This window comes from Ursus arctos, unplaced genomic scaffold (assembly GCF_023065955.2).
Source record: "Ursus arctos isolate Adak ecotype North America unplaced genomic scaffold, UrsArc2.0 scaffold_8, whole genome shotgun sequence".
In the NCBI taxonomy this organism is placed as follows: Eukaryota; Metazoa; Chordata; class Mammalia; order Carnivora; family Ursidae; genus Ursus; species Ursus arctos.
This window is the reverse complement of record NW_026623100.1, coordinates 60588924-60703992: the sequence shown is the minus strand read 5'-3', so window position 1 is coordinate 60703992 and position 115069 is coordinate 60588924. Positions and strand designations below refer to the sequence as shown.

The 115069-nt window shown below is 37.3% G+C and overlaps 2 protein-coding genes and 1 long non-coding RNA gene across 8 annotated transcripts; 2 read left to right on the top strand and 1 right to left on the bottom strand.

The window, feature by feature from the left end:
• The first annotated feature begins 4035 nt into the window (after positions 1-4035).
• Positions 4036-65328, top strand: SPAST (spastin). 4 transcript variants are annotated; one of them, XM_026478545.4, is made up of 17 exons: positions 4036-4746; positions 21064-21150; positions 23249-23332; positions 29963-30061; positions 34411-34598; positions 35213-35346; positions 35621-35714; positions 45927-46001; positions 47031-47102; positions 48449-48524; positions 48765-48856; positions 49007-49086; positions 51567-51609; positions 52952-53031; positions 54599-54669; positions 56068-56108; positions 63399-65328. In XM_026478545.4, the coding sequence occupies exons 1-17, from the start codon at positions 4332-4334 to the stop codon at positions 63519-63521; spliced, it is 1854 nt and encodes a 617-aa protein (XP_026334330.2). In that variant the 5' UTR covers positions 4036-4331; the 3' UTR covers positions 63522-65328. The 4 variants fall into 4 exon arrangements, with proteins under 4 accessions (XP_026334330.2, XP_044246988.2, XP_044246985.2 ...); XM_026478554.4 differs by having other exon boundaries at positions 4042-4746; positions 21067-21150; XM_044391053.3 differs by lacking the exon at positions 29963-30061 and having other exon boundaries at positions 4041-4746; positions 21067-21150.
• LOC113241002 (uncharacterized) lies at positions 54805-72751 on the bottom strand. 2 transcript variants are annotated; one of them, XR_007190786.2, is made up of 4 exons: positions 72646-72751; positions 58133-58616; positions 57447-57531; positions 54805-55170 (listed from the first exon to the last, which is right to left on the bottom strand). It is a non-coding gene; the product is annotated as an uncharacterized LOC113241002 (long non-coding RNA). The 2 variants fall into 2 exon arrangements; XR_003311381.4 differs by having other exon boundaries at positions 58437-58616.
• A 19-nt stretch (positions 72752-72770) lies between these two features.
• Positions 72771-110050, top strand: SLC30A6 (solute carrier family 30 member 6). 2 transcript variants are annotated; one of them, XM_026478566.4, is made up of 14 exons: positions 72771-72863; positions 77458-77544; positions 82515-82599; positions 84499-84541; positions 85541-85606; positions 92100-92180; positions 92772-92807; positions 93525-93619; positions 95518-95566; positions 95882-96001; positions 99155-99257; positions 99964-100011; positions 101001-101069; positions 106529-110050. In XM_026478566.4, the coding sequence occupies exons 1-14, from the start codon at positions 72861-72863 to the stop codon at positions 107027-107029; spliced, it is 1386 nt and encodes a 461-aa protein (XP_026334351.1). In that variant the 5' UTR covers positions 72771-72860; the 3' UTR covers positions 107030-110050. The 2 variants fall into 2 exon arrangements, with proteins under 2 accessions (XP_026334351.1, XP_057164980.1); XM_057308997.1 differs by lacking the exons at positions 72771-72863; positions 82515-82599 and having other exon boundaries at positions 77487-77544.
• Positions 110051-115069: the final 5019 nt, after the last annotated feature.

The following is a 115069-nucleotide window of genomic DNA, read 5'->3' as shown; positions in this document are numbered from 1 at the left end:
CGAAGATACATTTACTTTATAATTAATAATATATAAACAGACAATGTAAAATGTTTTTCTTTGGAAGCCTACATTTTTACCTTAACTTCCTGAAGTAGTATGTGTCATTAATATGTAATGTTTGGGCAAGTAACAGACTGTTAGAGCTTCAAGTTCCTTATTTTTAAAGAAAAAAACAATAAATTAATAAAAATGAGATAATAATGCTTAACTCAAATAGTGATAGCTGAATAAGACAGTATAAGTTAACCTGCTTACCCCAGAACATGGATGAAATAAACATTAGCTGGTATACTAGTCATCATTATCACTGTTGCTGTCTCCCTAAAATTAAGTGTGTTGGGGTGTCTGGGTGGCTCAGGTCATGATCCCAGGGTCCTGGAATCGTGCCCTGCATCAGGGAGCCCGCTTCTTCCTCTGCCCCTCCCCCTGCTCATGATTTCTCGCACTCTCTCTCTCTCTCTTGAATAAATAAATAGCATTAAAAAAAAGTGTGTTAATTTACCTCATGATTAAAACTAAGAAGGTTTTTATGATTTAGCAAAATGGTTGGGAAATGCTTTCTTAGATAAGCAATCCATCTAAGATTTAAGCTGAAATCTGAACTCGAGGTAAAAGGAAATTCTACATATAATCACTATGGTAGATTACTTGTAGAGATGGCACAATAATTCCTTCCATATACTCCCTTTGTAATGTTACTTTGCCACTCTTGCATCAACCGTAGAATTTATTTTCTCATCTCTTACTTTGGAGTTGGCTTTGTGATTTTCTTTGATGAAAGAATGCAACAGAAATGACAATGTGCAACTGTGGAGTTTAGGCTTCAAGAGACCTTGCAGCTCCCACTCCTGCTCTCTTGGAAGCAAAGTCTGGAATATCCTGCTGGAGACACATGCCCCAGCCAACAGCCACCACCACCATCTGGACATGTGAAGGAGGACAGCTAGGCCACCCAGGCCCAATCAAGCCATCAGATGACTAAATCTATGTGAATGATCCCAGGCAAGGCCAAGAATTGCCTGGTAAACCCAGGCCAAATTGCTCACCCACAGAATCATGAGTAAATAAATGGCTATAATCTTAAGCCAGTAAATTTTTGGTGTGGTTTACTACATGGCAACAGATATCCACAATAATCACCTATTTGAATTGTTTTACAAATTATTAAAATTTATTGGGTACCATAAGCAAGGCATCAGGCTAGGGGCTGAAAGTAAACCAAAATGTGTAAAGTTTGCCTACTGTCTTGAAATTAGTTTATAATCTATATCAGGAAGAAATAAAGTATTTAAATAACTATCACACCGGCAATATATTAAAAGAGCCAGAGAGTAACACAACCAAATTGTCATAAGAATTAAAAGGTAGGATCATTTCTGCAAGAGGTGATGAGAAAAGGATTTATCAAGAAGTTAACATTACAGTTAAGCCATGAAGGATTTGGATAGTGGAAGTAGGAAGAGAAGCAATTCTAAGGAAAGAAAAATGACCTGAGGATAACTGTGGTCTTAGGAAACAGCAAAGAATGTTTGGAAACTTGATAGTAATTCATTTTAGTGGATTATAGTATATGTGTAGATGTGAGAGAACCATTCTTCAATCAACAAATATCAAGCAGCAACTTCATTCCAGGCACTGCCTACTACTCTACTACGTAATAGATGTGAAAGCTGAGTCACTCAGTAGTCCAAGACCACAGAAAGTGGTAGAGCAGGGATTTAAATGCAACCAGTCTGACTCCAGAGCCACTCTACTTTGAGCTGTGTCTTCAGGAAGTTAAAAAGTTATTTAAGGAAAAAGAAAAACAAAACTGGCACCAAACTAAATATCCATCAACAGTTGAATGGTAAAATAAATTCTTGTAAATTCATATAGTGGAACACTACATAGCAGTGAAAACAAATGTACCATAGTTATACAAATCGACAAGAGTTATTGCAAACACTTAACAATTGGGCAGAAGAAAGCTAATTAAGAATAAATGTGGTATGGTTGCATTTGTATAAGGTAAAACCAGGCAAAACCACACAATATATTGTTTAGAAATATATATGTACATTGCAAAACTAAAATGAAAGACAAAGGAACAAGTACAAAACAGGACAGTGGCTTTCTCTAGAGAGGGAGAAATGAGATTAGAGAGGGGCTCACAAAGTGCTTCAAGGAATTGGTTACATTAGTTTTTCTTAAACCGGATGCTGTTTGTTTCATTATTTTTCTTTACATATGTAAGTTATATACATCTTGTTTACATGATATAGTTATAAATATAGATTTCACATAACAACAACAAAAAGTACTATGGGGTTCCAAAGAGAGAAGTCAGGAAATGAAATTAATCAGATGTGAAAAAGAGAAGACATTTCAGAATGAGAAATTGGCAGACGCACAGAGGGAGGAAAAAGGGTGGGGAGCGGTTGGAGGGGAATGGGGGCAGGTCATTTTTGCAGTAATTTATGTTTGTAGGGAAGTAGTGGTGGGGAAAAGTTAGATAAAGTTATGCCCAGGGGGCGCCTGGGTGGCACAGCAGTTAAGCGTCTGCCTTCGGCTCAGGGCGTGATCCCAGCGTTATGGAATCGAGCCCCACATCAGGCTCCTCCGCTATGAGCCTGCTTCTTCCTCTCCCACTCCCCCTGCTTGTGTTCCCTCTCTTGCTGGCTGTCTCTGTCTCTGTCGAATAAATAAATAAAATCTTAAAAAAAAAAAAAGTTATGCCCAGAATATGGAGATTTTTAGAAGCTGAAATAAAACATTTGCAAATCTCACTCTGTAAACAATGGGAACTTTATATCAGTTAGGATTCCTTATTTTTAGGCAACAAGAAACAACTATGGCTAACCCAAGTAAAAAGAAAAAGAGAAGTGAGGAAAAAAGGGAGATAGATGGAGAAAGGGAGAATCAGAGAAATAGAGAAACAGACTGACTAGTTTATTGGATAGGTTACACTATCAAGTGACCAGTCCAGGAACCTGGCAGCTCTGGGGATCTCAATGAGATGAACTGATAGACCAGCTCTTTAGAGCACTCAGTTCCTAGTACCTTCTATCCCAGTGTATCCATCCAAATTCCAGTTTCTAGGAGAGTATATTAACCTCGTGTTTCCATCTCTGTGATCTGCCAGGCTGGGTTCAGGGCCTGCAGCTCATCTGTATACAGGCAACAGAGGTGAGTGGGTAGTTCCCCAAAGGAAGGGACATCCGGTAGGTTTAAAAAAAAAAAAGACCTAGTTTGGATTTTCGGTAAACTGTGGGATGATTACTGTGCAAAACCTAGGAATGCCCCTATTCAAACTAATTAATTCTTCAAAATAGACATCTAAACACGTACTAATGAAACCTCTAGAATCGTTCACTTCGTTCCACTGAGCTAACATTTTTGTTTTCGGTGACCTTAAGTTTGTATGTCTCTACAATTGCTTCCCTCTCAGATAATAATTCCCAGATTGGTCTCCATTACTTTTTTCTTTCCATTTATCCTTTTTAGTATAAAATAGGATCATATCACACTGGTCTGTAATATTCTATTTTCACGTAACAATATATCATGTACACCCTTTTTTTATCAGTACATATAGATCCACCTCATTCTTTTTAAATGCTCCACAGAATTACATATGGGTATTCCAAAATTCATTTAATCCTTTTCCTAATGATGGACATTGAGATTGTTTTCATGGTACACATTACTTTTGAGATGGAAGTCAGATGAATCCCTCCTTTGCGGGGGGCTGGCAGAAAATGCTGAAAGAAATGTAAGAGCGATGACACTGCGAGATAGGAGCTCTGCGAATTAGTCGAGCGACCCCAAGCCGCAGCTGTCGCCGCCGTGAGTTGATGACCGAGGTCCCCACCTCAAGCAGCTTCCGAAGACAGCGTAGTCTGTAGAGCGACGGATCCCCGAGGACGACGTAGCCGAACTGCACATTGGGAACTGTAGTTCCTCAGGGAAGAGCCCGAGGGGCGGGAGTTGCACACGCGCACTAGGAGATCTGGGCAACAAAGACGGCGGCGTGCGCGCGCGCGCAGGAGAAAGACATGGGCAAGCGTGCGCGTGCGCGGCCACCGCTCGGAGCTACCAGGAGGCTGAGAGGACACAGAGCGGGAGGGGCAGGAGCCACCGACCGCAGGAGGAGAAAAGGGGTTGTGCTCTTGGCCGGGCGAGGAGAAAGGGGCGGGGCCGGCGAGCCGCGCGTGGAGGTGCCGAGCTCCTGGGACCGGCGGGCGCGCGGGCGTCTGTGGCCCTCGTCGTCCCAGTGGCCGCCGCCGTCGCTTGGTCGCCGTCGGTCTGCGGGAGGCGGGTTATGGCGGCGGCGGCAGTGGGAGCTGTGAATGAATTCTCCGGGTGGACGAGGGAAGAAGAAAGGCTCCGGCGGCGGCAGCAGCCCGGTGCCTCCCAGACCTCCGCCCCCCTGCCTGGCCCCCGCCCGTCCCGCCCCCAGACCGGCCCCCCCTCCCGAGTCCCCGCATAAGCGGAACCTGTACTACTTCTCCTACCCGCTCTTCGTAGGCTTCGCGCTGCTGCGTTTGGTCGCCTTCCACCTGGGGCTCCTCTTCGTGTGGCTCTGCCAGCGCTTCTCCCGCGCCCTCATGGCTGCCAAGAGGAGCTCCCGGGCCGCGCCGGCGCCGGCCTCGGCCTCGCCCCCGGCGCCAGTGCCGGGCGGGGAGGCCGAGCGCGTCCGAGCCTTCCACAAACAGGCCTTCGAGTACATCTCCATTGCCCTGCGCATCGATGAGGACGAGAAAGGTAAGTGGGGGACTGGAGGGAGGGGGCGGCGGCGCCGGGAAGAAAGCGGTGGGGTCGCCGAGGGAGGGCGACACCTGCGTCCCTTTCCTTCGGGAACGGGATTGGGCAGTGCACCCCCAGAATTGGTCCTCCCTCCGAGGCGGCTTCACCGCAGTCAGACCTTCATCCTCTATGATTCTCAGTTAAACGTCTGCCCTTTGAGGCACCCTAGCTGTCGACTTTTTCAGGCACCAGCCTTCCCCTACACTTCTGCATGACCCAAGTCCTTATGCGACAGCCAGTCGTGCTACTGACAGTGACAGTTGTCCTAGAGTGACCACACGGATCCTTTCTAGCACTGTAAACAGTGTGTGGCTTCCTCTGAGCCAGGTTTCCAAAAGGTTTTGGTATCGGAGAAGCTGTGTCTTGTTATAGGCTTTTAATGAAAGCAGAGTACTGTAGTGTCAGAAAAAAAGAAGAAATGGTGACTTAATTTTGAAAAGAACAGCTGCATATGATTACAACTTAATTGGCATTATTTTTTTTGGTTTCGTTAATGTCATTTTATCAATATAATGACTAAGTATTTTTTTATAAAGTTCTATTTTAACATGAAACTTTTGACCCTGTTAGATCTGATTTAATCTAAATCAGTATTCCAAGGTAGCCTCTAAGTTTCTAAATTGAAGTGTTAAATAAATGAACAGGAAAAACTTAACATCATCGTACAGTAAAATTTGAAACAAAGATTTATATTTCTTTTATTTTTAAAGATTTGTGTTTCTGAATGAAGGCAAGAATACTGTATCCTTCAGATTCTTTTTAAACTAACGATTTTAAGTCATTCAATGCACCAGGCGCTCTACTGTTAGCTTTGTATGTGTTCTCTATTTGATCCTCACAATTACTCTGTGAGGTGAAGGTACTGTTAGTATCAGCATTTTACAGATGAACAAACTGAGGCTCAAAAGATTAAAACAGATCATTCCAAACCTATCCTAATTGCTAATGAACATCTTTTTTATGGAATATGAGAACTGAAGTTAGGAGTCTTACAACATTTTGAAAATCCCTCCTTTCATCCCTGCCTCCAATTTGCAGAGATCTTTTTTTTCCTGTAACTACCAAAGAACATTTTTGTATCACACTTTAATTAGGTACTCACTTGCATTGTCAATTAGCCAAAAAAAAAAAAACCAAAACAAAAAAACCTGAACAAAACAGTCTGCAGGTCATTTCTAGTATCTCTTACCACTGTCAACTGCAGAAACTGTTTTAGAATTTAGTTTTGTTGAAACCTGTTTCCTTTGTGGAGCCTAGGAGTGAGAAGTATGACATAAGGAAAGAGGCAGGTATTCATGGTTTTGATTATATGGACAGTGGAGTTTAAGAGAGTTCTAGGAAGGGGGCACCTGGCTGGCTCAGTCAGTGGAACATGCAGCTCTTGATCTTGGAGTTGTGAGTTCAAGCCCAATGTTGGGTGTGGAGATTACTTTTTAAAAAAATCCATATGAAAAGAGAGTTCTAGGAAAGGGTTCTATTTAAGAAAAAACATACTGTGTGTTTGTGGAAGGAAGTTTTTTGTTAACTGCTTCATTCTATACCACCTCTTGGAATATCCAGGGATCCTTGGTGAGGATGAAGAAGAGTACAGTCATCCCTTCCTAGGCACTATCCAATTACAGTAGGGTCCTTTACTAATCTACGTCAAAAGATGTTTTAGAATAGAGGGAATATTTTAAGGGTAGATTCATTGTAGTATTTAGGAAGAGAATGCCAGAAAACACAAAGAAATTTTACTTAACACTGGGTGATGGGAGTTGGGAGGTAGGATAAAAGGAGAGGACAAGGATAACCTAGGTATTAAAAAAAGACCGGAGGCTCTTAGATTTAACCAGTTCCAAAAGGAGGGATAAGTGACAGACGTAGAAATCACACCTTGAGTTTCATACTTATGATTTATCTTAGAGTATTACATATATGACTACATCTATTATATTTAAATCCTCTAAAATATTTTTTAAGTATAAATATTTTCATCAATCCATGGACCACATACTTGACCCTCTTTCTGCTGATAATGTTTGTATTCAAAGTTTTTTGCTTTATTTATACTTCAGTTTCTAAAGTAGACATCAGAATGGACTATGATAACTTTTTAGTTTGAGTTCTACAACTGATGTGTTATATGCTGAAACTAATTAGTTCAAACTGAAACAAATTAGTTAAATATGCATTTTCCTTTAAAAATGAATTAAAGCTAAGTTTATATTGTCATAGTTCTCTTCTCATATTTTTTCTTTAGAATATTCAAACTCTTTGTACTTCATCTTAATTCAGTATTTGCAAGAGTTCACATTTAGAGTCTATCTCTCAGCCATACTTGACAATGTAGAAGAGTAAGAGAATTTTATTCTCCTTTCCCACTGCGTCAAAATATATATGAACGGGGGCGCCTGGGTGGCGCAGTCGTTAAGCGCCTGCCTTCGGCTCAGGGTGTGATCCCAGCGTTCTGGGATCGAGCCCCACATCAGGCTCCTCCGCTAAGAGCCTGCTTCTTCCTCTCCCACTCCCCCTGCTTGTGTTCCCTCTCTCGCTGGCTGTCTCTCTCTGTAAAATAAATAAATCTTTAAAAAAAAAAATATATATATATATATATATATATGAAAGAATAGAAATGAATTGTCTTTAAAGTAGTCTTCAATGGTTTCCTAACTTTGTGGTAAACCATCAAGGGCCTAGTAATGTCATGTGCTGCCATTCCCTTAGCAACTTGACTTAGCTTCTAACTATACTGAAAGCCACTTTATTTCTTCAGGTGAAGTGGGTTGTTTCAGACTGTTGTGGTGTTACTTAATTAAAATATCTGATGCCTTGAAATAATAAAGGCCAAATTAAATCTTATTTCAATAAAGTAGTGTATAAATGTGGTTTATATGGTGACTGTTTATTTTGTATTTTATTCTTATGGCATACTCAGCTTTGACATTGAATTTTCGTAAAGGCCTAAATTTATCTGAACCCAAACTATTTTAAGTAGAGAAGAATAACACAGCAAGTTCTAATTACCTAATATAAGGATGGTTGAATTCTGTTCATTAAAACAAGCATTTATTGGTTGTTTTAATGTTTATTTGCACAGCTCTATGCATTCTAGATACTGCTTAAGAAAAACTCACTTTCTCTCCAGTGAGATGTAAGACAGCATTTCCTATGTGATCAATAAAATGTGTGTATGTTTTCGTGCATATTTTATCTCATTTTTTTCAAGGAGTTAAATAATTTTTTGGATATTTAGTTGTTGAACATCCTTGGAAAACTGATAACCTTTCATATCAATTATGTGTATGGAGAAACTGAAATTTAAGAGTGAACTCACATTAGCAGAACCAGGAACGGAGTTTAGGTGAACAGAAAATTATGCCACTCATAATTTTATACTTTTTGCTTTAAGCAGATTCTCTGTTTTGTAATGCTAGTACTGGGCCCCTTGGAATACTTGGGGGAAAGAGGAGGTTGTCATAGTGGGTCTTTGGATTAACCAGAACATGACTTAACGTGTTTGGCATGGCTCCTGCAAGTAGACAAGCCTGAGATCTCCTGGGTAATACAGTGGTGTAGGTTTTCTAGGTGTGGTTTGATTACCTGGAGTATGTGGAACTTGACAGTAAGGGCTCAGTATGTTGTATGAAAGAGAGCCGGTTTCGCAGGATATTGTAGGGCTGAAGAACCTGGCATCAAGGACAGAAATTGTCAAAGTAGAATCTTTTATATTTATTCCTAGTCAGCTCATACTTAAAACATTAGGCTTTTAAAATATTGTGATATAATTTTGTATTCCCATGTAACTCAACCTTGCACTATTTAAAACACAAAATACCTTGCCAAACTATATTTTCAGAAGGTGAAGATAGAGAATAGAGATCAGAAATGTCAGATTTGGTATACTTTCTTTTACCCCTAAAAACTGCTAGTCACCATTTTGGAAGGATTGATTTCAGACAATTTTCTTGAGCCTAATGATTCTGCTTTAAAGTTTCCATGATTACAACAAGGAAAGAATTATTCTGATGAATGGATATTCACATCATATCACTCTTTTCCAAAGGAGTCGCATTACCTTTTATTAAATACACGATGAATTTTTCCCATTTCTCTTCAAGAATATTTAGTGGCATTTGCACTGAAGAGACAAAAAGGCAGCCACTGTTAGGAACTTTATCCCTTGCTCTGTTTTTAGCTGTTTTTTTTTTTTTTGTTTTTTTTTTTAAAGATTTTATTTATTTATTCAACAGAGATAGAGACAGCCAGCGAGAGAGGGAACACAAGCAGGGGGAGTGGGAGACGAAGAAGCAGGCTCCTAGCGGAGGAGCCTGATGTGGGGCTCGATCCCATAACGCCGGGATCACGCCCTGAGCCGAAGGCAGACGCTTAACCGCTGTGCCACCCAGGCGCCCCAGCTGTTTTTTTTTTTTAATTGCAGTTTGTATTTTGCCTAATGTAGAATACAGTTAAATCCTATAAAACTCACCTGATAACTAGATTCCTAAGATTATTGTTAGTCATCCTGATAACAGGATAAAGGATAAGCAGTTAGTAAATGGATAGTAAATTATTGAAAAATAATTTCCCATGTTCCACCCAATAGTAGTTGGCTTTTTGACATTTGGCAAAGTATAGATTCTCTATTTCTCTACTAGTTTTTGTCTTTTTTGACCTATAATACTCCTTGACCTACATAATACCAGTGGAGGTATTAGTGTGCTAATATAGCCTTTTTTTTCTCTTTGTGAATTGACTACTCACAGTAGACATCCTATAGAATGAAACTTTGAGCACACTCACATCTCAGCGATCGTTCATTCTGGTAAATGAGGAAAGAAAAATAGCAAAATCTGTGATTATCCTAGAGACTGTATTTTACAGCAGTGAAAGTATAGCATAGACATGTTAAACTTATTCATGTATCTTTTCAGCTCTTTGCAAATATTTTATCCTGTAATAGAAAAGGAGAGAATTAATTGTTCTTAAGTGGGCTTTGTCAGTGTCTTTCAGTCAACCATCATTAGAATACCTGTGATTGAACAAGTGGGATTTATTATTGAAGCAGAGAGAACACACACGATGGGAACCGTGGCATCTCAAGAAAAGGGTGATGGAAATAAAGAATTTGGGCTTGTGTCAGGTGATTCTGAGCGGGATTTAAGGAAGCAGGATTTTGCTCTGCATTGGATGCTGTCGGGAAGATGGGTATTCTATGATTAAGAATCTTAAATGTGGGGGGCGCCTGGGTGGCACAGCGGTTAAGCGTCTGTCTTCGGCTCAGGGCGTGATCCCAGCGTTGTGGGATCGAGCCCCACATCAGGCTCCTCCGCTATGAGCCTGCTTCTTCCTCTCCCACTCCCCCTGCTTGTGTTCCCTCTCTCGCTGGCTGTCTGTATCTCTGTCGAATAAATGAATAAAATCTTAAAAAAAAAAAAAAAGAATCTTAAATGCGATCTAGAAAGAAGGAAGACCAGAATGAGGCTAAAGCTGTAACTGGTTGAGAAGCACTCATTAGCCTGAAGAGGGGGATGCTTAGTATTTCATGGCTTGCACGATATTCAGGTTTTGTCTGTGTTTAGACATGATTATGGAGTGGTCTTGTTTTTGTCTTCATCAAAAATCACAAAGTGACCTTATCTGATGTTGATGTTCTATGAAATTATTTATGTTCAACACAACACCAGGCCTAGCAGTAATGCCAGGTCAGCTCCTAGTTACACCAAGGCCTAGCTGATAGTACTAGACCAGCTCCTGGATGTCAGGGACTGCTTTTCTCTTTCTCAGCTTTGAGGGTCTAATTTTATCTTTTTTCAATTGTAGTGCCTAGTATCCAAAATGACATTTGAATTCTGACTATTCAAGATCTTGGGCAAGTTACTAAACTGAGTCAATGTTTGTAAAATACTTAGCACTTGCACATAATAGGTCCTCAGAAAATGGGACTACTGTTATTCAACAATCCTTCTAAGATTATAGCCCCTGCAAGTTATGTTAGAACTTGTTAAACCTTGATACCTGGTTTCTATAACCCTTTTTAGGATACAGCAGCCGCATAAATGACATTTGAAGAAGAAGGAGAATTATCTAAAGAGTGATAGAAAAATATTTTTGCTAATCGTGACCCTTAGTTCAGAAAAAAACAGATGGACATCTCCCCCTAAGCTCACTTAATATCCTTTTGTTGTGAAAGAGATAAAATCAATCGTTTTGTACTCATGTGAATGTAATGCAAGCCTCTCAGTAGAGGATTTGAGAAGAAAATGCATAGAAAAAAAGTAAAATTACCCACGACCCATAGTAAATACAATAGACTTCAAAGAAGAAAAATTGACATTCTTAAGGTTTAAAGAAAATGTCCCAAACTGAAATGATTTCTTTACATGGGATTCAAAACCTTCCCAATTAAATGGGAAAGTAAGTCTTTACTTCAGAGATAAACTTTGAAGTTGGAAAGTGTATGCAAGTATGACCTTTTTGCTGATACAAAGCACAATAGAAAGTATCCTTTCTGTAATAGTGAACTATGAAAGAAGTAATCTGGGGGCTAATCGCTGATGCTTCATGATCCTGTGGTTTATTAAGGTTAGCACACAATGAAATCTATTGTAGGATTTTTTTTTAAGATTTTATTTATTTATTTGAGAGAGAGAGAACCAGCACGAGCAGGAGGAGGGGCAGAGGGCGAAGGAGAAGCAGATTCCCCACTGAGCAGGGAGTCTGATGCAGGGTGTGATCCCAGGACCTTGGGATCATGACCTGAGCTAAAGACAGACACGTAACCGCCTGCGCCACCCAGGCGGCCCTATTGTAGGATTTTTAAAGATACCTGTTAATTGTGATATTCTGCTAATTGTGACACTTGTAAGTTGCTAGCAGAAAATTGTGTAGAAAAATGAATTTTTTGTAGGCAGATACTTAGGAAGGACTAAATAAGTAAAAGCAGTGGGTTTGTATAACTTAAATGAGAAAAAATCACAAACATACACTGTGCATGCAGTTCAGGAGTAGAAGGATTTAAATTAGCCAACAAATGTACCAAGTATAATAAAGATAGTAAAAGTAATGTTTACGTGCTTCTTTATTATTTAAAGTATTGTCACATACCCTATTTCATTTGATTTTTGCCACAACTCAGGATTAGTTAAAAGAAATGTCATCTTGTTTTTAGGTCAGGAGACTGAAGCTCGGAGAGATTAACTGACTTTCCCAAAGTCATACGGCTATTAAATGATGAGCAAGGGCTTAAGTCCCCATATTTTAACTAATCACAAACACACATCCCCTCTCTCCACCCCAAACTACTCGTTTTGACCCTTCTCGTGGCAGTGTGGGTACTACTATCTGAATGAAAGATGCAGTCGGTAATTCATAACTTAGTCTGCTATACTTACCTCTATCTAAAGGTGGGTATCGTATTTCTGTTGCTTGTACACTAGCATGTACTCAAATATTAAAATATGGGGTCCCTGGTGACTCAGTTGGTTAATCATCTGACTCTTGGTTTTGGCTCGGGTCATGATTTTGGGGTGGTGGGATTGAGCCCTGCATTGGGCTCTGTAGCTCTGTGCTCGGTACAGAGTCTGCTTGAGATTCTCTCTCTTTCCTTCTCCCTATGCCCCTTCTCCTGCTTGTGTGTGTGTGCACTCCCTCCCCCTAATTTAAAGATTTAAAGAATAAATCTTTTAAAAAAAATTAATGAACAAATATAAATATAGAAAGTGAAAATCCTCTGTAATCTTACCCTTAGGGAGATGATTACTAATAAGTTATCTGACTTTGTGTATTCATATAAACATGAATATTTATTATTTGAGGGAAGAAATGTTACATACAAACTGATCTGTAACCTTTTTCTTTACTGTATTGGTACTCTTTCCATTTCAATATACTTTATCTTCCCCTTCTGTTTTTTTTAGTAAACTTTGATTAAATTATACATGAAATGCACAATTACTGTAGTGCTTAATGAATTTTCAAAGTGAACATAGCAGTTTAAAACCCTACCAGGTCAAGAAATAGAATATTATTCCAGAAGCCTGCCTTTGTGATGTTCTCTTTCACTTACTACCTTTCCGCATCCTTTGCAAAGATATCTGCAAATCCTAACTCTAACACTGTAGATCGGTTTTGCCTGACCCTGAGCTTTACAAATGAAATCACACAGTATGTGTTCTTTTGTGTTTGGCTTCTTTTGCTCAATATATGCTTGTTAGATTATTCTGTGATGTTGCATGTGCAGTAGTTTGTTCATTTTCAGTGCTGTATACCAAGTGTCAGCGCATTGCTTATAACGGGCCAGTTAGTAATTTTTTTTATTGTGGTAAAGCATAGATAACCTAAAATTTGCTATTTTAATCGTTTTAAGTATACAATTCAGTGGCATTAAATACATTCCCAGTGTCATGCAACCATCACCACTATCCATTTCTAGAACTTTTTATCATTCCAAACAGAAATTCTGTACCCATTAAACAATAACTCCCCATCTATCTCCCTTTCTCCATTCTCCCCTTCCCTCAGTCTCTGGTAATTTCTGTTCTACTTTCTGTATCTGTGAATTTGCCTATTTCAGGTACCTTATGTAAATGGAATCATATAATGCTCTTTTGTATCTGCCTTGTCTCACTTAGCATAATGTTTTCAAGGTTTGTCATCCTTGTAGCATGTATCAGATTTCATTCCTTTTTAAGGCTGAATAATATTCCATTATATGTATATACCACATTTTGTTTAACCATTTATCTGTTGATGGACATGTGGGTTGTTTCCATCTATTGTGAATAATGCTACTTATGAACACTAATATACAGGTATTTCTGCTTCCCTACTTTCAGGACTTTTTCGAGTATCTACTTAGGAGTAGAATTGCTGGATCATATGGTAATTCCATGTTTAATTTTTTGAGGGACTGCCAAACATTTCCACATCAGTTGTACCATTTATTTGTACATTCCCACCGTCAGTGCACAAGGATTTCCAGTTTTCCACATTTGTTAGTTTCAAGGTTTTTTAAATAATAGTCTTCCTCATGAATGTGAAGCAATACCTCATCATGGATCTGATTTTCATTTCCCTAATGAATTATGATGTTGAGCATATTTTTCACTTACTTATTGGCCATTTCCATATCTTCTTTGAAAAATGCCTAAGTCCCTTGTCAGTTTTTGTGTTGGGTTTGATTTTTTATTGAGCCATTTAGTAAATATTTCAAGCTGTCACAATATTTTAAGCTTTCTGAACACTCAAAACTCTCATATAGTAGGTGTAATCTGGTAAAGTTTTGTTTTAAGATTTTGTGTATTTATTTTAGAGAGAGAGACAGCACATGCATGAGCAGGGGGAGGGGCAAAGGGGGGAAGGAAGGAAGAGGGAAAGTATCCCAGGTCGACTCAGTGCTGAGCGCAGAGCCTGACGCAGGGCTCAGTCTCAGGACCCTGGGATCCTGACCTAAGCTGAAATCAGGAGGCAGATGCTTAACTGACTGAGCCACAAGGTGCGCCCCCAGTAAGGTTTTATGTACAAAAACAGGTAGCTGACAGTATTTGACCTTTGGGCCATTGTTCGCCTTAGATTATGTAGTTCACTAAATTATTAGCTAATAATTTCAAGTATAACAGTGAATATAAGTTTCTGCCACCCAGTCTTCTTTTGATTTTATGTAGTCTGGTTGCTTGAGTTTGAGTGTTAGTTGGGGCTATAGCGGTAAGAGAAATGTGTAAGGGAAACTAAGAACTGTTAAGTATTTTGAGGGCCTTTTGTGTCTTGGAGACCATTGGAAAGTTGATTTTTCTGCCATAATTTAGTCAAAAGGGTGATCAGTGGACAGTAGGGGCTGTAGTTTCCCTTACCATAAGGGATTGAAGTGATTTGAGTATGGTTTCCAGCCCTTGTGCAAGCTGGCCTAGTTCTTAACTCTTTAGTAATTCAGGGTCCCAACCCAAATCCTGGAACCTTTGCCACTACTTCTCCTGGGCATACCCTGGAATTCACATTTTGTCAACTTAGTTCTAGGAGTCTGCTGAAAGCTCTGTTTAGTTTCTTGGCCAGTTTTGCCTTCAGAATTGGCAGTTGCTTCAAGTAGAAAAGTGCCCCAAATGCCAGGCCCACCTGTGTTGGCTTTTTTTTCCTTTCCATATTTTGATAATTTTTTAAAATAGCATCCTAATGAATGTGACATAGTTCCTTTCCAAATTTGGGTAATTTTCACTATTTTGAAAACCCCTTGATCCCTTCAAACAGATGTTTTTAAAAGAATTTTCTGCCTTTTGTCTTCTAATCTAATTTTACTCTTGTAATGAAAATTGTAGTTCTGGTGTTATATTCCAAGCCACAGTGAATATCCTTATACATAAAGGTTGGAGTGTTGCACTTTTTAAGAGTCTGATTTATTGAGGTATAGTTTACATATAGTAAAATTTAACCTTTTTAGGAGTGTGTAGTTCAGCGAGTTTGACAGTTGGGTAACCCTGACAACAGCTGATATACTGAATGTTTTATCACCCCAAAAGCTCCTTTGTGCCCCCTTGTAATCAGTTCCCTTGCCTGTCCATTAGCCTCTGGCAGTCACTGATCTGATCTGTCCCTGTAGTTTTTGTCTTCACTGAGTGTCGTATAAATGGAATCATACAGCCTGTAGCCTTTTGTATCTGGGTTCTTTCATTTAGCATGTTTTTGAGATTCATCCATGTTCCTACATTTACCGGTAGTTTGTTCCTTTTTATTGTGAGTAATATTCTATGTATGGATGTACCACAGTTTGTTAACCCATTCACTAAATGATGGACATCTGGGTTGTTTCCAGTTTTTAGCTTTTATGAATAAAGCACCATAAACATTCATGTAATGGTCTTTGATGTTTTCATTTCTTTGAGTAAATACATAGACGATGGGATTGCTGGGTCATATGGTAAATATATGTTAATATCATAAGAAACTACCAAACTCTTTTCCATTGTGGCTCTACCATTTTGTATTCACGCTTGGAAACATGTGGGGTCCATTTATATTTTGTCTTATAATTTTAAGTGCTTTAAAAAATTTTTGAGGTAAATACCCAGTAGTGCAATTGCTGGGTCATAGGGTAGCTCTGTTTTTAACTTTTTGAGGAACCTCCATACTGTTTTCCAAAGTGGCTGTACCAACTTGCATTCCCATCAACAGTATAAGAGGGTTCCCCTTTCTCCACAACCTCTCCAACATTTGTTGTTTCTTGCCTTATCAGTTTTTGCCATTCTGACTGGTGTAAGGTGGTATCTCAATGTGCACTACTGGGTATTTATCCCAAAGATTCAGATGTAGTGAAAAGAAGGGCCATATGCACCCCAACGTTCATAGCAGCAGTGTCCACAATAGCCAAACTGTAGAAGGAGCTGAGATGCTCTTCAACAGACGAATGGTAGAGAAGATGTGGTCCATATATACAATGGAATATTACTCAGCCATCAGAAAGGATGATTACACAACATTTGCATCAACATGGATGGAACTGGAGGCAATTATGCTAAGTGAAATAAGTCAAGCAGAGAAAGACAATTATATCGTTTCACTTATTTGTGGAACATAAAGAATAGCATGGAGGACATTAGGAGAAGGAAGGGGAAAATGAAGGGGGGAAATCAGAGGGGGAGACGAACAACGAGAGACTCTGGACTCTGGGAAACAAACTGAGGGTTTTAGAGGGGAGGGGGGTAGGGTGATGGGTTAACCCCGTGATGGGTATTAAGGAGGGCACGTATGGGCGCCTGGGTAGCGCAGTCATTAAGCATCTGCCTTCGGCTCAGGGCGTGATCCCGGTGTTCCGGGATCGAGTCCCACATCCGGCTCCTCTGCTGGGAGCCTGCTTCTTCCTCTCCCACTCCCCTGCTGTGTTCCTGCTCTCGCTGGCTGTCTCTGTCACATAAATAAATAAAATCTTTAAAAAAAAAAAAAAAAGGACGGCATGTATTGCATGGAGCAGTGGGTGTTATATACAAACAATGAATCATGGAACACTACATCAAAAACTAATGATGTACTGTATGGTGACTAACATAATAAATAAAAATTTTTTGAGTATGGTTGACATCTTGTAATTTTTTTCAATTTTAAATTAAGTACTTAGTGGTATCTTGTTGTTGTAATTTATAGTTCCCTAACAGCTAATGATGTTGAACATTTTTTCTTGTGCTTCTTTGCCATTTGTCTCTCTCTCTCTTTTTTTTAAGATTTTATTTATTTACCTGAGAGAGAGGGAGCATGCATGAAAGAGAGCCAGAGCACAAGCAGGGGGAGGGATAGAGGGAGAAGCAGACTCACCACTGAGCAAGGAGCTTGATGTAGGATACGATCCTAGGACCCTGGGATCATGACCTGAGCCTAAGACAGACGCTTAACTGACTGAGCCACTCAGGCCCCGCCATTTGTTTTTCTTTGATCCAATCTTTTGCCCACTGTTTTTTAATGAATTATTTGCTTTTTTTAAATCACTGTATTGTAAGAGTTCTTTATATATTCTGCTTACATGTCCTTTATTAGACATGTTGTTTTGCAAAGATTTTCTCCCAGTCTGTGGCTTGTGTTTTCATTGTCTAACTCTGTCTTCTGAAGAACAGGAGATTTTAATTTTAATGAAGTCTAGTTTATCAGTTATATCCTCTTAAGGTTTGTGATTTTTTTATGTTCTAGATTTCTGCCTAAGTCAAGATCATGAAGAATTTTATCTGTTTTCTTCTATAAGTTATATAGTTGTAGGCTTTACGTTTAGGTCTATGATCCATTGTAATTTTTTCTATGTTGTATTTTGGTTTTGGTTTTGTTTTGTATATGGATGGCCATTATAGCATCAGTTTTTGGTGTTTTTTTTAAAGATTTTATTTATTTATTTGAGAGGGGGAGAGAGAGTGCAGGAGCAGGGGGAGGGAGAAGCAGACTCCTTGCTGAGCAGGGAGCCCGACTTGAGGCTTGATCCCAGGACACTGGGTTTATAACCTGAGCTGAAAGTGGATGCTTAACTGACTGAGCCACAGAGGAGCCCCTTGGCAATGATTTTAGCATTGATATTAAAGAGACCGTTCTTTCTTCATGGAATTACCTTATTATCTTTGTCAAAGTCAATCAGTGTTATATGTATGGGTCTATTTCTGGACTTCCTTTTCTGTTCTACTGACCTATATGTCTATTCTCCAGCAGTCTTGTACTTACAAGACTTATAAGAATTATTTATGCATTTTCTACCACCATACTGATTTGTGAGATTCAAATAATGCAGCAGATCAAGTAACTCTTATCAAAGAATGTTAGGTAATTGAGTAGTTATTAAGCATGTGAATTTATTTATTTTTAGAGAGTGTGCGTACACGTGTGTATGCGCACACTCACGCATGAACGGGGGGGAGGGGCAGAGGGAGAGGGAGAGAGAATATTTTAAGTAGGCTCAGTGCTCAGTGCGGAACCCAGTGTGGGGCTCAATCTCATGACCCCAAGATCATGACCTAAGCCAAAACTAAGAGTCAGATGCTTAACCCACTGAGCCACCCAGGCGCCCCGAGCAAGTGAATTTATTTCTAACCAGTCATTTTTTAAAAACATTTATTTATTTGAGGGGCGCCTGGGTGGCACAGCGGTTAAGCGTCTGCCTTTGGCTCAGGGCGTGATCCTGGCGTTCTGGGATCGAGCCCCACATCAGGCTCCTCCACTGGGAGCCTGCTTCTTCCTCTCCCACTCCCCCTGCTTGTGTTCCCTCTCTCGCTGGCTGTCTCTATCTCTGTCGAATAAATAAATAAAATCTTTAAAAAAAATAAAAATAAAAACATTTATTTATTTGAAAGAGAAAGAGATAGAGCAGGAGCGGGGTGGAAAGTCACAGGGAGAGGGAGAAGCAGACTCCCGGCGGAGGAGGGAACTGATGCGGGCCTCCATCCCAGGCCCCTGGGATCATGACCCGAGCCAAACGAAGGCAGACACTCAACAACTGAGCCACCCAGGTGCCCCATATAATCAGTCATTTAATTTGCCTACAGTAATGTACTAAAACTCCTTAAAACATTTGTTTGGATGTTGCTAGTGAGAACTGTTATACACTGCAATTAGGAGTGGAAATTGGTACAAGCACTCTCAAAAAGTAGTTTGTTCATTTCTAGTGAATGGAAATGAACTATGGCTCATTAACTCTACCTTTTAAACATATACCCTAGAGAAATGGGCACACTTATACATAAGAGGACAGGTATAAGCATGTTTATTGCCCCATTATTTGAAACTGAGAAACTGGAAACAACCTAAATATATATTAATAGAAAAATAGTTGAATAAATTATAGGATGATAAAGGATATTCTATAAAAGTCAAAGTGAATGAACTAGATTTCTGTATAGTAACATAGATCTCAAAAGCAATATAAAAATTTAAAATAATACAGATAAAATAGGAACAATAGAAAAACATGTACTAGAAAGATACTGAATATATTATAGTGTTTTCTAGAAGGGAAAGGACCATTGGAATGGGAAGAAGTACAAAAAAGGAACTTTTGTATCTGTTAGATTGTAATTTACTTAAAAAAATTTCTTTTAAAGTTTTTATTCGAGAGAGAGGGTGCACAAGCAAGGGGAGCCGCAGAGGGAGAGGAAGAAGCAGACTCCCCATTGAGCAGGGAACCCGACACAGCCTTGGGGGCCCAATCCCAGGACCCCGGGATCATGACCTGAGCTAAAGGCAGATGCTTAACCAACTGAGCCACCCAGGTGCCCCGAAAACCTAGTTCTAATAGATGATTTCCATCTTTACTGTATCTCTGTGCCACTTAGGCTTTGCAGATTCTAAGGAATAAGAAATTTTCAAAAACAATGAGATTTGCATATAATTGTTACCATTTTACAGACCTATCCTACACAGGGTGGTGCCTGGGTGGTTCAGTCAGTTATGTGTCCAACTCTTGATTTTGGCTCAGTTCATGATCTCAGGTTCACATTGGGCTCCTCTCTGGGTGTGGAACCTGCTTAAGATTCTCTCTCTCCCTCTGTGTTTCCCTCTCCCTCTCTTTTTCCCACTTGCTCTGCCATCCCTCCCCCCCACACGTGTGCGAGCTCTCTTTCAAAAAGAAAGAGGAAAAAAAGAATGTCTAATTCCTTGGAGATAAATGTTTACCAATTGAAAATAAAATATTCTTTAAAAGAAAAAAGAAAAATATATTTTTTTAAAGAATTTATTTATTTGTCAGAGAGAGTGGGCGCACACAAGCAGGGGGAGAAGCAGGCGCCCTGCTAAGCAAGGAGCCCAATGTGGAACTTGATCCCAAGACCCAGGATCATGACCTGAGCCGAAGTCAGATGCTTGACCAGCTGAGCCACCCGATAAAAGTCCCCTCAAAAAAGAAATATCTTACGCAAATTTTGATTTGCTGAATTTTTAGATCCTTTTTAAGTTAAAACCAGTCATTTGTTTCAAAGAAAATGGATGTTACTAAATGCCATACTTGTAATCTCATGTATCAGTTCTCATGATGCAATCCTTTGTTAAATAAAAACTCACTCCAGGGGCGCCTGGGTGGCACAGCGGTTAAGCGACTGTCTTCGGCTCAGGGCGTGATCCCGGCGTTATGGGACCGAGCCCCACATCAGGCTCCTCCGCTATGAGCCTGCTTCCTCCTCTCCCACTACCCCTGCTTGTGTTCCCTCTCTCGCTGGCTGTCTCTATCTCTGTCAAATAAATAAATAAAATCTTTAAAAATAAATAAATAAATAAATAAATAAATGGCTGTCTCTATCTCTGTCAAATAAATAAATAAAATCTTTAAAAATAAATAAATAAATAAATAAATAAATAAATAAATAAAAATAAAAATAAAATAAAAACTCACTCCAGAAAGGAGGCACCCAACAATGAACAAATTACATCAGATTTCAATACAGTTGGGTTAAACAGTGTTTTTTCCCATTATTGAAATCATGTTTATATATTCTAGTAGTATGTATTTTAAAAGTCATTTATTTAAAATAAATTCTCCCTAATTAAAATCTCTTTCCATAGTACAGTATTTCAGTGGTTATAAGCATCAATACCATGAGATGGCAAACAAAGGATTCACAGCCCTAAAATTTTGAGAAACATTGAAGTCTATACCCCCCTCTTAGAAATTCACATGTACATTAGGATGCTAAAGGTACTAAGAAGTCATATAGTAATGTTTCTCATACTTTCTTGATCACAACCCACTTTTTCATGCGTCACTTAATAACAGCATGATTTGGGAAATGTTTCGTATATTCTAGTATATAATGTCTAGTATATATACAAATAATTATTTCTGTTTTAAAGCAGGACAAAAGGAGCAGGCTGTGGAATGGTATAAGAAAGGTATTGAAGAACTAGAAAAAGGAATAGCTGTCATAGTTACAGGACAAGGTAAGATTATATTTACATTTGTTTCATAGCCATCCCAAATTATATTCACATGATTACCCTAATTTCAGATACAGCTATCTTACTAAAAGTATTTGACAGATTTTCAAATGTTATTATTAACATTTCTAGATTTACAGTTAATGCTTTATTACCTATGCTGAAATTGAAGTTATAACCAGCTATGTTTAAACTTGATTACCTGTAGCAGTCAGGCAAAAACCAGTATATTACTTGTGTTGTCCTTGAACCCATTTTTGATGATGTTTTAGCCTTATTTTTAGCTCTTTTTAAAAACCTGGTCCTTCCCTCATTGTTGAGGCAGAGAAGGAGTGGTTAATTAGACTCTCTTTTGTGTTTGTGGGTAATGCTTGACTGCATGTTAGAATATGAGCTATAAATGTCTTACTTTGATTCACACTTGGCTTTTTAAAACCAAAGAGGTTATTTCTCATCTTTACTTTCTTATCACCTAAAATTAAAAATTAGAGTCTAATAATATATTTAAATATATGGGTAACATTTATTGCACACTGTGCTGTGTGCCCAAGCATCACTGTGTATGCTTCATGTGTGTTATCTTTTTTAATTTTCACCACAACCCCACACTCTGAGGCTGCTGCTGTTATCCTTACTTTTCACATAAAGAACCTTAAGTACAAAGAAGTTCAGTAACTTGCCGAAGGTCTCATAGCTAGCAAGTGGTAGGTAGAGTCGGGATTTGAACCCAGGCAGCCTGACTTCAGAGCCTGATTTTTTAAATATGCTGTGAATATTGTGTAGCATGTGGGTACCACTATTAAATTATTTCAGTTTATCATAGCTAAAATAAATTCAGAAGGAAAAATTATATAGGCTAAGAATCTTAGCTTTATGGATCAGTCCACCCCAGGGGATGTTTGTTGTCTGGTTGGCTGACTCTACTACTTATATCAGCTAATCTCTAATAATTAACAATGTGTCTAATATTTGCTAGGTTTTTTTCTCTCCCCTTTTTTATTTTGAGTACTTCTTTAGCTACTGATGTCCTGCACAAAAGAGAGCAGAATAGAATAATATGGGAGGTTAGGCCTTTGAGGCTTTTCATGAGTTTATGAACATTACTTTAATGAATTATGTACACAATGTATTTGTTCTTTGTCAATTGCATGGAGAAAGAGCTACAAGAAAACGAGTTAATAAGAAAAATAGTATCTCATTGAATCGAGCATGCCTTTGATTGTACACTAAGAGAAAAAACAGTGTCAGTTGAACTATGACACATTCTCTTCTTATCTCTTGGAATTTGACCTTTACTTTATTACATGTACTGTCTTCATCCTATTTAGACATAGCTACAACAGCAGTATTAATATCAAACACCAAATTTGTTTCTGCACAGGCAATGACAAACTGTAGTGTGAGTGCAGTCTGGCTATAGCTTTAGTATGTTGGTACTGGTTATAAAACACATCTCTTGGGGCACCTAGGTGGCTCAGTCAGTTAAGTGTCCAACTATTGATTTTGGCTCAGGTCATGATCTCACGGTTGTGAGATAGAGCTCTGCATCAGGCTCTGCCCTGGGTGTGGGGCCTACTTAAGATTCTCTCTCTCCCTTACCTCCCATACCTCTCCCTTGCTTAAGCACACATACACACACACACACACACACACACACACACACACACACACCTCGAATCCAGAGATTTTTTAATGTAGAGAAAAAAAGTTATGCCTCAGAATCCATGAAATACCACAGTAGATCTGAAACCATCATAAGGAACTGTAACTGATTTTTTTAAAAGATATTTTATAAAGACTATGACTCCCAGGGCACCGGGGTGGCTCAGTTACTTAAGCACCCGACTCTTGATTTCAGCTCAGGTCATGATCTCAGGGTTGTGAGATCAGGCCCCATGTCGGGTTCTGCACTCAGCAGGGAGTCTGCTTCTCTCCCTCTCCCGCTGTCCCTCCACACTCTCTCTCAAATAAATAAATATATCTTAAAAAAAAAAAAAAGACTATGACTCCCCATGAGATTAGTTGGGATAATATTTTATCTTGAAATAATATTAGTAGGGAACATAGATGTTTTAATTTTTTTTCCACTTTGTTCTTTCAGGTGAACAGTGTGAAAGAGCTAGACGCCTTCAAGCTAAAATGATGACTAATTTGGTTATGGCCAAGGACCGTTTACAACTTCTAGGTATCAATTAATGAATTGTATAACTGGAATGAGATGTATTTGAAAGTGTGTTCAGTGAAACTTTAAATGTAGATGGAAATAGATCAGTGATCTTGAAAATGTGTTCTAGGCTTTTTTCCTAACTTACAGAAAATTTCTAATATATACAAAACAGAATATAATGGATTAAATTATCCATCACTCAGCTCTAATCATTATCAACTCATAGTCAGTCTTGATTTATCTGTACTCAAGGGCTGGCAAATTACAGTCCATGGACTAAACCCAGTTCACTACCTATTTTTATAAGATGGCACACAGCTACTCATTCCTCTATTATTGTTTGGATGCTTTCATGCTACAGTGACAGCAGAGTTAAGTAGTTGATCCAGAGATCATACAGCCCTCAGAGCCTTTTAATATATAACTTTAAAAAATATTTTAATATTTACTATCTGGCTTTTTACAGAAAGAGTTTGCCAACCCCAATAAATCCCTACCCACTCACCCCCACTCCATATTGTGTTGAAACAAATTCTTGACATCTTTTTATTTCATTTATAAGTATTTCATATTGTATCTCTAAAAGATAAAGATGCTTTAAAAATAAAATGACCAAAATGCCATTATCACATCTAAAAAATAATGAATAGTTTCTTTTAATACTAACAAAAAATTATGGCCAAAGAAATGATCAGTGTCCAAATATAATTTACATATAATATATAATGTAATATATAATAATATAATGTCTAGTCAGTATCTCAAAATTTAATAATTCTTACTATTTTTCTAATAATTTTTTGCATCAGATTCTCAAGATTCATATGTGTTTCTTTTAAAATATAAGTTAATCTGGTTTTTTCTTGTAATTTATTTGTTGATAAACCAGATCTTTGACACATAGTGGTTTCCTGCAGTCTCTCTTTCCTCTGTGCATCTCCATGATATCTTTTAATATGTTCTTTTGTCCTCCCTGTAAATTGATAGTTGGATACAGAGCCTTGATTGGATTGAAAGTTGATTTTTATTTTTTAATAATAAGACTACTTGATAGGTGGTTGTATGTTTGTCAGTAGTTCTGACATCTTGTGATGTTAGTAGCAGTTGATGACTGATGCCTAGTGACATAATTCCATCATTTTTTCTTTATTTATCAGCAGGAGTAGGTCTGTAAAGAGAAACTTTTCATCTTCTATTTGAAGGTATAGATTTTAAAAATATTTTTTTAAGGTAAATCTACCCCTAAAACAAACTGGAACTAAAACCCACCCTTCTTGGGTGGTTCTCTACTATAACTTGATGTGATAGAAATAGATATTTGGTAATCAGGCCGACCGTATATGTTTATTGCTCTGTGATTTGTAGTACGTTTAGCATGTTTGAGCCTTGTTCATCTCATTCATAATATGCTAATAGATAATATCTATCTCACCATATGTGACCATTGAATTATTGAAGAAACCTAATTATAGTAAGTACTCAGAAATGCTGGTTTTTATTCTCCTTCTTCCTGTCTGTAATCACCACCTTGCTTTTGTGGAAAAATGTATTTACACATGCATACATAAATATTCATTCATGTATTTACATGCACATACATTCATTTATTCATTCATTCATTTATTCATTCTTATATGGTCCATTGTGTTTATTAAGTTTTTTGCCCCACACTGGTGAAAAGAAATCCTTTAATGTTTTTAGCTGGCTGACAAGGCAGTGTTCCCCTGGCTTCTGTGGCTGAGAGTTTGCCTTCTTACTCCCACATGAAGATTATTACTGTATCACATAAAATTAAATATTATATCAGAGGTTATTGTAGTAAAATAATTATTCTGCTTGGTACTTTCTGTGTATTTTAGCTATAATGCCTTTCACTATATGTACATATATATGCTGCAGGTTAAGTTTGATTATGGAACATTTTGTAGCATGTTTCAAATTGAATAATTCAGAGCTGGTTGTTATCTTTTAAAGATGTGATATGATAAATTGTTGGAAGCATCTCATTAATTATAGACTTGTCTTTAAATGCAACTTCGTAATTTTTTGTGTTATTAAAGGAGAGGACAAAAAGAGGATATATGACATGAAACTAGGCATTAAAAGAATTGATATTTTGGATGTCATCATTTGTTGTCATCCTCAAAGGTGCATGTGCCTATTGAAAGATGTTACTTCAAAAAAGAAGTGGAATAGAAGGCATTACTAGGGATGTACTGTATAGTGACTAATATAACAAAATAAAAATTATAAAAAAAAGAAGGCATCAGCATATTCCATCTTCTGAGAACTCAGAAAGTCTAAAAGTATATATACCAAAGACAGTAAAAAAAAGAGCTGTGTACAAGTACATAGTAGAACATATTTGTGTATTGTGCGTTGGTTAAGAAATGGAGTTTTTCAGAGATGGCATGCCCAATAGTTATCTAATTTGTATGGAGAATCATATTGTGTGTTCCCTGTACAGACTGGTTTGAGAGGATGCAGACTGATAAAATGGAAAGAGTTCCTATATGTTATATATCTTCAAGTTAGTAATCGTAAGCCTTTGAGCAAAGCTTAACTGTAAGACCTGTTATAGATAAAAAGATAATTTTGGCATACCTGGAGGTTACCGTTTTATAAAAAAAATAGTTTCATCCAACATCCATTTATTAAGTCCTTACTCTGGACCAGGTATGGTGCCAAGGATATTAACTAAATTTATTTAGTAATTCAGCAAATAATGTATTGGGTGATTATCATGTTCTAGGCACTTAGGATATAGACAAGGATCCCTCCTTCATAGTTTTTATTCCAGCAGGGGGAAGACTGACAGTAGGGAATAAACAAAAAATAAATAAGTTATACAGTATGTTAGAAGGTGATAAACATGAAGAAAAGAAAAAGTAGGGGTGCCTGGGTAGCACAGCGGTTAAGCGTCTGCCTTCGGCTCAGGGCGTGATCCCAGCGTTCTGGGTTCGAGCCCCACATCAGGCTCCTCCGCTATGAGCCTGCTTCTTCCTCTCCCACTCCCCCTGCTTGTGTTCCCTCTCTCGCTGGCTGTCTCTGTCTCTGTCGAATAAATAAATAAAATCTTAAAAAAAAAAAAAAAGAAAAGAAAAAGTAAAATGTGGTAGTGGGGATTAGGGGTGGATGGGAGGTGGTTTGGGCTCTTACTTTTTTTGTTTTTATTTTTGTTTTTTTAAGATTTTATTTATTTGACAGAGAGAGAGAGAGCACAAGTGGGGAGGAGAGGGAGAAGCAGGCTCCCCACCGAGCAAGGAGCTGGATACGGGGCTCAATCCTAGGATCATGACCCGAGCCGAAGGCAGATGCTTAACCAACTGAGCCACCCAGCAGGGTGGTCAGATATGCATCTTTGAAAAGATGACATGAGTTAGCCATGCAGGTATCTGGGAGAAGAATGGTCCAGAGAGAAGTAAGAGCCGATGTAAACCCTTAAGAAAACATAACTGGTGTGTTTGAGAAGAAGTGAAGAGGCCGGTGTGCCCCAGCATAGAGAGTATGGTAGAGATGAGGTCAGAGAACTAATGGGACAGGGAGGGTTCATTACAACACACAGGGCCTTATCAGCCACCATGAAGATTTGAGCTTTTACCATCTGTGAAATGGGGAGCAGTTATAAGGATTTTGGGGAAAGGAATGACATAGTCTGACTTAAATTTTTATTTTTTTACAGATTTATTTATTTTAGAGAGCACAAGCAAGGGGAGGGGCAGAAGGAAATGGAGAGAAGCAGACTCCCTACTGATAACAGAGCCCTCCATGGGGCTCAGTCCCATGGCCCCCAAAATCATAACCTGAGCCGAAATCAAGAATTGGCCACAAAACTGACTGAGCCACCGAGGCACCCCTGACTTAAATTTTAAAAAGATCACTGCTGATATATTCCAAGAGTAGAGCCAGAGAGAGCAAGTAGGACCACTGTTGCTAGGAGGAAAATGATGAGAGGCTTGGACCAGGGTGATATGAAGGGAAATTGTAACAAGTGGTTGGACTATGACTAGACGTGAAGGTTGACCAAACAGATTTACCGATAGATTGGATATAATGTTCCTCTCTTAAGGCGCTCATGATATATTGGGGGAGGCAGACACATGAACAGATAAATCTTCATCCGTGCAGGATGGAGATATGCAAATATTTTGTAGGATGGGGGTGCCTGGGTGGTGCAGTCGTTAAGCATCTGCCTTCGGCTCAGGGCGTGATGCCAGTGTTAGGGGATCGAGCCCCACATCAGGCTCCTCTGCTATGAGCCTGCTTCTTCCTCTCCTACTCCCCCTGCCTGTGTTCCCTCTCTAGCTGCCTGTCTCTCTCTCTGTCAAATAAATAAATAAAATCTTTAAAAAAAAATATTTTGTAGGATGTTAAAATAGGTGTCTGAGAAATATTCCTGGAAGAAGTACAACCTAGAAGGGAGATTTAAAAAGATAAAACTTTAAAGAATGTTTGGGAGAAAAGATCCTTCAGGAAGAAGTTACAGCATGAACAAAGACTCAGGGTAAGAAATAGGATGGCAGGTAGGGAAGGGTGCTAGTGCAGAACCGAATTTGGGATTGCTCGGTATGTATAAGACATGTAGGCCGATCATGGAGGGCCTTGATGGTATATAAAGAGGCTTGAACATTGATCTCTGGGCAATGGGAAGCTGCTAAAGGGTTTTAAACGGAAGAGTTATGTGGTCAAGATTTTCCTTTTAAGTAGATGACTCAGATGGTTGTGTGGGGATTACATGTGGGGGGATCAAGAAGCAAGGTGGTAGTTTTATTTTAAATCATTAATGAATCTGCACAACCTTTAGTGATTGCAAAAGGAAGCATTAAACTAAGTTTACTTTCTTTAACAAAAATAAGTTGGAGCAGGTTCATATTAGCAGTATAACTACTATTGTGTTATATGGGTGTTTCCACACATATAAATGTAAACCTTACACACCAAAACAACTTCTGTGGCTTTGTATTCCTAGTTATTAGTTATCAAAACGAAGGATTTAGTTTGTTTACTTTTACTATGTAATGAATGTTTGTGATCTTTTTCTTACACTTCATTGAAGAGAATGTTAATTGATAAAGAAGACATTTACAAATCAGGGTTTTTTTCCGACTTATGTCTATTACCGATATAAATGGTTTCTTTCTCAGTATGGTGAAGAGTATTATCATTGAGAAAAATCAGATGACCTATCTGTTAACTAACAACAACAACAAAAAGCTCCAAGGTATATTGTATCAGCCAGTTCTAGGATACAAAAGCTGTTCAGTACTTTGTGCTTTGTGCAGAAAGGGTAGCTGCTATTTAACCTGTCCCAAAGGCATGTACGGTTGTACCATAAACCGAGCATGGCGCCTGCTTGTCTGACCTTAGAAATGAAAGTTCAGGAGAGTTCGTATATATGTGCTACGTTTTTGCACGTGTTCATCGACTTCCCAGAACCAAAGAAAAGAATCAGTATGACAGCTTGGAGTACTGCAACAAAATAAATGTGATAAACATTGGGCCCCTATTTTGAATAGGGGCACAGAACAGGTACTCTATATTATTATTTTATTTAATTATTGAGCCCCTCGGAAGACTGAGGCTCAAGTAAGTTCATACTAGTAAGTGGTGGAGCAGGGTATTTGTCAAGTAGCAGTATGGGTGACTTGAACGGGGAAAGAGAGTGCAGCAGTAATGTAGAGGGGCAAGACAGCTCAAACTGCTGTGCTCTTGGGCTTCAGGTGCTGGACATACAGACCTGGATCTTGAGAGAGGATTTGTTATTTAAAGTGAGGGTAGAGTTGAAGTAATCCTCTTAAATCTCTGATTAATTATAGAAATAGGTAATAAAAGGACATGCTACAGTATTATGAAGAGTATCCGTCCCATACTGTGTCCCAGCCACTCATTTCCCCTCCCCAGAGGCAGCTGCTATTACGTTTCTCTGGGTCCTTTTTAGGGATAACCTTCATGTATACAAGCGTGCAAATGTGTGTATTTAAACAAATGGTACTGTTTGTAGCATACGAATTCCCATTTTCTCTGTTGCTTTTATTTTTTGCCTGACATATTAACATGTAGCTAAATATGGCATTTCTTAGACATTCCTTATAGTTTCCCTCTGTGTCATTTTTTAAGTGCTGTTTTTCTTTCCTGGAATGTCCTTTCTTTTTATCTTTTCAAAACCTAGCCAACTCACAGCCACTTTTTCTGTAAAGCCTTTTCAGCTTTCTTTCTTTTGTGCTATACAGTCTTTTTTGAAAAATATATTTGTGTTGTAAGTGACCAACCATATTTAATAAGATCTGGATGATAAAAACCATATTCTTTTTTTTTGTCTCCATGCCATTCTCTCTACATAATGATGTGGATATGTGAGATACTCAGAATATATTTGCTGGTGACAATAGTGATATGAAACTGCCTCAAGTTACCAAACCTGAATAAAGCATATTTTGAACATAGCCAATCAGTTGTGAATTTCTGTTGCTATTTTAACATCTGAGTTTTTACTAACTGTATTTTTAAGAAAATTTTATATAAATACCAAACCCTTCATCTTCTAACACCTTGAATTATTTTTTATTTTCACATGGACATCTTATTTTTTCATTATGTATTTTTTCTTTTTGTTTATTTTGTTCTTTTCTACCCCCCTCTGTTGCATAGAGAAGCTGCAACCAGTTTTGCAATTTTCCAAGTCACAAACGGATGTCTATAATAATGACAGTACTAACTTGACATGCCGCAACGGACATCTCCAGTCAGGTGGGTTTAGGTTAACTAACATGTAAAATAATAAAGCTTGCATGCAGAGTAGAGTCCTGCGTAACCTGATAATATTGATTTGATTCTGTAACGGTAGATTTGGTTGGCTTTTGTTTTCACAGGGCTGTGTGGAAAATACAGTGTCCCTATCATTTATGGTGTATAAATATGTAACAGATATAACCATTCTCAGCATGCTTTATTTGCTTATTTTGCAACCTCCCATTTTTGGGATTATAAAATATAAAGGTTCATTTTTCTAAATTATTAAAATATTCTTTTGTTTCTATTGTATTTTCAGCATTTGTGGTTTTTTTCATGCATACCTGTACCAAGTTTTTATGAAGTAGTGTTTTTTAAGGCAGAATTTTTTTTTTAAAGACTATTTATTTTGGGCGCCGGGGTGGCTCAGTTGTTAAGCGTCTGCCTTCGGCTTAGGGCGTGATCCTGGCGTTATGGGATCGAGCCCCGCATTGGGCTCCTCCTTTGGGAGCCTGCATCTTCCTCTCCCACTCCCCATGCTTGTGTTCCTTCTCTCGCTGGTTCTCTCCCTCTCTCTGTCAAATAAATAAAATCTTAAAAAAAAAAAAAAAGACAGAGAGAGAGGGAGAAAACAAGCAGGGGGAGCAGCAGGTAGATGCAGAGGGAAAAGCAGGCTCCCTGCTCAGCAGGGAGCCCCATGTGGGGCTTGATCCCAGGACCCTGAGAACATGACCTGAGCCAAAGGCAGGCACTTAACCAACTGAGCCACCCAGGTGCCCCAAGACAGAAATTTTAATTTCTCTGTTATATATCAATTTTAATTGCACAGCAGTTTTCATATATACTACACATGATTGTTTTATCATAGTACCTGTTAGGAAAAATTTGAAGCTGAGTTTAGCTAGTGAGGAGAAACATTAGAAAACTATTTTAGCATATGTGCTGCTGAAGCGAGTGCACATTAGAATACTGTTAATTTACTGTGGGTTAAATTTGTTTTCCATGAACTTTTGGGCATCAATTCTTATAGAAGATAACGTGGTTTTTTGTTTTGTTTGGCAGGGAGAGGAATCTTCATTTGTTAAGTTCTCTGACGTCCTGGCTAGTTTTATTGATGATTTTTTCAGCCTTAGTTTCATGTTCAGGGCTTAAATTTTATTAAAGTAAATATTTCTTTGTTCAATTTGTAACAGAAAATCCTTAGTTTAGACTATAAGACAACTGCCTTCTTTATTCATATGTAATACAAAACTTTCAAGACTTCAATAGAAAAGAATTATGGTAAGTGGATTTCTATGGACTGGAGACAATAGGTCATCAAGTCTTTCCCTTCTGGCTTTACCTCTTAAGAAGTTCTTACTTTGGTTTCGTCTGCCAGTACAGAGCCCCATGTCATTGATTATATTCCTTTTCCTATTCCTTCCTGTACGTGATTAAAACACCATCTCTAGTATAGAAATAAATATTTTGCCTGTTTCTCTTAGCACAGATGTGAAGAGCTGACATTTCCATAAGAAACTTGTAATAATACACCACATGTAAATAATTAAGTTTCCAAGATATAAATTTGAGATCCTAATAATCCTATCAAGGTAAATAGCAAAAATTTCCTAGCCGTGAAGAGCTAGTATGCCTTTCCTTTGTTATCTTGCTTCTCTTCCACGTCATTCCACATATGAGATCCCGTGGTTTTGTTTTGACATGCAGAACGTTCTCCTCCTGGGACCTATGTTAAAAAAAACCAACCTATCTTATTTTAAATCCCTGTTATCTGTCCTATTCTGTTTTCTTGTTGCGGGGAACATACTGACTGCACAGCTAATTTTTGCAGTACTGGTAATTGATACCCACTGAGCCCTAGTCAGTGAGCTGGCTTACTCCAGGCCTGTTTTACTAGTGTCACCCACATCTGGAATATTCTGTGATATTTCACTTGGATGAGTTACATCATCTCTCTTAGGAAATAGTTACGCCAAAGGCCACTTACTACTTCAGTGTGTCATCTACAATGTCCAGTTTTCAACTCCAAATTACTGGACATGCAAAGAAATGAGAAAGTGTGACCATTATTCAAGAACAGAATTAGTCACTAGAAGCTGACTCTTGACTGGGCCCAGATGTTGATGTAGCAAAGACTTCAAAACAGCTATTATAAATATGTTAAAAGAATTAAAAGAAAATAGGGCATCAGTTAACAAACCTGCAATCTTAGCACATAACATAAACTACACAATAAAAAGAATGGGAAGTTCTAAAGTTGAAAAGTACAATTGGTGAAATAAGAAAATTTACTAGATAACCTCAGCAGCAGATTGGAGATGTCAAATGGAAGCTTCAGTGATCTTGAACCTAGGTCAATAGAAATTACTAAATCAGGTGACTCCTACCTTGTCAGAAAGCAGATTAGTGATTGCCTAGGGCCAGGGGCAATAAGGGACGGAGTGCAAATGAATACAAGAAAACTTTTGGCTATGATGGAAATATTTCATATCTTGATTTTAGTGGCTATTTCATCTTTAAATATATCTTTATAAACTCATCAAATTGTACATTTTAAATGGATGCAATTTATTATTCATAGATCGTACCTTAAAGGGTTGATGAAGAAATAAATACTGAAAGGCTTGTAAAGAAAAACAGTATTCCTCTTCCCATCTCTTCTCTCTTCCAGCTTTCACCCCTAGGCTGTCTCCTCATACATTGTCTAACTCTTGCTATTTTTTCTTTTGTTTCCTACTATATTTCCAGATATTATACTTAAATTGCTATTACTGATTGAACAGTTTTAGATATGTATTGACTTCTTATTCAGGTGAAAGGTTTAATTCCTATGCCAAATTACCCTTCATCTCCTGATACATAAATATCACTATTTTTAGTTATATTGAAAAATCAAATTTAACATTATGACTTAGTATTATTTACCCAAAACCAAATAGTATATTCTTATTATGCTTTCTTTTTTGAGATTTTCCTTCCCACAGATTCCTTATTTCTTTCTGTTTGCTTTTTAACCAAAAGACCTTCTTTAGTAATTCTTTCAATGCAAGTTTGTAGATAGTAAACTTTCTTAGTCTTTGTAATGTCCAGAATACCCTCATTCTTATGTGACAGGTTACCAGGATATAACATTGATAAAGGTTAACCCTCTTTTTCTTCCTACAGCATTTTGAACATACTCCATTGCCTGCTGACTTTTATTATTTTTAATGCAAAGTCTCCTATCGTTCTCATAGTTCCACCTGGAAATTCCTATTCACTTATAGACTCAGGACTGTATGTTTACTGTCTGAAGAAATTCTTTTCCACTTTCCCTTTTTTCCTCTGAAATGAATGATCTTTATCTTCAGCCTAGACAGATTTTGCTCTTTTTCATGTCTTTGCTTTTGCTTATTGTTATTCCCTTTTCTAGATTGCTTTCCTGCTTTTTCCTTTAGGGTTGCTATCCATTAGTTCCTTGAACATGTGGTTCGGAACTTTTAATTTGTTTATGGGAAAAAATTCTTGATCACCTTGCTCTACTCTGAAGTTCTCTTCCTTTGAGTTTCCTTAAAACACCTTAAGGAACTTGATGACAAACACAGATAAGGTTATTGTCTTTTCTGTAGGCTATTCTTATTTGCTTACCGATTTAACATTTGTTTTTACTGTAAACATTGTTATTAGTAAACTGATGTTTGTTATGGAATATAAAAATATTGGAAGCAGTGAGATTTGAACATTTGAAAGCCTATAATTTATGTAGAAGTGCAGTATAGGTAGGTCAGGTAACCTTTTAGGCTTGTTTGTGATGTTTCATATGTGTTTATTTACATATATATAGCACATAGAATACTTGGCATATTAAAACCCACATCTTTATACCCTTTAAATTAAAAATTGATGATTTCTACAAACTGTTTTGGTGGACACAGACTGTGGAATTTCATACTATTTTACAGTCTTAAAAGTTTGAAACCAAGGTAATGCAGTGCTTTCCCCTGCCCCAGCTCTGTAACAAGATAAAGCTAATGCCTTTACTGCATTTTGTTGCTTGAATATTTGTCAACTTCATTTGGGAATCTTTTTATATTCTCCTCCTGTCCCCGCAAATGAACGTGTTTCTTCTTATTACAAATACATATTCCTTATAAGAAAATTAGAATATACATCATGAAAAGGTAAAACTAAATAACCATAATCTTGTCCACCAAGTGATAATCCCAGTGAACATCCTACTTGATATTCTAAATGAAATCTTACTTTGAAATACAGCTAATGTAAAAAAAAAAAGTATTAGCTTAGTTTTATAAATTTGTATCCGTCTTTATTTTATAATGTTTAGCCACAGTTTTCTAACCATGATGATTTTACTTTTTCCTTGATAGAAAGTGGAGCTGTTCCAAAAAGAAAAGATCCCTTAACACACACTAGTAATTCACTGCCTCGTTCAAAAACAGTTATGAAGACTGGATCCACAGGTCTGTCAGGCCACCACAGAGCACCTAGTTGTAGTGGGTTATCCATGGTTTCTGGAGTGAGACAGGGACCTGCTCCCGCACCTGGAACTCATAAGGTATTTGAAGACGGTAACTTTAATTGCTGTGCTTTTTCAAATAGAAGATTTCGAACATGATATGCTTGCTGAAGATTATTACAAGTACTTTATAATATCTTGGAGAATCGATAGGTTTCTACAAAGTTGAATGTAGTTTTCTTTTTTTTTTAATCTACAAGGATAACTTGCTATTAAAAAGCAAATCTCATTTTAACTTCCTTTAGACCTGATTAGGTATTTTGTAGTAAGTTGCTTGTGTAGTCTATTTTATATAATGCTTGTAATTTTAAATTTGTTATTCTTTTGTTTAAATTTATGTAAATGTTTTATAACATTAAACATAGTTTTGTTATAATTCTAACAGTCAACATTATATGACTGAATTGTCATAGGGCCTTTTTATTTTATGGTACCTAAATCTCTCTGGATGGAATCCTCTGTAAACCCGTTTCATGCCAAGTATAGTTTTGTAGTGAATACCATTTTACCTTGGAGTAAATATACAGTTTTTGGTTTTTTGTATCCTTTTCCTATTTTTAAACTTTTAATTCTGTGAACTTTAAGGTTAACTCACTTATGAAAAGTGTTAATGTTAGGTTGTATTTTTACATTATAATTTTGTATCCTTTAAGAGTACACCAAAAACAAATAGAACAAATAAACCTTCTACCCCTACAACTGCTGCTCGTAAAAAGAAAGACTTGAAGAATTTTAGGAATGTGGACAGCAACCTTGCTAACCTTATAATGAATGAAATTGTGGACAAGTAAGTTTGCCATCTAAAGTGTTTTATTAGTAGGTTTTAGTTTTGCATTTATTTATACAATATATCATGAATAAAATAATACCTTGTTTAATATACATATTTAATTTTTATGATGGTTTTCAGTTACTGCAAATGTAGAAAACCATTGGTTTCCTGATTTAATTATAATTTCACAGTTAACATAAAGATAATTTTATTTCATAGAGTTTAGACTTCATATTATAATAACTGAAGCATATTTTGTTGTGGAGCTAACTGAAATTCTATTTCTTAGTGGAACAGCTGTTAAATTTGATGATATAGCTGGGCAAGAGTTGGCAAAACAAGCCTTGCAAGAAATTGTTATTCTTCCTTCTCTGAGGCCTGAGGTATGCACTTTATATTATCATTTTCCTATAACATCATTCATTACTGAATCCATATTAGCAGTAAAGAAACGTGTGAGCTATGCTAGAATGATTAATTCATATAATTTGATGTTTTTAAAAAGAAAAAAAATTAGCAATTGATGTTTTGTTTTGTTTTTACTTTATTTATTTGAGAGAGAGAGAGCATGAGAGGAGGGAGGGTCCGAGGGAGAAGCAGACCTCCTGCTGAGCAGGGAGCCCAATGTGGGTCTTGATCCCGGGACTCTAGACTCACGACCTGAGCCAAAGGCAGTTGCTTAACCAACTGAGCCACCCAGGCGCCTGCAATTGATGTTGACTGCTTATAATAAGAGAGGAGAATGAGTATAAAGGTTCCTAATAACCAATCCATTTTTAACATTTAGAGGGGAAGTAGGTTAACAGAAAATAATTTTTACCTCAAGGTAAGAGGGATTTAAAATTAAGAGACAGAAATCATACTGGAGAAAAGGGAAGTTAAGATAAAATTATTAAGCTTAAGTTTGAAGACCTTTTTTTTTTTTTTTATCAAAGTATAGTTGAAATACAGTGTTATATGAGTTTCAGGTGTACAACATAGTGATTTGACAATTCTCAACATTAAGCTATGCTCACTATAAGTATAGTTACCATCTGTCACCATACACTGTTATTGCAATATTATTGACTGTAGTTCCCATGCTGTACTTTTCATCCCCATGACTTATTTATTTTGTAACTGGAAGCTTATACCTCTTAATTCCCTTCACCTATTTTGCTCACCCCCTTAACCCCTTCCCCTCTGGCAACCACCAGTTTGCTCTGTTTTTATGATTATGTTTCTGTTTTGTTTGTTTGTTCTCATCGTAACAACAAGAAAAACAAAATGGTAATTATGTGAGGTGAAGGATGTGTTAACCTTATTGTGGTGAATATTTTTGCAATTTATGTGTATCAAATCATACTGTACATGTTAAAATTACACAATGTTATGTCAGTTATATCTCAGTAAAGCTGGAAAATTTTAAAAACCATAAAATGTGACAGTAATCAAGAAAATGTGTCTTTTGCGAAAGAATAGACAAATAGATCAATAGAACAGAATAGAGAGCCCAGAAATACAGAGACATGAGTACTATCATTCGACAAAGGCACAAAAGCAATTTGATGGAGAAAAGATAATATTTTCCACAAACGGTGCTGTAACAGCTAGACATCCATGTGCAAAAAAATTCTAGACATGTACTTTACACCTTTCACAAAAAATAATTCAAAATTGGTCACAGACCTAAGTGTAAAGGCTAACTATAAAACTCCTGCAAGATAACATAGGAGAAAATCTAGGTGATCTTTGGTGTGAGGATGGCTTATTAGATACAACACCAAAAACATGACCCTTGAAAGGAAAAATTGTTAGGTTGAACTTCATGAAAATTAAAAACTTTTCTGTGAAAGACATTGTTAAGAGAATGAGAAGACAAGCCACAGACAAGGAGAAAATCTTTGTAAAACATTATTTGATAAAGGACTGGTATCCAAAAATATACAAAGAACTTTTAAAAACTGAACAATAAGAAAACAAATGACCCAATTAAAATGTGGGCCAAAGATCTGAATAGACACCTTACTAAAGAAGATACACAGATGACAAACAAGCATTTGAAAAAATGATGCTCAACATCATTCATCATTAGGGAATTGCAAGTTAAACAACAGTAAGATTCTACCACATACTTATTAAGATGGCTAAAATCCCAAACGCTCAGCACCAAATGCTGGTAAGGATGTGGAGCAGCGGGGACTCTCACTCATCACTGAGGAAAAGGCAAAATGCTACAGCTGCCTTAGAAGATAGTTTGAGACTTTCTTAAAAAACTAAACATACTCTTACCATGCTACCCAGCAGTTATGTTCCTTAATATTTACCAAAATGAGTAAACAAATGTATCCCCATATAAAAAAAACCTACACACAGATGTTTATAGCAACTTCATTTGTAATTTCCCAAACTTGGGTGCCACTGAGATACTCTTCAATAGATAAATGGATAAACTTGGTATATCTATATAATGAAATACTATTCAGCACTAAAAAGAAATGAGCTATCAAGGGGCGCCTGGGTGGCACAGTGGTTAAGCGTCTGCCTTCGGCTCAGGGCGTGATCCCGGCGTTATGGGATCGAGCCCCACATCAGGCTCCTCTGCTATGAGCCTGCTTCTTCCTCTCCCACTCCCCCTGCTTGTGTTCCCTCTCTCGCTGGCTGTCTCTATCTCTGTCAAATAGATAAATAAAATCTTTAAAAAAAAAAAAAAAAAAGAAATGAGCTATCAAGCCTTAGAAATATGCAGAGGAACCTTAAATGCGTGTTGTTAAAGAAGCCAATCTGCAACATCTAATACTGTATGATCCCAACTGTATGACATTTTTGAATGGCAAAACTGGAGAAAGTTAAAAAGATCAGTGGTTCCCTCGTGGGGAAGAAGGAGGGATGAATAGATGGAGCACAGGGGATTCTTTAGGGCAGTGAAACTATTCTGTATGATTCTGTAATGATGGATACATGATACAAATTGTTAACTCTAATGAAAACTATGGACTTCAGTTAATAATATTGATTAATCGATTATAATAAATGTACCACACTAAGGTAAGATGTTAATATTGAGGAAATTGAGGAGGTAAGGAGTTATGTGGAAACTCTGTACTTTCCATTCAGTTATTGTAAATCTGAAAAAAATATATATTTTTTAAAAAGTTGAATATCAGACCGCACCTCGGCCAGAGGCTGCTGGAGCAGCTGCTGCCCTTGTCCCCGCCGCCGCCTCTCCAGTCCCTTCTGTGATTACCCCTCCAGCTGTTGGGAATGGGCAAGAAAGAGGAGGAGGTGAGAAACTCCCACTGACCCACAGAGTTGTTCAAAAATGCATTTAAAGATGACTGAAAATGTTAATCTTTTTATACAAATGAGTTAAGAGTGTATATGGCTCTAGGAGTTAAGATGGCGGAGGAGTAGGGGACCCCTTTTTCAGCCAGTCCCCTGAGTCGAGTTGGATAGGTACCAGACCAGCCTGAACTCCACGGAATCAGCCTGAGATGCAGGAAGATACATCTGGATCTCTACAAATGAACATCTCCAGTGCTGATTATTGAGGTACAAAGCAGGGAGCTGTGAAACCGCGCACAGATATCGGAAGATAAATGGAAGGCGGAGGGAGCTCCTGTGTCCGGGCGCCGGGAAGCGGTAGCCACCTGCATGGGGGAGCAGGCGGACTGGCACCTGCGAGACAGCAGACTGAGACCGTGAGCCGGGAGCGCATGCCACGAGGCATCTCGCGGAACTCCGGAATCCCAGTGTGCTCACTGGATTCAGACTGAGACCGGGAGCTCCCGGAGTGCGCGGGGCGGCTGGCGGGCCACCTGCACGGGAGAGAGGGCGGACTTGCGGACGGCACCTGCAAGACAGCCGACTGAGACCCTGAGCTGGGAGCGCGCGCCACCAGACTTCTCACGGAACTCTGGAATCCCGGTGCGCTCACTAGAAATAGACTGAGACCGGGAGCTCCAGGAGCGCGCGCAGGGCGGCTGGCGGCGTTAGAAACACAAAGGACAGAGACTCACCGGCCCTGGAAGTGAGGGCTGGGACACCGGGTGTGAGGCGCACATCCCGGGACGCTGCAGGGTTGAGCAGCACCAACAGTAACAGAGTTAAAGTGGCCAGAACATCAGTGGAGAACGGTCCGTGATCCCTCTGTTCTGAGACAGAGGCTGAGATTTGGCCACTGCTGCTCTGACTCTCAGAAGAGGCACAGCTGACCGCCAGGGAAAGCCGCCAGAGAACAAAAGCCTGGAAATACTGGCTCAGGGAGTGCCCATCCCCATCCCCCCTCGCAGGGGACACGGAGACTCTACCCAAACAGGGTTGCCTGAGTATCAGCGCGGCAGGCCCCTCCCCCAGAAGGCAGGCTGAAAAATCAAGAAGCCCACATCCTAGGGCGCCTGGGTGGTGCAGTCATTAAGCGCCTGTCTTCGGTTTAGGGCGGTTTAGGGCGTGATCCCGGCGTTCTGGAAAGGAGTCCCTCATCGGGCTCCTCCGCTGGGAGCCTGCTTCTTCCTCTCCCACTCCCCTGCTTGTATTCCCTTTCCTGCTGACGGTCTGTCTCTCTCTGTCTCAAATAAATAAATAAATAAATAAATAAATAAATAAATAAAATCTTTAAAGAAGAAGCCCACATCCCAAAGATCCCTATAAAACAAGGGCGCACGGCCTGGGTCCCAGTCGATAATTTGGGCTCTGGACAACCCCTCAACCTCTCCTCATCAGAATGACGAGAAGGAGAAGTCCCCCCCCCCAGCAAAGAAAAGACAATGAGTCTGTGACCCCTGCCACAGAAATAATGGATATGGATGTAACCAAATTATCAGAAATGGAATTCAGAGCAACAATGCTCAAGATGATGAGTAGACTTGAAAAAAGTATTAACGAAAATGTTACTGAGAATATAGAATCCCTAAGTGCGGAAATGAGAGCGAATCTGACAGAAATTAAAAATTCTATGAGCCAATGCAGTCAAAACTAGAGGCTCTGATGGCCAGGGTCACCGAGGCAGAGGAACGTATTAGCGAATTGGAGGAGGGGTTAGTAGAAGAAAAACAAAAATAGAAGCTGGACTCAAAAAAATCCACGCTCAGGAATGTAGGTTATGGGAGATTACTGACTCAATGAAACGTTCCAATGTCAGAATCATCAGCATCCCCGAGGGGGTGGAGAAAAACAGAGGTCTAGAAGAGATATTTGAACAAATTGTAGCTGAAAACTTCCCTAACCTAGCAAGGGAAACAAACATTCGTGTCCAAGAGGCAGAGAGGACCCCACCCAAGCTCAACCATGACAAACCTACGCCACGTCACGTCATAGTGCATTTCGCAAATATTAGATCCAAGGATACAGTATTGAAAGCGGCCAGGGCAAAGAAATTTCTCAAGTACCAAGGCAAAGGTATCAGAATTACGTCAGACCTGTCTACACAGACCTGGAATGAGAGAAAGGGTTAGGGGGGCATTTTTAAAGCTCTCTGAGAGAAAAACATGCAGCCAAGGATCCTTTATCCAGCAAGGCTGTCATTCAGAATTGATGGAGAAATAAAGACGTTCCAGAATCGCCAGTCATTAACCAATTTCGTAACCACGAAAACAGCCCTACAGGAGATATTAAGGGGGGGTTCTATAAAGGTAAAAAGGCCCCAAGAGTGATACAGAGCAGAAAGTCACAATCGATACAAACAGACTTTACTGGCAACATGGCATCATTAAAATCATATCTCTCAATAATCACTATCAATGTAAATGGCTTGAATGCTCCCATAAAATGCCGCCACAGGGTTGCAGATTGGATAAAAAGAAATGGCCCATCCATTTGCTGCCTACAGGAGACTCATTTTGAACCCAAAGATACACTCAGACTGTCAGTAAAGGGATGGAGTACCATCTTTCACGCAAATGGACCTCAAAAGAAAGCTGGGGTGGCAATTCTCATATCAGATAGATTGGATTTTAAACTAAGGACTATAGTTAGAGACACAGAAGGGCACTATATTATTCTTAAAGGATGGATCCAACAAGTAGATATGACAATTATAAATATATATGCCCCCGACAGGGGAGCAGCAAGATTCACAAGCCAACTCTTAACCAGAATAAAGAGACATATAGATAAAAATACATTAATAATAGGGGACCTCAACACTCCACTATCAGAAATAGAACACCATGGCAAAAACTAAGCAAAGAATCAAAGGCTTTGAATGCCATACTCGATGAGTTGGACCTCATAGATATATATAGAACACTACACTCCAGAACCAAAGAATACTCATTCTATTCTAATGCCCATGGAACATTCTCAAGAATAGACCATGTTCTGGGACACAAAACAGGACTCAACCGACACCAAAAGATTGAAATTATCCCCTGCATATTCTCAGACCACAACGCTCTGAAATTGGAACTCAACCACAAGGAAAAATTTGGAAGAAACTCAAACACGTGGAGACTAAGAACCATCAGCTCAGGAATGACTCGATAAACCATGAAATCAAAAATCAATTTAAACAATTTATGGAGACCAACGAGAATGAAAACACAACGGTCCAAAACCTATGGGATACTGCAAAGGCAGTCCTAAGGGGGAAATACATAGCCATCCAAGCCTCACTCAAAAGAAGAGAAAAATCTAAAATGCAGATTTTATATTCTCACCTCAAGAAGCTGGAACAGCAACAGAGGGAGAGGCCTAATCCACACACGAGGAAGCAGTTGACCAAGATTAGAGCAGAAATCAATGAATTAGAAACCAGAAGTACAGTAGAGCAGATCAACAGGACTAGAAGCTGGTTCTTTGAGAGAATCAATAAAATTGACAGACCACTGGCAAGACTTATCCAAAAGAATAGAGAAAGGACCCAAATTAATAAAATTATGAATGAAAAAGGAGAGGTCACTACCAACACCAATGAAATTAGAAGGATTATTAGAAACTATTATCAACAGCTATATGCCAAAAAACTAAGCAATCTGGAAGAGATGGAGGTCTTCCTGGAAACCTATAAACTACCAAGACTGAAACAGGAAGAAATTGATTTCTTAAACAGACCAATTAATTATGAAGAGATTGAGTCAGTGATAAACAACCTTCCAAATAACAAAACTCCAGGCCCGGACGGTTTTCCTGGGGTATTCTACCAAACATTCAAAGAAGAAATAATAACCTATTCTCCTAAAGCTATTTCAAAAAAATAGAAACAGAAGGAAAGCTACCAAACTCATTCTATGAGGCCAATATTACCTTGATCCCCAAACCAGGGAAAGACCCCATCAAAAAGGAGAATCACAGACAGACTTCCCTAATGAATATGGACGCCAAAATCCTCAACAAGATCCTTGCTAATAGAATCCAACAGTACATTAAAAGGATTATCCATCATGACCAAGTGGGATTCATACCTGGGATGCAAGTGTGGTTCAACATTCGCAAATCGATCAGCGTGATACATCACATCAACAAGAAAAGACTCAGGAACCACATGATCCTCTCAATTGATGCAGAGAAAGCATTTGACAAAATACAGCATCCTTTCCTGATGAAAACCCTTCAGAGTGTAGGAATAGAGGGTACATTTCTCAATCTCATAAAAGCCATCTATGAAAAGCCTACAGCAAATATTATTCTCAATGGGGAAAAGCTGGAAGCCTTTCCCTTAAGATCAGGAACTCGACAAGGATGCCCACTCTCGCCACTATTATTCAACATAGTACTAGAAGTCCTTGCAACAGCAATCAGACAAAAAAGGGATCAAAGGTATCCAAATCAGCAGAGAAGAAGTCAAAATGTCTCTCTTTGCAGATGACATGATACTCTATATGGAAAACCCAAAAGAATCCACTCCCAAACTATTAGAAGTTATAGAGCAATTCAGTAATGTGGCAGGATACAAAATCAGTACTCAGAAATCAGTTGCATTTCTATACACGAATAACGAGACTGAAGAAAGAGAAATTAGGGAACCCATCCCATTTACAATAGCACCAAAAACCATATGTTACCTTGGAATTAACTTAACCAGAGACGTAAAGGACCTATATTCTAGAAACTATAAATCACTCTTGAAAGACATTGAAGAAGACATAAAAAGATGGAAAAATATTCCATGCTCGTGGATCGGAAGAATTAACATAGTTAAAATGTCCATGCTACCCAGAGCAATCTACACTTTCAATGCTATCCCGATCAAAATACCAATGACATTTTTCAAAGAACTGGAACAAATAGTCCTTAAATTTGTATGGAAACATAAAAGGCCCCGAATCTCCAAGGAACTGTTGAAAAGGAAAAACAAAGCTGGGGGCATCATAATGCCAGATTTCAAGCTGTACTACAAAGCTGTGATCACAAAGACAGCATGGTACTGGCACAAAAACAGACACATAGACCAATGGAACAGATTAGAGAACCCAGAAATGGCTCTTTGGGCAACTAATCTTTGATAAAGCAGGAAAAAACATCTGGTATAAAAAAGACAGTCTCTTCAATAAATGGTGCTGGATAAATTGGACAGCTACATGCAAAAGAATGAAACTTGACCACTCTCTCACACCATACACAAAAATAAACTCCAAATGGATGAAAAACCTCGATGTGAGACAGGAATCCATCAAAATTCTAGAGGAGAACATAGTCTGCAACCTCTACGACATCAGCCCAAGCAACCTTTTTCATGACACATCTCCAAAGGCAAGAGAAACAAAAGATAAAATGAACTTGTGGGACCTCATCAAGATAAAAAGCTTCTGCACAGCCAAGGAAACAGTCAAAAAACTAAGAGGCAGACCACGGAATGGGAGAATATATTTGCAAATGATGCTACAGATAAAGGACTGGTATCCAAGACCTACAAAGAACTTCTCAAACTTAATACACGGGAAACAAATAAACAAATCAAAAAATGGGCAGAAGATATGAACAGATACTTTTCCAATGAAGACATACAAATGGCTAACAGACACATGATAAAATGTTCAAAATCATCAGCCATCAGGGAAATTCAAATCAAAATCACACTGAGATACCACATTACGCCAGTTAGAATGGCAAAAATTGACAAGGCAAGAAACAACAATTGTTGGAGAGGATGTGGAGAAAGGGGGTCCCTCCTACATTGTTGGTGGGAATGCAAGTTGGTACAGCCACTCTGGAAAACAGTCTGGCAGTCCCTTAAAAAGTTAAAAATTGAGCTACCCTATGATCCAGCCTTCGCACTACTGGGTGTTCACCCCAAAGATACAGACGTAGTGGAGAAGGGCCATATGCACCCCAGTGTTCATAGCAGCTCTGTCCACAATAACTAAATCGTGGAAGGAGCCAAGATGCCCTTCAACAGATGACTGGATTAAGAAGTTGTGGTCCAAATACAATGGTATATTACTCAGCTATCAGAATGAACTAATTCTCAACATTTGCTGCAACATGGACGGCACTGGAGGAGATAATGCTAAGTGAAATAAGTCAAGCAGAGAAAGACAACTATCATATGATGTCTCTCATCTATGGAACATAAGAACTAGGATGATCGGTAGGGGAAGAAAGGGATAAAGAAAGGGGGGGTAATCAGAAGGGGGAATGAAACATGAGAGACTATGGACTATGAGAAACAAACTGAGGGCCTCAGAGGGGAGGGTGGTGAGGGAATGGGATAGACCGGTGATGGGTAGTAAGGAGGGCACGTATTGCATGGTGCACTGGGTGTTACACGCAACTAATGAATCATCGAACTTTACATTGGAAACCGGGGATGTACTGTATTGTGACTAACATAATATAATAAAAAATCATTAAAAAGAAAAGTTGAATATCAGCCATTTCATATGGTTCAACTTAAAAATATGTGCACCTTTACTATTAAGCAAAGTGGTATGAATCTCGTGCTTCACTCTTGATTCCCTGCCATGCCTCATGTCTCTGTGTCTGGAGACTCTGGTTTAATATCTTTAAAGAACAAAACTTCTTCCTTTGTTTGTGGAAGAGGATTACTTGCCTGAATGATCTTGGTGTAGGGGACAGGCACATGAGTTCAGTTATTCCTCATATAAACTTACAGCCAGTTCCTCTGTTTTTGGCCGTCTGCCTTCCTGCTGCTTTCTCTGATACATCATGTCTCCACCTCCTGAGCTTTTTGCAGGATTTTTGTTCACATCAGCTTGCTGTTTTTATCCTGCGTATCCCTTCATAAACAGTGCTTGGGTTTTAGCTCCCTCAGATCTGCTCAAGAATTTACCACACTTTGTCATTTCTCCCTCTACAAAAATTTACTGTGTCTTCTATTGTCTCCTTTCTTATTCTTTTTATTTTGAAGATTTTTATTTTCTTTATTCATTTACTATTATTTTGGTGAGATTTCCAAAGGAAGTAGAGAAGCATACCTATGTTCAGTATGTCTTGTTTAACCAATTTGCTTTCATTTTCAGTGAGAATTTTTAAATTTTTTTTCTTCTGTTTTTAATAATTATACCAATTTATTGATTATGTGTTCTCTTTAGAGCTCTGACGAGTTCTGTTTGGGAAGATGCTACAGAAAAATGGTGCTTTTTAGATGACACTACTTAAAATGTCTGGAAAAAAATGTCTCCAAAATCATAGTTGTAAACTAAACTATATGTTGTTAGTTGTTCACAGGGCTTAGAGCTCCTGCCAGAGGATTGTTACTCTTTGGTCCACCTGGAAATGGGAAAACAATGCTGGTAAGAATTCTTTTAAAGATTTGAAAGTTCTATATTTTTTTTTTTTGAAATTTTATTTATTTGAGAGAGAGAGCAAGCACAAGTGAGGGGGAGAGGCAGGAGAGGGAGAAGCAGACTCCCCACTGAGCAGGTAACCCAACGAGGGGCTCTATCCCAGGACCCTGGGATCATGACCCAAGCCCAAGACAGATGCTTAACCAACTGAGCCACCCAGGTGCCCCTTGAATGTTCTATTTAGGTAGTTAGAAAGAGTAATATGAAAAAAAGAAACTTTACACTGTCCCTGAGTTGATTATTTTTATGATTTTTTTTTTGCTATAATACACTTCTCTTAAGTTTTTAAACGTATTTTCGATGATGAAATAAATGGAAAACCAAATATGTTATCTTCAGTAGGATGTTTTGGGCTGGTTAAATTTAACAGTGTATTTTTCATTATTTACCCAAGTTAAATAATATTTTTACTTCAGAAGAGCTTACCTTACTATATTGGGTATCTTTCTAACCCTGTTAGTTTTTTGTTTTGTTTTTATTTTTACTATCTTAACAGCTTTATTTAAATAATCACATAATATACTTTTTTCCTTCCTTCTTTTTTATTGAAGTATAATTGACATATTACAGATTTTTTTTCAGTATCCTTTTGCCCAAGTTTTTACTGGGATCTGGATAACTCTTTCTCCTGCATAGCTCTTCTAGAAGGGAAAAGTAAAGAGGAGAAGAGTTTAGCTGTTTATCTCTCTCCAAACAGTTACCTTTTCGTAATTAAGAAGAAAGCAACACCCTTTTTTAACCTCTCCTTATGTATTACCCCTTAAAAAAGATAAAGAGAATGGAAAGAAGCAAAGCTCTTCCTAGACCTTTTCCTCTTTGCTGAGAAGGAAACACACTGATTGCCTGCTACATGTCAGGAATTGTGTCATACTTTATATTTTTGGAAAATCTTTGCTAGTGTTTAAATTGATCAAATATTATCTTTTTAAAGGAAGATACTGAACTAATGTAATATTTGCCCTTGTGATTTTTAAGGCTAAAGCAGTAGCTGCCGAATCTAATGCAACCTTCTTTAATATAAGTGCTGCAAGTTTAACTTCAAAATATGTGAGTGTTCTTTTTCTAATATTGTCATGTTTTATGTTATTGTCTAAATGTTACTAAGTGTAAATGCTAATAACATTACACAAAGAATATTTTTGAGTTTTATATCTGTATTCAGATATGACGAAAATCAATCATTCTTCAAAATAGAAAGTTGACCTCTTTTAAAGTTAGAATTGTGCTGTCAAATGCTGTTTTAGTTTGCTGGGGCTGTATGGGAAAAACCATAAGCTGGCTGGCTTACACAACAGAAATTTATTGTCTTACAGTTTTGAAGACTAGAAGTCCAAGATCAAGTATTGGCAGGGTTCTCATTTTTGTAAATAATTAAAAGTAACTGTAAAATGATACCTCTTTTCTTGGTTAAATTTTACTTTCTATGTGAAGTTTTATAAGTAAAATTCTTATTAAAATAGGTGTACCCAACATTATACACTGGAAGACACTGTCTTGGAAGTTTGAGGAGAGGAATTCCAGCCTAACTTTTGGGTATAGAGCTGGCCTTAAGAAAATACCACTTTTAGGCCTCACTTTATTTATGAAGTGTTGATGTTGTAAGAGGTGATCTCCTGCACTTCCTTCTAGCTCTGTGAATATTTGTTTTGATGATTCTAAATCTGAGGCTATTCTTTTTTTTCTTTAATGAAATTTTCAATTAAAAAAATAGATGCCACCTAGAAGGTGGAGGATTTTACAGTAGATTACTCCAAACCTCATGCCCCTTTCATTAGATGTTTTTAGTGCATAGAATGGTTTTAGTAGTGTCTCAGCCCCTGGAATATTTCAGGGGGTATTCATAGACCTCTTCGGCTACCTAGAAATATTTTTATACTTATCAACAGTGGTAATGGTGAGAATGAATTTAAGTAAGTTTAGTTTAGGAGAGCACTTTCCAGCGTATCTGGTTTTATGAATATACCCTACAACTGAGGGCTTAAGAAATATGTACAGTATCTCTTTCTTTCCCCTAATATTCCATTTTCCCACTAGTTATACCCGTAATAGCTACTTCATTCTCAAGACTTAGGAATGCAAGGTCAAGCAGAACAGAGATATATTTCATTTTTTAAAGTATTTACCAGGCCAGATCCAGGTTTCAGCACCCACCCAAAAAATAAATAATAATAATAATAATGTACTTATCAGACTGTATTAAATAATAGTCTATTTTTTTATTGTAAGAGACAATTCAGTAGCCCTCCTCCCCACCAATTCCCTAAACCAAATCTTTGATTGTTGCAAAGAAAGGAAAGTGAATTCCTAGGTTCTAGGTTTTCAATCATGAAATTTAAGCAGCTGGAATAATGGTGCATTTTCTGTGTATTATAATGTATAATGCCTCATTTCAGGTGGGAGAAGGAGAGAAGTTGGTGAGAGCTCTTTTTGCTGTGGCTCGAGAACTTCAGCCTTCTATAATTTTTATAGGTAAGAACATGTTTTATAACTAAGTTAGTTGAGTATTTATGAATTTCCCCTTTCCAAATTTGAGAGGTATGATAGGAAAGATTACTCAGAAGGAAAAAGTTTTAAAGAAGTGCAAAGTTAAACACTAATGAATTGAGTAGGACCCAGGATATTAATAACTTAAGTAGTAAACTAGATTAATCTCAGATGACTCATATAGCTTGGCTTTTAATTAAAGTCTTATCCTTGTATTTCCTTTAGATGAAGTTGATAGCCTTCTGTGTGAAAGAAGAGAAGGAGAACATGATGCTAGTAGACGTCTAAAAACTGAATTTCTAATAGAATTTGATGGTGTAAGTACTGATTATGGTATTTTTAAGGTGATAGTATTTTAGTGTATATATTTTCCTGTTAAATGACCCAAATTTAGAAATACAGATACCTTTATCATGTTTTTGTTATTACTCTATCTAAAAGTACTGAAAAATTTTTTTGGCTTATAGGTACAATCTGCTGGAGATGACAGAGTGCTTGTAATGGGTGCAACTAACAGGCCACAAGAGCTTGATGAGGCTGTTCTCAGGTAGGGAGATTATGTGGAAACACACATCAGTTACAGGTGTATTTACTCCTGTGTTCATCTCACATATCTCTTCTTTCCTTCACTCTTACTTTGCAGACTAATTTTTTTTTTCCTCCTGGTATCCATCCTTTGGCCTCTTATTAATTACTACAGATTTTGAAGACAGAACCACCATGATCCCACGAAAACTAGTTTACACTTTGTAGTTACAGCCAACTTGCTTATTCTGATTAGGATTAAATTATCTTAAAACTCCAGAATTGATTCTTACTCCCTTTTACTGGGCTTCATGAGAAGCCAGTAAAAGCAGGATTCATAGGAACTGTGTTCTTTGTTCTTGTGTGATTGAACAAATTTATTCCCTTCCTACTAGGAGGACAGTTTGGCTCAGCATAAAATTCTTGGGCCTCCCTTTATTTTCCTGAGGAATTGATTACATTGCCCCATCGTTTCTAGGATTAAATGCTGCAGTGTAAAAGTCTGAAGCCAGCCTGCTTTTATTCACATTTATGGATTAACTTGATATTTTTTCTTTTTACTGGATATAATTTTTAACCATTGAAATCTAGTTATTTGAAAAATATGTTGATCTGTCTTTATTTTTTCTGGGATTTGGTGTTTGTTTAAATTGATAGTTTGAAACCTCTTCTGTTTTAGGAAAGTTATTTTGAATACCATCTTTATTTTTTTTTTTTTCCTAATTCTTCTGGTTTTTTCTTTGACACACAGTTTATGCATTATGTTGCATCTTTTTGTCTTCCATATCTTTAACTTCCTTTCTGATCCTTTTTAACTCTTAGGTCTTTTTTTGTTTTGTTTGTTTTGTTTGTTTTCTTGTTTGTTGTTTATTGCTTACTGGGTTTGTATCTAATCTTCTTTGTGCTACTACTTTTGTAACCTCTATGTCTGTGGTGGTTTTCTTCTTCATTTTCATTGCGTTCCTGATCTCTGCAATCCCGTTTTTTCATCTTCTTTTGTCTTATTTCCTTGAACTTTTGTAAGTCATTGCCTTGAGTCCTTACATCTCATTGAGTTCTTGTTTTATTAGGAGACTTTTTTTCATTACATTATTTTATTTCATGGAAAGATATTTGATCACAAATTTAATTTTTTCTGTGGCAAAACCTTCTTGTGTATATTCTCTATATTTAGTGTAATCTTTTCCCTTTTCTTTGCCATTTTAAAGAAATTAGCCATGTGCTTTTGCCTGTTTTGCTTACTATTTTTACTTGAATAACGGGGAGTTTTCTTGGAAAGCCTAGTTTTGGAGTAACATAGGAAAAGAGCTAGAAAAATAACATACTGAGCAAGTATCTTGCATTGTCCTATGAATAGTCTGGACTAACAGGTAGTATCCCTGAGTCACAATCAAACCCTACCCGATAAAGATTAGTCGGCACAAGACAGCTTGTGATCTTCCCAGACTGATGTCTTCTAACAAAGGTGATGTGTCTTTGAATTTCTTTTTTTGGCATCACCTTCCTTGCCATTCTCCTGCTCCTGACTAGGCGTCACATGATTTACAGAGCCATTCTTCACATGGTTGCTTAAATATGGGAGGTTGGCTTTATTACTCCTCAGAGTATGCTCTATTTCCTTTGGAATGCTCTGTGCTCTGATAGCCATGTCTGGAATCTGCAGCAACAGATCCTGTGTGTGTCCTGTGTATTCATCAGTTTAATTTTCACTGCCCTGGGCAGCTCTTCTTCATACACTTTAGTTGTCTAAGTGTTACCTGAGTTTGTTGATGAAACAGAAACTTTTCTGTTTCTGTAGTCCTTGGTTTTAGTTGTTTTCAGATTCAAGAAGGTAGCAGAGATTTCTTTATTTTGCTTATATTAGATATTTTGTTTGTTTTAAAACATTATTGCTATTGAGAACATGCATATACAGGGGCCCCTGGGTGGCTCAGTAGGTTGAGTGTTGGACTCTTGATTTCAGCTCAGATCATGGTCTCAGGGTCATGAGTTCAAGCCCCATGTCGGGCTCTGCGCTCAGTGTCGAGCCTGCTTGGGATTCTCTCTCTCTCCCTCTCTGTCCCTCTGCCCCTCCCCTGCTCATGCTCATTCATGCTCGTTCTCTCTCTCTAAAAAAAAAAATATATACACATATATATACATACACACACACACACACGTACGTATGTAAATGGTTACTTTAATTCTGACTATATTGAATTAAAGATTTTTTTAAACATTATCTAGAGAGTTTTAAAAGAGTAACTCAAGGGGCGCCTGGCTGGCTCAGTCAGTAGAGGGTGAGACTCCTGATCTTGGGGTCGTGAGTTCGAGCTCCATGTTGGGTGTAGAGATTACTTAAAATCTTCAAACAAACAAGTAACTCAAAATAACTTCACACTGATAACTACTAAAATGCATTAAAATGTTATACTTAAAGCTTTTTTCTTGTCATTTGCTACTTGAACTGAGTTACCTTTACATTCAAAACTGTTTCTGAAATTGTTTGAATCCTTCTTTTAGGCGTTTCATCAAACGGGTTTATGTGTCTTTGCCAAATGAGGAGGTATGTATCTGTGTTTGAATTTTTTTTTTTTTTTTTAAACAGAAACAAGACTTACCATCTTGACAATATTGATCTTCCAGTCTTTAGTACAGACACATTGGAAAACAGTTCGGCAATTTTTTAAAAAGACAAATGTAAACTTACCATAAGACCCAATAATTCCTTTCCTTAGAATCTGCCCATGACAGATGAAAACATATGTCTACACAAAGAGGTGTACAAGAATTTTTATATTTATAAATAATAGCCAAGAACTGTAAGGAATCTAAGATGTTCATCAATTAGAGAATGGATAAACAAATTTGGCATGTGCATTTAATGGAATACTGTTTAGCAACGAAAGGATTGAGGTATTTATACGTGCTGTAATATGGAAAAACCTCGAAAACATACTAAGTGAAAGACACCAGATGTAAAAGAACCTATCATATGATTCCACTTCTACGATATATCCAGAAAAGGCATATTTCTAGAAACCAAAGGAAATTGTGGTTTGCAAAGGCTAGGGGTTGGAGTGGGGATTAGCTGCAAACAGGCATAAGTGAACTGTTTGGGGTGATAGAAATGTTCTAAAAGTGGATTATGGTGGTGGTTGCACAACTGTATATTTATTAAAAGTCATTGATTTATATACTTACAATGGGGAGATTAATGTTCTATAAAAGTGTTCTTAAAAAATTGTGATTGTTGAGGCACCTGGGTGGCTCAGTGGGTTAAGCATCCAACTCTTGGTTTCCACTTAGGTTGTGAGATCGAACCCCACACTCAGCCACAGAGTCTGCTTAAGACTCTCTCTGTCTCTCCCTCTGCCCCTCCCCACTGCACTCTCACACTCTCTCTTGCTCTAAAATAAATAAATGCATCTTTAGAAAAAAATAAAAGTTTTAAAATATTTAAAATTGTGGTTGTCTAGCTCAGACCCTTAATATCCTTGATAGTAGCAGCAGCTACTTCTTTAGTGTTTTATTTGGATTATCTTTAAGTCTCCAAAATGGTAGTTTATTTTTCTTTAAAGATTTTATTTATTTGAGAGAGAGTGAGCACGAGTGAGGAGGAGGGGCAGATGTAGAGAGAGAAACAGACTCGCTGCTGAGCAGAGAGCCTGATGGTCTCCATCCCTGAGATCATGACCTGAGCCAAAGTCAGATGTTTAACCCACTGAGCCACTGAGGCACCCCCAAAAATGGTAGTTTTAACTCCAGTTAACAGACATGAGCGAGGCTCTAAGAGAGTGATTTGTGATCATTCAGTTCATAAATGAGGGTCTGGATTTGAACCTAATTTTTGGATATTTCATGAAGCTAATTCTTGGGAATGATAATTCTTTAATATTTCTTTTCAGACACGACTACTTTTACTTAAAAATCTGTTATGTAAACAAGGAAGCCCACTGACCCAAAAAGAACTAGCACAACTAGCTAGGTGAGTAATTTGATTTGGTCTATCTTAAAGCTTTTTTCTTTCATCTTTTTTTTTCCTTAAGAATTCTTTTTCTTTTTTGTTTAAGGTAAACTCAAGTATGAATTGAGTAATTTATTTTTCAGAGAACTTCATCTCATCCTTTGTTTTACCCTTTTTCTTATTTCTTATTCTTATATATATGATATCTAAATTTAAATTTCTAGATCCTCTATTAGACCTGACCTACATATCTGATGATGGAACTACATTCTTTTTATAAATTTATTACAACTTAAAGAGACGCCTGGGTGGCTCAGTCAATCGTCTGCCTTCGGCTCAGGTCACGATCCCACTGTTTTGGGATCGAGTCCCACATCGGGCTCATTGCTCAGCAGAGAGCCTACTTCTTCCTCTGCCTGCCGCTCCCCCTGCTTGTGCTCGCTCTCTCTCTCTGACAAATAAATAAATAAAATCTTTAAAAAAAAAAAACACTTCTAAGTAGTATTAAAATAATTTTAAAAATTTAAAATGTCTTATATCTCTGCCCACACCAACACAAATATTGTCATATGAGCTTGTTCTCTTGTATTACACATAATTTTTTTAACTTTTGCATCTTCAGCTTTTTTTATGAGTGGTGTACTTAATTAGAAACTGAATATAATAGGTGCACTTGTTGAATTTTAGTCATTAAAAATTTCGTAAGGTAGTTTAAATACTCAAGAAGTATGTGAATAACTAGTAATTTTAGTAAAAACTCTCAGTCCTCAGATACCTATGAAAAAAGAATAAATTCAACACTTAGAAACACTGAGATTCTTCTTTGTCATTCCAATAAAGAATTCAGCTAATGTTTGATCTCTGTAGTTATATAACATAGTACGTGCTAAGTAAATGCTTTCTTTTCCTGTTTTATTTTCTTCCCCCTAGCCCCCTAGTTTTTAGTTCCCTTTCACACTCTCTTGGCTGCCCAGGACTCTCCACTGTGGCATCCCATTCAGGTGTGCCTGTTTTTGCCAATAGCTTCTACCCCAGACCTTTCCTTCACTCTGTTTGTCCTACATTTACAGAAACGTACCTTGGGACCTATCTGGCTCGGGGTAGAGCATGTGACTTTTGATCTCAGGGTCGTGTGTTTGGGCCCCATGTTAAGCATAGAGTGACTTGAAAAAATTTTAAAAATTAAAAATTAAAAAAAAAACTACCTTGACTGGCAGTGTTTTTTTGTCAAGATAAAGAAACATTAACTTACAGAGCAAAATTATGGTTATGTGTCACTTGGCCAGCAATGGCTTATAGGTCTTACCTTTCCAAGGGATGTGTGTACAATTTAATGGAGCCTCCTGGAGATACAGTATGCTTTAATCTAAAGGAATGATTCTCATGATGAAAATTTCAGGTATTATCTAAGGAGGATCCTGCCATAGACTGTTTTTGTTTTCAGCAAGTGGGCCTTTCTGTTTTCTGAAAATCAAATTGCATAGCTGTCTGCTTGATGACAGAGGAAAACTAGATTTTACCCTCTTTTCACATGGAGATTTTAAATCTGCAAAGATGAAAATAATTTGCTCTTTCTTCCTATTCTTAGAATGACTGATGGATATTCAGGAAGTGATCTAACAGCTTTGGCAAAAGATGCAGCACTGGGTCCTATCCGAGGTATGTGTAGAGCTTGAAACATTTAGACATATTTGTTAGACCGCTTTAGAAGTTTAAGAAGTCCCTATTGAGAAGTTTTGTTTTTGTTTTAGTTTTAGTAAGAAAGCATTTAAGCTGCTAGAAAATTTGGTACAAAGTAGTTTCTAGACTTAGAGTCAGCAAACTTTTCAGTAAAAGACCTGATAAATATTTTAGGGTAGTGAGGCCACATATCCATTGCACGTTATTTTGATTTTTGTCTGTTTTCACAAACAAAAATGTGAAACCATTCTTAGCTCACAGACCATACAAAGACAGCTATGGGTGAGTAGACCATGATCCATTATAAACAACAGGTGTCAGTTCTTCTTCTTTTTTTTTTAATTAAAAAATTTTTATTGTCGAATTATAGTTAACATACAGTGTTATATTCATTTCAAGTGTACAACATAGTGATTAGATAACTCTGTACATTAAACAGTGCTCAGCACGATAAATCACCATCTGCCATATGTTTCACTTCTTGATAGGAGGTAACCAGCAGAAAACACAAAAGAAAAGAAAACATTTTTAAGCAAGCAAAAAAGAAAAATAAAGGGGAAATGTTCTTACCTGTTTTGGCTCTTTTCAATATTCTGATATCACTTGAAATTAAAATGTCTAAGAGAAGCTTTTATTTGTATTATTATATGTTATCTTTTGAGGAATTGCTTTGTTTTGATTCAAGGTTATTTGCTGATTCTGAAATACCATTATGATATCAGTTGAGATTAGATATTCTCAACTGCTTTTCCACAGCCAGCATGAGCAGTGGCTGGGTAATGCTCTCAGGTGTGCACTCAGATTGCTGGCTGTGACGATAAAATAGAACATAGAACGTGCAACTTCTAGAACACATCTCCTGCAAGGAAACATTGTACTGACTGTTGCAGCTTTGGAGAACAATAAGTGTAACCTTGAGAATATATTTTGAAATTCTGGGCAAACATTCTAGTCAAACTCTTGCTGCCAGAGGCATGAAATCTTACTCAGATAGTATACTCCACCAGTATGTAATATATAAACCATTTGTATTTTTTCAGAATATTTTGGCTATTATTCTGAAACAGATAAAAGTTACTGGGTTTAAAAAAAAATACCACCTTTGTGAAGAACAAGCTACATTCTTTTAAGTTCACTCTCAAATTTGTAAAATTTATTGTTCTTGAGCAATATGCAAAGAAATTGACTCCCAGTTACTCCTAAGAAGGACTGTTATTCTAAGCATTTATAAATTTTGCTCTTAATGTGTATCTTCCTTTTAATGGAAATAATTTATATTGAACGTGTACTTTTAGATCATTGTACTTAGTTTTGCTCTTTAGCAATTTAAACTTAGAAATCTTTTTTTTTTTTAAGTGGCTGTCTTATATTTTACAGAACTGAAACCAGAACAAGTAAAGAATATGTCTGCCAGTGAGGTATATTATTTTATAATTATCTTTTCTTTGCTCTGGTTCTCTATATTGTAAGACATATCTTTTGTCTGGATTTTTGTAGCTGATGTGATTAGAAGCTAGAAAAAGTTAACTTTGCTTCATTTCAAAATATAGGGGCATATCAAATTATAATCTCTTAATGGTGTTCTTGACAATGGTAATTGACAAAAATATCGTACATAGTCATTGTCATTTTCTATCAAATCATATTATATAAATATTAAAGAGAAGAAAATTATAGAAAACTTGAGAATTTTACTCTTTGTAACAAGTTAATCCCTTGATATTCTATTTTGTAAGATTTTCAGCATTTGTCTTTGTACTTGTAAAAGCAATACCATTGTAATGTAATTCATTACATTTTCTTAATATGGGGGGCCCTCTTATGAGATGCTAAGGCATTGCTTTTGAAAAAGATTGCCTGCAGAATATAAAGCTGGACATGCAGAATGATTGTAATAACTATGTAAGCAAACATTTAAAATCAGTCTTATATTTATAACTTATATGTCAGAGATATTTTTTACTGCCCAGGTTTCAACAGCTATTGAGGAGACAGTGAACTCTACATATAGAATGAATGTATCTGAGTACCTTTTGACAGTCTTTTTTCTTCAAGCTTCTAAGTAAACTTAGTTGTTTTCAGGTGTTTTGTGTGTGGTAGTTAATCAGCTGCATTACTAAGAATACCCTCACACTTATTGCAACCACCCTGCCATCTCTAGTTTACCTAGAGTGTGTTTGATATGAATGAAGCTTGGGAATAGAGAATTCCACATAGCTTCTTTGGCATTTAGCTGCTATTACCCTAAAAATGCACATTTAAAGTATAAGTTTCAAGTCCCTTTTATCTGATTCATAATTTTAATTCCACATTTTTAAAATTCTTTTTTAAAATATAAGTATTACTATACAGTTTGTGTTCCCAGAGTGTCTTCTGGGTTTTTAGAAGTTTAATTTCTTAACAATATCCCATAAATATATTTTTTAAATTTTCTTAAAGCATAAACCTGATAGTACCTTTCTACCTAAAAAGTAAGCATCATGCATGAATTATTTCTTCTCCACACACCAGTCCCTGCCTTGGACCCAGGACAGGTAAACTGGATACTGCCTATACTTTGGTCCCCTAAATTCAGACTGAAAAAGAGGCCGACTCTGTGACAATTTAGAGCTCTGTAGTTTGTCCCTTGGAAAGACCATGTGGAATAAAGGGAGTAATTAAGGCTGTAATGAGCTAAAACCACCAACTGGCAAATAAATTTCAGTAAGAAGCAGTCTACAAATTCTCAAATGACTTAACAGGCAAAATCCACTCACCTCCTCATCTGCAAGTATTCTCTCTGTCCTAGGCTCTAAGGCCATAGCATTTCCTATGAAAGCCCATTGGGAAGTCCACTTGTACCTATAAATGAAATAGTTTGATACACTTTGATTAATATCTTATGATTTTATGAAAGCAAGTGGGTGGCTGCTTAGGGCATAGAAAGTCTTACAAATCTGTCCATTATTGCATGAGAAAAGAGACCAGTTTTCTACTGATAGTGGCTCTGTTAACCTTTGTGTATATTTTGCCCATCCTGAGAATATACATACAATCAAATTTGAGCAACATTTTTGTAAAAGACTTATTTATTTATTAGAGAAGGAGAGAGAGCGCACAAGTGGGGGGAGGAGTGGAGGGACAGAATCTTCAAGCTGACTTGGGGAGCCTGACATGGGACTTGATTTCATGACCCATGAGATCATGACCTGAGCTGAAACTGAGTCTGACACTTAACTGAATGAGCAACCCAGGAGCTCTGAGCAACATTTTTCTTCACTGGACAAAGTTAACCTAAATATAGTTCCTGTTTTATTCGAAGAATAAAGAAATTTTGAGTCTATTTTCTTTTTTTAGTAACTCATGACTTCAAAACAAGATAGTTCTGTTGCAATAGGTATGTATTGCCATATAACAAATTGCTCAAAAACTTAGCTTAAAATGACCACATTTATTATCTTACGTTTTCATGGAGTTGGGAATATGGGCATAGCTTAGCTGAGTCCTCTGCTTTGACCTCTCTTAGAGGGCTGCAATCAGGGTGTTGGCTGAGGTCTCTTATGGAGCTGTAATCAAGATGTTGGTCGGGGCTGTAGTCATTACAAGGCTCAACTACAGCAGATCTGCTTCCTCACTCACTCACGTGGTTCTTTGCCAGATTCACTTTCTCATGGGTTATTGAGGTGAGAGCCTCAGTTTTCTTGAACCATTGGCTGAAGGCCTCCTTCAGTTTTTTTCCACATCGGCCTCTCCAACATAGTACTTACTTCATCAAAGCAAGCAAGCCAGGAAGAAGAGAAAGTACCAGCAAGATGGAAGTCAAAGTCTTTATCACTTAATCCTGAAAGTGACATCCCATCACTTTTGGAGTATTCCGTTCTTAACGTCCAGTCCACATTCAAAGGGTAGGAATCATTACAAGACATGTCAGAAGATGCCCAACACATCTGTAAATCAATTACAACTTTTTTAATGTTTCAAGGGTTACATTTGGCCACTGAAATCTGTTTTTTTACAGTAAGGTGTGCCCTTTCAACATTACTTTAGAACTTGGAGAAGCGTTCTTGCATTCTGGGAACAAGACAATTAATCCCAACACCTGGAATCAGCAACTCTACAGGAACCCTGCTTCATTTTTTTTAAGATTTTATTTTTAAGTGATTTCTACACCCATCATGGGGCTCCAGCTCACAACCCTGAGTTTAAGAGTTGCACACTCTACCAACTGAGCCAGCAAGGCACCCCAAGAACCCTGGTTCATTTTAATGGGGAATAATGTTTGGAATTAGAAACTTATACTACTTTTTTATTAGTACTGGTGTTAAATTAGCCTACTGCAATGACAGGAGCCTGAAAAATATACATATTTTTAAAATACCATTAATTCATTCTGATAGAGTACATTTATTTCAATAGTTCAGTATAATATCTACTTGAATTTTAATCCCACACCTAAAACATAATTTTATCCACTATTTTTAAAATATATAAGAACCTTATTTTATTTATTTTTTAAAATATTTTTTTATTATATTATGTTAGTCACCATACAGTACATCCCTGATTTTTGATGTAAAGTTCCATGATTCATTAGTTGCGTATAACACCCAGTGCACCATGCAATACGTGCCCTCCTTACTACCCATCACCAGCCTATCCCATTACCCCACCCCCCCTCCCCTCCGAAGCCCTCAGTTTGTTTCTCAGAGTCCACAGTCTCTCATGCTTCATTCCCCCTTCTGATTACCCCCCCTTTCTTTTTCTTCTCCTACCGATCTTCCTACTTCTTATGTTCCATAAATGAGTTAAACCATATGATAATTGTCTTTCTCTGCTTGACTTATTTCACTTAGCATTATCTCCTCCAGTGCCGTCCATCTTGCAGCAAATGTTGAGAAATCGTTCTTTTTGATAGCTGAATAATATTCCATTGTATATATGGACCACAACTTTTTTTTTTTTTTAAGATTTTATTCATTTATTCGACAGAGATAGAGACAGCCAGCAAGAGAGGGAACACAAGCAGGGGGAGTAGGAGAGGAAGAAGCAGGCTCATAGCGGAGGAGCCTGATGTGGGACTCGATCCCATAACGCCAGGATCACGCCCTGAGCCGAAGGCAGACGCTTAACCGCTGTGCCACCCAGGCGCCCCTGGACCACAACTTCTTAATCCAGTCATCTGTTGAAGGGCATCTCGGCTCCTTCCACGATTTAGTTATTGTGGACATTGCTGCTATGAACAATGGGGTGCATATGGCCCTTCTCCACTACGTCTGTATCTTTGGGGTAAATACCCAGTAGTGCAATGGCTGGATCATAGGGTAGCTCAATTTTTAACTTTTTAAGGGACCTCCACACTGTTTTCCAGAGTGGCTGTACCAACTTGCATTCCCACCAACAATGTAGGAGGGACCCCCTTTCTCCACATCCTCTCCAACAATTGTTTCTTGCCTTGTCTATTTTTGCCATTCTAACTGGCGTAAGGTGGTATCTTAGTGTGGTTTTGATTTGAATTTCCCTGATGGCTAATGATTTTGAACATTTTTTCATGTGTCTGTTAGCCATTTGTATGTCATCATTGGAAAAGTGTCTGTTCATATCTTCTGCCCATTTTATGATTTGTTTATTTGTTTCTCGTGTATTGAGTTTGAGAAGTTCTTTGTAGATCTTGGATACCAGTCTTTTATCTGTAGCATCATTTGCAAATATATTCTCCCATTCCGTGGTCTGCCTCTTAGTTTTTTTGACTGTTTCCTTGGCTGTGTAGAAGCTTTTTATCTTGATGAGGTCCCACAAGTTCATTTTATCTTTTGTTTCTCTTGCCTTTGGAGATGTGTCATGAAAAAGGTTGCTTTGGCTGATGTCGTAGAGGTTGCTGCCTATGCTCTCCTCTAGGATTTTGGTGGATTCCTGTCTCACATCACGGTCTTTCATCCATTTAGAGTTTATCTTTGTGTATGGTGTGAGAGAGTGGTCAAGTTTCATTCTTTTGCATATAGCTAGAACCTTATTTTAGACTGAATTTTAGAGAAGAACACTAAAATTAAAATTTAATAAAACTATTGAATGAATTACAAGAAATAACATTACTGGTACCATTTGTGACCATCCTACTAATTATGTATTAGGTTACATTGTTACAAGTTTTGGTTCTACTGTATACTTTTATCCAGTTTATTTATTTTTAATCTAATGGTTTTAGTATTAATAAATGGTAGTACTTTTAGCTGTTAGTCCTGGACTTATGCATTAATATTTATAAAATGCTTAAACCAGTCTGGCAATAGTGGATACTATGTAAGTGTCCATAGAAAATTTTAAAATACATAAATAATAATGGCATTTTATTATAGAGATTAAGGAAATCTATTTTATCAGTCGCATTTGTAAGAGGAGAGGAGAACACAAGTAGTTTGGTTTCTAAAATTGTATACTAGAATTCTTTTTTAGTCATTATTCAGTACAACTTTAATAACTAAGTGTATTGTCAGGCACTGGTATATACACACGTTTAGGTGAGATAAACCCAATTTGACTTCTATAGAATATAAAGGAATATAAAGAATATTATATGAGAATAGAAACTCAAATAATTGTATTGGAATTCCATGTTTTTAAAAGGTAGTGCTAAAAATTGTTGCTATAAATTCAGGGTATACTGTACTTTGTTTTTAAAGCACAAAGTTTGGGGTGCCTGGCTGGCTCAGTCAGTAGAACTTGTGACTCTTAATCTCGGGGTCGTGATTTCAAACCCCACATTGGTCATGGAGCCTGTTTAAAAATAAATAAAAAATAGGGGCGCCTGGGTGGCTCAGTCGTTAAAGTGTCTGCCTTCGACTCAGGGCGTGATCCTGTGTTCTGGGATCAAGCCCCACATCAGGCTCCTCCACTGGGAGCCTGCTTCTTCCTCTCCCACTCCCCCCTGCTTGTGTTCCCTCTCTCGCTGGCTGTCTCTATCTCTGTCAAATAAATAAATAAAATCTAAGAAAGAAAGGAAGGAAGGAAGGAAGGAAGGAAGGAAGGAAGGAAGGAAGGAAGGAAGAGAAAGAAAAGAAAACGCAGTTTGTATCCACCTTAACTTTGTTATTTCATTAGTTTGTTTTGATAAGATCTTTGCCACTTTTCTCTTTCTCAAATGAGCTACCAGTTGGCTTTTTCCTGTTGTATACATTCATCTCTTACTAACTTCAAAGTATCATATAAATTCATATATTTATGTATACCATTCTATACAGTTCAATTGGAATTTCATCAAAACTTTTAAGACCTTAATTTCTATAATAAAATTTATTCAAGAATATCATAGGTAATACATTACATTCATCATCCTTCTACTCTTTGGGCTTTAGGAAGAGCCAGTATGTGTTTTACAAGTTAAATAAAAAAACTTGTAAGGCTCATATGCTGATTATGTGGTAACAATATATCCTTTTCCTTTTTGACTAAGATTAGGCTACAAGATACAAGTGTGGGTGGTTTTCTCAATCTGTGCTCATCAAGATATCAGAGGGTGTGAAATAGTTAGATTGGGTTTTATAAGAGTAATAAAAAGAAGAATATATATGAATATCAGGTGATGTTTTGTCTCATTTCTCCTTTAACTTATTTTTGGGCAAAATGAACATGTATATATTAGTGGCAGTTTTTTAAACTGTTCATTTTGTGCCAAGCTCCTTTTGAGTTTTATTTATTTATTTATTTATTTAATTTATTCGACAGAGATAGAGACAGCCAGCGAGAGAGGGAACACAAGCAGGGGGAGTGGGAGAGGAAGAAGCAGGCTCATAGCGGAGGAGCCTGATGTGGGGCTCGATCCCATAACGCCGGGATCACGCCCTGAGCCGAAGGCAGACGCTTAACCGCTGTGCCACCCAGGTGCCCCTCCTTTTGAGTTTTAAAAATCTTCAGGTGATTATATAAATGTGGACTCAGCATTGTTTTATTCTACATTTCTTATAGCCAGTTAAAAAGGTCAGAAAGTGAGGGGGAGCTGGTTGGCTCAGTCGGTTAAGCATCTGCCTTCAGCTCTGGTCATTGATCTCAGGCTCTTGGAATTGAGCCCCACATGCAGCTCGCTGCTCAGCAGGGAGCCTGATTCTCCCTCTCCCTCTGTACCTCCCCCAGCTTGTGCTCTCTCTCTGTCTCCCAAAATCTTTTTAAAAGGTCAGAAAATGAGACCAGATTAATATAAAATGCATTATAAGTAATATTAATATTAGAAAATTTCAGATACAAGCATCCTACATGTTGTAAAAAGCATTATTTCCTTAAAAGTCTCATGTGCTTCTTGTAAACTATCTTCCTTTCCAATAAATCCAGCATGAATTTAGCTAGAGTATGCTTATGGTGAGTGAGACTTGAGAATTTTGAGTGATGGAATAGTGATTCTTTTTTCTGCTTGTCTGTATTTTATCAAATCTTCTATAATGAGTGTTTTCTGTTTTTAAAATGGGAAAATATTGTGATTTAAAATTTTAATACTTATGAAATTAAGCACATACAATAAAAGTATATTAGTATAGCATTTTGGTAAGATTTCTTATATAGCAAATTTGCCTAACATATAATGATATGTAAAATAAGATGATTGGCATGATTTTCTAAGAATACATGTATATATATTTGTAACAATAATAAGCAACAGCATCATTACTGTAATCCATCTTTGGGTTAACTGCTGTATATGTGTTCATCATTTGTATTGTCATGTGTTTTTTTTTTAAATCTAGATGAGAAATATTCGATTATCTGACTTCACTGAATCCTTGAAAAAGATAAAACGCAGCGTGAGCCCTCAAACCTTAGAAGCATACATACGTTGGAACAAGGACTTTGGCGATACCACTGTTTAAGGAAAGACCTTTGTAAGCCTGCAGAACATTTGCTTTCAAAAAGAGAAACACACCATCTTCATTGAATAGTTATCAGCTACAGAAATTGAGCCTAAGTTTACAGGACTTTTCAGAGTCTTACAATTATTTGTGCACCCCAGCAGATGCACCACAAAACAAAATTTAAATAAAATATACAATGCAAATGGAGTATTTTGTTGAAGGCCTGTTCATGGTTATCCCGATGGGCACTGTAAGTTAGAGCACAACAAAAACTGATTCTGGTCTTCTTTACCAATATAATCATAATGTAAATAATAATTTGTATATTGTGTTGCAGATGAAAGTATTTCAGAGACAGTGAATGGTAGAAGACACAAGCGCCTTTGGTTGTTTGTCTTCTGATGTCTTTTCTTAAAGTAGTAACTTTTTCTATTTTCCTTTCCTACTGTTGTCTTTACCACAGATGATTAGAATGCCAAACACTCTAAGTTTCTTTTTTTTTTTCTTTTCTTTTACAAGTCCAGTGTGCCAAATGAAACTTTTTCCTATGTAACAGTAATAGGAAAAAGTATTTTGAAAGTTTTTCCTTTTTCATAAATCTACACATTAAACATTGCATTTCACTTCTCATTTTTCTGTTTCCTTGTTACCAATTTAGAAAGCAATTTGTTGACAGCAACAAAGCAAATGTAGTAAAATAGAAAAAGAGACGGTTAGAAGGTTTGAGTCACTCTGTCATTACAACATCTAGATCAATCCTCATGTGATCTGCAGTAATTTTTCCTAATATATTTGTCAGAAATCTATTGTAGACTGTTAATTTATTCCTAATGGAGTTTATTTTCTGCTAGAATTATTCTAATATTTAAGAAGGCCAATTTTAACTGCTGTAAAAGTGGTTCCTGTGTGAGAGAAGGGAAGAACTGAGAGCTAAGACATTTCTAATTTATTGCTTATTGCTTTCTTACTGTTTACAGGATAATTAAAAGCCAGTGGATCTACCATCTTTTATTCTTAATAATTATTAATCCCTTCAATGAAACTTTAAAAAATTACTGAATTTTTATACATTGCATACATTTTATAGGTTTCTTGTGCTCACTTTGTTAACTAAAAAGTTAGTCTGTTAATCTGTCTTTTGTTCCCCAAAACTGTACAGTGATTCTGTTTCTCGTTTGTATAAGTATGCTTGGATTTTATTATAAAACTGTCATTGTAGGAAATAGAGACTCATATCATGGCTTTTTAAATATTGTAATAAAGGCAAATGGATATTTGCCCTTAGTTTACTGGTTAAAAGTTTGTTTACAGAAATTTTCTTTGGTGCTTTTATGTAAAATGTCATGGGCGGAAAGAATAATTTTATAGTAGTAACAAAGATTTTTTTCATTTAGGAAAAATGTGGTTTTGAGAGAAAACATTAAAATTCAAAGCTTGCCCCATCTAGATAAGAATTTTATAATGAAGACATACATTCTTCTTAATTTTGCTCTTGTTCCTGTTAAAAATTTACCTACATATAGAAGATGTATGGTTTCTTGAGATAATGTGCTATTTGTAGCTGTAACTTAAATGTCTCCTCTAATCATGACCTTAGAACTCCCTGGATAACAGAACTGAGGGTTGTGATGAATTGAAAAAAAAATTTTTTTTAAGCCAGAATGATGCCCATTTTCAGTCATATGTTGTATCTTTTTAAGGTCTCAAACATTAAAGCATCAATTATAAATTATTGATAATGAAAGAGGATGCAGTATACATGATGACAAGAATTGGGAATATCCAAAGTTAAAACATGAATTTCAATAAAGCTCATAAAATTTCACTTTGTATTTTCATTTAGAAAAGGATTAACACTGTTGATACTTGAATAACTGGTCAGTCGTATTAAAGGTCTATGCTTCATGCTCAACTTTTAAAATATAATCTTTAAATTTATCATGATTCTGTCTGCAGTAATGTAGCTCACTTTTTATTGGAATAGTTTTTAGATAACAAAGATTTCAGGTGTTAAAAGATAGAAACATCAAGCTAATGTTGTCATTAACACTGAGTCAGAATTATATTACTGTATGAATAATCTTCCATACAGTATAGAAGTTATTTAACTTCCCTGATCAAAGTCTGAAGTTGAGCTTAGTGCTAGAGAACTATTTTCTATTACTTACTTTTTATTTTAATTTATTTTATTTTTAGTTTAAGCTGGCGTTTTCTTCTCATAGAATGACCGTGAAAATAGGACAATGATACAACAGGAGGTGAAAGGGACTGGTCTGGTCTTTTTCAATAATGATAGAAGTTGCTGAGGCTCTCTGAATTAATATTAGATTTAGGCTGTGACCTTTTGGATTCTGCATCAAGCTCTCTGTCATTAACTTCTTAAGTGGTAATGTTTAAACATGAAAGGTTAGTGTGCTCATGTTAATATGGCAGTGTTTTGTAAACTATATTAAAACTTACTGATGTACCAGACTTTGAGCCAAGGAAAGTCAGTACTATCTTTCCCAGGTATCTTAACAGTAAAAGTTTATTCTAAGACAGTCTGCCCATTGAGGTTAGTAGATTTCTGACTATGCTTTGTGCTTAGGAAGAAGCAGAGGAAAAGCAGATACTAGAATTACAATTTAAGTAAATATACAGCAGTCTTTATTTATAGGGGAAAATTCTTTATATTTTGTACAAAAACTAATTCTTTTGGTAGAATGAACCATTTAGAGTTTGGTTTTGGACTCTTGAGTCAAAGGATTTTCCTTGAAATGCTTGTCTCAAATTTTAATCTGGTCTTTTGTATTTTTCTTCAGAAAAAAAATGAATTAAAAGATTCAGCTGCATAAAGTGGGTTTTTATCCTAATGGATTGGAAATAAATGATAAATTTTATTTGCCTTTAATTTTTTTATTTGAAACTTTTTGAGGTTTCAGAGGTTGCAGTCTAGCAGTGAAGGAGTAGCTTTATTGGACTAACTCTTGCCAATAATTATAAACTGAACAAATTATAAAAAGCAAAGATTAGATTCTAGAGAAGAACCAAAAACATGCAGAAAGTGTACAAAATCATGTACTAGAAGAGATCCACATTAACTAGCTTTTACCCCAAGGGAAATTTCCAGTTGGTGCAATGTGCTTAGAAATAGACTTCAGGCAGAATGTAACAGTCTTTCTGGGCTGAGCAGTCATTTGGGACTTGTAGAACAGCTGGAAATTAGGAGGGAAATCTTAAGAGTTTCAGAGATATAAGCCCCAGGATATGCCTACAAATTTCTTTCAAATCCTTGGTGGACTCCAAAATTGTACCTGTAGAGTGTAATATTCAAAAGAACCTACCAGAAAGCAGTAGTTGATATCTAACGAACTGTAGAGAGGTAGTAGCTGCCAGGGGAATACAGAGTTTGAAATTTAAATTCCACTAAAAGGGGTTTAGTAAATACTTTGAGTTTTCCACTGAAACCCGAAAAGGACCATAATAAGGAGGAAGGACAACATCCTAGACCTAAGGGCCATCCTTTATTTAGTTAGGACTATGGGCAAAAGGATAAACTCACTGTAACAAAGCTTAGAATCAAATTTTCACAGCATCGAGATTATCCATTTTAATTAACAGCTGGCCAGAAGAAAACACACTTTTTAGAAGAAAATAGAATCCAGAGTTTTCACAACACATCCACAAAATCCAGTACACAATAAAAAAATTCCTAAGCATACAATGAAAATTTATATCCATAATCAATAGAAAATATGTGGAAGCAAATGCAGAGATGACTCACAGGTTGGAATTAACAAAATTATTTTAAATCAGCTTTAAAACTTGTTAAAGAATTAATAGGAAAAAAAGATGAATGAACAGATAAGGATTTTTGGTGGAGAAATAGATACTATAAACCAAATGGAAAGTCTGGTAATAAAAAAAAATCTGAAATGAAACACAGTATCTGAAATAAATTTCACTGGATAGGCTTCACAGTGAACTGGACACCTCAGAGGAAAGACAGCTGTAAGACGAGCTGATACAATTATCAAACTCAAGCACAGAGAGAAAGAAAAAAAGAAATAGCAAAGGTTTGATGTCTGTGGGACAGTATCAATGTAATTTACCTCTGGTTTGAAGTCCGAAAGGAGAGGAGAGGAAGAGAGAAACATTTGATGCAGTGATGCCTAAAGTTTGCCTCAAATTGTTGAAAAACATAACTTACAGATCTAAAAAGTTCTGTGAACCCCAAGCAGAATAAATACAACAAAGACCACGTCTGGATACATCGGATTGCCAAAAAATAAAAAAGTAAAAAAAAAATTTTTTTTATAAGCTGTCAGGGAGGTGAAATGCCATTACACTCAAACAAACAATCACTGACCCCCAGAATATGGACTAATCAAAATGATAAATGGACAAGACAGGGAATGTCCTCATGGAGGCCCAGGGTAACCAAAGTAAAGTTTGACCAATCACTTTTCAACAATTGATTGCCAGTCTAATGGAACTTCGAATTGTTAGGCCTGAGAGCTGGCTTGGATTGAATTGAAAGTTTATCAGGTTTATACTTATATCTGTTTTCTTTGGAATGTTCCCTTAAACATTAAATCGAAATAGTACAATAAAAACAAAACAGAACAAGACTTTCTAATACAGATAACAGCAAAAGCACCTGGAAGGAGAATAAACAGCTTAATGGCAAAAATATTTTCTTTAAAAAAAAAATTTTTTTTTTAAAGATTTTATTAAAGCACGAGCAGGGGGGAGAGGGAGAGGGAGAAGCAGACTCCCTCCTGGGCAGGGAGCCGGACATGGGGCTCAATCCCAGGACCCCAAGATCATGACCTGAGCCAAAGGCAGATGCTTAACCGACTGAGCCACCCAGGTGCCCCAAAAATATTTTTTAAAATAAAAAGTCTAATGATTTTACACAAAGATCTAGATCTAATTACGAAATAGTGTATCTCCAAACTAAAAGGGTTAATTATTTAACAACCCATTTCCTTGGTTTTATTCCTACTTTGTTGAGTGTGTGTTCCTTTTTTTAAATAGGGGTGTTGGATTTGTCAAATGCTTTTTCTGCATCTATTGAGATGATCATGTGATTTTTTTTCCCTTTATTAATATGGTGTATTGCATTTTTTTATCTTCATATGGTAAGCCAATTTTTCATTCCTGTGGTAGTTCTCACTCATTCATGGTGTATGATTTTTTTTTATATGTTCGTCAATTCATTTTGCTATTTTGTTGAGGTTTTTTGCATTTATATTCATATGGGATGTTGGTCTGTGGTTTTCTTGTCTTTCTCTAGTTTTGGTATCAGGGTAATTCTTTGTGGAATGAATCAGAAAGTGTCCCCTCCTATTTTGGGGGAAGAGTTTGTGAATGGTTCATGCTAATTCTTTTTTAAGTGTTTGGTAGAATTCACCAGTAAAGCCATCTTTGCCTGAGCTTTTCTTTGTGGAAAGTTTTTAAATTATAAATTCAATCTTTTGTTAAACATTTAGTCAGATTTTCTATTTATTCTTGAGTCAGTTTCAGTAGTTTGTGTCTTCACAGAAATTAGTCCATTTCATCTAGGTTATCTAATTTGTCGGCATGCAATTGTTTGTAATATTCCCTAATTATCCTCCCTATATCTGTAAGACCTGTAACTTGTCCCTTTCTTCCTTTCCTGATTTTAGTAATTTCAAAGAGCCAATTTTTGGGTTTGTGACTTCTTCTCCATTGTTTTTTCTATTCTCTACTTCATTTATTTCCTCTCCAAGCTTTATTACTTACTTTGCTTGCTTTAGTTTGCTCTTCTTTTATTATGGTGGAAGGTTAGATTATTGACTTGAGATCTTTCTTCTTTTCAAAATAAAGGCATTTAGGGATGCTTGGGCAGCTCAGTTGGTTAAAAGTCTGCTTTTGCCTCAGGTCATGATTCAAGGATCCTGGCATCAAGCCCTGCATCAGGCTCCCTGCTTAGTGGGGAGCCTGCTTCTCTCTCTGCGTGCCACTTCCCCTGCTTGTGCGCCCTCTGACAAATAAATAAAATCTTTAAAAATAAAATAAAATATAGATATTTATAGCTATAAATTTCCACCTACAGCTTTTGCTGTATCCAATAAGTTTTGGTATATTGAGTTTTCATTTTCATTCATCCTAATGTATTTTCAAAGTTCTCTTGTGATTTTTTCTTTGACCCACTGACTACTAAAGGCATGTTTTTTAATTTTCATAAGATGTGAAAATCCCGAATTTCCCTTACTTACGGATTTCTAATTTCATTCCAGTATGTTTGGAGAACATACTGTCTATGATTTTAATCCTTTCAAATTTATTGAAGATTGTTTTATGGCCTAACATGTAGTACTATCCTAGAAAATGCTTCATATGCATCTGAGAAGAATGTGTATTCTGGGGCTGTTGTTGGATGGTATATTCTAGAGATATGTTAGGTCTAATATATATATATAGTATTGTTCAAGTCTTCTGTTTAATTGTTGATCTCCTGTATAGTTGCTTCCTACGATTTTATACCCAATGGCCTCTAGTATATTTTTTTCTTAAAATGGGTTGAGAGATTTCTTTTTGCTCTGTCTAAACCCTGTTACACTCATCAGTAAGGAATTAAGTATGTTAAGTCACATGGCCATGATTGAACTGTTTAAGGTCATTAAAACAACATTCTGGAAAAATTAAGATATCGGGAAAAAGAATACATCCTTACACGAAGTAGTCAGACTACAATATGTACTGTTTGGTTCCAATTTTGTTTAAAAAAAGGACTGTAAAGATGGGGCGCCTGGGTGGCTCAGTCGTTAAGCATCTGCCTTCGGCTCAGGGCGTGATCCCAGCGTTCTGGGATCGTGCCCCGCATCAGGCTCCTCTGCTGGGAGCCTGCTTCTTCCTCTCCCACTCCCCCTGCTTGTGTTCCCTCTCTCGCTGGCTGTCTCTCTGTCAAATAAATAAATTTTAAAAATCTTAAAAAAAAAAAAAGACTGTAAAGAAACTTCAAAAATCAGGAATGATTTGCTCTGGGTAAATAAGGCAATAATGTCCTAACCTGTCTTCATGCTTCTAATCTTGTCCAGGAATAGTAAGCACAGAGTAGCAGGTAAGGCTTTAGAATTAGGTTCTGTAGCACAGAATTCCAGTTCTGCCATTAGGTAAGTATGTGACCTTGGTATACAATTTGCCAAGCAGGGGCTAATAACAGTACCTATACCAAGTACCTGTTAGGAGGATTAAATGAGCTAATACATGTTAAACTTATAAAACAGTGCCTACCATATAAGTGCTTAGTAAACGTTCACTATTGCTATCGACCTACAATCCATTCTCCATACCACAGTGTAAAGGTCACTCCCATGTTAAAACTCTCCACAGACTTCCTGTCTCAGAAAACAAAACAAAACAAAACCAGTCTCCTTATCCCTACATTAGAAATTCCTGCTTGATCTGCCCCATCTCTTCATTTCTTCCCCTCAAGCACGAAGCTCCAGACACACTGCCTTCTTTCAGACCCTGAAGCACTTCTCCTTGTTTTGACTTAGGTATTTGGATTGTTTATCCTGCCTGGAATAATCTTCACAGAAAGACTTTGTCATTCAGAAGTCAAATTTCATTTTCTTAGAGAAGCTTTCTCAGACTACTATAAATTAGTGACCCAGTCACTCTCTGTAGCATAACTCTATTTTCTATGTGACACTATCAATATATTAAACATCTTCCCCTTCCTACTTGTTTTCTTTCCTCTTCTTACTAGAACATAATTTCATGAGACCAGTACCTGATACATACATGTGTTGCATATTCTATATTGAATTATTTTATTTCCTGTATTCTATAATTAATATTACTTCCATAATAAAATTAATTTCATGAGAATTTAAGTAGTGTTTTAGGAAAAAGAACACGGTATTCTGTAATTGGTCTGAATTCAAACTCAGACCTACACTACTGTGGAGAACTAGCTGTATGCCTCTGGGCAAGTTTCTTATTCTTCCTGCTTCCACAAATGGGAATACTATTTATTTCACAAAGTATTGCAAAAAATTAAATCACACAACATAGGTAAAAGTGCTTCAGCACTAAATGAAAATTTCCTAACATTACAAATAAACCCTAATCAAATACAAATCAAAACCACAATGAGATACCACCTTACACTGGTGCGAATGGCTACAATTAAGTCAGGAAACCACAGATGTTGGCAAGGATGCAGAGAAAGGGGAACCCTCTTACACTGTTGGTGGGAATGCAAGTTGATGCAGCCACTCTGGAAAACAGTATGAAGGTTCCTCAGGAAGTTGAAAATAGGGGTGCCTGTGTAGCTCAGTTGGTTAAGCGTCTGCCTTCAGTTCAGGTCATGATCCCAGAGTTGCAGGATTGAGCCACCCCACCCTGCATCAGGCTCCCCAGGGAGACTGCTTCTCCCTCTCCTTCTGCCCATCTCTCCCCATGCTCTGTCTCTCTCTAATAAATAAAATCTTTCTTTAAAAAGTTGAAAATAGAGCTACCCTATGACCCAGCAATTGCACTACTGGGTATCTACCCCAAAGATGCAAATGTAGTAATCCAAAGGGGCATCTACACTCCAATGTTTATAGCAGCAATGTCCACAATAGCCAAACTATGAAAAGAGCCCAGATGTCCACTGACAGATGAATGGATAAAGAAGATGTGGTATATATATATACAATGGAATACTACTCGGCCATCAAAAAAAAAATGAAATCTTGCCATTTGGAATGACGTGGATGGGACTAGAGGGTATTATGTTAAGTGAAATGATCAGAGAAAGACAATTATCATATAGTCTCATATGCAGAATTCTAAGAAACAAAACAGGATCCTAGGAGAAGGGAGGGGGCAAAAAACAAGATGAAATCAGAGAGGGAGACAAACCATAAGAGACTCAATCATAGGAAACAAACTGAGGGTTGCTGGAGGGGAGGGGGGAATGGGGTAACTGGGTGATAGACATTAAGTGGGGCATGTGATGTAATTAATGAGCATTAGGTGTTAGATACAACTGATGAATCACTGACCTTTGAAACCATAATACATTATATATTAACTGACTTTTAAAAATACATTATACATTAAAAAAAGAAAATAATACAACACAAAAAAAGCAAACCCTAAGCGCTCCTTGACAAGGTCTCTAGCTCTCTATGCCACCTACCCCTTAAAAGCCTCGCTGGGGTCACTCTAGCTTCTGCCTTTGCCTCTATAGGACCGAGGAAATGCCGGAGGAGGGGGCGGGAACAAGAGACTTTCTACGCACTTCCGCCCCCGCGTCTCCCTCCGCCAATCGGCCTCTGTTGCCCCACCCCTTCCGCTGAGGGAAAAGGCAGCTCCCAGAGCGTCTTTCCGGCGGGAGCTGTGCTGCTCCTTATCATGGTGAGTTGGCCGGGGGTATGAGGGTTTCTGTCGTAGATGATTCCTCTTATCTTCTTTCATCCCAAAGCGGCCTTGACATGCCTCAGCTGCCCAGAGAAGGGGTCCTCGGAGTCGTGCGCGGCTCCCCCCACCCCGCAGGAGAGGCGGCTGATGTGCAAAGCATTCCCCCCCAGAGCTGTGATCCCCTCACGCTCCCTCACCCCGGTGGTAAGACGCTCCGGGTCCCGGCCCTGCTCGAGGCCGAGCTTTCGGTTCTTAGCGAGCTTTTGACTTGCCCCTGCCGAGATTTATTTGATAGAGAAATAAAAGTCTTTGTCTTTGTCGGCGTCAGCGTCTACACCAGCGAAAGCTCTGAAAACAAGTCCACAGCAACAGCGACCGTAATTAGTGATGCTTACACCAGTGACAATACCGTTGGCGTTAATAAAGAGGTTTATGAGCAGGATATTGAGGTGAACGCCCCACTCTGCAACTTGGCTTTATGGAGTGACAGATAACCTGACACAGCAGCAACTTTCCAGTGACTGGAGAAAGTCCAGGTGTTGGTAGAGCATCTTTATTGCACGTTTTTTCCTGCTTTTGTAGAGCCCAGTATACCTTACAGTTCTAGGGATGCGATGTTTAACATATTTTTTTTTCCTTAGAGAAATTAGTCTTTTTGTGCTTTTAGAAATCAAATGTAAAGCTCTCTGAATTTTATCAAAAGATAAGTTGATTGTAATTTCAGCGTCAAAAGAGGTACCATTTTATCAGAGAAATTAATGGATCTCTTATTGATAGCCTACATATAAGAAAAGGACCACGTTTCAGTACATAAGCCATTGTCATTGTAGAAAGTTTTTTCCTTGAGTGGGTATGGTCAGGAAAACGTCTTATTTATACTTTATTTTTCTTTTGTAAATTTTCTGTAACCCCTGTTTTGCACACAGAAAGTGGGTAAAAGTTTACTTTTGGGGGGCTGACCACATAGCCTTTGAGCTACTTTCTTCAAAATATTCATCACTGTGTAGCCAGAATCAAATCTCTAAAATTGGGGGGAGCCTGGGTGGCTCAGTCTTTTAGTGTCTGCCTTCGCCTCCGGTCGTGATCCCAGGGTCCTGGGATTGAGCCCCACATCAGGCTCATCCGCTGGGAGCCTGCTTCTTCCTCTCCCACTCCCCCTGCTTGTGTTGTCTCTCTCGCTGGCTGTCTCTCTCTCTGTCAAATAAATAAAATCCTTAAATAAATAAATAAATAAATAAATAAATAAATCTCTAAAATTGGACCATGCCACTCCCTTGCTCCCTTGCTTAAAATCCCCGCCCCCCAATAATTGTCAAGATAAAGTCCTGTTTGGCATTGCATACAAAGCTATCTGTTGTCAAGCTGCTGCTTTTTTGTTGTTGTTGTTGTTGGTCAAGCTTCTTTATAGCCTCTTTTTTCACATACATACATTCATATTCCAGTCACAGTGAACAGCATGCAGATGATGCTCTAAGGATTAGGGCTTTGCACCTAATTTGTATTTGCTGTTCTATCTGCTGGAATCAATCACCTCCTACCCCTTATCCTTGTAAGTGTAACCCTTACATATCCTTTAGTCTCTTTCATGAGCCTTTCTACCGTGTCTCAAGATTCTCTTAGGTGCCTCCTTTGTGCTCCTGTGATATCTTGGTGCTATTTACCAATAACATCTGTAGCTGTTATCAGACTATGTTAAAATTGTGTATTTACTTGTCTTTCTCACTTCCTAGACTGTAAGCTCTTTGAGAGCAGGACCTATGTATCCCAGAGCCTTGTAACAGTTCCTGGCCCAGAGGAGGTTTTCAATAAATACCTGTTTTATAAAACACCAAATAAATAACTATGACACTAAATTTTTATGCTTGAAACATTAGTAATACAGAAAAATAGTAGCATTTAAGGTGTATTTTAAAAGTCTTGAGGAAGAAAGGATTTATCAGTCACTCTTGTTTATTAAGGCGTTATATGCAAAGCACAATGCTATCTTAAAAAATGTAAAGGAAATATAGCCCTTGTCATTAGTGAAGTTACTAAAAAATTAATTATGCAGGATGACAAGGTGAAGGCTATCCTCTGTTAATTACAAAGCAAGTGGCATAAAGAACAGTGTAGTTTGGAATACTCTAAGAAGGCTTCATGTGGAAGGTCAGCCATGAAACAGTACTTTGTGCCTTATTCCATTACTCTTACTCTACTATTCATTCCTCTCATTCAGATGAAGAAACAGACGTCAAATAATTTGCTAAGTATTACAGGGCTGTCAGAGCGTGGTTAGACAAGTCTGGCCTTTTCACTCTAGAGTGGTATGATCATGAGACGAGGGTTACACCAGTTTAGTTGGAGTTGATTCCCTGTCTGGAGCAAGAGGTAAAACTGGAAAGAAACAGGCTAAGTTATTTCAAGCTGTAAAATTAGGAGTTTATCGTGATAGTAATGGAGGGCCAATATAATTTTGGAAGGAGTGACATGATATGTCACATGAACATGTGGATTTTAGTGGGTTTTTACTTTTTTTAACCACTATCAGAATGGCATCAGATAATAGCCCTTTTCCCTTTAGAAACCTTATTGATTGTCTCAAACTGAAACTTAAAGTACCTTAAATAATTTAAATTGAGTTGAAGTTAGAAGATATCCAGAATTTATCTTTGGGACCAAATATCCCACGCATAATTCATTAAGAATGGGGTATATTCATTAACATGACCATTCATTAGCATCTCAGATGAAAAGAGCGTATTGTACCTTTTCAATTAGCTTAGCAAAGCCGTAGAGTTACACACACACTGGTTTTATTTGGATAGCAAGATTAGTAATGCTTTTTTCCTAATGCTTTCTTTTTATATTTTAAACTATGTTTTACTTAAAATTTTTTATTATGGAAATTTTCAAACACAGGAAAGTAGAATATAATATAATAAACCCCCATGTAGCCATCACTTGGCCTCAACAATGATCAACATCCTGGTTTTTAATGCCAGATTTCTAGTGCTCAACTTTATCTTCTACCTCTTCTGAGTCTCAACCTAATAAAACTAATGACATATCTGAGCTTTGAAGAAATTAAATACACCTTTTTAATACCTACTGAGATGTTCCTACTAACTAGGAAGATCATACTTGTGCTGGAGTTGGATCTGAAAGTTTTCCTCATTTTAGATCTGTTAACACCCAGTTCCACCACCTTCTGTGGAATATAAGTGTTAAAGTCAAATTGGTCAATGGTAGTGAGGTAGAAATGTAGTGTGGTTGTTAATGGTGATTGTGGCCTTACTATCTAGGAAAGCATTTGCTAAAATTAAAATCCAAATAAATATTTAAATGCATATCACTTAGCAATCAAATTATTATATATGGCCCACTGAAAATTGTGAAAGATTTTTTTTCCCCTAGAAAGAATACTTTGCTTTTGGAGGAACAATTAAAATTCTTTTTTCCCCAGTTTATCTTTCCTTTCTAGGGTTGTCTTTGTTTTTGTTTGTTCTTGGGTATTTTATTCCCAAGATAGTAAAATTGATCAATTTTTCCCTTTACAGCTTCTTGGTTTTATGTCCTACTATGAGAAGTCTTCAACTCCAAGATTATAAAATTGTTCATCTATAAATTTCTTCAAGTACTTTATAGTTCTATATTTTAATTTCAACATAGTAAAAAATTAGAGTAAGAAATATAAGGATCCAGTGTTACCTTTTCCAAAAACCATTTATTGTGTAACATATTTTCTCCTGCTTATGTTGGATACTGCCTTAATCATAAGCTAATTTCCCATATGTGCTTAAACTCTCTTTTATGCTAAGGTTTCCTATACTTGAGTGGCAAATTCCTCTCTGGTCTCCACTTATGTTTCGTTTCTTGTTGGTAACCCCACTGTCATGCCCTTTGCTGGTCCCATACGGTGTACCAGCAAGGACTATAGAGACTGGCAGAATGTTGGATACTTTGAATGCCTAAGAGAGAACCTCAGAGATTTTACTATAATAATAGTTTACAAACTTTTCATATATAAAGCTTTGATTAAGTAAATTGTAATACTTTATTTCCCAGTAGAGCTATCTGGCAAATGGTTTGATTTGTTGGCTCAAAATGGCCTAAAATCCGTTTAAAAATAAAAGTGTGTAGTCTGGAGCTAGAATGCCTGGGTTTGGGGGTGCCTGGGTGGCCCAGTTGGTTGGGTGACTGTCTTCAGCGGGGTCATGATTCCAGGGTTCTGGGATCGAGCCACTTGTGGGGCTCCCTGCTCAGCGGGGAGCCTGCTTCTCCCTCTCACTCTGCCACTCCTCCTGCTCACTCTCTCTCAAACAAATAAATAAATAAAATCTTAAAAAAAATAAAAAAATAAAATACCTGGGTTTGAATTTCTGCTCAGCCATTTGTTAGTGTTGTGCCCTTGGAAAATGTATTAAAAATTATCTCCATCTCATAGATGATTCTGAGAATTAAATAGATAAATACTTGTTAAGTGTGTAGAATAATTGTTTGCCACATATTGAACGTTCAGTAAATGTTAGTTGTTACAATTATATCACATCACAGGATAGGAAAAGATTAGATGCTTCAATGTTGATTTGTTTATTTTTTGTTTATTTTGAAGGGGACAATTCATCTCTTTAGAAAACCACAAAGATCTTTTTTTGGCAAGTTATTACAGGAATTTAGACTTGTAGCAGCTGACCGAAGGGTAAGTTATCTTTATTAACTCTAATTTTAATCATTGCAGAGACAACAGTATGACATTGAAAATGGTAATTTTTAAGGCATACAGAAATTACTCGTGAGCCCACCATACACTTTTTGTTTTTAGTAAACTCTACGCCCAACGTGGGTCTTGAACACAGAACCCCGAGATCAAGAATCGTATGATCCACCAACTGAGCGAGATAGGTGCCCACCCCACCACACTGTTTTCATTTTTTTATGTTGGATAAGCAAAAAAAAAAAAAATTTTTTTTTAAAGTAATCTCTATGCCCAACGTGGGGCTCAAACTCACTATACCAACATCAAGAGTTGCATGGTCTACTGACTGAGTGAGCCAGACACCCCTGGCTAAGCAAAATTTTAATGTAGAATTACAGTACTTTGATACACAGTTGTTTTGCTTGGGAGGAAGCTAGGCTTTGGTTAAGGTTTTTATTCTAATTCTAACAAGTTTTAAAGAAAAATTATTTTGTGATTGCCTTTTGTTGTTTTTTTTACAAATTTAATAGATGCAGTTTAAAGCCATGGTTTTTGGGGTTTTGTTTTTTTTTTTAAGATTTTATTTATTTATTTGACAGAGAGGCAGCGAGAGAAGGAACACAAACAGGGGGAGTGGGAGAGGGAGAAGCAGGCTTCCCGCTGAGCAGGGAGCCCGATGTGGGCCTCCATCCCAGAATGCAGGGATCATGATCTGAGCCTAAGGCGGACGCTTAACGACTGAGCCACTCAGGTGCCCCTAAAGCCATGTTTTCTCATTTTTAGTGTAAGGAAGGAAAAATAAGTTATGCTTTGAGGTCATGAATTCAAGCCCCACCCACGTTGGGCATAGAGCTTACATTAAAAAAAAAAAAAAAGATAATTGGTACCCATTTTGGTCACTAGTATAGACCTTCTAGTTATTGTTCTGTTTTTATTGTTCTCATTATTGTCTGAATTATACTATAAGCTCCCTGAGGACAGTGACTGTGTCTTTTTTGTTCACTTTTTAATAAAAAAGTACAAGATAAGCACCCAATAAATATGTGATGAATTTTAAATAAACCTAGCTTCAGTGGAACATAATAAGTGCACCAATGATATTGGCCATGTGTTATGATACTAGACTAGAGGCTTCTGTTTTTTGTTTCTTGTCACTGTATTTCCTGTTGCTAAAACCTTGGATTATAGTCAGACTCAGTAATTCTAGTATTCGAAAATACTATCGTGTCCTGGATGTTGAAGAGCCAAGAAATTCATTTGCTACTTGTGTATCTATCTAGTCCATATAAGATGATCTCCTGAGAACCGATAGATAGAACTTTATAATGTTGATGTAAAGCAACTACATTACAGAAGTAAACAGGAAATTCTTGAACCATATGCTTTATTAAAGCACAGTATACCACAAAATAGGTAGTAGGAACAAAACTGATATAAGAACACCGCCTCCCTCGTCTCTCTTTACTACTACTCCTGTTTTTGTTCTTGGTGATTTTTTACATCATCAGGAAGATCCTTATTTCTCAGTTCCTTACTTCCTTGCCACAAATAACTTATCCTACATCCCTTCCAACTATCTGCTCCTATGATCATACCACAGACATTATCATTTATAATAACTATATCTTCGATTGTCTCAGTTTCAAGCATTTCACTCATAGTCACCATCTCGTTATTCCAGTTCACTCTTTGTATTATCCCAATTTCAGTAATTCTTCAATCTTACTAGGATTTCCAATCCATTGACTTTGCCATATTTTCACTATTTTTCACCTCTCTTATCCTCATTTATTTACTTTTCCAACTTAGTTTTTTTGGTCCATCATTACTAACTTCTTGCATATGTCTTCAACTCCTTTGTGCCCTCCCTTCCATGTGTCACTCTTCCTCTGACATTTCCCTGGAAAATCCTTAACATCATTAAGTCTGCATTCCTGCTATTCCGTACCTGCACCCAAGCAACTGAATGTAGCCTGAGAGAAAACAAAACCATGGTGACTGGTCTCACTTTAAATTCATGATCAAGTGTGCCATTAGTGCTGCTCGTGCTTTATTGTTTAGTTCATTCAGTTTTCCATTTTTTTAGATGGCTGTTTCATGCCATAGTCTTTGACTTCTATCCTCAAACTTCCAAAATGTATTCATCCTCACTCTGACCTGTTAATCTTGCTTCCTGTTTCACTAAAGGAAAAGAAGTAATCAGAAAATACTATCACATCCTGTCATCTCCCAACACTCTGCCTCTCTTCCTGTTTCTGTGAATGAGCTCTGTGTGCTTCCCCTTGTTGCTGCTCAAAGACAAGCTTCCTACAGTTGTTCCTTCCTGCATCATGAGCGCATGCCCCATCTTCCACTTTTCAGCTACTGCCTCATTTCTGTGCTTCCTTTTATAGCAAAACTACTTAAGCTAATTGTCTTCACTCTCTGTTCACTTTCTCTTCTCCCTGTCTCCATTAAACACATATCAGTCTGGCTGTAGTCCCCACCAATCCACTGGAACAGCTTTAACAAAGTAACTGGTAAACTCTGTGTTGCCAAGATCAATGGTCATCATCATTTCCCATCCCAATCAATAGCATTTGACAAAAATTGGTCACTTCCTCCGTAAAGCACTTTTTTCATTTGGACTCTGAAACATCACTCTTGGTTTTTTTCCTACTTGGGCATTGTTCATCACTTTCCCCTCATCTTGCTGATCTCTAAGTTTTAGAGTGTCCCAGCACTTAGAGCTCCATCCTCTGTTGTATATGTTCATTACATCTAGGTGACACTTCGACTACCATATGCTGATGACCTCATATTTATATCTTAATCCATAACTTTTCCCCTCCTTCTAAATTCCTATATATCCTGGCCCTCTCAACATATCCACTTGGATATCTATTAGGCATATCAAATTTAATATGGTCAAACCTGAAGTTTGATTTTCTGTCCCTTCCTCACTAAATGGCCACTCTGTTCTTCCAGTGCATGGGCCAGAAACCTTGGAGTCATTTTTTTCTCCCTCTCTTCCTCTCGTTCCTCATCCATTTTATAAGTAAATCTTGTCTTCAGTGTAATACTCAGAATCTGACTCTTCTAACACTTTACCAACTTCAAAGTCACCATTCTAAATGGTCTCCCTACTTCTATCCTTGCCCAATGCAGTGTTTTCTACATAAAGAAGCCAGAATGATCTTATAAAAATGAAAGCTAAGCTGCTTTCTATCTCATTTGGAATAAATCCCAATTCTTTTGCTGGCATACAAGACAATACTTGATGGAGCCCCAGACTTCCTCTCACCTCTATCCGTCCTCAGCCAGGTCCTCTTCTATCTCAAGGAATTTGCACTGTGGTTCCCATTTTCTTTCTCAGATATCTGCATGCTTAGTACCTTTGCCTCTGTAAGATTTCTGTTCACATGTTACCTTACCAAAGGGTCTTTTCTGACCACCTTGTCTAGCAGAACACCCTTTCCATGTCTCCCATCATGGTGTTCTTACGATACTTTGTTTTTCCTTCATAGTACTTACCATCACCTGACCTTGTATATTTGCTAATTGTCTGTCACCCCTGCTGGAATATAAGGTCCATATTTTGTTAAGTGCTATATCTTCAGTGCCTAGAAAAGTGTCTCTTACAAAATAGGTACTCAAGTATTTGTTGATGAATAGCTTGATTCATCAGTAGAGCTGTATAGAATGTCATTTTCAAATTACATGCCTTATCCTCCTTTGCTGACTGTTCTTAAATCCCTGTCCTGACTAGAGCCCATGTCCAGTCATTTCATTAATGTTCTCACTATTAGAGTCCCTTGTCCCATTAACCTATCATAACAGCTTTCAGTGTGTGACATCCCTACCTCGTCTGCTTCTCTGGTTTTGCTCCTGGGGGTAGAGGAAAATGCAGAATGCTGTCTACCCTAAATTCATGGTGGTCATTCTTATTCTTCTCTGATGATTCAGTAGTATATCCACTAGAACTGATGTTCTGCAAATTCTCCTCTGGATGTAAGTTTCCAGTCCTATTCCACCACATCCCTTAATTTTAGAAAATGGCTTTATTTCTTCTTTTCTAGAGATGCATAGGCTGTTAGCTCTGTACTGCTTCACTGTCACTTCTTTCTAGCTCATAGTTCTCTGTCCCTTTAGTCACCTTCTTATCCTTCTCACCTTTCTCAGAGAAGGTGTTCTTCATCCTAAACCTACACTTTGCATCTGTGTTCTAAAGCCATCCTATCCCACACTTGACCTTTTCAATTGTATCTGTTTAATTTTAACACCTTCAGATAACTCCCTTTTCACTAATTTTTTTCACTTCTACTTTCACACAATTATAGGTCTCCCTTCTTTGTAGGTAGTGGAGTTGAACAAAATTAAAAAACACTTCACTTGATCTCTTCTTTTATTCTTAGAGTGCTCTTTCTGCTTCCTCTGACAAAATCCTAGCTACTTTCAAGGCGTATCTCAGGTCTATGAACTTCTAACCATGGTAGTCGTCCCCTCTTTTGCAGTCCTGTTTCATATGACTTATTTGGTAAATAAGTAAGTGTAGCCCTTTTGGGGTGGGAGGGGAAGAATAACTTTATATAATTTCAAGCTCATGAAGTAACAAGATTAATGTAAGGAACTCCCTTAAGCCCTTTACTCAGATTCACCAGTTGCTTTATGTTTTGCCCCATCAGCTATCATTGTCTCTATGTACATATTTATAGAGGCACAATGATATTAAAGTATATGCCTATTTTTCTCAACTGCTTGAGAGTTTATATGGCAGAATTTTTTTCTCTTGAAGAATTCCCCCTCTAAACTATTTTTTTAGATTACTGTAATAACTTGGTTGATGGTAATTTTCATAGATACAGAAAACGTGTCACCGACTTTTTGAAGGAAATTGTGCTTATTCCTTTGTAGAGTTTGAATTGCAGCAACTTGAACAGACCCAGTGAAGTTTATCAGCACTATGCAAATAAGAATGATTTTCTTTTTCACAGTCCTGGAAGATACTGCTCTTTGGTGCAATAAACTTAACATGTACTGGCTTCCTGCTTATGTGGTGCAGTTCCACTAACAGTATAGGTATGTCACCATTCTCATTTTTGCGGAGTTCATCATTAGTTTCACATTTATTTTTCTGATTTTAAATAAAGATATGTCTTCCGTTTTTTTTTTCTTTTTAAGATTTTATTTATTTGACAGAGAGAGAGAAAGCCAAGCAGGGGGAGCAGCAGGCAGAGGAAGAGGGAGAAGCAGTTTCCCCACAGAGCAGGGGGAGCCCGATGTGGGACTCAATCCCAGGATCATGACCTGAGCTGAAGGCAGTTGCTAAACCAACTGAGCCACCCAGGTGGCCAAGATATGTCTTTCTTTACATGGAATATATTATTCTGAAATATAACTCAAAAGCTTTAAGTGAGAGGGGCACCTGGGTGGCGCAGTCGTTAGGCATCTGCCTTGGGCTCAGGGCGTGATCCTGGCGTTCTGGGATCGAGCCCCACATCAGGCTTTTCCGCTAGGAACCTGCTTCTTCCTCTCCCACTCCCCCTGCTTGTGTTCCCTCTCTCGCTGGCTGTCTCTCTGTCAAATAAATAAATAAAATCTTAAAAAAAAAAAAAAAAGATTTAAGTGAGAGAATCTCTGTGAAAAGTACCTTGTAAACTGTAAAGTTTGGTTCCATTGTTAGGCATTATTTTAAATGAGCCATTATTTTTTTAAAATAGCTTTTAAACTGTTTGAAAGACTGTGATTCCTTTTTAACGTGATAGATTAGCCCTTCAGTTTACGCAGTGTCTGAGTAAGATTTTGAGATTTATGTTTCCTGGATTTTCAGGGGCACCTGGGTGGCTCATTCGGTTAAGCATCTGCCTTCACCCCAGGTCATGATCCCAGGGTCCTGCTCGATGGGGAGCCCACATCTCCCTCTCCCTCTGCCTGCCACTCTGCCTACTTGTACTCTCTCTCTCTGTCAAATAAATAAATATCTTAAAAAAAAAAAAAAGAAACTTCCTTTAAAAGAATATGTATATTTCTTGGATTTTCCTTGAAAAGGGAAATCTATAATATTTTTCTTGTTTCTTGACCTCTTTTTTTTTAATTTTTAAATTTTTTATGTTATTTATTTGTTTGTATTTTTGGAGAGAGAGTGTGAGCGGGGGGAGGGGCAGAAGGAGAGGGAGCGAGAGAATCCCAAGCAGGCTCCACACTCAGTGCAGACCCTGATGCAAGGCTCTGTCCCTCGACCCTGAGGTCATGACCTGAGCTGAAATCAAGAGCTGGACCTAACCACCTGAGCCACCCAGGTGCCCCGTTTCTTGACTGCTTGTTTTATGTACCATTATTTTCATCCTGCTATTTAAAGAATATTTTAAAAATAGTACTCAGATAACAGGGGCGCCTGGGTGGTTTAGTCAATTGAGCGTCTGCCTTTGGCTCAGGTCATGATCCCAGGGTCCTGGGATTGAGCCCCACATTGGGCTCCCTGCTCAGTGGAGAGAGTCTGCTTCTCCCTCACCCTCTCCCTTTGCCTACCACTCCCCCTTCTTGTGCTCTCTCTCTCTCTGTGTCAAATAAATAAAATCTACCAAAAAAAAAAGTGCTCAGATGACAGAAGAAGGCAAAAAAACCCTAATATGCTGCTTCCTTTGTCCTGATGGCAGGATCAGGTTCTAGGGTAAGCTTTTGTACTTACCAGCTTTTTTTTTTTTTTTTTAAATTTAGTAGGCTTCAGTGCTGGGCTTGAACTCATAACCCTGAGATCAAGAGTCGCATGCTCTACCAACCGAGCTAGTCAGACATCTCTGTATTTACCAAATTTGTCTACATATATTAATCTAGATAATTGCCAACGTATAAGGTTAATTAGTGACTCAGGTTTTTTTTGGTAATGGATACTCCTGGTATGAACAATCTTGGTAATTAGCTATATTGCCAAACAGTGGATTCTGCAACATTTTAATCAGTTGTTTTGTTGTTTTGCAGCTTTAACTGCTTATACTTACCTGACCATTTTTGATCTTTTTAGGTAAGTTTTAAAAACTGTCTTTAACGTTTTGAAACTAATAAGGAATTTGTTGCTCTGAATTTATATTTTCTCTGCTTAAAGGAATCTGTGAAATAAGTAAAATTATCAACATAGAACATATATATAAACAATAGCGATTAGGAGATATACTGGAAGAAAATATCCCATTTATAGAGAACAGAAAAAATAATACCCAGGCATTAGATCATATGCCTCAGGTGCCTACCTATAGTTGAGTCAGCTGTGGCCAGGGAGCAGGGTTAAGTAAGAACATACCAGTTCCTTCTGTAACTGTGTAGATGGAAATTAATAACTAAGAAGTGAGTAATTGTGAGCTAGAGAAACACCCTTTTGGCTCCCTGCTTTGTGGGACCTTTCATATGGCTGTGTAAGTGTTGCAAAATACTTGATGTCTTCAAGACCCATGCCATAGGAGTATAAGGATGACTTTTCCTCAGTCCGTAACTTTTCTTGATGTCATCTAAAACATATAGTTACCCCCTGGATTTCACATTGTAGTAAGTTGTTTTAGAGCAAATCTCCACTGTACTTGGAAAATGAACGTAATTTTATCCCATCCAGAGTGTTGTTGTTATTAATATTTAGTTTAACTTTTAACAAAGATTAAAGCTTATCAGAGTTAAAATTTGTTGTTTGTGGCTAAAATAAAATGTATTACCTTTTTTATTACTGTGTCATTTTTGCATGCTAAGTTATGGAAACCATTTAAGGTAGAGAACTTAGTAGAAATAGTATGGGTGTAGGTTGTATTTAGTGACTTGTTGCATCATGACTTTTTTCAGTTTCTCTACGTGTTAAAGCTCACGTTTTAGGATGCTCATGGTGGTTAGATTATAGCTTATTAAAATAATATACTCATTTAGTCTGCAAACACTGATAACTTTCAGCAAACTTACAAATTCTGAAAACTTAATTTCTTTCTGTGCGTTCTTCTCTTGCTCTAGTTCTAAAGCTAAATTTATTTTCCTTTTTACTTAGTTTAATGACATGTTTGATAAGTTACTGGGTAATGATGAGGAAACCTAGCCCTGTCTACTCATTTGGGTAAGTTCAAGTCATTTTATTTTCTGCTAACTTACTGCTATTAAAATGGTAGTTGTTATCAGGCAGTAAAGAGTTAGCTAGAGTGTTTGTAGAGAATAAAATGCTATCTGCAGAGTGGGATGGGGATCAAATATTGAAAGTAGATTTAAAAAGGCATCTTCCAACAGGATTCTAGATAAGAAACATGAATATATAAATTTAAATCTTATTAAAATAAAATGTTCACATTAAGTTTTTTTTCTATTTTACAAAACAAATATTAACATAAAATGTTCACATTAAGTTCTTTAATATTTTGGTAATCCCTTATATTTAGTTAGAGAAAGTACAAAGGATTTTCCTATAGGTGTGTCCTGTAAAAGAGTGAATGTGATATATTTTAACATTAATGTAGTGGTAGAGATATATTTTTATCTTAAGACTGGATTTGTGATAGCAATGGGCTAACAAAAAATTTGAGATTCTGTTTCTATAGTTTTAGAAATTACTAAAAGTTGAAAGTCGGAAAATAATCTTTTATATTAGAGGTTTTTGTTAGTGTATTGGAAAAAAGGAGTTCCCTTCCGTTTCCAGGAGACAACTTGAAAGAAAATTTCTTTTTAAGTTTGTGGGGGGTTTTATTGTAGTAAAATGTATGTAACATAAAAGTTAACATTTTAGCCATTTTCAAGTGTTCAACTCAGTGGCATTAAGTACCTTCACAGTGTTGTGAGAACATTGCCACTATCTATTTCCAGAAATATTTTCCCTTCCCAAACAGAAACTCTGTACCCATTAAACAATAACTCCCTATTCCCTTATCTCTCAGCCCTTGGCAAGCACCATTCTACTTTCTGTGTTTATGAATTTGCCTGTTCTGGGTACCTCATATAAATGGAATCACACAATATTTGTCGTTTTGAGTATGGCTTATTTCATTTAATGCTTGCAAGTTTCATCTGTGTTATAACCCGTCAGAATTTCATTACTTCCTAAAGTTGAATAATTTTCTATTGTATGTATATATGACATTTTGTTTATTCTTCTGTTGATGGACATTTGATTTATATCCACCTTTGGGCTATTGTGAGTAATCCTTTTATAAACATTGGAGTACAAGTATCTGTTTGAATCCCTGCTTTCAGCTCTTTTGGGTGTATACTGATCCCTGGATCATATTCTGTGATTCCAGTTTAACTTTTTGAGGAACCACCATACACAGCAGCAGCACTATTTTCCATTTCCGCTAGCTAGCTCTCCAACACTTGTCATTCCTTCCTTCCTTCCTTCCTTCCTTCCTTCCTTCCTTCCTTCCTTCCTTCCTTCCTTCCTTCCTTCTTTTGTTTTCTTTTCTATTTTTAAAAATCCCAATATAGTTAACATATAGCGTTACATTAGTTTCAGCTGTACAATAGTGATTCATAATTCTATACGTTACTAAGTGCTTATCGCAATAAGTGTACTCTTAATCCCCTTCACCTGTTTCACGCATCCCCCCTCCCACCTCCCCTCTGGTAACTACCAGTTTATTCTCTGTAGTAAAGAGTCTGTTTTTTGGTTTGTCTCTTTTTTTTCTTTATTTTGTTTCTTAAATTCCACATGTGGGTGAGATCGCATGGTATTTGTCTTCCTTTGACTTATTTCATTTAGCATTATAACCTCTAGATCCATCCGTGTTGTTGGAAATGGCAAGATTTCATTCTTTTTTATGCCTGAGCAACATTCCATTGCGTGTGTGTGTCTGTGTGTCGTGTGTGTATTTATATATATGTATATACATACACCACATTGTCTTTATCCATTCATTTATTGATGGGCATATGGGCTGCTTCCATATTTTGACTATTGCAAATAATGCTGCAGTAATCATAGGGGTGCACATATCTTCTCAAATTAGTGTTTTTGTATTCTTTGAATAAATACCCAGTAGTATGATTACTAGCTGATATGGTAATTCTATTTTTAATTCTTTGAGGAACCTCCGTACTGTTTTCCATAGTGGCTGCACCAGTTTGCGTTCCCATCAACAGTGCACGAGGGTTCTTTTTTCTCTACATCCTCACCAATACTGGTTGTTTCTTGTGTTTTTTATTTTAGCCATTCTGACCGGTGTTAGGTGATATCTCATCTATGGTTTTGATTTGCATTGCCCTGATGATAAATGATGTTGAGTATTTCATGTGTCCCTTGCCATCTGTATGTCTTCTTTGGAGAAATGTCTGTTCATGTCTTCTGCCCATTTTTAATTGGATTTTTTTGGGGGGGGTCTTGAGTTGTATAAGTTCTTTATATATTTTGGATACTAAGTCCTTATCAGATATATCATTTCCAAATATCTTCTCCCATCTAAAGAAGCAAATAAACTTTTGGACCAGACTTAGTCTTTTGAACAAAATCAGGTTTTATTTACTTAAACAAGGGAGCAAAGTAAACATGAAATTTTAATGCAAAGTGAAGATATTCATAAATGTCACTGAGATTTGATAGAGTTTGACTATTACTATGATAATCAGTTATAAGGTATATATAGATATCTGTATATAGAAATCTGTGACTCTGAGTTAAGGCTTTTGGTTGTAAGTGACAAAAATCCAACTCAAACTAGTATGGGGGGGAAATGGGAACTTTTATAGTTTATATAATCAAAACGTGGGAAGACTGAGGTAACTGGCATAGGAACTAGCACACTCAGGACATTGTCTTTCTCTTACCTCTCAGGCCTGCTTTTCTCTGCATGTCAGGTTTAGTTTCTCAGACCACTTGTCCCCACCATCCTGGAAAAACTCCTAACAAGACCTTAACTTGGAACCTTCTTACCTTCATCTTAGAGAAGGAAAGTCTTTTCCCCAAATCTAGTTAAGAAAATCATGAGAAAGAGGGGCGCCTGGGCGTTTCAGTCAGTTAAGCATCTGCCTTGTGCTGGGGTCATGATCCCAGGATCCTGGTATCAAACCCCATATCAGGCTCCCTGCTCAGCGGGGAGCCTGCTTCTCCCTCTTCCTCTGCCCCTCCCTCTGCTTGTGCTCTCTCATTCTCTCTCCCAAATAAATAAATAAATAAAATCTTTAAAAAAAAAAGAAAAAAATCATATGATAGTTGTCTTTCTCTGCTTGACTTATTTCACTAAGCATTATGATTTCTCTCATCTATGGAACATAAGAACTAGAATGATCAGTAGGGGAAGAAAGGGATAAAGAAAGGGGGGGTAATCAGAAGGGGGAATGAAACATGAAAGACTATGGACTATGAGAAACAAACTGAGGGCTACAGAGGGGAGGGGGGTGGGGGAATGGGATAGACCGGTGATGGGTAGTAAGGAGGGCACATATTGCATGGTGCACTGGGTGTTATACACAACTAATGAATCATCGAGCCTTACATCGAAAACCGGGGATGTACTGTATGGTGACTAACATAATATAATAAAAAAATCATTATTAATAAAAAAAAATAAAAAATAAAAAAAATAAAAAAAAAGAAAAAAAATCATGAGAAAGAGCTATTGATTGGTCCAGCTTGGAACAGATATTAGTCTTTAGATCAGATACTGTGGTCAGAAGACAAGGACATGATAGCTCCTATTTTGGCCCACTTACTTAGAGTGAACAAGAAAGGAGGGAGCAATTAAACAATAAAATTAACATCTGAGTATAATTGCAGTCAATCACGTAGCTTGAAATATCATCTATATTTAGTAATTCCAGATTCCAGTTCTTTAGCCCTGAGATCTATCTTGTTTCAGACTGCCTTCTTTACAGTGTCACATGGATATCTAATTGGTGTCTTAAATATTGGTGAGAATTCTTGTCTTCTTCCCCCAAAACCTATTCCTCTGCAGTTTTTCCCATCTCAGTAAATGTACCACCGCTCAGTTTTTCAAGCAAAATACTATATTAGTCTCTCATTCCCCACATCATCCATAAGCACGTTGCATCAGGTTAACCTACAAACACATCCAGAATCCACTGACAGTATATGAGAGTTCTGGTTGTTTCATGCCTGTAACATCAGTTGGTATTGCCTTTTTTTTTTTTTTTAAGCCATTCTAAGGTATGTAGTTGTGTCTTGTGGTTTTAAATTATTTCCCTGGTGACCAGTTGATCACTTTTTCCTATTTTTTATTGACTTTCTTCATATGTTTCTTAATTGTTCAGATTACCTCTTTTGTGAAATGCTTGTTTAAGTGTTTTACTCACTTTTAAATTGGGTTACCTTTTTTCTTTTGTTATTGATCTGTAAAAGTTCTTATATATAAATATCTTTTCCCACAAATGAAAAGATTTTAATTTTAATGATAAATTCAATTTATCAGTCTTTTATGGTTAGTCCTTTTTGTGTACTTGTCAAGAAATCTTGGCTGCTCCTAGGTCATAAGGATATTCTGCTATTAGTTAGGAGTCTTGTTTGACTTTTCACATTTAAGACCTACAGTCAAACTGGAATTCATTTTTGTGTATGGGTTGAGGTAGAGGTCAAGGCACATTTGTTTCTATCTAGTTGTTCAATTGATAAAACGGGAAAAAATTAATCCTTTTTCTACTGCTTTTTTATGTTTAAGACATAAACATAAATTAGGTGATTATGAACATGTAATTCTATTTCTGGATTTTCTTTTCTGTTCAATTTGGTACATTTGTTTATTCTTGCATTAGTACTATACTGTATTAACTATGATAGTTTTGAAATAAATCTTGACATCTGGCAGTGTAAATCTTCCAGCTTTGTTCTTTAGATTATCTTTGCTTTCCTTCATTCTTTGCATTTCCATGTGCACTTTAATATCAATTTATCAATTTCCACAAATAACTTTGCTTCATTTACATACTGTTTTTGTACTCTTTTATAACTCACCCTTTCACTTATATCTTTCCATGTCAATAAGTACATTTCTGTTACATATTTTTTAAAGATTTATTTAGTCATTTGAAAGAGAGAAAAAGAGCATGACGCAAGTGGGGGAAGGGGCAGAGGGAGAGAATCTCCAAGCTGACTCTACACTGAGCATGGAGCCCAGTGCAGAGCTCAGTTTCACAAACCATGAGACCATGACCTGAGCTGAAACCAAGAGTTGGAGGCTAAACTAACTGCACCACCCAGGCACCCCAATTTCTTTTTTTTTTTTTTTAAGATTTTATTTATTTATTCGACAGAGATAGAGACAGCCAGCGAGAGAAGGGAACACTAGCAGGGGGAGTGGGAGAGGAAGAAGCAGGCTCATAGCAGAGGAGCCTGATGTGGGGCTCGATCCCATAACGCGGGGATCGCGCCCTGAGCCGAAGTCAGACGCTTAACCGCTGTGCCACCCAGGCGCCCCGCCCCAATTTCTGTTATATTTTTAATAGTATGTTCTATTGTTGATTCCAACATTTTTTTCCCATTACAAACAGCAATGTGAGGAGCATCCTTAATTATTTTACTATCTTTTCTGAAGATATGTAATTCCTTGAGAAATTTCAAGGATTTATACATGCCACAAATATTGAATGCCATTAAGTTATGTGTTGTGGGAAAAGCTAAGATGAATAGGACCACAGTCCCTGGCCTCCAGCTGACAGTTTAGGGGTTATAAGACATAGCCATAATTAACTGCAATTATGTGTAACAGTGAGAGACAGTATAATCAGTGGTTAAAATCATGAACTCTGGAGCTAGAGTGCCTAAGTTTGGAAACCTGACTCCTCCACTTGCTAGCTATATGACTCTAAACAGTTACTTTTCCTTTTTGTGTGTTACCATCCTTATCTCTTCTTTTTTTAAAAAGTGTATAAAGTAATCTCCCTAAAGTGTTGGGAAGTTTAGAAGAGATAATATGGGGGCGCCTGGATGGCTCAGTTGGTTAAGCATTTGACTTAGGCTCAGGTCATGATCTCAGGGTCCTGGGATCAAGCCCCACGTCAGGCTCCCTGCTCTCTCCCTCTACCCCGCCCTCCACTCATGCTCTCTCTCTCTCAAATAAAGAAAGTCTTTTTAAAAAAGAGATAATGTTGGGGCGCCTGGGTGGCACAGCGGTTAAGCGTCTGCCTTCGGCTCAGGGCGTGATCCTGGCGTTGTGGGATCGAGCCCCACATCAGGCTCCTCTGCTGTGAGCCTGCTTCTTCCTCTCCCACTCCCCCTGCTTGTGTTCCCTCTCTCGCTGGCTGCCTCTATCTCTGTCAAATGAATAAATAAAATCTTTAAAGAAAAAAAAAAAAGAGATAATGTTAAGCACTTAGACCAATGTCTCACACAAGATGGGTCAATCAAGTGTTAGCTGTTATTATGATAATAATTATTTCTAGAAAAATAAGAGCCATAAGTGGGTCCTGGAAATAGATGTTGTACAGATAGGCACTCATTTCTTAATCTGTGATGTCCTTTGTTTATCTTCATTCTAGAAAATCTGTAGTCTGTTTGAACAATGTTTGGCTTATAGTAGGCACGTACGAAAATTGAGTGAGTAAATAAATGAATGAAAATATGTTCTGGAGATACTGGTTTATGAATTGTGCTGATCTAATTAATTTTCTGATTTCAGATTTGAAAGATTAGAAGTCTTAGCTGTATTTGCCTCCACAGTCTTGGCACAGTTGGGAGCTCTGTTTATATTAAAAGAAAGGTACATTTGTATACAATGTTACTGTCATTGTAAATTCCACCTGTGTCACCTTTGGGAACATGAAAGAATCCATGAAACACTGGATTGGTTTGAAGATGAAATTAAGATGAACAGTGCTAGAGTTTTGATAGTATGGCTTTCTCATGTTTCAGACTTTTCTCCCTTCTTTTCACCCATCTTTTATTACTCTATTTTGATGCTACTAAATCTTGGGCAGGTATGAAAGAAAAGGCTTCAGTCAGACATGTTTTAATGCTGAGTTACAAACCCATTGAAACATGTTTTTTAGAGAAGATTGATATTACATACTGAGGATAATTTGTAAGTCTCCTTGCGTGATCACTGCTATTAATCAACAGTTGGATATCATATTAAAAGATTTTGTTCAGGACGCCTGGCTTGCTCAGTTGGAAGAACATGCAACTCTGGATCTTGGGGTCTTGAGTTTGAGCCCTATGTTGGATATAGAAATTACTTAAATAAATTTTAAAAAAAGATTTTGTTCACTTATTGGATTAATTCTATATTTAATAAGGCTTTTTAATTTCATAATTTGTAGAACTAATTTAATACATTATTTTTTTCTTTTAGTGCAGAACGCTTTTTGGAGCAGCCCGAGATACACACGTGAGATTTTGCTTTTGACATAACATAATTTACTATTTTGATTCCCAGTTATTAAGTGGTATTTTAGGAATAATGATTACTTTGGCCAATGTCAGAGTTCAGAAAGTGGCAATATACATTTCTCTGATATTTCACAAACAAAATTCCCAAATCCCAAGACAACTTCTCACCCTTAACGATTGCCAAGCCCTTATGTTTTTATATTACATGAGAAAGTCTTTGTACTCTGGCTTTAGGTCCCTCATTATTTCCAGTCCTAGGTCAACACACCAAACTAGCCCCATTGATCTCCTGTAATTTAAAATTTGATGCCCAAAATCTTTTAGTAGCACCTTTAGAAAAGATAGAATTGTTATTATCTACTACACATAGGTGCCAAATATATGGACTTCACCTATTTTGATCAGTTTAATTCATGATATTCTGACCTGTCTAGTATACTGTAAACCAAACACCGTTGCATTTATATGGATTTATAACAGCAGATACCTGTAAGAAGATACTGTTAATGCTGAGTCAGGTTTGGTCCTGTGTAAGATGGAGCAATAGACAGGACGTGGATTATGGAGCTTGAAAGCAAGTTGCAGAGTGTGGCTCTGCAAATCCCAAACCACTGAAACAGGCCATTCTGCCTTCCCATCCCTTTGTCTGCGTGCTGAAATTGCATATTGGTATTACCAAGAAAAAAATAATGGTGAATGTTATTATTCTTTCTAGGGGAAGATTATTAGTTGGTACTTTTGTGGCTCTTTCCTTCAACTTGTTCACGATGCTTTCTATTCGGAATAAACCTTTTGCTTATGTCTCTGAAGGTATGATTTTTATTTACCATTAATAAATAATCCAATTAATCGCCATAAAAACAAGGCTTGTGTTTATTTCATTAACTTATAAATCAACAAGAAAGCTTATCCTGAAGAGAAGAGGGAACTATCCTAGAGGTTCTCAGGTCTTCTCTAAGTAGAGAATTATAAAACAAAATCTCATTATTTCAAGCTTTAAAACAACATTACTTAAAAACAGGCAGAACTGACATATATTAAGTTATATATGACGAAAAATTACATTTGCCAAAGAACATGAATGGGATTTTAGATGTATAACCTACCTACGAAAAGCCTATTGCAAGCATTTTAGAAGCATCGGTATACTTCAAATAGTTGATGTGCTCTTTGCAAATAATTGTATTCTATTAAATAAGTTCCCAGGAACTTCTCTCTGTCAGTGGTGGATGGGCATATATTGTAAAGTAGCATATGTGTTTTGAAATATTTATTTTCAAGTCTTTAAAAATTCAGACTGATATTTCACTTCAGTAGTCAAAATTATTGTCATTTTTCAGTCATTTCCATGTTCTGGAATCCCACTAACCCACAAAAGCTTAATCACTAATTGTTGGAGAAGTGAGGTAAAAACAAAAGTGGGCTGTGTGCACGGACCCACACTTTGACTCGCTGACTTGAACACTAGGACAGTCAAGAGAAGAAAGCTCTCTGAATTGCCCATTCAAATGTAAACAACTTCATGAATATTATGAAGCATGAGTTGTATCTGTATGAATTAGAGTTTAAGAATTACTGCATGAACTAGAAAATTAAAGTGATATTTGCAATGTCCAGAATTATTTTGAAAAAATTATAAATTTTTAAAATAGTATAATGGTTACTCTAGAAATTTTAAGAAGGTACGTTTTAGAAATGATACCTCTCTGTAAAGATCAGAAAGATACAAGTTTTCCTTTTACAAGTAACGCTACAATCTGCTTTTTTATATCAAATATCTTGTATGCATCTCTGAGTCTTCTTTAGGATATATCCCCAGAGAAGAAATTGTAAATGGGTTGGAAATACAATATTTTTTAAGTCATTGATGTGTATTGTGCCAGACTTATTTCCAGAAAGGTTATCTAGTTTGTATTTTCATTAGCTGGATTTTAAAGTTCATAGAAGCATTAATATTTGTGACAGTTGAAATTTGAGTGGAAAATAATACTGAGCACTTTCTATCTGCCAGGCACTGTGCTAAATTCATTATGTAGATTAACCCATTTAATTCTTCGTAAACCGTTTGAGGTAAATAATTTTATTATTCCTATTTTATACCGAGGCACTGAGAAATTAAATCCCTTGCCCCAGGTGACACATCTAGCTAAGGCAGAGCTGGGTTTTAAGCCAGGTATTCTGGCATCAGAGTCTGCTCTTAACTGCTCTACTATATGGCTTTTGTATAAAGCTTGCCAATCTTTTTTACATCATGTTACACATTAAAAAGTGAGTATTTCTGTAACCCTGAGATCAGTGTAAGAGGATGCTTGAGCCTGGAGGCTGCTTGTTCAGGGGCAGTAACTGGCAGGTGTCTGCATGTAGCCAGATCCCCACTTGTCCTTTCTGAGAGCTGAGGAAGTTAATTGGTTTACCTATAATCCATTCTCAGCACACTGGTTAGGAAGTTCTGCTTTACATTAAAGAGCCTTTAAAACTTAAAATTAATTGTAACAGTGGCATGTGTAGCTCACCAATTCCTTCAGGTTGGTGATATAAATAGTTGAAACTGCATAAAAGAGGAAAAAGGTCTAGATTTGAGTAGCATGTCCTTTTGTAAAATGTGATACAGTCATTGCCAAACTTGTTTTTTTTAATTAAGAAAATCAAGAATTTCTGGTAGTGCTTGATTTTTCTATATAGGTAATTTAAGTGTTTTCTTCTTGAAGCTGCTAGTACGAGTTGGCTTCAAGAGCATGTTGCAGATCTTAGTCGAAGGTAAGATGTTATGTATGGGGTTTCATGATATACATAATTTCAGAGGGGTGCACAAGAAATTCATCTGTCATGGGAACTTACATTATTCGTTGCTGAAGTTACTACATGAATCTTACAGATCAGACTCCTACTCTTCTTTTACTTTTTCTTACTTTTTAATTGGTGATATGAGACCTTTGTGAATGAGAGAGCTTTGTCCCCAAATCCTCTTTGCTTTCTATAAAAGACATATACTGAAATACAAGTTATCTTTTACAAGATTTTCATCAATATTACATTGGATTCTGCTAATGAATACTCTTTGTTTCTTCATAGCTTGTGTGGAATTATTCCAGGACTTAGCAGTATCTTCCTTCCCCGAATGAATCCATTTGTTTTGATTGATCTTGCTGGAGCATTTGCTCTTTGTATTACATATATGCTAATTGAAATTAAGTAAGTATTTTTTATTGCTGTCAAATGGTTTCCGTTTTGGGGGCCTGACTTTTAAAGGCATCTGGGGGATGGATAAGGATTAAGCATAGAGCATGTTTGCCTGTGGCCTGTGTAACTTTGTTAAGTCTTGTCCTTAAGTGTCTTCATCTGAAAAATTAAGGGGGTTGGATTCAATATGTATTTTTCATCATAGTCTGTAATTCAGAATGGAAAACTGACCTGGTGAGTGAAACAGAGAAATCAGTAAAAGAGAGATAAGCCATTGCTACTGTTGCTAAGAGAAGGAAGAGGAAGTAGGTGTGAAACAATTTTTTAAAAGGCAAGCCTTTTAGGAAATATATTTTATACCTGCTTTAACCTTAGCGTTTTATGACCTATGATTCTTTCACTACTACCCTTTAAATACTAGTATTTATTAAGATCTGTCCTTATTCTTTTTCCTCTTTTGCATACTCTCCTGGGAGATTACATTCAATTACTTGTTTTTATTTACCACCTCTGGGTTTCCCAAACTTTTATTTCTAGTCCAGATGTCTGTTAAATTCCAAAAGGCATATCTTACTGACTTCTATTCATGTCTACAACAGCTGAACCTATTTTCCCCATCCCCATAACTGTTTGTTCTTGTATTTCCCATCTCAGGGAATACCACTACCATCTATTCCAGTGCATTGTTTTTTTAAATTGTGTTAAAACATACATAACATTTAACTAAAATTTTAACCAGTTTTAAAGCGTACACTTCAGTGGCATTAAGTACCTTCACATCATTGTATAACTATCACCATCATCTATCTACAGAACTTTTTTATCTTCCCTACCCGAAGCTCAACTCTCATTAAACAGTAACTCCCCCCGCTTCCTTGCCCCAGCCCCTGGCAACCACTCTTCTACTTTCTGTCTCTGTGAATTCGACGAAGTACTTCCTATAAATGAAATCAAACAATATTTGTCCTTTTGTGTCTGGCTTATTTCACTAAGCATAGTGTTTTCAAGATTCATACATGTTGTAATACGTGTCAGAATTTTCTTCCTTTTTAAGGTTGAGTATATTCCATTGACATATATAACACATTTTGCCGACTTATCCATTGGTGGATATTTGGATTGTTCCCACCTTTTGGCTATCGTGACAAGTGCTGCTGGGAACACGGGTGTACAAATACCTGCTTTCAATTCTTTTTTTTTTTTTTTTTTTTTTAAAGATTTTATTTATTTACTTGACAGAGATAGAGACAGCCAGCGAGAGAGGGAACACAAGCAGGGGGGAGTGGGAGAGGAAGAAGCAGGCTCATAGCAGAGGAGCCCGATGTGGGGCTCGATCCCACAACGCCGGGATCATGCCCTGAGCCGAAGGCAGACGCCTAACCGCTGTGCCACCCAGGCGCCCCCCTGCTTTCAATTCTTGTGGCATATACCCAGAAGTAGAATTGCTGGATTCTATGATAATTCAGTGTTTGATTTTTTTTTAGAAACTCCAGTGCATTCTTGAATAACCTACTCCTTTCTCCCTCCTCCCCTCTCATCCCTCCCAAAGCCAGTTCTAAATGGTCACCTAGTCTTGTGTTTGTTTTTTTTAAGTTTCTGTAGTCACCATGCTGTACATTGCATCCTCAGAACTTATGTGTCTCATAACTGCAGGTTTATATCTTTTGACCGCCTTCACCCATTTCTTCCACCTCCTTATTCCCTGCTCTGACAGCCACCAAAACTGTTCTGTTTCTTATGAGTTTTGATTTTTAGATTGCACATATAAGGGAGATCATAACAGTATTCATCTTTCTCTATAACGTTATTGTAAATGGCATAATTTACTTCCTGTTTTGACTGAATAATATTCCAGCGTGTGTGTGTCTGTGGGTGTGTGTATCTCACATTTTTTATCCCTTCATCTGTCAGTGGATACTTTGGTTGTTTCCATGTCTTGGCTGTTGTAAATAACAGTCTTGTCAGCTAGTCTGATTGGATCTTTCTTTTTAATTTGTCTCTTCCTTCCCATTCTCCTTGCTGCTGCCCATATTGAGGCCATATCATTTCCTTGGTCTAATTAGAATAGTCTTCTGGTCTTCTGTCTCATACATCTCTAGTTATCTTCCATTTACTAGCATCATCATTCAAAATACAAGTCTGACCATAGTATTTTCCTGTTTCAAAGTCCTCCTCTTTGTATATTTAAGAAACTAAAAGTCGTTAGCATGGTAAAGCCCCTGCCACCCTTACTGGCCATCCAGCCATGTATACTTACCTGCTGTATCAGGACTTCCATGCACTTGCACCTGCTGCTTTCTCTGTCTGTGATATCTTCTTCCCATTGGCTCACTCATCTTGGAAGACTCAGCTCAGATATCACCTCTTTTTATATTGAGCCCTTCTGGGTTATCCCTTCTTCAGGAGGCTTGTTGCTTACTCCTCTGTGCCTCCATGATACCCTGTAGGACTTCTCCTTTGTTCCCAAATTGCTTTATTTTCTTTGCATGGTTATCTCCTGCTATTTCAAAGGTAGCGACTATGTCTTACCTCATGCTTCTGTTCCCAGCATGTGGGGAAATTTTTTAAAAAAGAGTGCTGCATGATCAGCTTGTAAGTGTGGGCATTTTGGTCTGTCTTCTTAAAGAACAGTCTGAACTGCTGATGGGTGTTGCCATGTTCCTCTATCGAACTCCTGTAGAATCTCACATTGTGTAAGTCCTAGGGAATTTCAGAAATTCTTGGTAGTAATAATTGGAAAGGTGTTGTTTACAGGAAAATTGCCAGAATCACTGATGAAGTACATCAGTCTTCTCTGTATCAGAAATTACTAGTTGAAGGTTTGTATTTGTCGCCACAAGTGGATATATGTGAACTCTTTCTACTTGGCAAGTAGATTGAGAATACATAGTGGGGAAATGTTCACTTTTTCTTCACCATCTCTTCACACTGCTTAACATAATTATTTTCCACTAAACTTTGGCAAGAAAGGATTCTGAAAACATTTTGTTGTTATTGTTGGGGTTTGTTGTTGTTGTTGTTGTTTTGGAGACACTCCCATTGCCAGTAGTGGCCAGTATTGATAGAACAATCTGTTGCTTTAGATAATTAATGTTTTGGAAGATTGAATTGTAAGTAGCTCAACGAGGCATACATTTAAGATTTAGAATTGTTTTTTCCTTTTAGTAATTATTTTGCTGTAGACACTGCTTCTGCCATAGCCATTGCTCTGATGACGTTTGGCACTATGTATCCCATGAGCGTGTACAGTGGCAAAGTATTACTGCAGGTAAGGGTCTTCTTCCAATGCACGTGCTTAATATTAGCCATGTTTTCTACCAGATTATAAAATTATATGTGCTCTTCTACCAGATTGTGAAATTTTTAGCTACTGGAAGTTCCCATCAGAAATAAAGTCAAACAATAATCTTTGAAGTCTGTATAGTAAGAAGCAGATGAAATTCTATTGGCCCATAAAATAGGCACAAATCTTCCCATATTTATAATATAAGACAAAATCATAAGCTAAAAATATTTTGCTTCTAATGTTTCAAGTGAAAACAGTGTTACTTATAAATTTTTTTTACCTATTGATTTTCCCCCCAATAAATGTGCTTTGTCTATTTTGTAATCTGGTTGTGATTGTTTTCTTATTTCCTGTCCTTGAATTAGTGAGACTTTTAAACTTCAAACTTAAAATTAAAAATGACAAATTACTATGTATTTAAACAATAGGAACACCTGTAGACAAGCACTTGAATACAAAGATAGCTTCCCGGGGATGAACATATTTGTAAGCATTGCTTTTCTTTCTGTCTTATCCTCATGCCTTTTCTAACACTTAGCCAACAGAAACCTCTCTTCACTGAATCATGATAAGACACATGTCAAACAAAGCAAAGTCTGGTATAACCCAATCTGTTAGTTTTAGGGCCACTATGCAATTTTTTTTAATCTCCCTGGGTTATTCATATTTTATTTTATTTTTTCTCCAGACAACACCACCCCATGTTATTGGTCAGTTGGACAAACTTATCAGAGAGGTAAGGTGGAATAGTAAGTAAAATAGTAAATAAAATCTAATTTATAATTAGAGGATGGAAAGAGTGGGTACAAATAATACTTTATTCAGCCCTACCTAGATTTTATTTTAGGGGAGTTTGTGTTTTTTATCATAACACGGTAAGAGATACAACACAGTGACAAAAGTACAAAAATTTGAGGAATTGCTCAGTCTGGAAGCTTGAAAGAAATGTGGAAGGGAAGGTAATGGTCGAGAGCCCATACTTCTAGCTATGTAAATACTATGGTTTTTATGAGTCTGTATTCAAATCCTGGATTTTGATTAAGTCAAAGGCCACTTTTACATGTTGATTGATTACTTCACCATGTAACATATTGATCTGTGAGTTTAGATTTTTTATTTTATAAATACCTACCTCTTTACTAATGAAGGAATAGATAATTAAATTATTTAGATTTTGAGAGTATTTCAAACTATTGGTTATTGGTATCACAAAGGCCACTTTCACCAATGTAGCTGGCTGCTTGTCTCAGCTAGTGAAGCCGGTGTTGTACCAGTGGGCCATACACGATATATCTGGTCTTGGAATGTCCTGTGACCCACATTCAAATAACAGCCTGTGTTGTGCAAAAACTTGTTAAAAGGGAATGCAGAAAAAGAAATGATAGAGAAGACCCCCAAAAGGGAGAAAAATCTAATACCACAAGTGCTGGATATAAATACATGACATATTGACAACACGAAAAGAACCATACACTGCTGAACAAGGTGGTGCTGGGTGTAGGTGGTAAAGACCTGATTCTGAAGGGATGGGGCCAGACAAGAAACAGAATACAAGGTCTTGGCTCACTACCAAGTAAGTAGAAATGATGTCTTGAGTGGTCTGGGACTCTTGCCTAATGAGGGTCCTCATGCATGTCATTTCTAGGCTTAGATCAAGTCCATAATGTGACTGACTGTGTTGGATATGGCAAATACAATCAATCCTATTTCTTTGTTTTTGATTAGGTATCCACCCTGGATGGAGTTTTAGAAGTTCGAAATGAGCATTTTTGGACCCTAGGTTTTGGCTCATTGGTATGTTTTCCGTATTAACTTAGATAATTTACAACATAGTTTATAATTTTTAAAACTAAAAAGAGCATTTCTTTAAATTTTTTATAGAATCTTCGATTACCATTTCTGTTCAATAGAGTCTAAAATGTAGATGGATTCAGTAACCTAATTGAGATTAATTGAAGGATATTTTTCTTTATTTTTTTTTCCTTTCAAACTACTGTTAATGATCTCTTAATATAGGGTTGTCCAGATAAGACAAATCTGTAGTCACACATTTCTGAATATGAAAATATCTGAAAAGTAAAAAGTACAATTTTTTTAATTGCAGTTCTGCTTTTGAAGATTTTGCTGAGCATATTAAAGAGTTACAATAACACAACTTGCTTCAGCATAAAATTCCATATTTTTTATATTAACCTTAAAAATAAAACAGTTATTTTACTAGCAAAAAGGGTTTTTTTGGGAATAGCAGAGACTTGCAATTTGAGACAAGCAAGCTACAGCAAAACCATAGGCAAGTCTGGAGAACAGAAGAGAGGAATGCTCTTTTATAGAGGAAAGGGTAAAGTAGAAAGGGCTGTTATAACTGAAAAATCCAGTGGAGGAAACTGGGAGTTCAAGTGTAGTGGCTTTCACTGCTGAGTTATGACAGTCTCTTATTGACTGGGCTGTTGTGGGGGAAGAAGGAAAGCCTCCTTTTTCCTGCTGATATAATAAAGTAGTAGTTAAAGTAGTATGGACTTGACCTCTCTCCCTCTTGAGTCTGCAGTTGACTAGGGGCGGTAGGGCCTCAAAGGCCCTCCCTTCTGGCCTCCCGACTCCCATTTTAGTAAGGTTTCCTTTTATTAATTTTCACAAATCCACTTTGGACCTATTACCAGAGAGACTGTTATGGCATGGTTTCATTCCTGTGTCAGGAATGATGAGGAAAACACAGAAAAGTACTCAGAAAAAACTTTTTTTAATAGCCATAATCCTTCCATGTAGAGAAACCTGCCATGACAATTTTCTTATTTATACTCTTATATTTACTCTCCTTAGAAAATGAGACCATGGGGGCGCCTGGGTTTCACAGCGGTTAAGCGTCTGCCTTTGGCTCAGGGCGTGATCCCAGCGTTATGATATCGAGCCCCACATCAGGCTCCTCCGCTATGAGCCTGCTTCTTCCTCTCCCACTCCCCCTGCTTGTGTTCCCTCTCTCGCTGGCTGTCTCTATCTCTGTCAAATAAATAAATAAAATCTTTAAAAAAAAAAAAAGAAAAGAAAATGAGACCATGCTGTTTATAATTTGCTCTTTTCACATAACATATCATGAACAGTTTTTCTATGTCACTAAGTATTACTGTGCTGGTCAGATTTTTTTTTTCTCTTAAATATGACTTGATCTTTGCCTAAATGCCCACAGGTTTTGTTTGTTGTTGTTGTTGTTGTTGTTGTTGTTTTAAGTCCAGTAATTTCACTAGACTATGTCTTAGTGTTGATCTTTCTGGGTTAGTTACTTCAGGTATGCAGTATATTCTTTCAATAATTTTATTTAAAAAATTTTTTAACTTTCAGAGAAGTTTTCTTTAATTACTAATATTTTGTTCTCTTGCTCTTTTTGTCTTCTTTGGGAACTCCTATTATAAGCATGTTGGATCTTTGCCTTTCTTTCATATTTGTTACTTTCTTTCAGTTTCTTATTGTCTCTTCATTTCCTTTGATTTTTAAAACTTTCCTTCTCTTCACCTTTAATTTCTCTTATAGTAGACCTGTACGTTTATTTGTTTTTGTATTCCTTCTAGCTTGGTCTTCATTTCTGAAGTGATTGTTTTTTCTCTTATTTCTCACTGTCATCTCATTTCTTTTTTTAAAATTTTTTATTATGTTATGTTAGTCACTGTCATCTCCTTTCTGAGGTTTTTTGTTTGTGTTGCTTTTTTTTTTTCAAGATTTTATTTATTTATTTGACAGAGAGAGAGCCAGCGAGAGAGGGAACACAGGCAGGGGGAGTAGGAGAGGAAGAAGCAGCTCCCAGCCGAGGAGCCTGATGTCGGGCTCAATCCCAGGACCCCGGGATCACGCCCTGAGCCAAAGGCAGACGCTTAACGATTGAGCCACCCAGGCGCCCCTGCTTGTGTGTTTTTTAAGTAGGCTGCATGCTCAGAGTGGAGCTCAATGCAGGGCTTGAACTCATGACTCTGAGATCAAGACCTGAGCTGAAATCAAGAGTCAGTATGCTTAACTGACTGAGCCACCCAGGCACCCCTCATTTCTGAGGTTTTCTAATGCTGATTTATGTATATATTCTTGTTTCATGTCTTTCAGCTTGTTTGGAAAAAATAGGTTATGGTTCTTATTTTGTAGGTAAATCTTTCTGGCGATCTTTCATAATCTCTTCTTCTCGTTTTTTCTTATAATAACTGTGCAATTTGGATTCAGTCCTTTTCTGTTGCTCCTTTTTATGCAAAATTGTATTCCTGAACTTTATTTTTTTTATTTAAATTCAGTTAGCCAACATATACTACATCATTTGTTTCAGGTGTGTAGTGTTCAGTGATTCATCAGTTGTCTATAACACCCAGTGCTCTTCACCACATGTGCCCTCCTTAATGCTCATCACCCAGTTACCCCATCCACCCACCCACCTCCCCTGTCTGCAGCCCTGTTTGTTTCACAGTCAAGAGTCTCTCATGGTTTGTCTCCCTCTTTGATTTCTTCCCATTCAGTTTTCCCTTCCTTCCCCTATGATCCTTTGCTCTATTTCTTATGTTCCACGTACAAATGAAACCATATAATTGTCTTTCTCTGATTGACTTATTTCACTTAGTATAGTACCCTCCAGTTCCATCCACGTCAATGTAAATGGTAGGTATTCATCCTTTTTGATGCCTGAACTTTAAAATAAGGAGTGGTGTAGGGTACTTTGTTTGAATTTATGGTTCTAAAGCTCCCTCTTCTGATGAGTCTGTGAAGTGAAAATTTTTTCTTCTGATTCTTTTCCTCCCATTTATATCTGAACTTCTTTATCTTTGTTTCTACTCTGTTGCTCAATTTCGATTCAGAGATTCAGACACAATTGTTTGTTCTTAACGTGGGGCTTTATAATGGAAGGGAGCTTTGCTTGGTTACTTTGGAGAACTCACAGGGCTTAGGCTGCTCCAGCTCTTCTTACTGCAGACTCAGTGTACTCACCCATTATTGAAATGTGTAGAACCCCTCCCGGTTTCCTAGCTGCCTTTCTCAAATTTGCTGTCCTAGATTTCCATTAAGTACAGGTTAGGTGCTTTGAGGTTTTTAGGTCAGTCAGATATCCTGTCACTTCCTCCTGCACAGATGCTGATACCTTGCAGGTCTTAGGGGAACCATGTTATCTAGTTTTTTTTATAGATGTTGTCCATAGGTTTTTGGACTTAATATCTTAGTTTCTCTGTTTTTCTGGAGATATTTGGGGCATTTCAAAAAAGTGCCACTACTACTGCTATGTTTTAGGAATCCCAACATAACTTTTAATGGCTGCAGTTTTACATTATATGAATATGCCATCATTTATTTAATCAGTCCCCAATGGACAAAGTGGTATTCCATTTTTCCCATATAAAAAGAGCTGGGATGAACATTTTTGTGGAATAATCTTTGCACAGACTTGTGATTATTCCTTAAGATTAATTTTTAGAAGTCGTTTTTGTGAGTCAAAGGATACTCGTATTGGGGTGCCTGGCTGTCTCAGTTGGTGGAGCATGCAACTTTTGATCTCAGGGTTCTGGGTTTGAGCCCCAGGTTGGGTGTAGCGATTACTTAAAAATAAAATCTTTTTTTTAAAAGGGATTTTCACATTTTTATAGCTTTTAATACAGCCAGTCACTTTTCAAAAATGGCTATACCAATTTACATTCCTTGAGGAATATAGTTCATTTTTTTAAATATTTATTTTTTTATTTTAGAGAGAGAGAGAGAGGTAGTAGGGACGGGAGCAGAGGAAGAGTCCCTAGCAGACTCTGTACTGAGCACGGAGCCTGACACAGGGCTTGATCTGAAGATTCTGAGATCACAACCTGATCTGAAACCAAGTCAGATGCTCAAATGACTGCACCACCCAGGGACCCCCAAATGTAGTTCATTTTCAATCATTGCTTTAATTTTACCAGTCTTAATAAAACAATAGATAAGTGTTTATTTAGCTGGGTGGCTTATAAACACAAAGAATGCAGTCACCCAGCTGTTCAGAACGTGGCCATCTAACCCTGCACCCATGTAGTGCCTAATTAAGACCAAGAACAAAATAAAACAAGCTTTTGAACTGCCAAGAATAGTTGTCATAGAAGCCATAAATTAATGCAAACACCATAGTCACAGCAGACTTTGTTCAGGCTCCTGCACAGAAATGGTTTTCACTTCTTTTAATTGCTTTAATTTCCATAGCCAACCGAAAGAGGTTACGGTGTCTTTTGTAGTTTTGTCTAATGATGACTGTGAGATGGTAGTGGCCAAGAAAAGGGAGAAATCAAAGATGACTTCATTTCTAGACATGACTTGTCTTACATAAAAATAATAAACTAGAAGTCAAATTTCAGCATTGTATTTTCTCTGTCTTATGATTGACAGTAACTCTCTCACTACTGCTAAAGTCATAGATTCAGACACATTGTAACTAAACCAACTACTTGGCTAATTTATGTGCAGTTTATTCTTTGTCATAATTTTTTTTCTTTTGAAAATCTGAGTTTATCTAGAAATCAACATTGAATGTCTGCTAGACTTTTTTTTTTTTTTTTTTTTTTTAGAGAAAGAGAAAGTGGGGAGAAGGGAGGGGCAGAGGGAGAAGGAGAGAATCGTAAGCAGGTTCAGCGCAGAGCCTGATGGAGGGCTCGATCTCATGGCCCTGAGTTCATGACCTGAGCTGAAACCAAGAGTTGGACACTTAACTGACTGAGCCACCCAGGTAGCTGTCTGCTGGACTTTTAATTTTATTTACTATGTATTTTTACTTGTTTTATTATGCAAATAGTACCTGATTCTTAGAAAAATTAAAACTTACAACTAAGTCAAAGAAAAGAGAATAAAAACCTTTAATAATTCTATCCTCTAGAGATAAGTGCTGTTACTCTTGGCTATTTTTCTGTCTCTATGTGTTTTAAACAAAATAGAATCATTGTTGTACCTACTGTTCTATTACCTACTTTAAAAACATAATATATGGGGGGCCTGGGTGGCTCAGTCGGTTAGCCATCTGCGTTTAACTCAGGTCATGATCCCAGGTCCCTGGATCGAGCCCCGCATGGGGCTCCCTACTTAGCAGGGACTCTGCTTCTTCCTCTGCCCCTCACCCTGCTTGTGCACTTGCTCTCTCTCTCTCAAATAAATAAAATCTTTTTAAAAATTTAAAATAAAGAAAATACCAAGTAACAGTTACAACCAAATCATAAATGTTTATTTCTAATGAAATTTTCAGTGGTATAATTTTAAGAATCTCTTTCCTGTGATTTTGCCCCTTTTAGGCTGGATCAGTTCATGTAAGAATTCGACGAGATGCAAACGAACAAATGGTTCTTGCTCATGTCACCAACAGGCTGTACACTCTAGTGTCTACTTTGACTGTTCAGATTTTCAAGGATGATTGGATTAGACCTGCCTTACTATCTGGGCCTGTTGCAGCCAATGTCCTAAACTTTTCAGATCATCACATAATTCCAATGCCTCCTTTAAAGGGTACTGATGATTCAAACCCTGTCACATCAACTCCAGCTAAACCTAGTAGTCCACCTCCAGAATTTTCATTTAACACCCCTGGAAAAAACATGAACCCAGTTATTCTGCTGAACACCCAAACAAGACCTTATGGTTTGGGTCTTAATCATGGACACACACCTTATACTAGCATGCTTAATCAAGGACTCGGAGTTCCAGGAATTGGAGCAACCCAAGGATTCAGGACTGGTTTTACAAATATGCCAAGTAGGTATGGAACTAACAATAGAATTGGACAACCAAGACCATGATGTACTGTAATTTAATTTATTTTTATGAGAAATATTGACTCCTTGACTTCCAATTTATTTAGTAATCCAACTGTGCATTGACTGTTCAATCATTTACTCTAAATGTTAGAGAATAATGGGTTTGTTCACATTACATGAAACTATATTTTTGTAAAATGTATTTGGGGCTGTGAGAACCTTCTAAATGTCATAGGGTTTAAATAGGCTTCCTATAGAAAGTGTGTTTCTTTAAATTTGAATTTTGCTATTTTTGGTTTTGTAGTTCACTGCAGTGTGATAACATTATCTTTACAATAAGAGAACCACTCGATGGAGCAGATCTGTCACATTATTAAAAGTATAATTTTTTCTTCAGTGAAATTTATAAACATGCTTCTTGAATAATGGTATACATTTTAGGAAAGGAAAAAAAATGTCCATTCCAAAAGTAAAAGTCTCTTTTATAGCTTTTCCAAACTTAATTGCTACATTTTTCTTTGAGGTCCTCTTGATTTATGTCTTGCAAAAGAAAAGCAAAATTTTTTATGAGAAATTTTAGAACATATTCTGTCTAGCATAATTTGAAAATTTTAATTATCCGTTTTTTATAGTTTTTCTCATTAAAATATTTCAGTACATTTATAAATAGTCCGTGGTTCTCAAAGTGTTTTATTTTGCTTAAATGAATACCAGATCCTTTGGTAATATGAAATGAAGGATTCCCAGTTTTCTGTCTTACATTTAATCAAATACTGATATAATAAAACAAACAAACACCAAAAATCCAAATACTGACATAATGATGGAATTTATCTTTTTTGTCAACTTTTCATTGGTTGACTTTTTAATCCTCATTTTATTAACAAAATATATCAAATATATTACAAAACATATGGAATTCCTTGCATAATATGGGATTTGATATCTTTTCAAAGTTGCATAAATAATTTTGAGTTTATATTATATAATTTTACCAAAACATAATAGACCCTGGATTATAAAATACGGTATTGTTAGATGTCTAACAGGTAATTTCTAACTTATTTTGTTTTGCTTTGTCAAAATCATAAATTGTTAACTGTGATGAAGTGTGAGAATCATATGGATTATTTTATTTTTTTATTATTTTCCAAATGCAAATGTTAAGGACTTGCCAACATGGCCAATATTACTTATAAAAAGTATTATAAGCAGCAAATTACAAAATTACCTGAGGTGGTTTTTGTTCTTATCACAAGTTTTATAATTAGAGTTTTAAAAAGGTATTTTGACAGTGGATTCAACTTTTCTGGAATCTAGTACTCCTGGAGATTTATGACTTTTCCGGCCATAAGCCAGCTATGTAGAGAAGATTTTGTTTTTGAAGAATTTGTAAGTTTCTTCAATCAACTCATCCTTTTTAAAATATGAGCAACACTTCCAAATCCGATTTCATAGTGGAATCACAAACACCCAAGAAGCCACCTCTGTCAAGCAGAATGGTCGTCATCCTGTAATAAGTGACCATGTCCCAGCTTTTGCATGGTGAGGAATCAGTCTTTGTCTTTAACATCTGTAACCCTGTTCAGGCATGTGACCTGCTGAAGAAATAGAATGCACACTATCTTGACTACTGGGAAAATGAAACTTCGTAAAATGTACTAAGGCAACCAGTTCCTTGTCCTTTGTCTTATGTTCTCCAACTATTAGTGTACCTATTATTGGTCTGCTGTTAAAGGATGATTTTCCCTCCATCGACCTCATCCAAGTGGGTCATACATGAAATCTGAACTGCCGTGTACTGAGTGATGATCAAGAGGTCTGCGCTGCCACCCTTTGCATGTCTTTTCCATTCTTATGGGATTTTTAAAGCGTGCAGGTACTGAACACAATTCTGCATGATGTTAAATGCTTATTTCCTCAATACCGATTCAGAGGCAACTCCTGTGTAGTTGTCCCACCAAAGGTGCTTTGATACCCACCTACACTATTTAAGAAATTTCCTGTGGGTTCTAAAGGAATTGGCTCTACTTGCTGAAATTTACCGATGCCAACTGCTGCAGGTGACATTGGTCCATGCGTTATTATATAATGAATTTTTATTTGCCGAGCTCCAACCAGCATCTGGATATGAAAACAAGAAACTTGGCCAACATAGGCCTAAAAGCAGTAGTCTTACTAGTAAATCTTGCCACAGAGTCATGTGAAGCTAAACAAAGAAAGAAGTTTGAATTAACTACTTGGCCCATGGCTTGTGATTAAGAGTAAGTTCCATGGAGTGTAATTAACCCTGTCTGAGAAAAGACCATACTGTAATGGAAGAAACACTGGCTAGAAGTCAAGAGATTTGGATTCTGAGCGTGATGCTGCAACTATGTAAGTAGTTTGGTTACCATGGGCAAGTCTCTAAGCTTTATCATCTGTAAAGATAGGGTGGGGAATGAATTAGTCGATCTATAAACTATCAGTTCTAAAATTTTATGACTAAATGTAGAGATTATGCCCATTTGCTAAACAATATTGTGCCCAGTATGTCCTTCCAGTGACTACCTCAGCATACAGGCCAAGTGTTACCTACACCAACACCCAAGCCATTAATTTGAGGTGCCATGAGAATAGAAGGTAAACTACAGGCTAACACCATTTAGGTTTTTGTTTATTTCAGACTTGCCTTGACTTAAATCTGTTACGATCAAACATTTTTCTTAGACTTCTTTCTTTGTGGGGAAGGATTATTTTGGGGGGTGTTGGAGAAAAGTTTAGGACAGGGTACCCTTAGCTTCCTAGGGTGCAAAAGAATGGGCTACATTTTTCTTTCTTCTTTAGTCTCTGAAGGTACAGTTGGAATTATATACATGTATCAGCAAATGGAGAGGTCCTGAATTTCAAGCCTCCGATTCAGCTGCTCGTAAACTGCCAATTTTTTTGCTTGACTAAAGTATGCTGATCTTTTTGGAAGTCTAATCTGCTTCTTATATAAGGAAATGCTTTTTACATTCCAAATTGTTTGAACCACACTGTTTGAATAAAGAACATACATGGAGTTTTCTCTCTGATCTTAAATAATTTTGGCTTGTTTCTTTATTCAATAGCTATTCATTGGTCATTTCATTTAATTCAGCAAATACTTGTTGAGCATCCAATGCATGCCAGGCACTGTATTAAGGAAATATGCACACAGTATATCAATTTTTGTGTCCTATTCTTGAGACCAAAGGGAACTCAAGGATAAACAAAAGATCCCTTCAAATACCTGGTAATCGTACTTGTGATAAGTAAGACACAGAACTATTGCATATGTTGTCAAATGAAACTCCCTCGCGCTTCCTCCTCTTCTTTGGTCTCATTTTCCTGGCATCCTCCTCCCTTTTTTTTTTTAAAATGATGAAATTAAGGAAGTAAATTTCCATGGAAGAGGCCAGCTAGAGGTCATGATGTCACACATCATCCTGATACCAGGAAACGAAGAGAAAGTTTGGAAAGGGCAATTTAGGCAGACACTGTTGAGAAAGGGTGATTTTTAGGTTATATAATGGATTGCCGCATACTTTCAGACTCTTGCACTGGACGAGCAAAGATTATTAAGTCACCAGGCTGAAAGTAATGGGGTCCCCAGAGCATTCATGGGCTCAGGGTAGCCTTTATTTAAGTTACTGGTTTAAAAGCACCTTTAGTAACGCTGATACCATCACCATCAAACTGCCACCCAACAAGGTAGCTTCTTGCACAAAAGTTAACTTTGATAACACGTGGCTAAGTTTCCTTTATTTTAAAGATTTTATTTATTTATTTGACAGAGATAGAGACAGCCAGCAAGAGACAGCCAACACAAGCAGGGGGAGTGGGAGAGGAAGAAGCAGGCTTCCAGCAGAGGAGCCCAATGTGGGGCTCCATCCCAGAAAGCCAGGATCACGCCCTGAGCTGAAGGCAGACGCTTAACGACTGAGCCACCCAGGCGCCCCTAAGTTTCCTGACTAGTGCTGCACCAGGCAAAAATCTTGTAGTACTGAAGTAAAAAAAAATACTAATTGCATCAGATTCTGAAATACACTCATGAAGGCAAGCCATCCATCACTGCTCACATAATTTCCTGCCAAATCCAACTGCTGAAGGTTTTTCAGAGGTTTCTTTTCAAAAAATGCACCTGGGTGAAAAAGTAAGTATGTTAGTTGGAAGTGAAACAATTTTTTTTTAAGAGAAATGGCTAAGTTTGGACCAGTGTTTTGCTTCAGAAAGAAATAATTCTCTATAGGTAGGGCAATGATTGTGAATCTGCTCCATTATATTTACAAGTTGTATCTTTCCTAAAGTGTAAGAAAATCTGATAGGTAGTAATTAGTAGCAGTATAGCTGACCAATATAAACGAATTACATATTTTTCACTTTTCCTGATTCTTCCAGGAAATGGAAGATTGCTTTACAATTGAGGTGTAAGAGATGCTATTAAATATTTGAAACGATTTTTCAAAACTGGAGTCAGACTTCATCAACCTTAGGTCATTTCTTCTTGAGAAGCAAACACTACCTATTGTTTCTTGGGTGTGGAATGTTCCTAACTGCAAACTTGAGTAAGTGAGACTCTTTCAGTATCTCGACTTGGGTTTTTGGGGTTGTCTCCCTAATGGAACTTCCTCCATTCTTTACAGAATAGGGCACTCCTGCAAAGGGAAGGTGGATATCCTAGCCATGAAGTACAAGACAATAGCCTAAGGAATAGAGGGGTCCAAAAAGTAGGTTTCTGGGTGTGAAAGCTTGCACAGAACAACACCCACCTGCTTGGACTGCTCACTTCTGGACTGTTAGAGAAGAGGAAAATAAAGTTTTGTTTTCTGTAAGCCATGGTGGCGGGCGGGGGGGGGGGGGCGTTCTTGTTATACCAGCTTAAGCCTGTACGCAGCCTAACTCATACCTAGGGCCTCACTTTTCTCCTCTCTTCCTCCTTCCCATAAGGCGCCCGTCTTTATTCCTTGTAAGCCGCTTTCTCCCTGCTCTCTTGGACCTCATGTTCACATCCTTTTCCATGTGCTTCCTAGCATGACATGCACTCAACCACTTCTCCTGTCTCTGTATAAGGCTCCTTCCCTAAAGGGCAGCTTTTCTCCTCTATTAGCAGCAGGTTTTACCACCTCAAAGGAATTTAACAAAGAATTTAAAGCCGGAATGTTTTTTTAAGCGCTACATTATTTTATACTTCACCAGGATGTGAGGGTTCTAATTTGTCCAAGCCCTTGTTAACACTTGTTATTATTATCCTTTTTATTATAAACATCCCTAGTGGTTGGGAAGAGGGGTTTCTTCATGCCTTTGATTGCATTTCCCTGATGGCTAATGATTTTGAGCATCCTTTCTGGCTTATTGATGGTTTATATATATTTATATTGTATATAAATATATAATTTGCAGGTGATTTTTTTATTTAAATTCAATTAATCAACATATATTACTAGTTTCAGAGGTAGAGTTCAGTGATTCATCAGTCTTTTTTTTTTTTTTTAAAGATTTTATTTATTTATTTGACAGAGATAGAGACAGCCAGCGAGAGAGGGAACACAAGCAGGGGGAGTGGGAGAGGAAGAAGCAGGCTCATAGCGGAAGAGCCTGATGTGGGGCTCGATCCCATAACGCCGGGATCACGCCCTGAGCCGAAGGCAGACGCTTAACCGCTGTGCCACCCAGGCGCCCTCATCAGTCTTATATAATACCCAGTGCTCACTACATCACATGCCCTCCTTAATGTCCATCACCGCCCCCCACCCCCGCCAGCAACCCTCAATTTGTTTCCTATGATTAAGAGCTCTTATGGTTTATATATATTCTTTGGAGAAATGTCTGTTCAGATCCTCTGCCTGTTTAAAAAATTGAATTATTTATCTTTATATTGGTGAATTGTTAAGAGTTCTTTATTCTAGACAGTAGTCTTTTATCAGATACATGACTTGCTATCATGTAAAGTTGTTCTGACATTCTCTGGGTTCTTTTTTCACTTTCTTGATGATGCCCTTTAAAGCACAACAGTTTGTAATCTTGATGAAGTCCAACTTAGTTCTTATTTGTGTTTGTTTTTCATATCTTAAGACTTTGCCTGACCTGAAGTCATGAAGATTTACTCCTAGATTTTCTTCAAAAATTTTTATAGTTTCAGCTCTTACGTTTATATCTTTGATGGATTTATTTATTTATTTATTTATTTATTTATTTATTTATTATTTTTAGAGAGAGAGAGCATGAACAGGGGGAGGGCAGAGAGAGAGGGAGAGAAGCAGACTCTGCACTGAGCAGGGAACCTGATGCAGGGCTCCATCCCAGGACCCTGAGATCATGACCTGAGATGAGGGCAGACGCATAACTGACTGAGCCACACAGGTGCCCCAATTTTCTCCTAATTCTTGAATCAGTTTGGGAAATTTTCTAAAAACATGTCTTCTTTGTCTATTTCAAATTTGTTGGTATCACAGTTGATGGATTTCCATATCTTTTAAACTTCTGATTAATCTATGATATGACTACTGTTTTGGCTTTGATTTTTGTAAAAAGATGTATTTATTTAGAGAGAGGGTGCGAGGGGACAGAGGGGAGAGTCTCAAGCAGACTCTGTGCTGAGCTCAGAGCCTGACGTAGGGCTCCATCACTAAGATCCCTAGGGACTTTAAGATCATGACCTGAGCCGAAATCAAGAGTCAGATGCTTAACCCAGTTGCATGACCCAGGCACCCTTGCCTTTGATGTTTTAAACAAACTTTATTTTTTTAGAATGGTTTTAGAGTTACAGGAAAAATTGCAAACAGAGTACTCAGAGTTGCCATACACTCCACACTTAGCTTCTTCTATTATTAACATCTTACATTAGCATGGCATATTCATTGCAATTGATATACCAGTATTGATACCTTATTAAGTCTGTAGCGCTTTGAGATTTCTTTAGTTTTTACCAGTGTCCCTTTTCTGTTCCAGGATCCCATCCAAGATATCACATTACATTTAATCATCATGTCTCCTTACATTCCTCATAGAACCTCTTGCCTCGTGACAATTTCTCAGATTCTCCTTGTTTTTGATTACCTTGACAGTTTTGAGGAGTATTGGTCAGGTATTTTGTAGGACTTGTCTGATGTTTTTCTCCTGATTAGATTGGGGTACTGCCATTGGGAGAGGAAGATCACAGAAGTGTAAAGTATCATTTTCCTTATATATCCAGGGTACATACTATCAACACACTCTGTTGCTGCTAATGTTGACCTTGATCACCTGGCTAAGGTGGTGTTCCGTCTATCCTCTGTGAAGCTACTTTTCTCCCCTTTCTACACTACACCACTGAGGAAGTCACTATGTGCAGTCTATGTAGTGGGAGTTAGGCTCCACTTTCTTGTGGGCAAAGTTATCTATGTAGTTATTTGCAGCTTTGCATGGGAGATTTATCTCCACCACCATTTATTCATTTATTCAATAATTTATATCAGTATGGATTCATGAATATTTATTTTATGCTTTGGTATATAACCCAATGCTACTTTATTTATTTTATTGTTCCAGTTGCTCAGCTTTACTGTGAGCTCTTTTAGTTGGTTTCCATGTCACTTTGACTTCCTCCTATTACTGTGGGTGTCTTTGGTTTGTTTCTTCATTTTGAGCACTTCCTTACTTTTCTGGCACTACACAATGCTCCAGGCTTATACATTTCCTGCCCTAGTCCTAGAATTAGGCGTTTTGTCAAAGTGCCCTGGTTACCTTAATTAGAGAACGGTATTAGAATCCAAGATCTGGGTCTGGTGAGTGCTTATTGCTTCCGAAGTGTCATTGCTTCTAGGCCCTCTCAGCTGACAGAGCAACGGATATGTATATGTACGCGTGTAAGAAAAACTCCATTCCGTCTAGCTCCTCTTCCTCGCCCGTGTGTCTCCTTTACTGTGCATACAGAACACTTCAGGCACTTCTGGTCGTCAAATGCGTGGTGGCTTTTCCCCACACCACACAATTCTGTGTGACACCAGGTGCGAGTCCTACAAATTAACTCAATTCTAACACTGTCTACTGGAAATCCTGTCCAATCCCACCAACTAAGGGCTCAGACCCGCAAGACTGCTT

Bases quoted from the DNA above. Each gene is read 5' to 3' on its own strand.
- SPAST (XM_026478545.4), top strand. From the start codon at position 4,332: ATGAATTCTCCGGGTGGACGAGGGAAGAAGAAAGGCTCCGGCGGCGGC. The intron at 49,087-51,566 runs GTAGGGAGATTA...TCCTTCTTTTAG, and splicing joins CTTGATGAGGCTGTTCTCAG to GCGTTTCATCAAACGGGTTT. The intron at 54,670-56,067 runs GTATGTGTAGAG...TATATTTTACAG, and splicing joins AGCACTGGGTCCTATCCGAG to AACTGAAACCAGAACAAGTA.
- SLC30A6 (XM_026478566.4), top strand. The intron at 85,607-92,099 runs GTAAGTTCAAGT...TTCTGATTTCAG, and splicing joins AGCCCTGTCTACTCATTTGG to ATTTGAAAGATTAGAAGTCT. The intron at 99,258-99,963 runs GTAAGGGTCTTC...TTTTTTCTCCAG, and splicing joins GTGGCAAAGTATTACTGCAG to ACAACACCACCCCATGTTAT.